General features: G+C 35.9%; 5 protein-coding genes and 2 long non-coding RNA genes across 8 annotated transcripts; 3 read left to right on the plus strand and 4 right to left on the minus strand.

Annotated features, from left to right (window-relative positions):
- The first annotated feature begins 2,031 nt into the window (after window positions 1-2,031).
- On the plus strand, window positions 2,032-9,340 carry LOC117316888. Its single transcript, XR_004530026.1, has 3 exons — window positions 2,032-2,083; window positions 2,275-2,361; window positions 9,277-9,340. It is a non-coding gene; the product is annotated as an uncharacterized LOC117316888 (long non-coding RNA).
- Window positions 9,341-20,222: 10,882 nt separating this feature from the next.
- Window positions 20,223-24,442, minus strand: LOC117316889. The gene is made up of 4 exons (XR_004530027.1): window positions 24,282-24,442; window positions 23,454-23,540; window positions 23,052-23,164; window positions 20,223-22,516 (listed from the first exon to the last, which is right to left on the minus strand). It is a non-coding gene; the product is annotated as an uncharacterized LOC117316889 (long non-coding RNA).
- A 101-nt stretch (window positions 24,443-24,543) lies between these two features.
- Window positions 24,544-29,554, minus strand: LOC117316323 (sushi, von Willebrand factor type A, EGF and pentraxin domain-containing protein 1-like). The gene is made up of 4 exons (XM_033870864.1): window positions 28,350-29,554; window positions 26,901-27,065; window positions 26,015-26,185; window positions 24,544-24,728 (listed from the first exon to the last, which is right to left on the minus strand). The coding sequence occupies exons 1-4, from the start codon at window positions 28,582-28,584 to the stop codon at window positions 24,544-24,546; spliced, it is 756 nt and encodes a 251-aa protein (XP_033726755.1). The 5' UTR covers window positions 28,585-29,554.
- A 15,270-nt stretch (window positions 29,555-44,824) lies between these two features.
- Window positions 44,825-47,831, plus strand: LOC117317109. The gene is made up of 2 exons (XM_033871908.1): window positions 44,825-45,155; window positions 45,417-47,831. The coding sequence occupies exon 2, from the start codon at window positions 45,931-45,933 to the stop codon at window positions 47,803-47,805; it is 1,875 nt and encodes a 624-aa protein (XP_033727799.1). The 5' UTR covers window positions 44,825-45,155; window positions 45,417-45,930; the 3' UTR covers window positions 47,806-47,831.
- A 7,531-nt stretch (window positions 47,832-55,362) lies between these two features.
- On the minus strand, window positions 55,363-81,338 carry LOC117316435 (beta-microseminoprotein A1-like). The gene is made up of 4 exons (XM_033871016.1): window positions 81,227-81,338; window positions 79,971-80,098; window positions 56,277-56,391; window positions 55,363-55,906 (listed from the first exon to the last, which is right to left on the minus strand). The coding sequence occupies exons 2-4, from the start codon at window positions 80,065-80,067 to the stop codon at window positions 55,762-55,764; spliced, it is 357 nt and encodes a 118-aa protein (XP_033726907.1). The 5' UTR covers window positions 80,068-80,098; window positions 81,227-81,338; the 3' UTR covers window positions 55,363-55,761.
- Window positions 81,339-96,085: 14,747 nt separating this feature from the next.
- On the minus strand, window positions 96,086-115,804 carry LOC117316437 (protein archease-like). 2 transcript variants are annotated; one of them, XM_033871018.1, is made up of 8 exons: window positions 115,703-115,804; window positions 107,171-107,195; window positions 106,715-106,725; window positions 106,043-106,156; window positions 104,073-104,155; window positions 101,232-101,284; window positions 97,621-97,657; window positions 96,086-96,300 (listed from the first exon to the last, which is right to left on the minus strand). In XM_033871018.1, the coding sequence occupies exons 1-8, from the start codon at window positions 115,752-115,754 to the stop codon at window positions 96,217-96,219; spliced, it is 459 nt and encodes a 152-aa protein (XP_033726909.1). In that variant the 5' UTR covers window positions 115,755-115,804; the 3' UTR covers window positions 96,086-96,216. The 2 variants fall into 2 exon arrangements, with proteins under 2 accessions (XP_033726909.1, XP_033726910.1); XM_033871019.1 differs by having other exon boundaries at window positions 106,602-106,725; window positions 115,703-115,779.
- A 61-nt stretch (window positions 115,805-115,865) lies between these two features.
- LOC117316436 lies at window positions 115,866-121,518 on the plus strand. The gene is made up of 4 exons (XM_033871017.1): window positions 115,866-115,985; window positions 117,672-118,782; window positions 120,090-120,211; window positions 120,623-121,518. Exons 1-4 carry the CDS (start codon window positions 115,914-115,916, stop codon window positions 120,668-120,670), a joined length of 1,353 nt encoding a protein of 450 aa, XP_033726908.1. The 5' UTR covers window positions 115,866-115,913; the 3' UTR covers window positions 120,671-121,518.
- Window positions 121,519-121,896: the final 378 nt, after the last annotated feature.

Genomic DNA, 121,896 nt, shown 5'->3' on the forward strand with positions numbered 1-121,896 from the left:
GCACTCCTAGAAGGGGATGCCATTTTACCAAAAACCTTGACTGAGCTGATAATGATGGAAGAGATCGCCTCTTTATGAACCTTCGAAGTAAATTGCCGACTAAATCTTTCCTCTTTTACACCATACATTGCCATCAGGACTTCACCAATACCGCGATGACTCTATATCCTCCATTGTTTCAGAACCCAGCTAGTTTGTACAACTAATATACTTTCTGTTTGTCGGTTCATGTAACCCGAATCTATGTTTGGTTCTATGGTACATTGTATCTCGCTCTGTTGCCCTTTCTATGAGAGTTATTCCTATAATGCTGAAAATTTCAAATCCTCATCTTGTTGATACATGTACCTCTTACTCGATTGCACTTTAATTGTTCCTCTGTCCTCGGGGTTTCCTCCTTTGAAACAAAACCTACATCGATTTAACACATATCCTGTCAAACATCACTATCACTGAAATGATCAGAAAGAAAGAAATATTTCCTGTTTACATGAAAAGATGGAATAGTTGATTTAAAAAAAGAAATGAAATGCTAATATTGGAATTTATCCGTAATTTTAATTCTACGTAAAGAGGACAAAATACTACTAAAATATTATTGTACAACGAAATCCTTGAAACAGTGCATGCATAATTATATCTGACCCTCCGGAACTATCTGTTCATCAACTGTATCCGCCGTATTATCAAGGTAAAATGCAGGTTCTCAATATCATAACCAGGATGTTGACAACTGAACCACCAGGATAAATATCAGCCAAAATATACACTACCCCTTATCATTGGTGTCTTCGGCAGTATGCTTCAGTGAGGTAGCACTATAAATCGGCAAAAGATCCGGCCTATCACATTGAGACTTAACACGAACATACCACAGCCTCCCAAAACACACATACAATGTACGCACTCACCACACGCATGCATGTCGCACGCACGGGAGGCGTCCTTAAATGATCTTAGCTGTTAATAGGACGTTAAACAAAATAAACCAAACCAAACCAAACCCCTTATCATAGGGAAATAAAATAGTACCACGTACCAAGAATACGAACACAACCGGCGATTCTATAACATATGTGCTTCTTCTACTTAATATGTGTACCAATACAACTATTCACACTTTTGGTTTCAGGGACGACGATTCTGGAAGTTAACGTCACGGATTCGGCTACGGACCAGTGGATACTCCGAAATCCGGGGAACTTCGCCGTTTCATATGGATCCAGCTTTTATAGACTTACTTTAGCAAAAAAGATTGTTGTGGTAAGTCTATATCTTTGTTCCCCATTATTCATGTCCGCTTTAATGTGTGTATTTGCATAGGAATGAAAAGGTGTTTTGAAGTATATTTCACAGGCAAAATGTCTTGAGATAAATTTGACCTGAACAAATATTGACCTGAAAATGACCTGAAATTGAGGCCAATTTCACATGAGGACTTTTTGAGGTCAATTTCATGTCAATTTCAGGTCAAATATAGGTCAATGCTTGACATGATTTGACTATTGTGCTCCATTCAGGTCAATTCGACCTGAAAATATTGACCTGAAATTGACCTTAAATTGATCTGAATTGACATGAAGACATCTTTCCTGTGTACGCAATGGTTGAATTTGGATAAAGTTAACACCAGGTTCTATCAATACTAGAAATCCCATTATTACTTAAGCCAAGGGCCGAGATGGTTATTAAATTCTAGGATTGATAAATCATTGTGTTAACCGATATACAAAATCAACAACTGCTGTAATGTATGGCTTATTAGAAATTAGCTGCGAATCTAAATTTTAGTATGACTATGTAACTAGGCGATTAGGTGGCGCAGGTCGTGAGTTCAGGGCACGAGTCATAAAATTGTCTTTCTTCGTCATTTGTGCTACTACATGCCTTTCGCGACTTGTCGGCTTATAGAGCTTCGTCTAAGTGAGAAACGTAGGGAGTTTTCCAACGGACGGAGGTTTTATCTTCGGTCTTATATCCGTACTTATCACTCATTGTCTTTTAACATAGTTAATTCCTTTTACAGGTTTGTCAAAAGGAAATGTTGTTCAGTCTGAACCTAAGCTGTGGAGGTCAAACCCAGGTACTTATATTTGTAATATATAATGATAATGTATCCATACACACAACTTAAGTATCAATGTAACGCACAAAATGCTTTCAATTATTAATTTTCTTGAAAATAATATTCTAAAAAAGATACATTTTTGTAAGATAACCGAAGAACGCTCTTTGAGACATTTTATTTGATGACATTTCCCCTTTCCCCTACAGGAGATGGTCATCGCTGTACAGTATACTGACCAATATAAACCTACATGGATAACTAGTAAAGTAAAACAAAGGCTGACGGTGAAGGAGGTATGTTAATATTATTATATACATAGCATAACTATACGGCGGTACTCTTCACCACATTTAGTATTATTATACCTTTACGTTTTTTTCTCTATATAAAAGTAATGTGATAATTTGACTATCAGCCTCGAGAGGATTGCGCATGTGTTTCCAGGACTATCACACCATGTGACAGTTCAAAAAAACTGTTACACGGCAAACTGTCACACGGCGAACTGTCACACCCCTGCTGTAACGTCGTCAGAATGTTTGAAAGACACAACGACATGCAAGCGCTTAATTGACACAGATTATTTGTTGTTGCAGACGGTAGCCTAACATTTTGTTTTCTCTCACGAAATTGTCAAACATGGATCAACACACGTGTTTTCAAAACGCCACAGACGTAGAGATCGGGTCATTATTAACGGACAGAGATAGCCAAAACACTAAAAGGGTCATACAAAAACGTCTGTCAAGTTAATGGAGGACTATATAGCAGATTCTCATACCAGCACATTTTTTAAATAGAGAAAAAAACGTAAAGGTATAATAAAACAGTCATCAAATTCGGTAATTCGGGCAATAGTAATTATGTCAGCCCCTCATCAACAACGGTTGCCCTCGGGCTAAAGCCCGCGTGCAACAGTTGTTGCTTCGGGGCTGACAAAATTACTATCGCCCTCATACCCATTTGATAAATGTATACTGTTATCTATATAATAACTGCTGTGGTACTCTTTAACACATTGAGTACATTTATGTTGATATTGTCTCTTTATTACAGTTAAACATCAAACCTACGACATTTCAGTATTTTTGTCATGTAGGCTTTGAATAACGTATATCAAAGATAAAACCAAATGTTACTTATTACACGGATGATGTGCGCAAAAACTTTATTCTGCCGGGAAACGAATTACAGTTGACTCTGTCGAAACCGGACTCCATCGGGACTACATAATGTGGCCTGTTTGTAGAGAGAGTCTGGCTTTAAAGTATTACATGTACAATATAATCATAATAGTTTTTGGTGTATATAGTAATATATACACACAGATCTTGAAACCGCATTTTATTTTATCTGTATCCAAACAGTGTTTATTTTTTAATTCAAAATATGTACAAAGTAAAATGTTAAATATAGCCCGGTTATGACATTGCTTCATTATTTCATTGTATTGTCAACCTAGACAGTATTAACTTGAAAACTTCTTTGTCTTTTGGGTAGAACTCGCAGTCATCTTCATCATCGAAGCCTCTGCTATCTATTTTCAATACGTAAGGTGCATGGATACCGTTCATCATATTTTCAGATTTTATCGATGAGTTTAGGAATGTGAGACATCTCTTTTCTGTAGTCCAGTCCATGGTATTTTCATTTTCCGCTTTGATATCTGTTTCTGTCCAAGTGTAAACTGTTCGGGCATTGCCAAGCCTATATTTCAATTTAGAAGAATTCCTCTCGATTTCGTGTTAATATCGGTAGGCCTAGTGGCGGAAACATTTGTCACCCCCCTCTACCTGTTTCCTCATCGGGGTATTCGGAAATCGAGGGGCTCTCGAGGGGAAATCTCGCTCGCATAAAAGGAGTTTGTAAAGATAACTGACATAATTACGTAAAGCGTTTTAATCAACAAGACAGGAACATCTGTTATGCGGGAAAAGACTTCAGGTGTTTGGCTGACCGTGCCTACCTTGCTCGGTCAATTGGTAATTGTTCACAAGAGCCACAAAGCCAACGCTGTACACAAGACCTGAACAAAGCCACCGATGTTTACTGGATCAGAGCAAAGCCACCGCTGTACATTGGACCAGAACAAAGCCACCACTGTACACTGGACCACAACAAAACCACCACTGTACACTGGACCAGAACAAAGCCATCACTGTACACTGGACCAGAACAAAGCCACCACTTTACACTGGACCAGAACAAAGCCACCGCTGTACACTGGACCAGAACAAAATCACCGCTGTACACTGGACCAGAACAAAGCCACCACTGTACACTGGACCAGAACAAAGCCATCACTGTACACTGGACCAGAACAAAGCCATCACTGTACACTGGACCAGAACAAAGCCACCACTGTACACTGGACCAGAACAAAGCCACCGCTGTACACTGGACCAGAACAAAATCACCGCTGTACACTGGACCAGAACAAAGCCACCACTGTACACTGGACCAGAACAAAGCCATCACTGTACACTGGACCTGAACAAAGCCACCGCTGTACACTGGACCTGAAAAAAGCCACCGCTGTACACTGGACCTGAACAAAACCACCACTGTACACTGGACCAGAACAAAGCCACCGCTGTACACAGGATCAGAACAAAACCACCACTGTACACTGGACCAGAACAAAGCCACCGCTGTACACTGGACCAGAACAAAACCACCACTGTACACTGGACCAGAACAAAGCCACCGCTGTACACAAGACCTGAACAAAGCCACCGCTGTACACTGGACCTGAACAAAACCACCACTGTACACTGGACCAGAACAAAGCCACCACTGTACACTGGACCAGAACAAAGCCACCGCTGTACACAAGACCTGAACAAAGCCACCACTGTACACTGGACCAGAACAAAACCATCGCTGTACACTGGACCAGAACAAAGCCACCACTGTACACTGGACCAGAACAAAGCCACCGCTGTACACTGGACCAGAACAAAGCCACCACTGTACACTGGACCAGAACAAAGCCACCACATTTAGTACTGTTATCTATATAATAACTACGGCGGTACTCTTTAACACATTTAGTACTGTTATCTATATAATAACTACGGCGGTACTCTTCACCACATTTAGTACTGTTATCTATATAATAACTACGGTGGTACTCTTCACCACATTTAGTACTGTTATCTATATAATAACTACGGTGGTACTCTTCACCACATTTAGTACTGTTATCTATATAATAACTACGGCGGTACTCTTCACCACATTTAGTACTGTTATCTATATAATAACTATGGCGGTACTCTTCACCACATTTAGTACTGTTATCTATATAATAACTACGGTGGTACTCTTCACCACATTTAGTACTGTTATCTATATAATAACTACGGTGGTACTCTTCACCACATTTAGTACTGTTATCTATATAATAACTACGGTGGTACTCTTCACCACATTTAGTACTGTTATCTATATAATAACTACGGCGGTACTCTTTAACACATTTAGTACTGTTATCTATATAATAACTACGGCGGTACTCTTCACCACATTTAGTACTGTTATCTATATAATAACTATGGCGGTACTCTTCACCACATTTAGTACTGTTATCTATATAATAACTACGGCGGTACTCTTTAACACATTTAGTACTGTTATCTATATAATAACTACGGTGGTACTCTTTAACACATTTAGTACTGTTATCTATATAATAACTACGGTGGTACTCTTCACCACATTTAGTACTGTTATCTATATAATAACTACGGCGGTACTCTTTAACACATTTAGTACTGTTATCTATATAATAACTACGGCGGTACTCTTCACCCCATTTAGTACTGTTATCTATATAATAACTACGGTGGTACTCTTCACCACATTTAGTACTGTTATCTATATAATAACTACGGTGGTACTCTTCACCACATTTAGTACTGTTATCTATATAATAACTACGGTGGTACTCTTCACCACATTTAGTACTGTTATCTATATAATAACTACGGCGGTACTCTTCACCACATTTAGTACTGTTATCTATATAATAACTACGGCGGTACTCTTTAACACATTTAGTACTGTTATCTATATAATAACTACGGCGGTACTCTTCACCACATTTAGTACTGTTATCTATATAATAACTACGGCGGTACTCTTCACCACATTTAGTACTGTTATCTATATAATAACTACGGCGGTACTCTTTAACACATTTAGTACTGTTATCTATATAATAACTACGGTGGTACTCTTTAACACATTTAGTACTGTTATCTATATAATAACTACGGTGGTACTCTTCACCACATTTAGTACTGTTATCTATATAATAACTACGGCGGTACTCTTTAACACATTTAGTACTGTTATCTATATAATAACTACGGCGGTACTCTTCACCCCATTTAGTACTGTTATCTATATAATAACTACGGTGGTACTCTTCACCACATTTAGTACTGTTATCTATATAATAACTACGGTGGTACTCTTCACCACATTTAGTACTGTTATCTATATAATAACTACGGTGGTACTCTTTAACACATTTAGTACTGTTATCTATATAATAACTAAGGTGGTACTCTTCACCACATTTAGTACTGTTATCTATATAATAACTACGGCGGTACTCTTTAACACATTAAGTACATTTATGTTGATAGTGTCTCTTTATTACAGTTAGACATCAAACCTACGACATTTCAGTATTTTTGTCATGTAGGCTTTGAGTAACGTATATCAAAGATAAAATCAAATGTTACTTATTACACGGAAGATGTGCGCAAAACCTTTATTCTGCCGGGAAATGAATTACAGTTGACTCTGTCTAAACCGGACTCCATTGGGACTACATAATGTGTCCGGTTTGTAGAGAGCTCTGGATAATATAGAGTCTGGTATTACATGAATAATATAATCATAATAGTTTTTGGATATATAGTAATATATACACACACATCTTGAAACCGCATTTTATTTTATCTGTATCAAAACAGTGTTTATTTTTTTTTATTCAATATATGTACAAAGTAAAATGTTAAATATAGCACGGCTATGACATTGCTTCATTATATCATTGTATTGAGAACCTAGACAATATTTACGATATTTACTTGAAAACTTCTTGGTCTTTTGGGTAGAACTCGCCGTCATCTTCATGATCGAAGCCTCTGCTATCCATTTTCAATACGTAAGGTGCGTGGATACCGGTCATCATTTTTTCGATTATATTGATGGGTAGTAGTCCAGTCCATGGTATTTTCAGTTTCCGCTTAGATATCTGTTTCTGTCCAAGTGTAAACTGGTCGGGCATTACCAAGCGTATATTTCAATTTAGAAAAATTCCTCTCGATTTCGAGTTAATATCGGTAGGCCTAGTGGCGGAAACATTTGTTATCACCTCTACCTGTTTCCTCATCGGGGTATTCCGCAATCGTGGGGCTCTCGAGGAGGAGGGGGGGTCACGCTCGCATAATAATGTAAATCGTTTTAATCAACAAGACAGCAACATCTGTTATGCGGTAAAAGACTTTCCTGAAGAGCCACAAAGCCACCACTGTACACTGGACCAGAACAAAGCCACTACTGTACACTGGACCAGAACAAAGTCACCACTGTACACAGGACAAGAACAAAGCCATCACTGTACACAGGACAAGAACAAAGCCATCACTGTACACAGGACAAGAACAAAGCCATCACTGTACACAGGACAAGAACAAAGTCACCACTGTACACAGGACCTGAACAAAGTCACCACTGTACACTGGACCAGAACAAAGTCACCACTGTACACTGGACCAGAACAAAGCCACTACTGTACACTGGACCAGAACAAAGTCACCACTGTACACTGGACCAGAACAAAGTCACCACTGTACACAGGACCTGAACAAAGTCACCGCTGTACACAGGACCTGAACAAAGCCACTACTGTACACTGGACCAGAACAAAGTCACCACTGTACACTGGACCAGAACAAAGTCACCACTGTACACAGGACCTGAACAAAGTCACCGCTGTACACAGGACCTGAACAAAGTCACCACTGTACACTGGACCAGAACAAAGTCACCACTGTACACTGGACCAGAACAAAGCCACTATTGTACACAGGACCTGAACAAAGCCACCGCTGTACACGGGACCAGAACAAAGCCACCGATGTTCACTGGACCAGAACGAAGCCACCACTGTACACAGGACCAGAACAAAGCCACCGCTGTACACAGGACCAGAACGAAACCACCGATGTTCACTGGACCAAAGCAAAGCCACCACTGTACACTGGACCAGAACAAAACCACCGCTGTACATGGGACCAGAACAAAGCCACGGATGTTCACTGGACCAGAACAAACCCATCAATGAACACTGGACCAGAACAAAGCCAACGCTGTACACAGGACCAGAACAAAGCCACCACTGTACAAAAGACCTGAACAAAGCCACCGATGTTCACTGGACCAGAGCAAAGCCACCACTGTACATTGGACCAGAGAAAAGCCACCGCTCTACACCGGACCTGAACAAAGCCACCGCTATACAAGGGACAAGAACAAAGCCACCGCTGTACACGGGACCAGAACAAAGCCACCACTGTACATTGGACCAGAGAAAAGCCACTGCTGTACACAGTACCTGAACAAAGCCATCGATGTACACGGAACCAGAACAGAGTCGATATCGGTTTACACAGGGTTCATGCACTATGTAAAGAAGGAACGGGACCTTGAAATCGGACCGAATTACAGAAAAGACAGAGGTCGGATCAGGAATTAAACTAGTATAGATAAATAAAGACATTTTTGGAAACACATTATTTGACTTGTTGAGGCAAAGATCTGGATTGGACAAAGTCCGGTTTAGACGAGTCAACAGTATTTGTAGTTCTGTTGGTTGATCTTTGAATATCTGTTCTATTGTCTATCAGTATTCAACAGTTTAAAACATTCCCTCGTGCAAACTTTTGTTGTTTAAAGGTTCCTAATGTCCATATAGTATGTTTCTTTCCGACGCTATTTCAATTTGTTCTGTTGATATGTGAAATTAAAATGTTATTTGTTAGTTGTTGTATTGCTTCACGAAACCCGAAGGGGTATGTCTTATGTAGAAACACTTCTAGTACAGTATATAAGCATGCGAATTTATTCTGGACCGAGGACGTGGAAATCATCACGGATGACATATTCTTAAAATCTTTTGTGGGTCACAGAATGTTTTGCCTGGGACTGCCGTATTAAATCTCAAAGGAGTTGTCACCGACGGCGATTGCTACAGCGGTGGAAATATCATAAAGGTGGTTCCCTACAATGCCATCTTCCAGGTAAGAACATTTATCCAAATGGGTTTAAAATTAGGGACATTCATTGTTTATATAAAGCATACTTTTTCTTTATTATATTTCCAAATACTTCCGATATTATAATATGTGGACATGACAGGCAGAGCTTTAGTCTGCGAAAACCGAAACCGGCAGTTAGTACGAAATTTGTATGAAACAACATTTTTAAAAGGATTGATTTTGCCTATTCCTCAACATCATTTCCTGTCCAAATAATGTATCCAGATACATCACTTATACTACATGTAATTATGTGTATGATAAGTGAGCTGAAGTCTTTGCATAAATCCCCAATAATTCTTGACTCGTTGCTTTGCAGTTCATATAGCTTGACTTAATGTATTATTTCCATTGTACGAATTGCAATACCTATTAACATCATAATTTTTATGTGCAATGGCATACGTTCTATGAGGTATTTTGTAAGTATGTTTCGCAATATCTGGTTTAGCGAAAGTATGTTGTAGAGTATGATGGGTATTCCTTTCCTGATTATGATAAATGAGGTGTAACTACTTGTACATATACATGTATATCAATATGTGGTTAAAAGAATCATCCCCTACCTAGAGGATGTGATAGAGAAATATCCAACCCGATGTATGATATTCATAATTTGTCTAACCGAGACTAATTCTATAACGTGGGGTCCAGTTGTTACAAAACAACCCAAAGCAATACTATTGTTAATGTTGACGTGATGTGATCGAATCGTCGCCGTAACATCGTTATATTATTGTAAGAACGTGTGATCTGTAATACCCTTGTGTGGTCAGCAGATATAACACCCTTAAGTTGACGGAGAAATCTTGAACATGTAAAACGGAAAAAAAACTTTATGAATTGTTGGAGAAATAGCGATCTCCTTTCCGTTGACTATTGTTTCAGCTTGACGCCAGTGACTACTTCGCATACAATGATACCAGTGAGCAAGTATATTTGTCCCGCAAGTTTGATTACGATCAGCGATACTGCGATTCTGATTTTAAACTATTACTGGGAACTTACGTCTTCAGACTATTATTGTACGTGAGTATACGTTGTTATGGTTCTATTACATTATAAGAAACATGGCATTTCTGGAATATTCGCTGTACATTATTTCTAGTTTAACAGTACCCACAAAACCACTGATCGCTTCTCGATAGGCAGTATTCCCACAAGTCATCAAAAGCATTTACTATTAAAATATGTAACTTGACTTTGTAATAACTTAAGCGTCTTCTTTTTGTATGAAGTTGATATTACTAATGTCATAACTTGACAATTACTTGGTTTAACTCTCAGTTTGTAAGTACGAGACATATACAAGGACGTCTTCAATTTTAAATTTCTTAACATAATAGGAGTTTTTATCAATATATTTATTCACTTAATTTGAAAATGTAATCCGCATCTTTTTGTAACTAGGCATACATTACATATAACTCCATATATGATATAAGTATGTTATCAGTGTATAAATAAAACTGTGCGGGGCCGGGTAAAGAACACATCACATGTATGTTTTCTTTCATCTCTCTTCTATCTTCTTTTTCTTTCAAACCTTTGATTCTTCCACCAACGATCTTTATATACGTCCGTTGTCATATAGCCCTGCAAGCTGGTTGCTGCCAGGATACACCTATATATTGCTAGATTCGATTTCTGATGTAACACATACGTTAGGACTAAGATCAAATAAAGTTTATATGTCCTCTTTTGTGGTTTCGTTTATAGCCAGAAACTTATCCTACAGATGTTTTACCATTAAACATAAATGTGACGTTTGTGGATGTTGACGATGAACCGCCGATATTCCTGAAGTCAACCGATTGTACAGAGTGTGTATCTGTCTGTAAATCTACATCGCAATCACACACAGTCCAATTGGAAAATGGTGTTCAGGTAATATCAACCTATTTGATCGTTTTCGAGTATTGACATGACAACGAAAATGTCTGTGACACTCTCCAGATAAGATTAACTTCTGATTTTTACCATGAATCCGTCCTATTTTTTGTTCACACATAGATTTATTGATGACAAATGTATCTTCAAAAACAATAATTACTAACATTACGTGAATGTATCTTCCTTCCTCAGCATGGAATAAATGATAATGACTCCTTCACTTTAATGAAATTTGTCTTCTTTACAGGAAAACTTCACATTCGAAACGACGGCAAGAGACTTTGACACAAAAGATGAAAACCTAGAATACACAATTGTAGAGGGTAAGATCAATTTTCCAGCCAGTACGCACACATGAATGTATATATACCAAATAACTTCATTAATCTTGGCATATTATTGATACATATACCTTATTACTCATTTATAATGCTACTAATTTACGTACAAAGTAATTCTAACTAAAATCGGGGAAACGAAGGCAATACATGTATATGAATAAAACAGATGTATATGGAGCTCCTTGAAAAAGTTCAAAATCAAGACCAGGTGTTCTTGTAGAGTTAGCATCTTTAACGATACTCGACATTGTACGTCAGATCTAGGTTAAAAGAGACCCCATTACTTCTGACGATGCACAATCATTCCTGTCCTAAAGTGAATTGATAACATCAATTGCCTTGCACGTTGTAATTAAATGGCTATTAAATCGTATACGTGGTGTAGTGTGTGAGACATGTCATGCTTTGTTTGAGGTTATAACTCCTGTTTTTCGTTAACCATTCCTTACAGTGAAACCTTATTTTCTGATGAGCTATATTGATATCAGTGCTGAAAATGGCACTGTGGATCTACATCTCTCACCAGAAATTATGGACAGTGGGAATGAAACAGATGCAGTGGATAAAATTGATATCATCGTACAGGTAAAGTGCAATAGATATTAAAGTTTATATATTCTTTCTATATTTGCCAGAACATGTATTTGTTAGTGTTTTGTGTGCCTTTTGTTTCTTTTTGTCTTTGTCTTCTGGTCAACATACAAGATACAAGAAGCTTTATTTCACGTCGAATATAGCAATGGGTAACATAAGCTCTCAAGAGCTTGTACTTCGACAAACATAAAATTATACAGAAAACACAACAATTACATAAAGCATAGAACAGGATGCAAAGCACATGGACAATGCATATAAGCAAAGAAAAGAATTAGGAAATATAAAAAAATTCTTTGAGAAGCAAAGACTGACATATCACTAATTCAGTGTTAAGAAATTAATGGTTAAGAATGAACACTTGCATTTCTCAGACACAGTGTTACTAGAGGTAAAGTTAAAACACTATCAGAGCAAACGTGTAATATACATATATGCTGATTAGCAAAAGGTATAAATCTCCAGGATATACACTGATATAGTGTGAGTTAAAAGAACACGAACTGGAGAAACTGTGAAAATTATTTGATAAAATACATAAATTAAAAAAAAGCATTATAGCAAAGTAAAAATAGTACAAAGTTTTAGTAAAGAATAAAAAAATATTAAATAGCGTTCATAACAAAGCACCATAACAACAAAACATGGAAAGCACTACACGGGAATCTGAGGGCGTTAGATGTTATCTAAAGCAGAACAAAAAATCACACATATACACATATAGCGGATGTTTGATAGTGTTTGCATTAATTACAATATATACCATGAATGTGCCTATGTTGATATATTTAAGAGTACGCGCAAAAGTCACTGAAATGTATTTATAATCATGGAGAAATAACTCTGTTTATATAGTTTTAATACGTGGATATGCACCAGCAGATCACTTTTATTAAAATTAAAGCCATAACTTGGTGGGGTACTGGTAATAATTAAAGCGACTGTGACATGTCGTTAGAAACGAAAAACTTAGCTGGCTTTTCTGATTGACTGTTTTCATTGGTGTACCCAAGATGTGCCGGTATCCTGCATGTCACATTTAAATTCTGACGAATATTGACATCGGTTCGAAATGCAGATCCAAAAATGTAATTTTAGAAATATCGAAAACATCCAAACTTACGAAACTGATTAAATTATCGGATGAATTTACATCCACTTTAAAAATTAATATTTCCTTAGGTCCGTTTTGGTTTTCCTGATTTTGTGTGTGCTTAATGTCCACCCTTTTGCCACCTAGTACCACGGACGAAACAACTGGATGGTTGATATTTGTATTCATTATCGGATTCGTTACTATTTTTGTTATTTATAATGCCATCCACTTGTGTCACTTGTGTATTCATGAATCAAAGCACGAGGTGGAGATACCAAAATGTTAGCTATAATGTATATGTGATAAATATATCTTTATTTTTGTTGATGACCACTCTAAAATATTCTATTTTTTCTTGTTTCTGACAACTAAATGATTCATTACAAAAGCTATCAGTACTGATCAGCTTTATACAGTAATTTGTTTTAACATGTGTGTCTGGGTGCATGTTCTTTAGTGTTAAGTGATTTTTCCACTCTCTTGAACAATCAATAAATTTATTGATCTATCTATGTATTTTGTTTTATTACATACCTTTAATATTTGTGTGTGTGTGTTTTTTTGTTTTTTGGGGGGGTTTTTTCTGGGTTTTTTTAGGGGGGGGGGGGGGGTGTTACAGCTACTTTTTGGCTTGGTTTTTGTATTATGGTGTTGAAGAAAAACTAAGCTAGTTAAGAACAAATATTTAAATGCTATAGAAGCCACACTAGTCATATCATCAAACCATCTTCCATATGTAAACATATCGAAAGTTCTACAACTTAATTGAAATCTACCGATTGAAGACATTTTGACTATGATTTGTTTTAGACAAAAAAATTCTTAGTATCAGGTCCTTCTACCCTAGTCATTGACTCGTCAAAAGAATGTTTGAGTTGATTGTGACAATTGCTTAAAATGTGATACACTTCTGAAATATATTTAAAAAAATATTTATCTATACATTTTCTTTTAGCGAGGGATGTTTCATTTACTTATTAATTGATTATTTATTTATTTATTTATTTATTTATTTATTGCTTATTTATTTAAGTAAAATCACTTGGCCACTTCTTTTCAAATGATTCACCTCCGGCAGTGTAATACATTGTTATTATTTTGACAATGAATGACATTTAATCCATATATGTATGCCTATTTAAGACCTACAAATAAAATAAAAAGCATAATGTCAAAAAAAAGTTACGAACTTTTGAATATTCCTGCCTATGAAAGAGACCAACAGTTTAGTCTTCTTTGCATATACGTGACCTTGATCGCATTGCATTCTGGTAGATTTATATACAGAAGAAAATAAATGTGGTGGACTTCAGCTGAGGAAAATACTGCCTGTTTCCTATCATAACTACAAATTTAAAATGCTGAGGTTTTAATGCAAAAATAAAATAAAAACAAAACAAACATTTCACTATTATTTGTCGCGAAAACTCACGGACTGAAAAGCTTTCTTATCGTTACCCCAACAAAAAATGTGCCATTTCCGCATATGTTCCAATTTTATTGTCGTTTTTTTATGTAATTTCACCTGTCTATGCAGTCTCTGATTGAAACCCTTTCCTGTATTTGTTTCATTATCTTATTTACGCTTTATTCCTTCCATTCTGGAGATGTTAACACTTAGTGCCTTCTTTGCTTCCGTGCGATCGCCATTACTCACTTCGTCGGGACGCAATTAATTGTTTTCATTTTTTAATTTTAAAGAAAATTAGAAGGTGACAATTTCCGAGGGTGGTAATAGAGTAAAATGTGTTACTTTTATTCCTGAAAAATACACATGAGTCTACTCGTCTTTTTAACTGATAAGAAATACTATTTGTCGGAGGTGTAGCACCTTCAAAAGAATGTAACATGATGTAAAGTGATGTAACACGCAAATTTTTCGGAAACATTATATTTGAAATACCTCATATTCAGATATAATATTTTATGAACACTTAATATCTTTCCCTTTCTTGATTTGAAACACCATCCTTCAAGCTACGTAATATATGTTTGATCTCAAAGATGTTATTTTGTAGGTCACAGAACTCCACAGCAATCAAACATCGGACAATATGACATTAACATTTATTGTATTATTTCCCAACCCTCCTACCACAATAGCGCTTACTACGACAGTTTCCGAGTTAACTTCGACCTTTGAATTTACACCGGAAATAACCTCTGACCTTCAGACAAACATGACTGAAACAGCAACATTATCAAACATAGAGAGCACTACTGAGGGTTTGGTCCATGATGATCTCTCGTCGACAGCAGTTTTTTAAGCATTCTACTTCTACAGTTATTAAGCAATTGGTCACAAGAATGACAACCGAAACAAACTCGTCCCAAGCTGACACCGGATATGATAAAAGAGTAGCCACTGCTCTAATGATTGTTGTAATTACGATTGGTGGTCTCATAGTGCTAGTTATCATAGTATACATAATCTACAAAGAGCAGGAATCACCAGGGTAACAGCTCATACGTCATGCAACCGACGTCAGTAGAGGCAAAGTTGTGACGTCATTGACAGTGCCTATCATACATAGGTAGGTTGATAAACAACATCTTTATAAATTGATGACACAATTTATAGTTTTCCTTTTTTAAAACAGAAGGCTTTTAAAGGTTTTTAATTGTGATTATCTTAACAGTGTTATTTAGTTACAAAATCGATATTCATATGAACAATGCTCTTATTCATTTCAAATACGCATATGTCTTAGCGAGCCAACACCTAAATTAGCATCATATCGTCGTTATTTTGTTTGCTTTTATGAATTTTTAGATAGAGTCACACTATCCGCGAAATCGTTCATTCACATTTTCTAAAGGCCATTTACACATTCATACATATAGATAATTTGCTTCAATTTCGTATTTGTATCTCGTAGTAGAGTGATATGCTAGCAGTTCTTATATATAAATAACTGACAGTTTCAGGAAGTTCTTTTTAAGATACATGTACATCTTAATACACATTTGTCTCGTAGTAAAATCTATATTAATTTATTTTATCGTGCCAATTTTTGCAAAATATCAATTATTCCAAAATCCTTTTGAATTGATAATCTTACAAAAAACAAACAAAAACCGTCGACTGACAAAAATAACATGTTCCTGTAATCCTGAAATTGTATTTTAAATTGATCGTTCAATATACAGCACAGTTAAATGTAGTTAACTACAAGGCATATTATTTAATTATGTCATTATCAACTACGAAACTTACACGGAATCTTGAGTGCATGCTTCAATATTTAGAATTTCTGTTGATGTTTCTTTTAATTTTTACTATGTTAATGTTCATTTGATCTTCTTATTTATTTGTTTAATATCACAGGTGAAAGATGTTTCTTCCAATCAGACGTCTGAAAACTTCACACTCCTTCTAACAGTTAAATGCCCTAGCGAATCAGATAAAGAGTCATCTGACAGTGACCTCCCTTTGACGGTCCTGATTATTATATTCGTTGTTGTTGGTGTAGCTCTAATGCTTTTTGCAATCATCACAATTATCCGGGTTAGACGAGTGCCGAATAAGACAGTTTATAAGGTAAAGACAGCTAACAACAACACAAACAGGGAGGTGACCGATTACGTAAACATGTTCGATGTAAATTTCATTTTGAAAGTGGCTGACACTGCAAATACAAATAGTAAAGCTAACAACGTTTTAGATGATGGGATAAATGTAACAGACAATTCGACAGGAAATGAAGCTTACTACCCGGATGTGGACGCAGGCAAAGAGCCGGAGGTAATGGAACAGGAAGAGGTTACTGGACCTGACGAATATCCCGGATTTGATATCGATGACGTAATTTGTGCCGATAATGGCGACAACGATGAAGTAGACCGGCAGGAGGAAGAGCGATAGCAGGAAGATAAAATGAGGAAAAGTCATAGTAAACCTACGTTTGGATTTATATAGTAGACGAAACAAATGTTATCCGTCATTTTTTGTAGTAACGCTGGAAATATCATTTAAATGGATAGATAGATCTAGCTCGACACTTGTCAACGGACGAATATTCTAGGATATTACATATTAGATGTGTTACCTCTTACCCGCAAGTAATTATTTTATTCTACATCCATGTAGTGGATGTGAGATTCCTATGCAATTCCTATGATTATCCACCATGTTTTCCTAAGTTTATAGCATATCATATCGGTTGTTTTCATGAGTTTGTAAGCAGGTATCTATAGCAGCTCGCGTATTTTGTCTATAATCAAAAGAGTGGTCAGATTTGTTACGGTATACATGTAATACACCCATTTGAGGTCGAAAAATAATTCAGTGATTTGTATATATACATAATTCTTCCTGCCATATAGAAGGGTCAATTAATGTGTTAGAATATATGTCATGTTTCTGATTCTAATTAGTGATGACGTACAATGACGTTATTTAAATAGGTACTTTTTGTAACGTAATATGGACAGCAAGACTACATACAGATTTACAAAATGGAAAAAAAAAACATCATATGATCATAACTTTCACCAATTAAGAATAATACCCTAATTATCATAAAATGTTTATAAAATAGTTTGTGAAATACTTACTTAAAATGCATGACAAATAACACCTAGAATTGTAAAGTATTAACCTTGCGACTATTTATTAACGAAAACGGTGTTCTTTGTTGTTTACAAATAGTGAAGTAAACAAACAGCAACAAACAAAAACAATTCATGTAAGCAATAACAACTTATTCACGATATTAAAATAGGAATATTATGATAATCGTGAAAAGAATAATGTATATCGATCCCAGCATTTCTGTTAAAACAATACCAATACTTGTTTACTTATATTTCATAGTGGGTTTTTTTTTTTATTTTATTTTTAAGTAACATATACCTTATGATTTATTTATGCTAGAACTAATTGGGTTTTTTATTTGCTTTCGCTTAAAATATTTTCTATTTCTATTACAAACACTATGAGGGTAGTAATGTGTTCTGCAGAATTAAAATAGTATTTAGAACCGCATTGTTTTATATTGATCAGGAGTGTTGTTGCTTTCAGTAAAGTGATGCTTTCTATTTGTTACAAAGTATGATGTCCAGTTTATTTAAAATTAGTATTAGAACCATTTTCTTTTCTTTCTTTTTTTCTATTTTAAGCAATTAACACTTTTGTTGTGGTATTTATTGTCGGGTATGATTTAAATGACAGCTCTATAGTCAACCATCATATTACGAGCTGATTTTAAAAGCTAGAAGTCCTACAAGTCAGGCTGTCTTAGATTCTAATTCGGTTACAAGTCAAATGAGCGAAATACCGCTTGATCTTTTGTAACTGGTGAGATTATAAAACGGGCACGAGCTAGATGACATTAATAGTTTTAAATTGTACATTTATCTATTTTGTTGATTTATTGCTATTTTCAATATGTATTTATCTTTGCTCCATAAAATCCATTACATTTTAGTACATTTGTACTTAAACTAAGTAAGATGTAACACTGCGATGTATATGTGTTTTATAGCAGTATATTTTACTATCTATGTTTTATAGTGATGTTTGTCTTATATTTGTAAGATAGTGTGTGATATATTTATACCTTGTATTTCCGTTATGTTGTTATTGATTTGTTTGATTAAGAGGAAGGACGCACCATATTAAACTTTGAGTTGATGGATAGCATCTTGGTTTATCGGCCCACTATTAGCCATAGCAGGATATCTTTAAGTAATTCGTGTCTGGTATCATTGATCAACATGAAGGAGGTTTTCGGATGCTGTCCACAGACATTATGGTATCCCTACTTGCCAAACTACGATATCACACTAAGGTCCGTGACCTCAGTGTCCGGAGAACCACAAATCCACACGAGCAACTACTGAGTTAAACAGCTCGGATCTTTGCCTGATATGGCCAATGGTTTTACGACTGTGGTCCCATAACATACGCATTGTAATAATATTTTATCATTTTTATTTTTGAATTATTATTCATAATCCATAAATGTATACAAGTATACATATTATACAATGTATATAGACTGAATGTGAGAATATATATGACAATGAGCGTGGTTAACGTATCCTCTGACATATGTTATAGTTCCTATTTCTTATATGATACTGTTTGATGGTGACCTTAGCCTTTCTCTGTTACAAATATGAGTGAACACGTGGCACGCACTCTTTAAAATGTTATTACATTTCCTTATTAGGGTACATGTAATAACCTTAGATAATAAATATAATGTGAAATACAATTTCTGTTTTGCGATATTCGTCATGCTTTCAGCACCTGTATTAAGAGGTACGGTTGGATATCTCAATACTGTAAGTAAATTGTGCAATCGCTGTTAAACTTAATGGACAACAGTTATGTTATTAAACTTTCAAAAATGAACTCAGATGAAAAATACAAACAGAATTTTACTCGATGTTTAAAATTTACTGTCTCCGTTAGCTACTCTGAGACCTATTTGCCTTAAAGCATCGATGTTTCCATCCTTTAACTATGACGTCACAATGGTGTACGACAAAAGATAGTGAAATAGACAGTAAGAATGCCTCAAATGTATATATAATTAACCTGATATAAAATTATTAACACAATCGATGAGGACACTGTAAAACAAAAGACGACACATTATTTTAAAGGATTTCCCACTATTAACTGATTTAAATGCTATATACATGTATGTATATATATATACACGTATATCAAGGGTTTGATTTTACAATCAATTTTGATAATCATATATTTTGACAAGCAGGGATTGGCTATTAATAGACGAAACAGCAGAGAACACCGACATTAAAACGAAAATGTAATGCTTACTCAAAGTAGCAAAGAGGCTAAAGACGAACAAAATTATAGATAAACAGACACTCCTATCATCAGCCGAAATCACTAGGCATATTATCAAGCTTCGAGACCTCTTATCGTACAAGGAAATATAATTTCTTCAAATAAGATCGAAATAAAGATATATGATTGCCTCTTTTTTTAAATGACAGTTATAATGCTTTGAAAAAAGTCAACATTGAAAATGTTTAGCAATATGTATAGTCAATAAGTGTTTTAATATACAGCTGACGCATGTTCTTAGTAATTATCGTCCTTACATATTAGTTTTAATTAGCTTAAAAAATATCGACAGTAGATATATTGATAAACATATTATTTTGTTTAAATGGTGAAGGATAGAAATCTTCAGGAAATGTCAAAATCTAGCAGCATATCTCCTTAAATGAATATTGTTTGTTGTAGAATAAACAATCTGATATCTTTCTTGATGCTGTTGTGGCGCGAGAAGCATAGGGGCCACAACTCATTCGCCTTTGTATTAACTCATGTGTAGTAAATAGAGAATGTTTATCCATCGATATCTAGACTACGTATTTCATATTGCCACTCACAAATAAATTTAAGGATATTTCGGCAGGTTATATTTTCTTAAGACAAAATTGGGCACCATGACAAACTAGTGTAGCGGAGAACTTTACAGGCCAGTTTACACATAATCGTTTGGTATTGTTTAGGACAGTAGTGATATGTGGATTCAAATTACCTACATTGTACGAACACATTTTGCAAAATATCAATCATTCCGAAAACCTTTTGAATTGATAATCTGTGAGAAAATTAATGATGATAAAATACGACCACGAAAGTCCAATATTTACACAGATATAATCATCAATTACGAACATCGAACCATAAGAAACAAACACACAAAATTGCAGTAAGAATGCATGATGCTTGTTTACACGGTAAAAAATTGATCGTGTGTCACTTGTCAGGATAATTCATAGTCTTTCTTCAAATATCGGCAATGGAAAACAAATACTTGTACGATATCGACCTATGATTAGATATCTAATTACCTGTTAATTATACTATGGGTTTTTGACAAGTCTTAAAGAGCCTGATGATATACATTTAATATTTTATAAACAATCAGGATCCATACATTATTTTTTGTTTATCATTTTATTCATAAAGGAAGCGAAATAAGGTCGCACGAAATCATACAATACAATGATGAATTAAATTATGAATTAAATGATGTGTTATGGCAATGATAAGTTGTCTGAAATGCTGAGACTACGAAATAATCGTGCACTAAGACAAACAAGTGTACGAGGGAATTTTACAGTGATGGATTCAACAGACGGTAGAGTTAAGCTGTATCCTTACAATAGTTTGAAAAGATGTTTAGATTTAACGCAAACGATTGTCAGTGTAAGAGTGAAAATGAGCGAGACTTGAAGACCGTTTATTATTTGGCAATATGACAAAAACGGAAAATCAGCTGTGACATTTCCAAAGCACATTTTTTGTCCATTCTTATACTGTAAGCAGCTGAGGGACGGGTGATGTTTTAATCATTTACCCTTTAATATGATCCATCTACTCTTTGTTTGCTATCGCTGATTATGGTAACGATAAAAACAAATCCAAATCATATCAATGCCAACATAGTACAATGTATACACGCAGAATTATTATTCAATAGGCTCAATGGGCCTGAATCCCTGATCTGGTATCTAATACTTGTAATGAATTAAGGTCTAGTATTATTTTAACAATCTTCAAAAGTTAGTGTACATACAGACAATACTATAACATTTCGCTACAACTGACAGATACTTTCGAACGCAGAAATGTTCAGAGTATGAACTGCTAACCTTCTTTACAATCTACAATTAAAATGTTGAACACTTTGAAAACTTTGAATACATTGGAAAGTCATTTTTGCAATAGAACACAACACCAGCAAGCTACTAGATGTAAAGCATGATTCCAGACCTTTCAGAAATTTATAATTATGATTGAGTGTTAAAACAAAGTTGAACCTTGTGTTGTTGAGTATGGGCCAATGTCATTTCTTGTCGACAAAATGTGTTTTATTCCATAAAAATAATGTTTCACTTCTAAACATTTTAAACGCTAACCATGGAAGTTTCTCTATTACAACAATTCAATTTGAGACCGGAATTATGGAAGCGCATCTACTTTCATATTGTTTCCATGACAACTACAAATACCTCACTCACAAAGAAGCTACGTTAGGTGGTATCAACAATATACCGTTAAAATATCGAACTTTAAAATGATGATTGCCATCATTCCCTATATATGTAAAGTCACATATTTCCTTAACGACAGTGTCAATTATTCCACTCCGCCGGTTGTCGATAGATCTATACCTCTCATTATACATTTCTGTAAAAGAAACATACACTACATTATCATGTGTGACATCGAAATCAGTTTTCTGTTCCTCTAACTCAATTGTAGCAATCCTGCAGCTTGTGGCATGTTTCAAAACACCTCTGTTGATAAAGCATTATTTGAATCATAAACTACAACATTAACACGGCTATAATTAGAAAAAAACGAGATCTGTTACAAGGTCAAACTGTTATCGAAGATCTGTTAAACTAATATTTCTTGATAGTGACACTGTTAGAAACATGAAACATCTCGATTTTACTCTTTATAATAAAGCGAAATACTATTGTTGTCAACTTAACGTGACCTTTTGTATCTAATTACTTGTTTTATCATAAAGCAATTTAACAGTTGCAGGTTATCAATAAGAGAGATCTCTGTACATGTATGTCGACGTTTTTTTAAGAAGATATGGAATATAACAGCGATTTCTAAAACTTACTGTTAGGCTAACAGCAAAATTTAGTTTGAAACGTTAGACAGGACTTGGAACAATCTAAAGTGGGGCATATTAAAATAGCCCTACCCCTATTTCTGCAGACGTGGTTATGGATACAGAACGACTTCCTGATGGGAATCATCTATCCACACATTGGCGTCGAAGTAGAAAGATCCAACTCCTTCCATCGTTATTGTTAGCTAACGAAAACAAATTATTTAACATGCTAATTTTCAGTATAACATACATTTATGATTTTTATTACACGAACAGCGGTCACAGTTTGTCGTCAGTATTTCTATTTAAGGTCATAGTAAAACTCCCGAACATTTAGTAGTGCTTACAGGCATATTGTTATACACTCTAAGATAATTCGACCAGACAACTTAATGTCTATGAAAACAGAAAACACTCTTTAATGTTTACATATTTTTATCTCATCTAAAATAACAATAACGAGATACTTAATATATATATTCAATGTATTACCGATTCAAGTTTCCATCCAGGGTTGTAACCGGTATTGTCGTGTCCTACAAGGATCATATGAAGAGGTCCGACATCTTCTTGTGTCGTCTATAAAAGTGGTATAACCTGTTTAATTCTCATAAATATAAACGACCTCGTCAACAAAGACAAGTTTAGGTATATATCAAGCTCCTACAGCTGAAAGTCAACCTAAAAAACAACACTTCAAAATGGACACATTAGTTTTATCTTTCATCGTTAGATTTTAAAGATTATAACAAAATAGACAAAAAAAATGAAGAAAAAAATCACATCATTACAAAAAAAGAGGAAGTTGATGAAGTTTGAGTAACAATACAGATTCACTACTGGACATATCGACAACAACATCTTGGCTGCCGACGCCGACGCCGCCATTGACAACGACATAGCATGGCCTAGCTTCATTTGTAAAACAAGAGGACTTTGATGCTGTCCACAAATGGTAACAGATTTTTGGGAATTTGATTTTCGTTTTTTAGTTATTGTTTATGTCACTGCATGCATGATTAATTTAAATGAAAAAAGTTTGTTTTAAACCAGAGATCGAGCCACCAATACTAAATGTCTAAGTCTCCAAGATATAGAACTATTGGGACGTTTCCCGAAACACGAATAACTGAATGAATATAGGTAAAAAAAAAAAATTCATTTTAAAATGACAAAATGGCAGTAAAATTCCATCACGCGAATCATACGCTGGGAATTTTAGGTTAGATTGGAGAAACAAATTGTAGACGCTACAATAAATTATTTCACTGCAAATTGCAACTATTACTTGATGATCTCACGACATCTACAAATACTCACGTCGTAACTATCGCTTGTTCCTAAGTTGTAGACCTTGGTGGTAGGGAGGAACGTCTTGATGCTACCGTAAGTACCGAACGTGGTGACGTATACCTTGGCACCTGTCCCAGCGTACGCCTCGTTCGCCGTCGTCCACATAAAAGTGTATAGGACATTGACAGGTTTACCTGTATGGAGAGAAACCCAATCTGGAATAAGTTATAACGAGCACCGTATTTAATACCGAAACGGTGTTTAACTTTCATCAAAATCAGGAAATATCTTAATTTCGACCAATCGGAGGCCTCGGTTCGGCTGACCGGTCATATGACCGATTACAAACCAAAGAAGAATCCAGAGAAAAAACACCGTCGTCCATACCCGAACTCTCATGTAAAGTTTCGTTGAATTCCGCCGGTCGGTTTTCCAGAAACAAGTCTGAAACCTCGTCGGCGGAAGAAATATGAACTATAATAAGAAGAAGCGGAGCAAAAACAATACTCCTCACATTTTGTTTGGGGGACATAATAAGTAATATAAAATTATTCAAAAAATATCTGTCACTACCATTCATCAACCCAATGCATTAAGTTCGCTGTAGAAAAATTAGCAATCAAAATAAGATCTACACATTGATTATTTCTACATTCCGCAAGAATTTAAAAATAATGTAAAAAATGTGTTTAAATATAATAGTCCTGGATACCAGGTCTTGTTCCTTTATGGAGACCGAAAACGATTACGATAGTTTCTCGAGATTGTTATTAACGCTATTTAAATACTATCTGAAAGCATGCATTTTTAGATTTGTCCATCACTCACAGATTTGTCCCCTGCTTTACCTGCCAAATATTTCTCCCTTGGGGTATGACAGTTAATTCTCCCACAGTTCACCGATTTATCTCCAGTTTAAGACGGGAAAGATTTCTCTGTCAACCCCTATAGGGTATGACAGATTGTACGCGCTAAATTTCTGAACCGAAAGTACTTACTGAAGTACTTTATGAGGGACGTCACTAATAGTTCCCACGTTGTTATTTATTGTTAAATATGCGTATGAGAGTTTTATGAATTGACAAGATGTACTGTTGTTCACATCAGAATAGTATCACTGATACCTTATTTCAGTGTTTGTTTGAATAAGTATTGTGAATTGATTTCAGACCTACGTTTTCTTGTGTAATGATATTTTGGGTTTGTGATGGGTACTTCTTCAAATAAGGATATTCATGAGCTGACCATGTGCATTTGTTTACAAACATGCCTTGGTCAACGATTCGATATGCAATTATTTGAAGTGGTGGGAGAAAAACAATAATTCCCTACATAGGGAGTGTGACAAAGAAATATCAACCCTCGAGGAAGTTCAAGAATGTCCGACCCTTGGCAAGCCTCGGGTTGGACGTTCATGAATTACCCCCAAGGCAGGGAAATATTCTATTAAGCATGTTGGCATTCTGAACTTCTGAAGTTATGGACTGGTTTACATACGTCGGCCGATGATCATTATTGGATCAAGGAGAAATTGAGCCTAGGGTTGGACAACCAAGAATGTGACCCCTCGGGTTGGAGATTTCTCTGTTACGCCATCAAGGTAAGGATTTGTTTTTAACTCCGAGTCATAAAAAGTATGTTCAGCTGTACAGATAAACGTGAAATTACTCCTTTTCTAACTACGCTAAAGCGCTTAACAATATACATGGACAACGCATCTGAGACAAACATTACAACTGCTTTTTATTGATTCTACTTACAAAGCATGTCAATGAGACCAGCCCAGGTCCCTCCGACAACACAGTTAAGGGTATTCGTATGGCCTCCTCTGTTGATATATCCTTGGATACATGTATAAACAGCGACAGCACCCACCTGTAGTGACGTCACGGCCGAAATACCTTTGGCAAGAGTAGGTGGCGCAGAACATGCTGTAAGATAAATTAAAAAGATTTCAAAATAATTCAATTACCATTACAACAAAGGTAACGGTAAAATGATAGTACACACCTTCTTCAAGTTTGGAAATTTGCATTTAATATCTCCCTTGTCACTGCCTCTCATTTTGGTCCTTTGTTAAACTATTGTCCCTGTGAGGAAGGCTTTGGGTTCTGTCTCCTTGCCAAGGCATGTCAGAGTCTTTTTAAAATGGTAGTACATGGCTCGCCTGTTGACATTTAATATGACCGGGTTAGGTGTCCTCTGTGTGTCTTTGGCTGTATACTTTAGTGAGATTGACCTACGAGGTCGCACCAGTTCCTCTCTATCGCATGGAAGCATACACGAGAATACCACAGCCTTACATAAGCAAACCACACAAGCTCGCAGCACATGCATGCAGCTCACACACGGGGAAGTTTTGATATGGCATTAAGCAATATAAAACCAAGCGCTTGTTTATATGCCTAGATAATGCATAGATTAATGATTCAAAGAAAATTCATCCTGTCATATAGGCTAGTCTGAACTCGTAGTATCAGAATACCTTGAATGATATCTACAATTGATTTACAAATTACGCATATTGAATCATTCTCAAACTTATAATTTATACAGTCATTCAGCTACAAAATAATTAATACGTCTGGAAGGAAGGAAGGAAGGAAGGAAGGAAGGATCTGTTGCGTTACCAGATACTTAACTTACGGATTTCAACACACTCAAATTCACTTGGAATCCACGTCTCATTCGATTGACACGTGAGCATGCCTGATGCGGTTGCGTTGTAGCCGAAGTTACATTCGTATGTTGCGTTACATCCGGTGTAGTTGACCAATGTAGCATTAGCAAAGACCACTGGCACCGAACATTCTGGAACATAAAACAGTACCGCGGTATATAAGGTTATCCCCTACTGCATGGTGTCGTTCCGCAAGACAGAATTTGACGGGAGTACAAGAACAGATTCTGCCTGACGTTCAGAAACCTTACAACTATCAATCACCAAAATTGTGCTGACAAAACAAACAGAGGAAAAAACTCCTGCCAGTACATTTTTCTGTATACTTTTTACACTGAAGAGTAATTCGAGCAAAATTAATGTTGAACGGTTTTTTCCAATTGATCACAAGTCAATGGTGTCCTTATCTTACCGCTGATAGTGCGATAGCGAATCTTTTTTTTTAATACGCAATAACGCACTATTTTGATACGCAATAACGCAATATTTTAATACGCAATAACGCACTATTTTAATACGCAATAACACACTATTTTAATACGCAATAACGCACTTTTTCAATACGTAATAACACACATGGTGCATTTTATTTGGTAATTATGTAATGTCATTTAATTCACCTTGCGATTAACTTGTTATATTCAATAGAGAAAGAATAGACACTACTTAGAGCTTACAAATACTGTAACTATCATTTCACTTTGACGGCATTAGCAGGTTTATTATGGATATCGATATTTTTTTCTGATAGACAAGTTAGACGGAATACTCAGAAAATTCCTATAAAGTTTTCAGGACAAAATGTAGAGTAAATGCTGAACCATACAGTGAAGCCTGACTTTACCGACCGCTGACTAATGACATCCTTCATCCGACCGTATCCATCGGGACAGCCACATGCTCCCATGTCGTTGTCGATACTGACTTTACCGACAGATTCGGTTGTCCGACTCCGTTCCACAGCATGTCATAAAGTCAGGTTTCACTGTTACTATATGTTAGTCTATTTATAACGTACATTTTGTAAATGAACTATTGTGTACTATCATAATGACGTTATGTTCCTTTATACAATATATAGTGATACTACAGTGTAGGTATACATATATGTGTATGTTAGACTATTAACGGACATGTACTTTTGTAATTGTGTATTGTGTCATACTATATTACTTTGTATTGTTTTGTAATATATCTCTGATGTGTTGAAAAACACTTAAGCATTGATGTCATTCTTTTTTAGTTTCATCGGGGTATGAAACAAATTTTGTTTGCAAACAAAATTTGTTTCATACCCCGATGAAACTAAAAAATAATTGACATCAACGCTTATAATTAATTTTTGAAAATGATTATAAAGAAATAAAGAATCTGAATCACTGTTTATATATATTGTACATATATAACAAACATACCTGTGACCTTGTTGGCTCCGACACTTGTCCCACCTCCACTAACCAAAGCCTTAGTGAACATGTGACAGATTCCACTAACATCATCGAAGGTAAATGATACACATCCACATCCGTACTCAACACAAAGTGACGAACACCTCAACTTTGTCATCACGTTGTCCACCTCTCTCGCTAAGGCATCTGTATAGGTTGCCACATCAACATAATTCACTGATTGGAAAAACCTCCAAACCATATCGTCATCCTGTTGTTTCGTCCCTGAAACGCCACTTACTTATGTATTACAACACAAATATTTTTATACTCTTTGCTGAAAATCGTTAGACACCCTTGTGATTTGAAAGATGTACAAGTACCTATCGCGGTACTTGTGAATACCGGCTATTTAGACAAATCTTAACTATTGTTTATTAAACCCGTTTTGATATTATTAACATCGTGTTAACATATAAACAATATATTAATGAACAATTGTATCCATGGAATCAGTACAAATTAGACAAGGCAATGGGTCCTCTTCATCGACGACACCAAACGTTTAAATTTATGTCAAATTGATTTCTCACAAAAACATTTTTATTCACGCCAAGATATTTCCGCACCGCCTGTTTAACCGATATGTTATCTAGTGTTGGTCAATAACCGGATGTGGATCAAATTCAACATGCAATAGAATTTATCATTTACGGTGTAATATAAGAACATACCTCCTATATCCACCAATATCCATAGCAACGCAAGAAATATCTGCTTTTGATATGAAGTCTGCATCTGGCTGAATGTAATTGCTAACCAAGATATTCAGCTCCCTTGCCTGATCACTCTAAGATGTCCAGTTCCCTTGTCTGATCACTCTAAGATGTCCAGTTCCCTTGTCTGATCACTCTAAGATGTACAGTTCTCTTGTCTGATCGCTCTAAGATATACAGTTCCCTTGTCTGATCGCTCTAAGATATACAGTTCTCTTGTCTGATCACTCTAAGATATACAGTTCCCTTGTCTGATCACTCTAAGATATACAGTTCTCTTGTCTGATCACTCTAAGATATACAGTTCTCTTGTCTGATCACTCTAAGATGTCCAGTTCCCTTGTCTGATCGCTCTAAGATGTCCAGTTCCCTTGTCTGATCACTCTAAGATATACAGTTCCCGTGTTTAATCGCTCTAAGATGTCCAGTTCCCTTGTCTGATCGCTCTAAGATGTCCAGTTCCCTTGTCTGATCGCTCTAAGATGTCCAGTTCCCTTGTCTGATCGCTCTAAGATATACAGCTCCCTTGTCTGATCGCTCTAAGATATCAAGTTCCCTTGTCTGATCGCTCTAAGATATACAGTTCCCTTGTCTGATCGCTCTAAGATGTACAGTTCCCTTGTCTGATCGCTCTAAGATGTACAGTTCCCTTGTCTGATCGCTCTAAGATGTACAGTTCCCTTGTCTGATCGCTCTAAGATATCAAGTTCCCTTGTCTGATCGCTCTAAGATATACAGTTCCCTTGTCTGATCACTCTAAGATGTCCAGTTCCCTTGTCTGATCACTCTAAGATATACAGCTCCCTTGTCTGATCACTCTAAGATATACAGTTCCCTTGTCTGATCGCACTAAGATGTACAGTTCCCTTGTCTGATCACTCTAAGATATACAGTTCTCTTGTCTGATCGCTCTAAGATGTTCAGTTCCCTTGTCTGATCGCTCTAAGATGTACAGTTCCCTTGTCTGATCGCTCTAAGATGTACAGTTCCCTTGTCTGATCGCTCTAAGATGTACAGTTCCCTTGTCTGATCACTCTAAGATGTCCAGTTCCCTTGTCTGATCGCTCTAAGATGTCCAGTTCCCTTGTCTGATCGCTCTAAGATGTACAGTTCCCTTGTCTGATCACTCTAAGATATACAGTTCTCTTGTCTGATCACTCTAAGATATACAGTTCTCTTGTCTGATCACTCTAAGATATACAGTTCTCTTGTCTGATCACTCTAAGATATACAGTTCTCTTGTCTGATCACTCTAAGATGTCCAGTTCCCTTGTCTGATCACTCTAAGATGTCCAGTTCCCTTGTCTGATCGCTCTAAGATGTACAGTTCCCTTGTCTGATCACTCTAAGATATACAGTTCTCTTGTCTGATCACTCTAAGATATACAGTTCTCTTGTCTGATCACTCTAAGATGTCCAGTTCCCTTGTCTGATCGCTCTAAGATGTACAGTTCCCTTGTCTGATCGCTCTAAGATATACAGTTCCCTTGTCTGATCACTCTAAGATATACAGTTCCCTTGTCTGATCACTCTAAGATATACAGTTCTCTTGTCTGATCACTCTAAGATATACAGTTCTCTTGTCTGATCACTCTAAGATGTACAGCTCCCTTGTCTGATCGCTCTAAGATGTACAGTTCCCTTGTCTGATCGCTCTAAGATATACAGTTCCCTTGTCTGATCACTCTAAGATATACAGTTCCCTTGTCTGATCACTCTAAGATGTCCAGTTCCCTTGTCTGATCACTCTAAGATATACAGCTCCCTTGTCTGATCGCTCTAAGATGTTCAGCTCCCTTGTCTGATCGCTCTAAGATGTACAGCTCCCTTGTCTGATCACTCTAAGATATACAGTTCCCTTGTCTGATCGCTCTAAGATGTACAGTTCCCTTGTCTGATCGCTCTAAGATGTACAGTTCCCTTGTCTGATCACTCTAAGATATCCAGTTCCCTTGTCTGATCACTCTAAGATGTACAGTTCCCTTGTCTGATCACTCTAAGATGTACAGTTCCCTTGTCTGATCACTCTAAGATATCCAGCCCCCTTGTCTGATCGCTCTAAGATGTCCAGTTCCCTTGTCTGATCGCTCTAAGATGTCCAGTTCCCTTGTCTGATCGCTCTAAGATGTCCAGTTCCCTTGTCTGATCGCTCTAAGATGTACAGCTCCCTTGTCTGATCGCTCTAAGATGTCCAGTTCCCTTGTCTGATCGCTCTAAGATGTCCAGTTCCCTTGTCTGATCGCTCTAAGATATCCAGTTCCCTTGTCTGATCACTCTAAGATGTACAGTTCCCTTGTCTGATCACTCTAAGATGTACAGTTCCCTTGTCTGATCACTCTAAGATATCCAGCCCCCTTGTCTGATCGCTCTAAGATGTCCAGTTCCCTTGTCTGATCGCTCTAAGATGTCCAGTTCCCTTGTCTGATCGCTCTAAGATGTCCAGTTCCCTTGTCTGATCGCTCTAAGATGTACAGCTCCCTTGTCTGATCGCTCTAAGATGTCCAGTTCCCTTGTCTGATCGCTCTAAGATGTCCAGTTCCCTTGTCTGATCGCTCTAAGATGTACAGTTCCCTTGTCTGATCACTCTAAGATATCCAGCCCCCTTGTCTGATCGCTCTAAGATGTACAGTTCCCTTGTCTGATCGCTCTAAGATGTTCAGTTCCCTTGTCTGATCGCTCTAAGATGTCCAGTTCCCTTGTCTGATCGCTCTAAGATGTACAGTTCCCTTGTCTGATCGCTCTAAGATATACAGTTCCCTTGTCTGATCGCTCTAAGATATCCAGCCCCCTTGTCTGATCGCTCTAAGATGTACAGTTCCCTTGTCTGATCGCTCTAAGATGTCCAGTTCCCTTGTCTGATCGCTCTAAGATATACAGTTCCCTTGTCTGACCGCTCTAAGATGTCCAGTTCCCTTGTCTGATCGCTCTAAGATATACAGTTCCCTTGTCTGATCACTCTAAGATGTACAGTTCCCTTGTCTGATCGCTCTAAGATGTACAGTTCCCTTGTCTGATCGCTCTAAGATATACAGTTCCCTTGTCTGATCACTCTAAGATGTACAGTTCCCTTGTCTGATCGCTCTAAGATGTCCAGTTCCCTTGTCTGATCGCTCTAAGATGTACAGCTCCCTTGTCTGATCGCTCTAAGATGTCCAGTTCCCTTGTCTGATCGCTCTAAGATGTCCAGTTCCCTTGTCTGATCGCTCTAAGATGTCCAGTTCCCTTGTCTGATCACTCTAAGATGTACAGTTCTCTTGTCTGATCACTCTAAGATATACAGTTCTCTTGTCTGATCACTCTAAGATGTACAGCTCCCTTGTCTGATCACTCTAAGATGTCCAGTTCCCTTGTCTGATCACTCTAAGATGTACAGTTCTCTTGTCTGATCACTCTAAGATATACAGTTCTCTTGTCTGATCGCTCTAAGATGTCCAGTTCCCTTGTCTGATCGCTCTAAGATGTCCAGTTCCCTTGTCTGATCGCTCTAAGATGTACAGCTCCCTTGTCTGATCGCTCTAAGATGTACAGCTCCCTTGTCTGATCACTCTAAGATGTACAGCTCCCTTGTCTGACCGCTCTAAGATGTACAGTTCCCTTGCCTGATCGCTCTAAGATGTACAGTTCCCTTGTCTGATCGCTCTAAGATGTACAGTTCCCTTGTCTGATCACTCTAAGATATCCAGTTCCCTTGTCTGATCACTCTAAGATGTACAGTTCCCTTGTCTGATCACTCTAAGATGTACAGTTCCCTTGTCTGATCACTCTAAGATATCCAGCCCCCTTGTCTGATCGCTCTAAGATGTCCAGTTCCCTTGTCTGATCGCTCTAAGATATACAGCTCCCTTGTCTGATCGCTCTAAGATGTCCAGTTCCCTTGTCTGATCGCTCTAAGATGTTCAGTTCCCTTGTCTGATCGCTCTAAGATGTCCAGTTCCCTTGTCTGATCGCTCTAAGATGTACAGCTCCCTTGTCTGATCGCTCTAAGATATACAGCTCCCTTGTCTGATCGCTCTAAGATATACAGCTCCCTTGTCTGATCGCTCTAAGATATACAGTTCTCTTGTCTGATCACTCTAAGATGTACAGCTCCCTTGTCTGATCGCTCTAAGATGTACAGTTCCCTTGTCTGATCACTCTAAGATGTTCAGTTCCCTTGTCTGATCGCTCTAAGATGTCCAGTTCCCTTGTCTGATCGCTCTAAGATGTCCAGTTCCCTTGTCTGATCGCTCTAAGATGTCCAGTTCCCTTGTCTGATCACTCTAAGATGTACAGTTCTCTTGTCTGATCACTCTAAGATATACAGTTCTCTTGTCTGATCACTCTAAGATGTACAGCTCCCTTGTCTGATCACTCTAAGATGTACAGTTCCCTTGTCTGATCGCTCTAAGATGTACAGCTCCCTTGTCTGATCGCTCTAAGATGTCCAGTTCCCTTGTCTGATCGCTCTAAGATGTCCAGTTCCCTTGTCTGATCGCTCTAAGATGTCCAGTTCCCTTGTCTGATCGCTCTAAGATGTCCAGTTCCCTTGTCTGATCGCTCTAAGATGTACAGCTCCCTTGTCTGATCACTCTAAGATGTACAGCTCCCTTGTCTGACCGCTCTAAGATGTACAGTTCCCTTGTCTGATCACTCTAAGATGTACAGCTCCCTTGTCTGATCGCTCTAAGATGTACAGCTCCCTTGTCTGATCACTCTAAGATGTACAGTTCCCTTGTCTGATCACTCTAAGATGTCCAGTTCCCTTGTCTGATCGCTCTAAGATGTCCAGTTCCCTTGTCTGATCACTCTAAGATGTCCAGTTCCCTTGTCTGATCACTCTAAGATATACAGCTCCCTTGTCTGATCGCTCTAAGATATACAGTTCCCTTGTCTGATCACTCTAAGATGTTCAGTTCCCTTGTATGATCGCTCTAAGATATACAGTTCCCTTGTCTGATCACTCTAAGATGTACAGTTCCCTTGTCTGATCACTCTAAGATGTCCAGTTCCCTTGTCTGATCACTCTAAGATATACAGTTCCCTTGTCTGATCGCTCTAAGATATACAGTTCCCTTGTCTGATCACTCTAAGATGTACAGCTCCCTTGTCTGATCACTCTAAGATGTACAGTTCCCTTGTCTGATCACTCTAAGATGTCCAGTTCCCTTGTCTGATCACTCTAAGATGTTCAGCTCCCTTGTCTGATCACTCTAAGATGTCCAGTTCCCTTGTCTGATCGCTCTAAGATGTACAGTTCCCTTGTCTGATCACTCTAAGATGTACAGCTCCCTTGTCTGATCACTCTAAGATGTACAGTTCCCTTGTCTGATCACTCTAAGATGTCCAGTTCCCTTGTCTGATCACTCTAAGATGTTCAGCTCCCTTGTCTGATCACTCTAAGATGTCCAGTTCCCTTGTCTGATCACTCTAAGATGTACAGCTCCCTTGTCTGATCACTCTAAGATGTCCAGTTCTCTTGTCTGATCGCTCTAAGATATACAGTTCCCGTGTTTAATCGCTCTAAGATGTCCAGTTCCCTTGTCTGATCACTCTAAGATGTACAGTTCCCTTGTCTGATCACTCTAAGATGTACAATTCCCTTGTCTGATCGCTCTAAGATGTACAGCTCCCTTGTCTGATCGCTCTAAGATATACAGTTCCCTTGTCTGATCGCTCTAAGATGTCCAGTTCCCTTGTCTGATCGCTCTAAGATGTCCAGTTCCCTTGTCTGACCGCTCTAAGATGTCCAGTTCCCTTGTCTGACCGCTCTAAGATGTCCAGTTCCCTTGTCTGATCGCTCTAAGATGTCCAGTTCCCTTGTCTGACCGCTCTAAGATGTCCAGTTCCCTTGTCTGACCGCTCTAAGATATACAGTTCCCTTGTCTGATCGCTCTAAGATGTACAGTTCCCTTGTCTGATCACTCTAAGATATACAGTTCTCTTGTCTGATCACTCTAAGATATACAGTTCTCTTGTCTGATCACTCTAAGATGTACAGTTCCCTTGTCTGATCACTCTAAGATGTACAGTTCCCTTGTCTGATCACTCTAAGATGTACAGTTCCCTTGTCTGATCGCTCTAAGATATACAGTTCCCTTGTCTGATCGCTCTAAGATGTACAGTTCCCTTGTCTGATCACTCTAAGATATACAGTTCCCTTGTCTGATCGCACTAAGATGTACAGTTCCCTTGTCTGATCACTCTAAGATATACAGTTCTCTTGTCTGATCGCTCTAAGATATACAGTTCCCTTGTCTGATCGCACTAAGATATACAGTTCCCTTGTCTGATCGCTCTAAGATATACAGTTCCCTTGTCTGATCGCTCTAAGATATACAGTTCTCTTGTCTGATCGCTCTAAGATATACAGTTCCCTTGTCTGATCGCACTAAGATATACAGTTCCCTTGTCTGATCGCACTAAGATATACAGTTCTCTTGTCTGATCGCACTAAGATATACAGTTCTCTTGTCTGATCGCACTAAGATATACAGTTCCCTTGTCTGATCGCACTAAGATATACAGTTCCCTTGTCTGATCGCTCTAAGATGTACAGTTCCCTTGTCTGATCGCTCTAAGATGTACAGCTCCCTTGTCTGATCGCTCTAAGATGTACAGTTCCCTTGTCTGATCGCTCTAAGATGTACAGTTCCCTTGTCTGATCGCTCTAAGATATACAGTTCCCTTGTCTGATCGCACTAAGATATACAGTTCCCTTGTCTGATCGCTCTAAGATGTACAGTTCCCTTGTCTGATCGCTCTAAGATGTCCAGTTCCCTTGTCTGATCGCTCTAAGATGTACAGCTCCCTTGTCTGATCGCTCTAAGATGTACAGTTCCCTTGTCTGATCGCACTAAGATATACAGTTCCCTTGTCTGATCGCACTAAGATATACAGTTCCCTTGTCTGATCGCTCTAAGATGTACAGTTCCCTTGTCTGATCGCTCTAAGATGTACAGCTCCCTTGTCTGATCGCTCTAAGATGTACAGCTCCCTTGTCTGATCGCTCTAAGATGTACAGTTCCCTTGTCTGATCGCACTAAGATATACAGTTCTCTTGTCTGATCGCTCTAAGATATACAGTTCCCTTGTCTGATCGCTCTAAGATATACAGTTCCCTTGTCTGATCACTCTAAGATGTTCAGCTCCCTTGTCTGATCGCTCTAAGATGTACAGTTCCCTTGTCTGATCGCTCTAAGATATACAGTTCCCTTGTCTGATCGCTCTAAGATGTACAGCTCCCTTGTCTGATCACTCTAAGATGTACAGTTCCCTTGTCTGATCGCTCTAAGATGTACAGTTCCCTTGTCTGATCGCTCTAAGATGTTCAGTTCCCTTGTCTGATCGCTCTAAGAAAGATGTTCAGTTCCCTTGTCTGATCGCTCTAAGATATACAGTTCCCTTGTCTGATCGCTCTAAGATGTACAGTTCCCTTGTCTGATCGCTCTAAGATGTACAGTTCCCTTGTCTGATCGCTCTAATATGTACAGCTCCCTTGTCTGATCGCTCTAAGAAAGATGTTCAGCTCCCTTGTCTGATCACTCTAAGATATACAGTTCCCTTGTCTGATCACTCTAAGACATACAGTTCCCTTGTCTGATCGCTCTAAGATGTACAGTTCCCTTGTCTGATCGCTCTAAGATGTACAGTTCCCTTGTCTGATCGCTCTAAGAAAGATGTTCAGTTCCCTTGTCTGATCGCTCTAAGATATACAGTTCCCTTGTCTGATCGCTCTAAGATGTACAGCTCCCTTGTCTGATCACTCTAAGATATACAGTTCCCTTGTCTGATCGCTCTAAGATATACAGTTCCCTTGTCTGATCGCTCTAAGATGTACAGTTCCCTTGTCTGATCGCTCTAAGATGTCCAGTTCCCTTGTCTGATCGCTCTAAGATGTACAGTTCCCTTGTCTGATCACTCTAAGACATACAGTTCCCTTGTCTGATCGCTCTAAGAAAGATGTTCAGCTCCCTTGTCTGATCGCTCTAAGATGTACAGTTCCCTTGTCTGATTGCTCTAAGAAAGATGTTCAGTTCCCTTGTCTGATCTCTCTAAGACATACAGTTCCCTTGTCTGATCGCTCTAAGAAAGATGTTCAGCTCCCTTGTCTGATCGCTCTAAGATTTCCAGCTCCCTTGTCTGATCGCTCTAAGCAAGCGCACCCTTTTATATGAGTTTTTACCAGTTCAGAAAATTAGTATGAGGTTCGAATCAATGTTCTATGGTTTAGAGTATATCGGTAATGATATACAGCCTCCCTTCACACAAATATATCGAGTATCTAGATAAATATGCAGCTGTGCTTTCCCGTCCATTACCTTAATCAAAACAATGTTGCCAAATACTTATAATTGGTTTTTTTACCGAAGACGTACCTATTAATGGACTGTCTACCCGTCTGACAGGAGCTGGGTGTAACTTGAAGTAGCATTTAAAACATTGATTGATTCTGATCGATATCGTTTTAGCACTCTATTACACATCAATATATCTAAGACCGAAAGCGGGGGATTAAACATGGGGAATGATTGAGTCTAGAAAAAGGGTCGCAATTCTGTCTTCAAATCAATGTGAGAAGGGTATGGAAATAGGTGTACACACAAATTATTTACACCTGTAATACCATTTAAAAGTATAAAAGATGACACGGCAAGATAAGCGTGTATTCATTGATCCAATGGTGTTTAATTATAATAAACGACAACCAAGTAGCGTCAGGTATACAAAACCATCAAAGAATGTCGCATAATAATGAACCAATAATTCAGAAGCAAAATTGAGGGTAGTATGTATATAAATTAGAATGGAGATTCCTGAAAATGTACAAAGATATCAAGACAAAGTCTTCTGGATGAGTAAGTGCCTTCTGCTTCATCGACGACAGTCGTCATAAAAATCAAACACGTCTGACTTTATATCGCATAACGAAATAGAATATTTCCTAAAAAGGCCATGATAACGACCATAAAACAAACAAACAAACACCACGGTCCATAAACTATATATAATATAGGCTTGTTGTTACTGCCGGTGTTACCTTAATTGACCCTAAATACACGTCTAATATATGAAATTATGCATTATACTGAGGAGAGTGGTGTACCAGGTATGCTGATTAACTTTGAGAAAGCCTTCGATTCTGTGTCTTGGCTATTTATTGAAAAAGTTCAGCTTCTTTTTGGAAGGGGCCGCGGTGGCCGAGTGGTTAAGGTGTACCGACACTTTATCACTAGCCCTCTACCACTGGGTTGCGAGTTCGAAACCTACCTGGGGCAGTTGCCAGGTACTGACCGTAGGCCGGTGGTTTTTCTCTGGGTACTCTGGCTTTCCTCCACCTCCAAAACCTGGCACGTCCTTAATAGGACGTTAAACAAAAACAAACCAAAATTCTTTTTGGATTTGGTAACAGTATTATTTATTGGTTCGAAACTTTGCATAAGGTTCATTCTTAATCAGGGGGGATATATCTTCTTTTTATGCTATAAAGAGGGGCTGTAGACAGGAGGACCCGATCGCACCATATTTATTCATCCTATGTGCCGAAATCTTAGCGACAAAAGTGAGAAATAATAGAAATATAAAAGGTATAGAAATTGAAAATTGTCCTATTTTGTTGTCACAATATGCTGATGATACTTCACTGATACTTGACAGGTCTGATAATTCTGTAAGGGCATCAATTTATGAGCTTAACAGTTTTGCTAAAATTTCTGCGCTGAAAATTAATGTAGATAAAACTCAGGTAATATGGATTGGGAGCAAAAAATACAGTGGGTGTTTCTTACCAGAGCTTAATCTTCAGTGGGGAAAGGAAAGATTTACATTGTTAGAGATAGAGTTCAGTGTCAACCTCCACGAAATACCAAAGCTAAACTATGACAAAAACCTTATCATGCTAAAACCTCTACTAAAAACATGGGGCAGAAGGTCATTATCTCCTATTGGAAAGATAAACATTATCAAATCTCTACTCATATCTCAATTTAACCATCTTTTAATTTCACTACCAAACCCAGATAAAACCTTTATTTGTGAACTTAATTCATTGGGCGGGGGACCCGACAAAATTAAAAGGGAAATAATTATCCAAGAGTATGCAAAAGGAGGCCTTAAGATGGTTAACCTGTCAGCTTTCACAGACTTTTTCACAGCATTGGAAGTTGGCAATATAAACTAAAAACTTACCTTCTTGCAAAATGTGGAAGTGAATATATTGATATATGTTTTTTTTTTTAAATGTAAAAATGGATGAATGTTTTTAAATCTTGACTTTTCTTTAATGCTATTTACTATGAAAAAAAAGCTATGCATAAACACATACTAAAAGTACCAATCTGGTGTAACTCTGATATTAAAGTAGGAGGAAGTCCAATCTTTTACAAGGCATACTATAAGAACAATGTACTTGTAATTCAAGATTTGCACTAGTTCATTCTATTCATTAGTTAAATTTATTCAGAAATTTTCATATCAACACAAACTTTCTGCAGTATCATGGTCTTATATCAGCAGTGTAAAATTTTATCACATCTTATAATATACCTATTGATAGTCCATCTTTATCCTATCCTTATGTAACAGAGCGCGTGATAAATTAAATTTCAATCACTGCCTCCGCTAGGGATCGAACCCAGGACCTCTGGCTTACTAGTCTTGCGCTCAACCGATCGAGCTAAAGAGCGGTATATTGCGGCTAGTATTAACCAGGGTTACACTTACATGCCGATCAATTTGGAACTTCTTTTAAGAGACAAAATAGGTTCAAAAATGTTTTATGATGTTTTGATAAAATCTGACTTGCTTCCCACAGGTGCTAGAAAATGGAACAATGATTTTGATAAACAAATTTGGGAGAAATATTTTAAAATACCTTTTCTTGTAACTACTAATACAAAGCTTCAGTGGTTCCAATACAGACTTTTACATCATATATTAACAACTAACTGTGCAAAATTGGAGCAGTTGCCTCCCTTTTTTGTAAACTATGTAACTCTGAAAGAGAAAACATTTCTCATATTTTATGGGAATGTCCGGAAGTGCAAATGTTACTGCAAAGTGTTGAAAGACTACTGGATGCTTTACTCATCCTTTTTTCATTTAACAAAAAGACTTTTACATTTGGATTTATTTTTGACAACTATCTTCCAAGTAACAGGGTAGACAATGAAATTACTATAATATTAAAGCAGTATATTTATAAAACCAGATGTCTAAATAGCTCATTAAATCTAAATGCCCTAGTAAACACAATTAACGACAACTACACGGTGCAAAAGTTTATTACTTATAGTAAGGGTGACAAGGCCAGATGTAATTTTGAGAAGGAATTGAATAAATGGAACAATTAATTAGTGTTCATATCAGACTATTAACTCCTTTTCTCATTTTCTCTTTTTTTATATTATTAATATTATTATCTCCTTTCCTTTCAGTTCTTTAAAAAAAACACAAAATACAATGTGCATAAAACTTCTATAGACTTTAATAAAAGTACTTCCTAAAAAGGCCATGATAACGACCATAAAACAAACAAACAAACACCACGGTCCATAAACTATATATAATATAGGCTTGTTGTTACTGCCGGTGTTACCTTAATTGACCCTAAATACACGTCTAATATATGAAATTATGCATTATACTGAGGAGAGTGGTGTACCAGGTATGCTGATTAACTTTGAGAAAGCCTTCGATTCTGTGTCTTGGCTATTTATTGAAAAAGTTCAGCTTCTTTTTGGAAGGGGCCGCGGTGGCCGAGTGGTTAAGGTGTACCGACACTTTATCACTAGCCCTCTACCACTGGGTTGCGAGTTCGAAACCTACCTGGGGCAGTTGCCAGGTACTGACCGTAGGCCGGTGGTTTTTCTCTGGGTACTCTGGCTTTCCTCCACCTCCAAAACCTGGCACGTCCTTAATAGGACGTTAAACAAAAACAAACCAAAATTCTTTTTGGATTTGGTAACAGTATTATTTATTGGTTCGAAACTTTGCATAAGGTTCATTCTTAATCAGGGGGGATATATCTTCTTTTTATGCTATAAAGAGGGGCTGTAGACAGGAGGACCCGATCGCACCATATTTATTCATCCTATGTGCCGAAATCTTAGCGACAAAAGTGAGAAATAATAGAAATATAAAAGGTATAGAAATTGAAAATTGTCCTATTTTGTTGTCACAATATGCTGATGATACTTCACTGATACTTGACAGGTCTGATAATTCTGTAAGGGCATCAATTTATGAGCTTAACAGTTTTGCTAAAATTTCTGCGCTGAAAATTAATGTAGATAAAACTCAGGTAATATGGATTGGGAGCAAAAAATACAGTGGGTGTTTCTTACCAGAGCTTAATCTTCAGTGGGGAAAGGAAAGATTTACATTGTTAGAGATAGAGTTCAGTGTCAACCTCCACGAAATACCAAAGCTAAACTATGACAAAAACCTTATCATGCTAAAACCTCTACTAAAAACATGGGGCAGAAGGTCATTATCTCCTATTGGAAAGATAAACATTATCAAATCTCTACTCATATCTCAATTTAACCATCTTTTAATTTCACTACCAAACCCAGATAAAACCTTTATTTGTGAACTTAATTCATTGGGCGGGGGACCCGACAAAATTAAAAGGGAAATAATTATCCAAGAGTATGCAAAAGGAGGCCTTAAGATGGTTAACCTGTCAGCTTTCACAGACTTTTTCACAGCATTGGAAGTTGGCAATATAAACTAAAAACTTACCTTCTTGCAAAATGTGGAAGTGAATATATTGATATATGTTTTTTTTTTTAAATGTAAAAATGGATGAATGTTTTTAAATCTTGACTTTTCTTTAATGCTATTTACTATGAAAAAAAAGCTATGCATAAACACATACTAAAAGTACCAATCTGGTGTAACTCTGATATTAAAGTAGGAGGAAGTCCAATCTTTTACAAGGCATACTATAAGAACAATGTACTTGTAATTCAAGATTTGCACTAGTTCATTCTATTCATTAGTTAAATTTATTCAGAAATTTTCATATCAACACAAACTTTCTGCAGTATCATGGTCTTATATCAGCAGTGTAAAATTTTATCACATCTTATAATATACCTATTGATAGTCCATCTTTATCCTATCCTTATGTAACAGAGCGCGTGATAAATTAAATTTCAATCACTGCCTCCGCTAGGGATCGAACCCAGGACCTCTGGCTTACTAGTCTTGCGCTCAACCGATCGAGCTAAAGAGCGGTATATTGCGGCTAGTATTAACCAGGGTTACACTTACATGCCGATCAATTTGGAACTTCTTTTAAGAGACAAAATAGGTTCAAAAATGTTTTATGATGTTTTGATAAAATCTGACTTGCTTCCCACAGGTGCTAGAAAATGGAACAATGATTTTGATAAACAAATTTGGGAGAAATATTTTAAAATACCTTTTCTTGTAACTACTAATACAAAGCTTCAGTGGTTCCAATACAGACTTTTACATCATATATTAACAACTAACTGTGCAAAATTGGAGCAGTTGCCTCCCTTTTTTGTAAACTATGTAACTCTGAAAGAGAAAACATTTCTCATATTTTATGGGAATGTCCGGAAGTGCAAATGTTACTGCAAAGTGTTGAAAGACTACTGGATGCTTTACTCATCCTTTTTTCATTTAACAAAAAGACTTTTACATTTGGATTTATTTTTGACAACTATCTTCCAAGTAACAGGGTAGACAATGAAATTACTATAATATTAAAGCAGTATATTTATAAAACCAGATGTCTAAATAGCTCATTAAATCTAAATGCCCTAGTAAACACAATTAACGACAACTACACGGTGCAAAAGTTTATTACTTATAGTAAGGGTGACAAGGCCAGATGTAATTTTGAGAAGGAATTGAATAAATGGAACAATTAATTAGTGTTCATATCAGACTATTAACTCCTTTTCTCATTTTCTCTTTTTTTATATTATTAATATTATTATCTCCTTTCCTTTCAGTTCTTTAAAAAAAACACAAAATACAATGTGCATAAAACTTCTATAGACTTTAATAAAAGTACAAATAATTATCATTCCTTATATGCGAGAATATGTATGTGTTTAATTGGTGTGCGAGAATATGCAAGTTTATATTGGTACACCAGAATATGTATAATCTTTTGGTATGTCAGACCATGTAAGTTATATTGGTGTACGAAATTATATTTACATTCTGTGTTGCATTTGCCTATATGTCGTTAGTAAACCAAATTGTATTCATGAGACTGTATACTAGCCTAAAATTTACAGCCCCAGGTGTTGTAGGTTAAAACAATGGTCCCCAGCTACATTCGGCCTAGATAGCTTTCGAAAACTAGCATTTATCTACCGTTAAACCACCACAAAGAAAGAAAGCAACGCAAGTTATGAGAGTAAAATTTAATAATAGAAAAAATGAAGTCGACCGACTCGACACAAAATTATCATAACCTCTATTCCTGATCTAGGAAGTAATCAAATTGTCAATGTCGTCACACAGGGGCTCGTTGTCGAATTGTCAGAAATGCTAGACACGACAACATTGAAAGTCCAGCATTTATATAAAAAGAAAATCTTGCGAAAAATCGGCAGTATCGACATGGTTTCTGGTTGTGTATGTATACTGAATTATAGTTATGTGGTTATTCACTGATGTCAAAGGCCTACCTTACTCCAAAATCGAGCCCCTGTGAAGTTGAACATCGTCTGCTAAGTTAGCGACACTGATGTGACTGGTTAGACTGGATTCTGTTTCTAATGAAATATCCTTGGAATCGTTTTCACCTACTGTCAAGACGACGTTCATTTAGAATTTAAGAGATGATATTCCTCTGAAAATAACGTAAATCCAGTCGATAGCAACATAAGTGTTTCCGAGGAATCGAATCTGTCCTGTGCAGTACCCATTCAACGCCGCATCACTTCTAAATGTTAACCGTATATCATTGAGCCGAAAAACGGCTTTATTTTTAAACAATCAGAAATTATGCAATTGTGAACAATTTGAAGATATCTACAGACGTTTATAAAATATAATATAAAGCCAAATTGTGCAAAAAACATTTCATGTCATTGCTATTGATAACGACATGAGGGACTATATTATTCCTTCTGAAATTTCGGCTGTTCCGCTATTTGAACTTGATGACGTCAGTGATAGGAGAAGCGGCAAATTTCAACGCGTCTTAAGCTACAGTAAATAAAATAAAATTATGAATGTAAATATAAGCATTGAACTGTTACCAAATGGTAGTATACTAACGGGCGACATTCTATTTATCTGTCACCCAAATTGTATTCATATCGACTGTATACTACCATTTGGTAACAGTTCAATGCTTAAATGTATGTTTAATATTGATATGCAAGAATATGTACAGTGTATGTTCTATATTGGTATGCGAGAATAGGTATTAGAGAACAAGTATGTTCTATTGGTACGTAAAAATATGTATGTTCCATTGGTATACAAGAATATGTATGATATATTGGTACGTAAGAATATGTATGTTCTATTGGTATGCAACAAGAATATGTATGTTCTATTGGTATGCAACAAGAATATGTATGTTCTATTGTATGGTGTGTGTCAAAAAGTCCTCATAATTGTATAGTATGTTTTATGTGTAACAAGTCCTATGCAGTGATTACACTGTATCCCAGGGTGTGATTTTACAGGTAAGAGTGTACTATGTTACCCGTGAGGCTAATCTCAAACCAAAGTAAGGTCACTGAAGCATGAATGCATGCTTCTCAGGTAAGTTTGCCCGATTGTGCGTCCATTTTCAACCGGAGACAGCGACCAGTACAGTCACTTCACGGTCAAGAGGCTGTGTGCCCATGAAATGGAGGAGCTGGGTGCTCCTATGTATATATAAGGACTGTGTGTCCAATGACCACCTGAGTAAGGTCAGTTATGTAGTTTCTAGTGAGAAGGAAGCTGTAAAAGGGCAGTAGACATGTACAAGCTGTGTGCTGATAATGTCCAGGAGGTGGTGAAGCTGTGTGCTATGAGAGCTGTGTGCTCAGAAGCTGTGTGCTAAGGAGCTGTGTGCTCAACTTCATGTGAAGTAAGTAAAACTTATATAACATGTGTATAATAATGTATAGATAGGGTGATTTAGGCTCAGTATTTATATATAATGTTAGCAACATGTGTTAAATGCTTAGGAGTTATTTTCATATTAGTCTAGGTCCAGAACTGCTTTGTATGATAATTATGAATTCCTATTGATAAGGAATGTGTAAATGATGGTGAAAGTACTGTCAAAATACTGTGCTGGGAGTTTATGAACTTTTTACTAGGACTCAGTCACTCTGTAACCTTGTAGGTGACCTTGAGGGCCTGGGAGACCAATGACTAAGGCTCCATATGAATGTTCCAGTCAGTAACCATCAGTAACCAGTTATCCTTCATGGAAGGTGTATCCAGACGTACAGTACTAGTGAAAACATCCAGGATGAGGTTTCAACTACGTGGAAAAGACTTTAAACATACATCAGTGTGGAGGACCGCAGTTGTGGGAAAAGACTTTCAATAGACTGTTTATAGGTTTGATATTGTTAATATTAGGCATATATTTAGGTTATTTATGTGTAGTGTATTGACGTCGAGTGAGAGGGTATGCGACTTGGTGTGGTTTGTATCTCTACTTTCTTGTAAATTTTTGTATATAATAAATGTTTATTTGTATATGTATATGGTGTTGTGAGATTTATCAGTTGAGGTGGACCGGCCTATCCCCACAATTCTTGACATTTGGTGGCAGCGGTGGGATAGGCCTTGTAATTTATTTATTGCAAAATTTATAGGTTCACAATTACAGCCGATAGGTCTCATCAACCATGGATACAGTAGAGCTAGCAAAGATAGTGGACATTGGGAAGAGCTTAGGGTATGAGGGTGCTGATTTACAGACATTTGTAGATAGGAAAGAGCAGGAGAAACGCAAGAGAGATGAGAGAGCCCTAGAGAGGGAGGAGAGAGGGGATGTGAGAGAAGCAAAGTTGAAGTTGGAAACGTTGCAGTTAGAGCTAGAGATTGAGAAAATGAGAAAAGATGAATCGGATAGGGATAGGAACGATCGGGTAAGTAATGTAAAAGGCAAGTTCCCCAAATTACCTGCGTTTGATGATAACAAGGACAATATCGATGCTTATCTACAGCGATTTGAAAGGTTTGCTGGTGCTGTAAAGTTGGATAGGCAGGACTGGGCGGTCCATCTGGGAGCTTTGCTTAAAGGTAGGTCGTTAGAGGTATATCACCGATTGTCCGATGAGGATTCTGTGAAGTACAGTAAGTTAAAGGAGGCTCTGCTCAAGAAGTTTCAGATGTCGGAGGAGGGATTTCGACTGAAATTCCGTACTTGTAAGCCAGAAACGGGAGAGACGTCGGAACAATTTGTGGTAAGGCTAGAGAATTACTTAGACAGGTGGGTAGACATGTCACAAACAGAGCATACTTATGAGTCCTTAACAGATTTGTTGGTACAGGAGCAATTTATTCAGGCTAGTAGACAACCTTTAGCATTATTTATTAAGGAACGTAAACCTGGTGATTCAGCAGCGATGGCTAAACTAGCTGACCAGTACTTAGAAGCCCACAATGGGGTTGATCTCAAATCCTTTGGTAAAAGCGGTAGTTACAAGACCACACCAAGGGACCGTGATCGGAACAGATCAGAGTCTGCTGTTTCTGTCTCTGATATGCCTGAGGAGGTTTACAGGAAAGAACTACAGAAATCTCAACAGCGACACAAACATCATTTTGACAAGAGAGCCAGAAATCGTAGATTTAAGGAGAAGGACAAAGTATTGATCCTACTACCAACAGACAACAACAAACTACTCATGCATTGGAAAGGTCCCTTTGAGGTGAAAAGAGAGGTAGGTCAGAATAACTATGAAGTAGAAGTCAGAGGAAAGGTAAAGACATATCATGCCAATCTACTTAAGAAATACTTGACACGAGAACGTGAAGTTGGGTCACAGCCAGGGGTGATGAGTATGGTTGCAGCAGCAGTCATTGAAGACACTGAAGAAGAGGGAGATTTAGTGGTGAATGACAATGTGGAAATACGGGTACCTGAGTTGAAGGCTAAGGAAACCATTAGTGATGTTAGGATCTCTAAGGAATTAGGTGTTGATCAGCTTAGTGATGTTTTATCTATTCTCCGGGATCATACAGAAGTGCTGACTGATTTACCAGGACACTGTAAAATTGGGGAACATAGCATCACATTGACAACAGAGGAGCCACTCAGATGTAAACCCTACCCAGTACCACATGCTTTAAAGGAGACTGTGAAGAAAGAGGTAAAATCTATGCTTGAGATGGGAGTGATTAGGCCGTCAAAGTCCCCGTACGCTTCGCCTGTCGTCTTGGTGAAGAAACCAGACAATACTACCAGGTTTTGCATAGATTTTCGCCGACTTAATGCTGTGACGGTATTTGATGCAGAACCAATGCCGGATCCTGAGGAGATATTCTCAAAAATTTCCCGGAGTAAATTCTTCACTAAAATTGATCTAAGTAAAAGGTATTGGCAGATAAATATGAAATCTGAGTGTAGGGAATATACAGCATTCCAGACAGCAGATGGATTGTTCGAGTTTGTGGTAATGCCATTTGGACTAGTAAATGCTGGAGCAACCTTTAACAGGACAATGAGGATTCTACTCAATGGAATGGAAAACATAGTTTTCTGGACGACATTCTGATCCATACAGAGACATGGAAGGAACATCTTTATGTGCTACAGGAGCTATTTGACAGGTTAACTAGAGCCGGTTTGACTGCCCGTCCGTCAAAATGTATGGTTGGTTACCAGAAACTGGATTTCTTGGGACATTCAGTAGGAAATGGTGAGTTAAGGCCTAACGAGGATAAGATCCAGGCAGTACAGCAGGCACCTATTCCACGAACTAAGAAACAGGTAAGATCATTTCTTGGGTTGGTAGGATATTATCGCAGGTTTGTTCCCAACTTTGCTGATATTGCCCAGCCATTGACGGATCTGACTAAGAAAGGACAGCCAAATCAGGGAATATGGAATTCAGAACATGAACATGCTTTTCGGTCACTGAAAACAGTGCTGGTTAAGGCTCCAGTGTTGCGACTTCCAAACTGTCTGGAGACTTTTATACTGAGAACAGATGCATCCAATGTCGGTCTTGGAGCTGTTCTACTCCAGAACTGGGATGGTGAGAGTCATCCCGTTGCGTACGCAAGTAAGAAGTTACTGCCACGTAAACAAGCCTATTCAGTAATTGAACGGGAGTGTCTGGCAATAGTGTGGGCAGTACAGAAGTTTCACCCATTTCTTTATGGACGGGCATTTGTCCTACAGACCGATCACCAACCCCTGGTGTACATGAATCGAGCAAAGTTAATAAACTCCAGGATCATGAGGTGGACTCTCCTGTTGCAAGATTATCATTTCAGGATTGATGCAATTCCTGGCAGGGAAAATGTTGGGGCGGACAACCTCAGTCGTTTGTCCGAGACAGGTTAGTATCTAGAAAGAATTTCCAGCTTGAAGCCTTGACCGTCGTCATTGTAAGTATGAGTATATAGTTTTTCAGAGAGGAAAAAGTAAGTATTTTTCTCTTAAGTTGGGGGATGTCAAAAAGTCCTCATACTTGTATAGTATGTTTTATGTGTAACAAGTCCTATGCAGTGATTACACTGTATCCCAGGGTGTGATTGTACAGGTAAGTGTGTACTATGTTACCCGTGAGGCTAATCTCAAACCAAAGTAAGGTCACTGAAGCATGAATGCATGCTTCTCGGGTAAGTTTGCCCGATTGTGCGTCCATTTTCAACCGGAGATAGCTACCAGTACAGTCACTTCACGGTCAAGAGGCTGTGTGCCCATGAAATGGAGGAGCTGGGTGCTCCTATGTATATATAAGGACTGTGTGTCCAATGACCACCTGAGTAAGGCCAGTTATGTAGTTTCTAGTGAGAAGGAAGCTGTAAAAGGGCAGTAGACATGTACAAGCTGTGTGCTGATAATGTCCAGGAGGTGGTGAAGCTGTGTGCTATGAGAGCTGTGTGCTCAGAAGCTGTGTGCTAAGGAGGAGCTGTGTGCTCAACTTTATGTGAAGTAAGTAAAACTTATATAACATGTGTATTATAATGTATAGATAGGGTGATTTAGGCTCAGTATTTATATATAATGTTAGCAACATGTGTTAAATGCTTAGGAGTTATTTTCATATTAGTCTAGGTCCAGAACTGCTTTGTATGATAATTATGAATTCCTATTGATAAGGAATGTGTAAATGATGGTGAAAGTACTGTCAAAATACTGTGCTGGGAGTTTATGAACTTTTTACTAGGACTCAGTCACTCTGTAACCTTGTAGGTGACCTTGAGGGCCTGGGAGACCAATGACTAAGGCTCCATATGAATGTTCCAGTCAGTAAACATCAGTAACCAGTTATCCTTCATGGAAGGTGTATCCAGACGTACAATACTAGTGAAAACATCCAGGATGAGGTTTCAACTACGTGGAAAAGACTTTAAACATACATCAGTGTGGAGGACCGCAGTTGTGGGAAAAGACTTTCAATAGACTGTTTATAGGTTTAATATTGTTAATATTACACATATATTTAGGTTATTTATGTGTAGTGTATTGACGTCGAGTGAGAGGGTATGCGACTTGGTGTGGTTTGTATCTCTACTTTCTTGTACATTTTTGTATGTAATAAATGTTTATTTGTATATATATATGGTGTTGTGAGATTTATCAGTTGAGGTGGACCGGCCTATCCCCACAATTCTTGACAGTGTGTAATCATAATGTATATATGGGTGTTTTGCGTACAATGATCTCTTTGCATGCCTGGAGTATTGTTTTACCATATATACCGGTAATAATCACTGCATAATTGGTATGTGTGTGTGATAACCATTATACAGAATTTCCTATGTATGTGTGTGTTTATGTACCAATGTATGGCAGTTGTACGAGTGGTGTTATGTAGTTGTGTAATAATCATTATACTAAAGTTCTTCTTTGTGTGTGTGCGTATGTTGTTCCAATGTATGAGTAGATGTTTGGTTTGGTTTGGATTATTTAGTTTAACGTCCTATTAACAGCTAAGGTCATTTAAGGACGGCCTCCCGTGCCTGCGACATGCATGCGTGTGATGAGTGCGTATGTGTGTTTTGGAAGGCTGCGGTATGTTCGTGTTAAATCTTCTTGTGATAGGCCGGAACTTTTGCCGATTTATAGTGCTACATCACTGAAGCATACTGCCGAAGACACCCAGCAGCACACCCCACCCGGTCACATTATACTGACAGCGGGCGAACCAGTCGTTCCACTCCAAATATGCTGAGCGCTAAGCAGGAGTAGCAACTACCATTTTTAAAGACTCTGGTATATCTCGGCTAGGGGACAGAACCCAACGCCTTCCTCACAGCGGCGAACGCTCAACTGAAGGCCAAAAGTGAGGCATTGTCAAGGGAGACATTAGGAATTAGTAGATGTACGAGTGGTGTTATATAGATGTGTGTAAGTACATAGATGTTGTGTGAAGATGTTACAAAGTGCTCTGTTTAACATGTACATGTATCATTGTATTGAATAAAAATATAAGTTACACACAAAAAATATGGACCCTGGGTCAGTTTTCAACTTTGAATATGGACCTTAAATGCCGTTGAAAAAGGTCTTGTCGTTGAAAAATGACAGCTTAAAAGGTAAGTTCTTAACGGATGCTCTGTTGAAAATTGGCCGTTGAAAGTTGACTGTTCAACACCAGCTTCACCGATCTACTCTATTTGACGAATGAGCGAAGGAGCGAAAACACGATGGTGAAGGAGCTATGGAACTTATTTACTTAAATAATGTTGTAGTGAAATATCATCTACTACATGTCTATACAAATTACATTTTGAAAAATTCTCCAATAATGCAAACATATCTTGTCATGCATCGTAAAACTCAGCAATTCCTTTATTACACAGATAAGACTACCTTAGTGTTTTGATTTGACTGAATGTTTTGTGACTGTTGTCCATGTACATGTATTTTACTATTTTTTTTTCTATTTTACAACAGATTTCTCTGCAAAATTTTCAATGTCACAGAACAGATTATAAGATTATGCAGATTATTTGTATCCATGTCCCTAACCATGATACTTATGTTCCATTCCTTCAGTTTTATATACGGTACGTCGTGCTACACAACATTCATTTCTGAATGTTGAATGCCGTATGTCGCGCTACACAACATTCATTTCTGAATGTTGAATGTCGTATATCGCGCTCCACAACATTCATTTCTGAATGTTTAATGCCGTATATCGCGCTACACAACATTCATTTCTGAATGTTTAATGCCGTATATCGCGCTACACAACATTCATTTCTGAATGTTTAATGTCGTATATCGTGCTACACAACATTCATTTCTGAATGTTTAATGTCGTATATCGTGCTACACAACATTCATTTCTGAATGTTTAATGTCGTATATCGCGCTACACAACATTCATTTCTGAATGTTTAATGTCGTATATCGTGCTACACAACATTCATTTCTTAATGTTGAATGCCGTAAGTCGACCTACATGACATTCAAAAGTTCCCTCGTTGGCTAGTGAAAACATCTTGACGATGCTTCATGTAAGTTAAATCGATAAATGTGTAGCGGGGGATGTTATCATATATGTACTGACAGGTTAAGCTGACAGGGTTAAGCTTAACGCTAACTATATGCTATGCCTATATGTTGTGTCTGTACTATGTGTACCTGTGGCACCTTGACCTTTGCTAGTCCTCTGTTCACGTGTGCTGTCTCTGGTCGATGTTTTTGTCGTGCATTGTTCGTAGTCGCTTGTTTTTTCGTCAGTGTCTGTCGTGCCTGTGTGCCCCTGTGAATCCTCTGTTTTGATTGGTCCTTATAGATTTGTGTTGTTAAATGTGGGATAAATTCAGGTTGGCATATCGTATACTGGGCAGTCTGATGGATTAGTTTCCTGTGTGCTGTCACGTCTTCCTCGCCAGTACTAATGTAGCGTTAGGGTATGTAGGGTCTTGGGCGGGTAGTATTAGTCGGGATGTTGGGTTTAGTTAGGTCGTACAGGTATGGGGGTTGGTTTTAGGTCAGGATGTTAGATATAGCTAGGCCTATGCTGTTGTGTGTTTCTATGTAATTTCATGTTGTAAATGTTTATGTCATCATTAATAAATGGTTAATTGTAGTTCAAGACGTTTGTTCTCTCTCTCTATACGACAGATACAAGTTACCCATCGAACCTGGGTTGTTGGTCAACAAGGGCGAGTCGGGTGCAGTTTGACGTACGCAAACTGGGTCCGACACGCTCCTGTTACAAAAAAAATAACTCATCGCTTGATCTTGAACTTTAACCAAGTGCCCTTTGCAATTAGCGTGGTCAATGCGGCCATAATAATGGAGTCGACAGGTCGGGTTTAGTTACGAAATGGTAAACCATCGGTTATAGGGTCAGTTTTCAACGGGGTCCATATTCCACGGGTTGGAGTGAAGAATACACTGATGGTTCAATTTTCAGGGTGAAGATTAAACGTTGTAAACTGACCCCCGGGTCAATGTTCAACGAGGGTCCATTTTCAACGTTAAACCGGCGAAACACTAGGTACAATTCATTACTATATGAAGTTTTGATATATTGAAAAATGCCTGAGCCATGAATATCTTTCTTCTTAATGACTTATTCCCGTTACCCTATGACACGTATGTTGAGGGGACTAGAAAAGCGCTTTCTTGGTGTCAAAGCATCGTTTTAATATTGTCATAATACATAACGAAACCAGCGACCAGAGCCCTCCATGTGATCATACATAGTATACCTGGTAACTTATTAAGTGGTTGGTCTTTAGTGTGATGCCAACTTATCAATACGCAGTGGCGTAGGAAGCGGGGGGGCAGGGGGGGCAATTGCCCCCCACTTTTTTCAGTGGGGGGGCAAACATATCTTTTTGCCCCCCCCCCCCCCCCCCCCCCCCCCCCCACTTTTTGACATCCAAAATCTAAAAAAGGGGAAAAAACAGGAATTTATATATTCATTTCGATAAATATCTGTATATTTTCGAACCGATAATGTTTTCTTGAAGGCAACGATAAAAACTGTATCTTGTACATCCGGAACATTCCGACTTTTATACTAGTATATCAATCCTCAGACCTGTGTGTCGGTCGTCTGCAATAGCCTGGTAAGTCAATATTTATATCTTAATACGAAATTTTGCTTAACTTCATCACATAGATTCAATAAGTTGATGATAATTTGTGAAGTTAATTGAGTTCATAATGAGAACAAGACAGAAACACAACATGAATAAGAATGCGCGGTTTTAACGTGAATAGAGTGATACTAATTACCGACAGGTACGAGGAAATACAAAAAAAAAAAACGGCTCGCGCCTACGGCGCTCGCTTTATCACTAAATTACTGCCCCCCTTTCGATTGCAGATCCACAGGGGGGCTTCGCCACCCTGGGACCCGCTCGGCGGCCCCCAGACCTCTCGCAAAAAGGGAAAAAAAATCGGTTCGCGCCTACGGCGCTCGCATGATCACTTAATTACTGGACCCTCCTTTCGAAAACTCCTGGATCCGCGCCTGATCCCGAATTATTGGAAATGTGCTATATTCATTTTCCGCGGAGGGCTTAGACCCCCTTGAACCCCCTATCAGGGCGCTGCCCTGGACCCGCTGGGCGGCCCCTCAGACCCCTCGTAAAAAAAAAAAAAAAAAAGCAAAAAAAATCGGCTCGCGCCTACGCCGCTCGCATTATTACTAAATTACTGGACCACCCGCCATTTCGAAAATCCTGGCCGGGCCTGGTGATTCATGTTTTACCAAAAATAATATATCCTGATTTGCGTTAATAACTTAATTTGTACTACATAAATTATCAAAATTATCATGGGATGTTGAAATGATAATTATTGCCTAATTTGGCGGAGATGGCATACGATTTGTTTAGTGCGTAAAATTTAAGGTTAAAAAAAATTTTGCCCCCCAACTTTTTGACGACTTCCTACGCCACTGATACGCTAATTCGCGTTAAAATTACACAGCATGTTTTATTTTTATTCACACTCATATTCGTGGTTGTTATCTATAGAAGCTACGACACACAGACTAAACCTCAGACGAATTGAACAATGGGCAAAGTACACCAATAGAACGTGACAGCATTAAACATAGTTATGTTGTTTCCATCAACCTTTCTCCTATTACTTGTAAACATATTCGGTAAATGTTGAATGAACAAACAGTTGAGTTGGTATTTGAAGTGTTGAGATTATAGCTGTCATGGAACTTTAAATATATATATGACTTTTAGCCAATGTCCGTATCCAGTTTCCGAACACCGTTAACTTTACGCCAAAAAACAACATTCTAATTTCATCATCGGGATTAAGAGCTGTCACAGATGTTGTCCATATCTAAATTTTCAACAAAAGCTGCATATACATGTCAACAGTCGGCGTATAACAGTCAATAACACCAGTCACATGTAAAATATGTTTAGAATTTAAATATGGTGGAGGGATGTTTTACGATTTCAAATTAAGATACCAGCTTTTCTCTTTTTGCCGATATCAATTTATTATTAAACTACAACCATGAGATGATATAATTGTTTTCACAAAAGTTGATTAGAGTAAACCAGAGACAAGTTCAACGATCGTAGGGAGCTAGGTGTATGCTTATAGGATATAATAGTTTGAAATAGAGGAGGGATAAGCATGGTGGAACGCCGAGTAATAGAGAAACTTCGATTTGATTTATTCGGCTGTACAGGTAACACGGCTGTACAGGTAACACGGCTGTACAGGTAACACATGTTCCACGTAGTTCTTGTGGCGTGACTGGACTCCGCCATTTCCCTGATATTTCCTGAGATGTTCATTGACTGGTTTATTTCTTCTTTCATAATATTTTTTTTTTTTTTTTCTTTTTTTTTTTTTTTTTTCTTTTTTTAATTTTTGGACTTTATATTATTTATTCTTTGATAGTGTTTGGCACACTTGTTCATGATAATGCAACAGTATAGTTAATCTCTTTCACCTTTAGCTGTCTAAGTCACAAACGGTGAGAAACAGAAGATGTTTACGACCAACGTCTTTCTGGTGTGAATCTCTGAAAAAGTTGTTGTTCAGATTACACATCCACACATAGATAAGATAAGATGGGAAAAAGAATATGAATTATACCGATAATCTGTTGGTAAAATTGTCCTGGTGTCAAATATTAGAAACACAAAGAGAAGTCTTTTATTTTTATTTTAATATTGCTGTCAGACATTAGCTTCATTCCAATTGATTGTCAAAACATCATCGTAAGGTCACCGACCCACACCTTCATTAGGGAACTGTATAACAGGAAATATACATGCGTACTCTCTTTCGAGGTTTGCAGCTTTAAGATTATTTCGTGGGTACAAAGTTCGTGGATAGCCCATGCAATAATTTTGCAAAAATAATACATACAACAGTATTTGTTGTATTCATATTATTCATATTAGTGGTTACATAGCAACAACAGCGAAAAAGATTTTATACACATGGACGTTTCATGTTAGACAGTGATATCTTTGTATATGGGTTAGTTCTTCTCGCTCTATCTCTCTACAAGTGTTTATTTCCCTCTTCACTCAGTTCCTTGTTATGATCGCGTCAACTGTATTTGGTGCCCAGCCATCTCGCACAAACCGTTCCCGTCTGTGTCGATGACGACACCAGTGAGACAATCAAACTGTTCAATATCGCACCCAATTCCATAGCTCATAGTCCCAGCATGGAACCCATAGCTAAAACAAAGAAATGAATACGACAGACATCAGCTCTACACTATTTATATAAATATATACGATATTGTGCAAATGTTGTGATATATAACCTGATGTTAAATGACTTTATCACGTTGCAGTATTCAATAATTGTGAAATATTTGCATTATTTTATACACAATGCATTTGATATCAGTAATTGTAAATACACTGTATATCCTATACTTTTATTTAATACATTTGTAATTGTGAATTAATTTGGAGTCGTTTATATTTTCATTAAAATATATGCGATAAAATATGTATGCAATAAAACACATTACTAAACGTTTCACACGAGTAATTAGGAACATTAAGTAGTAAGTACTACATTAGAATGACTAGTTTCTACCCGCAGCAGGAGAATGCTCCAGACTCCATACAGTGACACTCCTCACAATTATCAGTGTCCCATGATTCACCCTCGTCATATGTCTGACCATTATAGGTGCAGAAAGTAGCCGCCACTACAAAAAGACGACAAATTTAATTTCAGTTCGTCAACACTTCGACCATGCCATGCAGAGGTGCTAGCGGTATTTTCCTACATGGTAGACAGCAGATTGCTCTGCTTATTTGGAAAGCCTATATCGATCATGTTGCATAACATTATAGTATCAGCTATTGACTTTGGGGGAATATCCTGTTCAAAGTTTCCTCCAACTCTTTAGCTGTCACGTGGTTGAAGTTTTGGGCCATCATTCGCCATTTACTTATAAGTTTAGGACCAATTAAAAGGCATTAGTAGTGAAGAAATGGTATCCTTGTTTTTGCCCAGAGTGTCTTCTATCTGATAATGTGTTGTACAATTGACAAAGTGATATGTCAAATTAACACATTTCTGAACGTCAGTATCCGGATGGATTTCTCTGGTTTACACGAGGTACAAGAGAAAACATAACTATGACGAATGAAAATTTAATTTATCGTCTCTTTTTTATATATATACATTTTTGTTAAATTCAATTTAAGCGTCAAGAGATTGCGTCGTTAAAATGTGTTATTTTTCCCGATTCACTTTCGTAGCCTTTTACAACTTAACTGAATTATTACAAGGTGAATATTTGCAAAAAAAGAATGTTTGAATCTCTCATGATGTCATCTCTCGTATCTAGAAGGTAGGATGTAAGAACATGATATCATCTCTCGTATCTAGAAGGTAGGATGTAAGAACATGATATCATATCTCGTATCTAGAAAGTAGGATGTAAGAACATGATATCATCTCTCGTATCTAGAAAGTAGGATGTAAGAACATGATATCATATCTCGTATCTAGAAAGTAGGATGTAAGAGCATGATATCATATCTCGTATCTAGAAGGTAGGATGTAAGAACATGATATCATCTCTCGTATCTAGAAGGTAGGATGTAAGAACATGATATCATATCTCGTATCTAGAAGGTAGGATGTAAGAACATGATATCATATCTCGTATCTAGAAGGTAGGATGTAAGAACATGATATCATATCTCGTATCTAGAAGGTAGGATGTAAGAACATGATATCATATCTCGTATCTAGAAGGTAGGATGTAAGGACATGATATCATCTCTCGTATCTAGAAGATAGGATGTAAGAACGTGATATCATCTCTCGTATCTAGAAGGTAGGATGTAAGAACATGATATCATATCTCGTATCTAGAAGGAAGGATGTAAGAACATGATATCATCTCTCGTATCTAGAAGATAGGATGTAAGAACGTGATATCATATCTCGTATCTAGAAGGTAAGATGTAAGAACATGATATCATCTCTCGTATCTAGAAAGTAGGGATGTAAGAACATGATATCATCTCTCGTATCTAGAAGGTTAGGATGTAAGAAAATCTGATATCATACTCTCGTATCTAGAAGGTAGGATGTAAGAACATGATATCATCTCTCGTATCTAAAGGTAGGATTGTAAGAACATGATATCATATCTCGTATCTAGAAGGTAAGATGTAAGAACATGATATCATCTCTCGTATCCTAGAATGTGTAGGATTGTATAGAAGCTGATATCCATATCTCGTATCTAGAATGTAGGATGTAGGAACATGATATCATCTCTCGTATCTAGAAGGTAGGATGTAAGAAACATGATATCATCTCTCGTATCTAGAAGGTAGGATGTTAAGAACAGTGATATCATATCTCATATCTAGAAAGTAGGATTACGTGAATATCATCTCTCGTATCTAGAAGGTAAGGATGTAGACATGATATCATCTCTCGTATCTAGAAGTAGGATGTAAGAACATGATATCATATCTCGTATCTAGAAGGTAGGATGTAAGAACATGATATCATATCTCGTATCTAGAAAGTAGGATGTAAGAACATGATATCATCTCTCGTATCTAGAAGGTAGGATGTAAGAACATGATATCATCTCTCGTATCTAGAAGGTAGGATGTAAGAACATGATATCATCTCTCGTATCTAGAAGGTAGGATGTAAGAACATGATATCATCTCTCGTATCTAGAAGGTAGGATGTAAGAACATGATATCATCTCTCGTATCTAGAAGGTAGGATGTAAGGAACATGATATCATCTCTCGTATCTAGAAGGTAGGATGTAAGAACATGATATCATCTCTCGTATCTAGAAGGTAAGATGTAAGAACATGATATCATCTCTCGTATCTAGAAGGTAGGATGTAAGAACATGATATCATCTCTCGTATCTAGAAGTAGGATGTAAGAACATGATATCATCTCTCGTATCTAGAAGGTAGGATGTAAGAACATGATATCATCTCTCGTATCTAGAAGATAGGATGTAAGAACATGATATCATATCTCGTATCTAGAAGGTAGGATGTAAGAACATGATATCATCTCTCGTATCTAGAAGGTAGGATGTAAGAACATGATATCATATCTCGTATCTAGAAGGTAGGATGTAAGGACATGATATCATCTCTCGTATCTAGAAGGTAGGATGTAAGAACATGATATCATCTCTCGTATCTAGAAGGTAGGATGTAAGAACATGATATCATATCTCGTATCTAGAAAGTAGGATGTAAGAACGTGATATCATCTCTCGTATCTAGAAGGTAGGATGTAAGAACATGATATCATCTCTCGTATCTAGAAGATAGGATGTAAGAACATGGTATCATCTCTCGTATCTAGAAGATAGGATGTAAGGACATGATATCATCTCTCGTATCTAGAAGGTAAGATGTAAGAACATAATATCATATCTCGTATCTAGAATGTAGGATGTAAGAACATGATATCATCTCTCGTATCTAGAAGGTAGGATGTAAGAACATGATATCATCTCTCGTATCTAGAAGGTAAGATGTAAGAACATGATATCATATCTCGTATCTAGAAGGTAAGATGTAAGAACATGATATCATCTCTCGTATCTAGAAAGTAGGATGTAAGAACATGATATCATCTCTCGTATCTAGAAGGTAAGATGTAAGAACATGATATCATCTCTCGTATATAGAAGGTAGGATGTAAGAACATGATATCATCTCTCGTATCTAGAAGGTAAGATGTAAGAACGTGATATCATCTCTCGTATCTAGAAAGTAGGATGTAAGAACATGATATCATCTCTCGTATCTAGAAGGTAGGATGTAAGAACCTGATATCATATCTCGTATCTAGAAGGTAGGATGTAAGAACGTGATATCATCTCTCGTATCTAGAAGGTAAGATGTAAAAACATGTTATCATCTCTCGTATCTAGAAGGTAGGATGTAAGAAGATGATATAATATCTCGTATCTAGAAGGTAGGATGTAAGAACATTATATCATCTCTCGTATCTAGAAGGTAGGATGTAAGAACATGATATCATCTCTCGTATCTAGAAGGTAAGATGTAAGAACATGATATCATCTCTCGTATATAGAATGTGTAGGATGTAAGAGCATGATATCATATCTCGTATCTAGAAGGTAGGATGTAAGAACATGATATCATCTCTCGTATCTAGAAGGTAGGATGTAAGAACATGATTTCATCTCTCGTATCTAGAAAGTAGGATGTAAGAACGTGATATCATCTCTCGTATCTAGAAAGTAGGATGTAAGAACATGATTTCATCTCTCGTATCTAGAAAGTAGGATGTGAGAACATAATATCATATCTCGTATCTAGAATGTAGGATGTAAGAACATGATATCATCTCTCGTATCTAGAAGGTAGGATGTAAGAACATGATTTCATCTCTCGTATCTAGAAGATAGGATGTAAGAACATGATATCATATCTCGTATCTAGAAGGTAGGATGTAAGAACATGATATCATCTCTCGTATCTAGAAGGTAAGATGTAAGAACGTGATATCATATCTCGTATCTAGAATGTAGGATGTAAGAACATGATTTCATCTCTCGTATCTAGAAGGTAGGATGTAAGAACATGATATCATCTCTCGTATCTAGAAGGTAGGATGTAAGAACATGATATCATATCTCGTATCTAGAAGGTAGGATGTAAGAACATGATATCATATCTCGTATCTAGAAGGTAGGATGTAAGAACATGATTTCATCTCTCGTATCTAGAAGGTAGGATGTAAGAACATGATATAATCTATCGTATCTAGAAGGTAGGATGTCAGAACATGATATCATCTCTCGTATATAGAAGGTAGGATGTAAGAACATGATATCATATCTCGTATCTAGAAGGTAAGATGTAAGAACATGATATCATCTCTCGTATCTAGAAGGTAGGATGTAAGAACATGATATCATCTCTCGTATCTAGAAGGTAAGATGTAAGAACATGATATCATCTCTCGTATATAGAAGGTAGGATGTAAGAACATGATATCATCTCTCGTATCTAGAAGGTAAGATGTAAGAATGTGATATCATCTCTCGTATCTAGAAAGTAGGATGTAAGAACATGATATCATCTCTCGTATCTAGAAGGTAGGATGTAAGAACCTGATATCATATCTCGTATCTAGAAGGTAGGATGTAAGAACGTGATATCATCTCTCGTATCTAGAAGGTAAGATGTAAGAACATGTTATCATCTCTCGTATCTAGAAGGTAGGATGTAAGAAGATGATATAATATCTCGTATCTAGAAGGTAGGATGTAAGAACATTATATCATCTCTCGTATCTAGAAGGTAGGATGTAAGAACATGATATCATATCTCGTATCTAGAAGGTAAGATGTAAGAAAATGATATCATCTCTCGTATATAGAATGTGTAGGATGTAAGAGCATGATATCATATCTCGTATCTAGAAGGTAGGATGTAAGAACATGATATCATCTCTCGTATCTAGAAGGTAGGATGTAAGAACATGATTTCATCTCTCGTATCTAGAAAGTAGGATGTAAGAACATGATATAATCTATCGTATCTAGAAGGTAGGATGTAAGAACATGATATCATCTCTCGTATCTAGAAGGTAGGATGTAAGAACATGATTTCATCTCTCGTATCTAGAAGATAGGATGTAAGAACATGATATCATCTCTCGTATCTAGAAGGTAGGATGTAAGAACATGATATCATCTCTCGTATCTAGAAGGTAAGATGTAAGAACATGATATCATCTCTCGTATCTAGAAGGTAGGATGTAAGAACATGATATCATCTCTCGTATCTAGAAGGTAAGATGTAAGAACATGATATCATCTCTCGTATATAGAAGGTAGGATGTAAGAACATGATATCATCTCTCGTATCTAGAAGGTAAGATGTAAGAATGTGATATCATCTCTCGTATCTAGAAAGTAGGATGTAAGAACATGATATCATCTCTCGTATCTAGAAGGTAGGATGTAAGAACCTGATATCATATCTCGTATCTAGAAGGTAGGATGTAAGAACGTGATATCATCTCTCGTATCTAGAAGGTAAGATGTAAGAACATGTTATCATCTCTCGTATCTAGAAGGTAGGATGTAAGAAGATGATATAATATCTCGTATCTAGAAGGTAGGATGTAAGAACATTATATCATCTCTCGTATCTAGAAGGTAGGATGTAAGAACATGATATCATATCTCGTATCTAGAAGGTAAGATGTAAGAAAATGATATCATCTCTCGTATATAGAATGTGTAGGATGTAAGAGCATGATATCATATCTCGTATCTAGAAGGTAGGATGTAAGAACATGATATCATCTCTCGTATCTAGAAGGTAGGATGTAAGAACATGATTTCATCTCTCGTATCTAGAAAGTAGGATGTAAGAACGTGATATCATCTCTCGTATCTAGAAAGTAGGATGTAAGAACATGATTTCATCTCTCGTATCTAGAAAGTAGGATGTGAGAACATAATATCATATCTCGTATCTAGAATGTAGGATGTAAGAACATGATATCATATCTCGTATCTAGAAAGTAGGATGTAAGAACATGATATAATCTATCGTATCTAGAAGGTAGGATGTAAGAACATGATTTCATCTCTCGTATCTAGAAGATAGGATGTAAGAACATGATATCATATCTCGTATCTAGAAGGTAGGATGTAAGAACATGATATCATCTCTCGTATCTAGAAGGTAAGATGTAAGAACGTGATATCATATCTCGTATCTAGAATGTAGGATGTAAGAACATGATTTCATCTCTCGTATCTAGAAGGTAGGATGTAAGAACATGATATCATCTCTCGTATGTAGAAGGTAGGATGTAAGAACATGATATCATATCTCGTATCTAGAAGGTAGGATGTAAGAACATGATATCATCTCTCGTATCTAGAAGGTAGGATGTAAGAACGTGATATCATATCTCGTATCTAGAAGGTAGGATGTAAGAACATGATATCATATCTCGTATCTAGAAGGTAGGATGTAAGAACATGATTTCATCTCTCGTATCTAGAAGGTAGGATGTAAGAACATGATATAATCTATCGTATCTAGAAGGTAGGATGTAAGAACATGATATCATATCTCGTATCTAGAATGTAGGATGTAAGAACATGATATCATCTCTCGTATCTAGAAGGTAAGATGTAAGAACATGATATCATCTCTCGTATATAGAAGGTAGGATGTAAGAACATGATATCATATCTCGTATCTAGAAGGTAAGATGTAAGAACATGATATCATCTCTCGTATCTAGAAAGTAGGATGTAAGAACATGATATCATCTCTCGTATCTAGAAGGTAAGATGTAAGAACATGATATCATCTCTCGTATATAGAAGGTAGGATGTAAGAACATGATATCATCTCTCGTATCTAGAAGGTAAGATGTAAGAATGTGATATCATCTCTCGTATCTAGAAAGTAGGATGTAAGAACATGATATCATCTCTCGTATCTAGAAGGTAGGATGTAAGAACCTGATATCATATCTCGTATCTAGAAGGTAGGATGTAAGAACGTGATATCATCTCTCGTATCTAGAAGGTAAGATGTAAGAACATGTTATCATCTCTCGTATCTAGAAGGTAGGATGTAAGAAGATGATATAATATCTCGTATCTAGAAGGTAGGATGTAAGAACATTATATCATCTCTCGTATCTAGAAGGTAGGATGTAAGAACATGATATCATATGTCGTATCTAGAAGGTAAGATGTAAGAAAATGATATCATCTCTCGTATATAGAATGTGTAGGATGTAAGAGCATGATATCATATCTCGTATCTAGAAGGTAGGATGTAAGAACATGATATCATCTCTCGTATCTAGAAGGTAGGATGTAAGAACATGATTTCATCTCTCGTATCTAGAAAGTAGGATGTAAGAACGTGATATCATCTCTCGTATCTAGAAAGTAGGATGTAAGAACATGATTTCATCTCTCGTATCTAGAAAGTAGGATGTGAGAACATAATATCATATCTCGTATCTAGAATGTATGATGTAAGAACATGATATCATATCTCGTATCTAGAAAGTAGGATGTAAGAACATGATATAATCTATCGTATCTAGAAGGTAGGATGTAAGAACATGATTTCATCTCTCGTATCTAGAAGATAGGATGTAAGAACATGATATCATATCTCGTATCTAGAAGGTAGGATGTAAGAACATGATATCATCTCTCGTATCTAGAAGGTAGGATGTAAGAACATGATATCATCTCTCGTATCTAGAAGGTAAGATGTAAGAACGTGATATCATATCTCGTATCTAGAATGTAGGATGTAAGAACATGATTTCATCTCTCGTATCTAGAAGGTAGGATGTAAGAACATGATATCATCTCTCGTATCTAGAAGGTAGGATGTAAGAACATGATATCATATCTCGTATCTAGAAGGTAGGATGTAAGAACATGATATCATATCTCGTATCTAGAAGGTAGGATGTAAGAACATGATTTCATCTCTCGTATCTAGAAGGTAGGATGTAAGAACATGATATAATCTATCGTATCTAGAAGGTAGGATGTAAGAACATGATATCATATCTCGTATCTAGAATGTAGGATGTAAGAACATGATATCATCTCTCGTATCTAGAAGGTAGGATGTAAGAACATGATATCGTCTCTCGTATCTAGAAGGTAGGATGTAAGAACATGATATAATCTATCGTATCTAGAAGGTAGGATGTAAGAACATGATATCATCTCTCGTATCTAGAAGGTAGGATGTAAGAACGTGATATCATCTCTCGTATCTAGAAAGTAGGATGTAAGAACATGATATCATATCTCGTATATAGAATGTGTAGGATGTAAGAACATGATTTCATCTCTCGTATCTAGAAGGTAGGATGTAAGAACATGATATCATCTCTCGTATATAGAATGTGTAGGATGTAAGAACATGATATCATCTCTCGTATCTAGAAGGTAGGATGTAAGGACATGATATAATCTATCGTATCTAGAAGGTAGTATGTAAGAACATGATATCATATCTCGTATCTAGAAGGTAGGATGTAAGAACATGATATATCTCGTATCTAGAAGGTAGGATGTAAGAACGTGATATCATATCTCGTATCTAGAAGGTAGGATGTAAGAACATGATATCATATCTCGTATCTAGAAGGTAGGATGTAAGAACATGATATCATATCTCGTATCTAGAAGGTAGGATGTAAGAACATGATATCATCTCTCGTATCTAGAAGGTAGGATGTAAGAACATGATATCATCTCTCGTATCTAGAATGTAGGATGTAAGAACATGATTTCATCTCTCGTATCTAGAAGGTAGGATGTAAGAACATGATATCATCTCTCGTATCTAGAAGGTAGGATGTAAGAACATGATATCGTCTCTCGTATCTAGAAGGTAGGATGTCAGAACATGATATCATCTCTCGTATCTAGAAGGTAGGATGTAAGAACATGATATCGTCTCTCGTATCTAGAAGGTAGGATGTAAGAACGTGATATCATCTCTCGTATCTAGAAAGTAGGATGTAAGAACATGATATCATATCTCGTATCTAGAAGGTAGGATGTAAGAACATGATATAATCTATCGTATCTAGAAGGTAGGATGTAAGAACATGATATCATCTCTCGTATCTAGAAGGTAGGATGTCAGAACATGATATCATCTCTCGTATCTAGAAGGTAGGATGTAAGAACATGATATCATATCTCGTATCTAGAAGGTAGGATGTAAGAACATGATATCATCTCTCGTATCTAGAAGGTAGGATGTAAGAACATGATATCATCTCTCGTATCTAGAAGGTAAGATGTAAGAACATGATATCATATCTCGTATCTAGAAGTTAGGATGTCAGAACATGATATCATCTCTCGTATCTAGAAGGTAGGATGTAAGAACATGATATCATCTCTCGTATCTAGAAGGTAGGATGTAAGAACATGATATCATATCTCGTATCTAGAAGGTAGGATGTCAGAACATGATATCATCTCTCGTATCTAGAAGATAGGATGTAAGAACATGATATCATCTCTCGTATCTAGAAGATAGGATGTAAGAACATGATATCATCTCTCGTATCTAGAAGGTAGGATGTAAGAACATGATATCATATCTCGTATCTAGAAGGTAGGATGTAAGAACATGATATCATCTCTCGTATCTAGAAGATAGGATGTAAGAACGTGATATCATCTCTCGTATCTAGAAAGTAGGATGTAAGAACATGATATCATCTCTCGTATCTAGAAGGTAGGATGTAAGAACGTGATATCATCTCTCGTATCTAGAAGGTAGGATGTAAGAACATGATATCATCTCTCGTATCTAGAAGGTAGGATGTAAGAACATGATATCATCTCTCGTATCTAGAAGGTAGGATGTAAGAACATGATATCATATCTCGTATCTAGAAAGTAGGATGTAAGAACGTGATATCATATCTCGTATCTAGAAGGTAGGATGTCAGAACATGATATCATCTCTCGTATCTAGAAGGTAGGATGTAAGAACATGATATCATCTCTCGTATCTAGAAGGTAGGATGTCAGAACATGATATAATCTATCGTATCTAGAAGGTAGGATGTAAGAACATGATATCATATCTCGTATCTAGAAGGTAGGATGTAAGAACGTGATATCATCTCTCGTATCTAGAAGATAGGATGTAAGAACATGATATCATCTCTCGTATCTAGAAGGTAGGATGTAAGAACGTGATATCATCTCTCGTATCTAGAAAGTAGGATGTAAGAACATGATATCATATCTTGTATCTAGAAGGTAGGATGTAAGAACATGATTTCATCTCTCGTATCTAGAAGATAGGATGTAAGAACGTGATATCATATCTCGTATCTAGAAGGTAAGATGTAAGAACATGATATCATATCTCGTATCTAGAAGGTAAGATGTAAGAACATGTTATCATCTCTCGTATCTAGAAGGTAAGATGTAAGAACATGATATCATATCTCGTATCTAGAAGATAGGATGTAAGAACGTGATATCATATCTCGTATCTAGAAGGTAAGATGTAAGAACATGATATCATATCTCGTATCTAGAAGGTAAGATGTAAGAACATGATATCATATCTCGTATCTAGAATGTAGGATGTAAGAACATGATTTCATCTCTCGTATCTAGAAGGTAGTATGTAAGAACATGATTTCATCTCTCGTATCTAGAAGGTAGGATGTAAGAACATGATATCATCTCTCGTATCTAGAAGGTAGGATGTAAGAACATGATATCATATCTCGTATCTAGAAGGTAGGATGTAAGAACATGATATCATATCTCGTATCTAGAAGGTAGGATGTAAGAACATGATATCATATCTCGTATCTAGAATGTAGGATGTAAGAACATGATATCATATCTCGTATCTAGAAGGTAGGATGTCAGAACATGATATCATCTCTCGTATCTAGAAGGTAGGATGTAAGAACGTGATATCATATCTCGTATCTAGAATGTAGGATGTAAGAACATGATATCATATCTCGTATCTAGAAGGTAGGATGTAAGAACGTGATATCATATCTCTGTATCTAGAAGGTAGGATGTAAGAACATGATATCATATCTCGTATCTAGAAGGTAGGATGTAAGAACATGATATATCTCGTATCTAGAAGGTAGGATGTAAGAACATGATATCATCTCTCGTATCTAGAAGGTAGGATGTCAGAACATGATATCATCTCTCGTATCTAGAAGGTAGGATGTAAGAACATGATATCGTCTCTCGTATCTAGAAGGTAGGATGTCAGAACATGATATCATCTCTCGTATCTAGAAGGTAGGATGTCAGAACATGATATCATCTCTCGTATCTAGAAGGTAGGATGTAAGAACATGATATCGTCTCTCGTATCTAGAAGGTAGGATGTAAGAACGTGATATCATCTCTCGTATCTAGAAAGTAGGATGTAAGAACATGATATCATATCTCGTATCTAGAAGGTAGGATGTAAGAACATGATATAATCTATCGTATCTAGAAGGTAGGATGTAAGAACATGATATCATCTCTCGTATCTAGAAGGTAGGATGTCAGAACATGATATCATCTCTCGTATCTAGAAGGTAGGATGTAAGAACATGATATCATATCTCGTATCTAGAAGGTAGGATGTAAGAACATGATATCATCTCTCGTATCTAGAAGGTAGGATGTAAGAACATGATATCATCTCTCGTATCTAGAAGGTAAGATGTAAGAACATGATATCATATCTCGTATCTAGAAGTTAGGATGTCAGAACATGATATCATCTCTCGTATCTAGAAGGTAGGATGTAAGAACATGATATCATCTCTCGTATCTAGAAGGTAGGATGTAAGAACATGATATCATATCTCGTATCTAGAAGGTAGGATGTCAGAACATGATATCATCTCTCGTATCTAGAAGATAGGATGTAAGAACATGATATCATCTCTCGTATCTAGAAGATAGGATGTAAGAACATGATATCATCTCTCGTATCTAGAAGGTAGGATGTAAGAACATGATATCATATCTCGTATCTAGAAGGTAGGATGTAAGAACATGATATCATCTCTCGTATCTAGAAGATAGGATGTAAGAACATGATATCATATCTCGTATCTAGAAGGTAAGATGTAAGAACGTGATATCATCTCTCGTATCTAGAAGGTAGGATGTAAGAACGTGATATCATCTCTCGTATCTAGAAAGTAGGATGTAAGAACATGATATCATATCTCGTATCTAGAAGGTAAGATGTAAGAACGTGATATCATCTCGTATCTAGAAGGTAGGATGTAAGAACATGATATCATCTCTCGTATCTAGAAGGTAGGATGTAAGAACATGATATCATCTCTCGTATCTAGAAGGTAGGATGTAAGAACATGATATCATATCTCGTATCTAGAAGGTAGGATGTAAGAACGTGATATCATATCTCGTATCTAGAAGGTAGGATGTCAGAACATGATATCATCTCTCGTATCTAGAAGGTAGGATGTAAGAACATGATATCATCTCTCGTATCTAGAAGGTAGGATGTCAGAACATGATATAATCTATCGTATCTAGAAGGTAGGATGTAAGAACATGATATCATATCTCGTATCTAGAATGTAGGATGTAAGAACGTGATATCATCTCTCGTATCTAGAAGGTAGGATGTAAGAACATGATATCATATCTCGTATCTAGAAGGTAGGATGTAAGAACATGATATATCTCGTATCTAGAAGGTAGGATGTAAGAACATGATATCATCTCTCGTATCTAGAAGGTAGGATGTCAGAACATGATATCATCTCTCGTATCTAGAAGGTAGGATGTAAGAACATGATATCGTCTCTCGTATCTAGAAGGTAGGATGTCAGAACATGATATCATCTCTCGTATCTAGAAGGTAGGATGTCAGAACATGATATCATCTCTCGTATCTAGAAGGTAGGATGTAAGAACATGATATCGTCTCTCGTATCTAGAAGGTAGGATGTAAGAACGTGATATCATCTCTCGTATCTAGAAAGTAGGATGTAAGAACATGATATCATATCTCGTATCTAGAAGGTAGGATGTAAGAACATGATATAATCTATCGTATCTAGAAGGTAGGATGTAAGAACATGATATCATCTCTCGTATCTAGAAGGTAGGATGTAAGAACATGATATCATCTCTCGTATCTAGAAGGTAGGATGTAAGAACATGATATCATATCTCGTATCTAGAAGGTAGGATGTAAGAACATGATATCATCTCTCGTATCTAGAAGGTAGGATGTAAGAACATGATATCATCTCTCGTATCTAGAAGGTAGGATGTAAGAACATGATATCATATCTCGTATCTAGAAGTTAGGATGTCAGAACATGATATCATCTCTCGTATCTAGAAGGTAGGATGTAAGAACATGATATCATCTCTCGTATCTAGAAGGTAGGATGTAAGAACATGATATCATATCTCGTATCTAGAAGGTAGGATGTCAGAACATGATATCATCTCTCGTATCTAGAAGATAGGATGTAAGAACATGATATCATCTCTCGTATCTAGAAGATAGGATGTAAGAACATGATATCATCTCTCGTATCTAGAAGGTAGGATGTAAGAACATGATATCATATCTCGTATCTAGAAGGTAGGATGTAAGAACATGATATCATCTCTCGTATCTAGAAGATAGGATGTAAGAACATGATATCATATCTCGTATCTAGAAGGTAAGATGTAAGAACGTGATATCATCTCTCGTATCTAGAAGGTAGGATGTAAGAACGTGATATCATCTCTCGTATCTAGAAAGTAGGATGTAAGAACATGATATCATATCTCGTATCTAGAAGGTAAGATGTAAGAACGTGATATCATCTCTCGTATCTAGAAGGTAGGATGTAAGAACATGATATCATCTCTCGTATCTAGAAGGTAGGATGTAAGAACATGATATCATCTCTCGTATCTAGAAGGTAGGATGTAAGAACATGATATCATATCTCGTATCTAGAAGGTAGGATGTAAGAACGTGATATCATATCTCGTATCTAGAAGGTAGGATGTAAGAACATGATATCATCTATCGTATCTAGAAGGTAGGATGTAAGAACGTGATATCATCTCTCGTATCTAGAAAGTAGGATGTAAGAACATGATATCATATCTCGTATCTAGAAGGTAAGATGTAAGAACGTGATATCATCTCTCGTATCTAGAAGGTAGGATGTAAGAACATGATATCATCTCTCGTATCTAGAAGGTAGGATGTAAGAACATGATATCATCTCTCGTATCTAGAAGGTAGGATGTAAGAACATGATATCATATCTCGTATCTAGAAGGTAGGATGTAAGAACATGATATCATCTCTCGTATCTAGAAGGTAGGATGTAAGAACATGATATCATCTCTCGTATCTAGAAGGTAAGATGTAAGAACATGATATCATATCTCGTATCTAGAAGTTAGGATGTCAGAACATGATATCATCTCTCGTATCTAGAAGGTAGGATGTAAGAACATGATATCATCTCTCGTATCTAGAAGGTAGGATGTAAGAACATGATATCATATCTCGTATCTAGAAGGTAGGATGTCAGAACATGATATCATCTCTCGTATCTAGAAGATAGGATGTAAGAACATGATATCATCTCTCGTATCTAGAAGATAGGATGTAAGAACATGATATCATCTCTCGTATCTAGAAGGTAGGATGTAAGAACATGATATCATATCTCGTATCTAGAAGGTAGGATGTAAGAACATGATATCATCTCTCGTATCTAGAAGATAGGATGTAAGAACGTGATATCATCTCTCGTATCTAGAAAGTAGGATGTAAGAACATGATATCATCTCTCGTATCTAGAAGGTAGGATGTAAGAACGTGATATCATCTCTCGTATCTAGAAGGTAGGATGTAAGAACATGATATCATCTCTCGTATCTAGAAGGTAGGATGTAAGAACATGATATCATCTCTCGTATCTAGAAGGTAGGATGTAAGAACATGATATCATATCTCGTATCTAGAAAGTAGGATGTAAGAACGTGATATCATATCTCGTATCTAGAAGGTAGGATGTCAGAACATGATATCATCTCTCGTATCTAGAAGGTAGGATGTAAGAACATGATATCATCTCTCGTATCTAGAAGGTAGGATGTCAGAACATGATATAATCTATCGTATCTAGAAGGTAGGATGTAAGAACATGATATCATATCTCGTATCTAGAAGGTAGGATGTAAGAACGTGATATCATCTCTCGTATCTAGAAGATAGGATGTAAGAACATGATATCATCTCTCGTATCTAGAAGGTAGGATGTAAGAACGTGATATCATCTCTCGTATCTAGAAAGTAGGATGTAAGAACATGATATCATATCTTGTATCTAGAAGGTAAGATGTAAGAACATGATTTCATCTCTCGTATCTAGAAGATAGGATGTAAGAACGTGATATCATATCTCGTATCTAGAAGGTAAGATGTAAGAACATGATATCATATCTCGTATCTAGAAGGTAAGATGTAAGAACATGTTATCATCTCTCGTATCTAGAAGGTAAGATGTAAGAACATGATATCATATCTCGTATCTAGAAGATAGGATGTAAGAACGTGATATCATATCTCGTATCTAGAAGGTAAGATGTAAGAACATGATATCATATCTCGTATCTAGAAGGTAAGATGTAAGAACATGATATCATATCTCGTATCTAGAATGTAGGATGTAAGAACATGATTTCATCTCTCGTATCTAGAAGGTAGTATGTAAGAACATGATTTCATCTCTCGTATCTAGAAGGTAGGATGTAAGAACATGATATCATCTCTCGTATCTAGAAGGTAGGATGTAAGAACATGATATCATATCTCGTATCTAGAAGGTAGGATGTAAGAACATGATATCATATCTCGTATCTAGAAGGTAGGATGTAAGAACATGATATCATATCTCGTATCTAGAATGTAGGATGTAAGAACATGATATCATATCTCGTATCTAGAAGGTAGGATGTCAGAACATGATATCATCTCTCGTATCTAGAAGGTAGGATGTAAGAACGTGATATCATATCTCGTATCTAGAATGTAGGATGTAAGAACATGATATCATATCTCGTATCTAGAAGGTAGGATGTAAGAACGTGATATCATATCTCTGTATCTAGAAGGTAGGATGTAAGAACATGATATCATATCTCGTATCTAGAAGGTAGGATGTAAGAACATGATATATCTCGTATCTAGAAGGTAGGATGTAAGAACATGATATCATCTCTCGTATCTAGAAGGTAGGATGTCAGAACATGATATCATCTCTCGTATCTAGAAGGTAGGATGTAAGAACATGATATCGTCTCTCGTATCTAGAAGGTAGGATGTCAGAACATGATATCATCTCTCGTATCTAGAAGGTAGGATGTCAGAACATGATATCATCTCTCGTATCTAGAAGGTAGGATGTAAGAACATGATATCGTCTCTCGTATCTAGAAGGTAGGATGTAAGAACGTGATATCATCTCTCGTATCTAGAAAGTAGGATGTAAGAACATGATATCATATCTCGTATCTAGAAGGTAGGATGTAAGAACATGATATAATCTATCGTATCTAGAAGGTAGGATGTAAGAACATGATATCATCTCTCGTATCTAGAAGGTAGGATGTCAGAACATGATATCATCTCTCGTATCTAGAAGGTAGGATGTAAGAACATGATATCATATCTCGTATCTAGAAGGTAGGATGTAAGAACATGATATCATCTCTCGTATCTAGAAGGTAGGATGTAAGAACATGATATCATCTCTCGTATCTAGAAGGTAAGATGTAAGAACATGATATCATATCTCGTATCTAGAAGGTAGGATGTCAGAACATGATATCATCTCTCGTATCTAGAAGGTAGGATGTAAGAACATGATATCATCTCTCGTATCTAGAAGGTAGGATGTAAGAACATGATATCATATCTCGTATCTAGAAGGTAGGATGTCAGAACATGATATCATCTCTCGTATCTAGAAGATAGGATGTAAGAACATGATATCATCTCTCGTATCTAGAAGATAGGATGTAAGAACATGATATCATCTCTCGTATCTAGAAGGTAGGATGTAAGAACATGATATCATATCTCGTATCTAGAAGGTAGGATGTAAGAACATGATATCATCTCTCGTATCTAGAAGATAGGATGTAAGAACATGATATCATATCTCGTATCTAGAAGGTAAGATGTAAGAACGTGATATCATCTCTCGTATCTAGAAGGTAGGATGTAAGAACGTGATATCATCTCTCGTATCTAGAAAGTAGGATGTAAGAACATGATATCATATCTCGTATCTAGAAGGTAAGATGTAAGAACGTGATATCATCTCGTATCTAGAAGGTAGGATGTAAGAACATGATATCATCTCTCGTATCTAGAAGGTAGGATGTAAGAACATGATATCATCTCTCGTATCTAGAAGGTAGGATGTAAGAACATGATATCATATCTCGTATCTAGAAGGTAGGATGTAAGAACGTGATATCATATCTCGTATCTAGAAGGTAGGATGTCAGAACATGATATCATCTCTCGTATCTAGAAGGTAGGATGTAAGAACATGATATCATCTCTCGTATCTAGAAGGTAGGATGTCAGAACATGATATAATCTATCGTATCTAGAAGGTAGGATGTAAGAACATGATATCATATCTCGTATCTAGAATGTAGGATGTAAGAACGTGATATCATCTCTCGTATCTAGAAGGTAGGATGTAAGAACATGATATCATATCTCGTATCTAGAAGGTAGGATGTAAGAACATGATATATCTCGTATCTAGAAGGTAGGATGTAAGAACATGATATCATCTCTCGTATCTAGAAGGTAGGATGTCAGAACATGATATCATCTCTCGTATCTAGAAGGTAGGATGTAAGAACATGATATCGTCTCTCGTATCTAGAAGGTAGGATGTCAGAACATGATATCATCTCTCGTATCTAGAAGGTAGGATGTCAGAACATGATATCATCTCTCGTATCTAGAAGGTAGGATGTAAGAACATGATATCGTCTCTCGTATCTAGAAGGTAGGATGTAAGAACGTGATATCATCTCTCGTATCTAGAAAGTAGGATGTAAGAACATGATATCATATCTCGTATCTAGAAGGTAGGATGTAAGAACATGATATAATCTATCGTATCTAGAAGGTAGGATGTAAGAACATGATATCATCTCTCGTATCTAGAAGGTAGGATGTCAGAACATGATATCATCTCTCGTATCTAGAAGGTAGGATGTAAGAACATGATATCATATCTCGTATCTAGAAGGTAGGATGTAAGAACATGATATCATCTCTCGTATCTAGAAGGTAGGATGTAAGAACATGATATCATCTCTCGTATCTAGAAGGTAAGATGTAAGAACATGATATCATATCTCGTATCTAGAAGTTAGGATGTCAGAACATGATATCATCTCTCGTATCTAGAAGGTAGGATGTAAGAACATGATATCATCTCTCGTATCTAGAAGGTAGGATGTAAGAACATGATATCATATCTCGTATCTAGAAGGTAGGATGTCAGAACATGATATCATCTCTCGTATCTAGAAGATAGGATGTAAGAACATGATATCATCTCTCGTATCTAGAAGATAGGATGTAAGAACATGATATCATCTCTCGTATCTAGAAGATAGGATGTAAGAACATGATATCATATCTCGTATCTAGAAGGTAGGATGTAAGAACATGATATCATCTCTCGTATCTAGAAGATAGGATGTAAGAACATGATATCATATCTCGTATCTAGAAGGTAAGATGTAAGAACGTGATATCATCTCTCGTATCTAGAAAGTAGGATGTAAGAACATGATATCATATCTCGTATCTAGAAGGTAAGATGTAAGAACGTGATATCATCTCTCGTATCTAGAAGGTAGGATGTAAGAACATGATATCATCTCTCGTATCTAGAAGGTAGGATGTAAGAACATGATATCATCTCTCGTATCTAGAAGGTAGGATGTAAGAACATGATATCATATCTCGTATCTAGAAGGTAGGATGTAAGAACGTGATATCATATCTCGTATCTAGAAGGTAGGATGTAAGAACATGATATCATCTATCGTATCTAGAAGGTAGGATGTAAGAACGTGATATCATCTCTCGTATCTAGAAAGTAGGATGTAAGAACATGATATCATATCTCGTATCTAGAAGGTAAGATGTAAGAACGTGATATCATCTCTCGTATCTAGAAGGTAGGATGTAAGAACATGATATCATCTCTCGTATCTAGAAGGTAGGATGTAAGAACATGATATCATCTCTCGTATCTAGAAGGTAGGATGTAAGAACATGATATCATATCTCGTATCTAGAAGGTAGGATGTAAGAACGTGATATCATATCTCGTATCTAGAATGTAGGATGTCAGAACATGATATAATCTATCGTATCTAGAAGGTAGGATGTAAGAACATGATATCATATCTCGTATCTAGAATGTAGGATGTAAGAACGTGATATCATCTCTCGTATCTAGAAGATAGGATGTAAGAACATGATATCATCTCTCGTATCTAGAAGGTAGGATGTAAGAACGTGATATCATCTCTCGTATCTAGAAAGTAGGATGTAAGAACATGATATCATATCTTGTATCTAGAAGGTAAGATGTAAGAACATGATTTCATCTCTCGTATCTAGAAGATAGGATGTAAGAACGTGATATCATATCTCGTATCTAGAAGGTAAGATGTAAGAACATGATATCATATCTCGTATCTAGAAGGTAAGATGTAAGAACATGTTATCATCTCTCGTATCTAGAAGGTAAGATGTAAGAACATGATATCATATCTCGTATCTAGAAGATAGGATGTAAGAACGTGATATCATATCTCGTATCTAGAAGGTAAGATGTAAGAACATGATATCATATCTCGTATCTAGAAGGTAAGATGTAAGAACATGATATCATATCTCGTATCTAGAATGTAGGATGTAAGAACATGATTTCATCTCTCGTATCTAGAAGGTAGTATGTAAGAACATGATTTCATCTCTCGTATCTAGAAGGTAGGATGTAAGAACATGATATCATCTCTCGTATCTAGAAGGTAGGATGTAAGAACATGATATCATATCTCGTATCTAGAAGGTAGGATGTAAGAACATGATATCATATCTCGTATCTAGAAGGTAGGATGTAAGAACATGATATCATATCTCGTATCTAGAATGTAGGATGTAAGAACATGATATCATATCTCGTATCTAGAATGTAGGATGTAAGAACATGATATCATATCTCGTATCTAGAAGGTAGGATGTCAGAACATGATATCATCTCTCGTATCTAGAAGGTAGGATGTAAGAACGTGATATCATATCTCGTATCTAGAATGTAGGATGTAAGAACATGATATCATATCTCGTATCTAGAAGGTAGGATGTAAGAACGTGATATCATATCTCTGTATCTAGAAGGTAGGATGTAAGAACATGATATCATATCTCGTATCTAGAAGGTAGGATGTAAGAACGTGATATCATATCTCGTATCTAGAATGTAGGATGTAAGAACGTGATATCATCTCTCGTATCTAGAAGGTAGGATGTAAGAACATGATATCATCTCTCGTATCTAGAATGTAGGATGTAAGAACATGATATCATATCTCGTATCTAGAAGGTAGGATGTAAGAACATGATATATCTCGTATCTAGAAGGTAGGATGTAAGAACATGATATCATCTCTCGTATCTAGAAGGTAGGATGTAAGAACATGATATCATCTCTCGTATCTAGAAGGTAGGATGTAAGAACATGATATCATCTCTCGTATCTAAAAGGTAGGATGTAAGAACATGATATCATCTCTCGTATCTAGAAGGTAGGATGTAAGAACATGATATCATATCTCGTATCTAGAAGGTAGGATGTAAGAACATGATATCATCTCTCGTATCTAGAAGGTAGGATGTAAGGACATGATATCATATCTCGTATCTAGAAGGTAGGATGTAAGAACATGATATCATCTCTCGTATCTAGAATGTAGGATGTAAGAACATGATTTCATCTCTCGTATCTAGAAGGTAGGATGTAAGAACATGATATCATATCTCGTATCTAGAAAGTAGGATGTAAGAACGTGATATCATCTATCGTATCTAGAATGTAGGATGTAAGAACATGATTCCATCTCTCATAACTAGAAGGTAGGATGTAAGGACATGATATCATCTATCGTATCTAGAAAGTAGGATGTAAGAACATGATATCATCTCTCGTATCTAGAAGGTAGGATGTAAGAACATGATATCATATCTCGTATCTAGAAGGTAGGATGTCAGAACATGATATCATCTCTCGTATCTAGAAGGTAAGATGTAAGAACATGATATCATATCTCGTATCTAGAAGGTAGAATGTAAGAACATGATATCATCTCTCGTATCTAGAAGGTAGGATGTAAGAACATGATATATCTCGTATCTAGAAGGTAGGATGTAAGAACATGATATCATCTCTCGTATCTAGAAAGTAGGATGTAAGAACATGATATATCTCGTATCTAGAAGGTAGGATGTAAGAACATGATATCATATCTCGTATCTAGAAGGTAGGATGTAAGAACATGATTTCATCTCTCGTATCTAGAAGGTAGGATGTAAGAACATGATATCATATCTCGTATCTAGAAGGTAGGATGTCAGAACATGATATCATCTCTCGTATCTAGAAGGTAGGATGTAAGAACTGTACCAGCTGCCCCAATTGCGTGTTCGTAAAAAATATATTTACATAATAAAAAATCTAATTACGCCTCTGGGTAACACACTAGCTGCGATAACGTAGCTCTGGACGACGGAAGGACGATTTCTGACAGAGGGTCGTCGTCAGAGCAGTGTAGGCAGGGTATATTTTGTTCCTGGTAGTACATATAACCTTATCTTCGGCCGGGTTCGTATGCTGTTAACATTCGTGTTGTTGGCGGGATCATTGATTCCACAAAGATTTACTTCAGATGGAAAGTCGAAATTAAATTACCGCGAATAATATCAGGTTGAATAACGACATAATCAAGAGCGCATAAATCAATCTTAAAATCGATTAAACAACGGCAAAATACAAACACACAGCCATGTAAAGATCGAGGTTAGAGGCTGATGTTGAAGAGTCCTTGATTTCTAGTATCCGATCGACATCATCTAACGTTAAAAGGGATTCTTACGAAGTTTAGGAGTCCTGTATATTGTCTTTAATTAGATCAAACGATCTATCATTGTCGGCAACCACAACCACACACCTGTCATGTAAATATTTTTGAGTGGGTTTGACATCGGAATCAAGAAATACAGCATTCTTTGGCATATTCTGCAACGGATTCCATACATATCTTGTGGTTCATATTCAAGGGTCATCTATATAGCAGAATAATGTTGATATTCAAACACAAATAAATATCTAAAGATTTCACAAAAATAGTCATATAATATACCAAAATGTTTGTTTGGATATATAGTTTCTTACAATCACCAATTATTTATTGAAGATGCTATAAGTTTCTTCTATATAGTTACTTTGTGGTAAAATGTAGCATGGAATAATTGTAAGACAGCCAAGCTGTTATGCTCACAAGTGTCTATAGCACAGGGTAGGATCATTTTTTTGACAGTATTTTACTTTATGTACGTATAAACACTTGTTTTGTTTTGACATTGAAACGCAAATGGCGGCTTTGAATAATATTACACAAATATGGCATATAGGGGGGTATTTCAATTAATAAAAATGCTCCCGTATCATACTTTTTAGACATCTGATCATAGTAAGAAGGACCTTTTTAAGTCAAATTGTTAAACTGGTGAGTTTGTGGCCTTTTTCAGAAATAGGCATAGTCTACCTCAAACTTAACTGTTTAAAAAAAATTCTTAAAACAGTCCTCTTGCCATGTCTAGAGTTCTTTATACTGTCTGAGCATTTTTGATGTTTGAAATACCTCCTTATATGCCATAATTGTATGATATCATTCACGACCGCCATTTGCATTTCAAGGTCAAAATAAAACTGTGTTTATGCATATGATAAAGTCAAATTTGGTCAATCCAATGCTCCTATTTTGTCCTTTAGACATTTGTGAGCAAAACGACATGGCTAGTTTGTGCAATATATGCGATACAAATGAGCTAATTACATTTGTTGTATGTCCCCTGAAACATGCATTTTTCACATGTTTTGTTGAAATTTACAAATAGCTTAACAAATTACATGTCAACAGCAAGTCCCATGGTTTGCCATGATACATACGAAAAGTTCATCAAGTTATTTCTGTTACATTGCACCATAGTAACGTTTATAGGCTTGTAAAATATCACTGTTTTGACTGGATTTGCTGTTTAGATGGCCCTTAATAGGAGGAGACTCTTGATAATTTAGACCCTCCGTGACAAAATTTCTCAGTTTATCGTTTCGAATAATAAAAAAGTTCTTAAGTTATGAAGTGTCTAACTGGACGTAGATGTACAGTATTGGGAAAGAACGCGTGTTTTAACGAGCTTACAGCTTAATATCAGAGGAAGCGTATCATTTTGTCTATAAAAATCAATAGAACAATATCCTACTACAAATCACATAAATATCAATCAACGTAAGAAATGTTTCTGAAAGTGAAACAAATATTTACCACCATCGCTTATTTCTGGCCCGTTGAAGAAACAGTAAGCTGAAATTTGATTGGCTGACAGCAAAATGACCGTGACGAACAGGATAATGCTATTCATGGCTCCGCAATGCTTGATCAAATCTGAAAATCTAATGAAAGTAGCAGGTGTTTATCATACATTGTCCTCCGAGAATTATTTCCAAATCAAATGATTTGATTACTTAATTGTTACACTATAGTATACACATAATCGAGTCAGACATCAAACATTTTAATATCGATAATATGGCTCCGGGCTGTGAACTTTTACCATCGCTGCGTTATGCGTCAATAGTAAAATAATTGATTTTGTTTGAGATTTTATATAGCATGTAAAATCTAACGTTGATGGAGATAGCCCCAGCTTCACGAAAATATGATCTCGTCTTTATGCGTTGAAATAAATATTTTCTTTAAATTCCCAGATGCTTCCCAATTAAAAAGTTTAAATTAAAGAATTTCCTTAATTTTAAATATGTTGAGTCAAAATGTAAACATACATAGTCAGTAGGCATCACCTTCCGCCATGTGGTAGTATTAGATTCTCGACTAATATGTAATTACATATGTATTCCATGCATTTTCAGATGTTTTCATTCAGTTTCATTCTTTCACACGTATTATGTACGTAATGATTTTGCTGAATTGAACTTCCATATGAATTGTGTTCTATTCTCCCTTCCTCGTATCTTTTTATGTCATATTTTTATCTCGTCCAACAACAATTATCTTAAATTTTCTTATGTCGAATTATATCATAATTTATCTCATTCAACAACAATTATTTCAAATTTTCCTTTCTTGTGTCTAATTACAAGTCACTTTATCTCATCAGATAACAAAATATGTGCAATTTCACCTTTCTTGTATCTTTTTATTTTAAAATTAATATCTCAAGTATTTTACCCCAGGAAGATGCACATCGAAGCATTTTTTTCTAAATGAGACCAGGAAAACAATGATAGGATAGCCTTGTGTAATAATTCGTTTCAATGACATTATGATTGGCGTCGGGAATGTTGTTAATTTGGCAGGTGTGGTTTCGTTTTAAGATTAATAAAAAAAATCACTATTTTACTGGCATTAACAATAAAGAACAAAAAGATATGTTCAGAAACACACGAACATGAACATGTTCCATATCTTAATATAAAACAATTAATGAATACATTTAGGTGAAAATGATCAGTAGAATATTTAAAAAAAAAAAAACAAAAAAAAAACAAGGATCTACTTACGACAGTTGTGGTGAGGTTCCGTAGCGCCTTGGTTGTCACTGTGTACGCGCTCTCGGCTGGTTTTATACCATGCGTTCGCCCACGAACAGGAAACGACAATTATGGATTTGATGACGGACAGCATGGCAAATGTTTCACATAATTATAATGATTATATATATAAATTATGTCTATTGGGGGTTGGTAAGCAATGTAAATCACTCACATTAGGCTCCAGTCTGATGGTGGGATATTACAGTTGGTAATTTAAGCTCAAGGTATTCGATTGCACATTAATAATAACATCAAGTCTGGTCAAATTAGTTATCATTTATATAATCAGGGATACCTCCCCACCGCGACCTTATTGTATAAAGTGCGGTAAAATTAATTATCATTAATATAATCAGGGATACCTCCCCACCCCGGCCTTATTGTATAAAGTGTAGTAAAATTAATTATCATTTATATAATCAGGGATACCTCCCCACCCCGGCCTTATTGTATAAAGTGTGGTAAAATTAATTATCATTAATATAATCAGGAATACCTCCCCACCCCGGCCTTATTGTATAAAGTGTGGTGAAATTAATTATCATTAATATAATCAGGGATACCTCCCCACCCCGGCCTTATTGTATAAAGTGTGGTAAAATTAATTATCATTAATATAATCAGGGATTCCTCCCCACCCCGGCCTTATTGTATAAACTGTAGTAAAATTAATTATCATTAATATAATCAGGGATACCTCCCCACCCCGGCCTTATTGTATAAAGTGTGGTGAAATTAATTATCATTTATATAATCAGGGATACCTCCCCACCCCGGCCTTATTGTATAAAGTGTAGTAAAATTAATTATCATTAATATAATCAGGGATACCTCCCCACCCCGGCCTTATTGTATAAAGTGTAGTAAAATTAATTATCATTAATATAATCAGGGATACCTCCCCACCCCGGCCTTATTGTATAAAGTGTAGTAAAATTAATTATCATTAATATAATCAGGAATACCTCCCCACCCCGGCCTTATTGTATAAAGTGTAGTAAAATTAATTATCATTAATATAATCAGGGATACCTCCCCACCCCGGCCTTATTGTATAAAGTGTAGTAAAATTAATTATCATTAATATAATCAGGGATACCTCCCCACCCCGGCCTTATTGTATAAAGTGTGGTGAAATTAATTATCATTTATATAATCAGGGATACCTCCCCACCCCGGCCTTATTGTATAAAGTGTGGTAAAATTAATTATCATTAATATAATCAGGGATACCTCCCCACCCCGGCCTTATTGTATAAAGTGTGGTAAAATCAATTATCATTAATATATCCGGAATACCTCCCCACCCCGGCCTTATTGTATAAAGTGTAGTAAAATCAATTATCATTAATATATCAGGAATACCTCCCCACCCCGGCCTTATTGTATAAAGTGTAGTAAAATTAATTATCATTAATATAATCAGGGATACCTCCCCACCCCGGCCTTATTGTATAAAGTGTAGTAAAATTAATTATCATTAATATATCAGGAATACCTCCCCACCCCGGCCTTATTGTATAAAGTGTGGTAAAATCAATTATCATTAATATAATCAGGGATACCTCCCCACCCCGGCCTTACTGTATAAAGTGTAGTAAAATTAATTATCATTAATATATCAGGGATACCTCCCCACCCAGACCTTATTGTATAAAGTGTAGTAAAATTAATTATCATTAATATAATCAGGGATACCTCCCCACCCCGGCCTTATTGTATAAAGTGTAGTAAAATTAATTATCATTAATATAATCAGGGATACCTCCCCACCCCGGCCTTATTGTATAAAGTGTAGTAAAATTAATTATCATTAATATAATCAGGGATACCTCCCCACCCCGGCCTTATTGTATAAAGTGTAGTAAAATTAATTATCATTAATATAATCAGGGATACCTCCCCACCCCGGCCTTATTGTATAAAGTGTAGTAAAATTAATTATCATTAATATAATCAGGGATACCTCCCCACCCCGGCCTTATTGTATAAAGTGTAGTAAAATTAATTATCATTAATATATCAGGAATACCTCCCCACCCCGGCCTTATTGTATAAAGTGTGGTAAAATCAATTATCATTAATATATCAGGAATACCTCCCCACCCCGGCCTTATTGTATAAAGTGTGGTAAAATCAATTATCATTAATATAATCAGGGATACCTCCCCACCCCGGCCTTATTGTATAAAGTGTAGTAAAATTAATTATCATTTATATAATCAGGGATACCTCCCCACCCCGGCCTTATTGTATAAAGTGTAGTAAAATTAATTATCATTTATATAATCAGGGATACCTCCCCACCCCGGCCTTATTGTATAAAGTGTAGTAAAATTAATTATCATTTATATAATCAGGGATACCTCCCCACCCCGGCCTTATTGTATAAAGTGTAGTAAAATTAATTATCATTAATATAATCAGGGATACCTCCCCACCCCGGCCTTATTGTATAAAGTGTAGTAAAATTAATTATCATTAATATAATCAGGGATACCTCCCCACCCCGGCCTTATTGTATAAAGTGTAGTAAAATTAATTATCATTAATATAATCAGGGATACCTCCCCACCCCGGCCTTATTGTATAAAGTGTGGTAAAATTAATTATCATTTATATAATCAGGGATACCTCCCCACCCCGGCCTTATTGTATAAAGTGTAGTAAAATTAATTATCATTTATATAATCAGGGATACCTCCCCACCCCGGCCTTATTGTATAAAGTGTGGTAAAATTAATTATCATTTATATAATCAGGGATACCTCCCCACCCCGGCCTTATTGTATAAAGTGTGGTAAAATTAATTATCATTTATATAATCAGGGATACCTCCCCACCCCGGCCTTATTGTATAAAGTGTAGTAAAATTAATTATCATTAATATAATCAGGGATACCTCCCCACCGCGACCTTATTGTATAAAGTGTAGTAAAATTAATTATCATTAATATAATCAGGGATACCTCCCCACCCCGGCCTTATTGTATAAAGTGTGGTAAAATTAATTATCATTAATATAATCAGGGATACCTCCCCACCCCGGCCTTATTGTATAAAGTGTAGTAAAATTAATTATCATTTATATAATCAGGGATACCTCCCCACCCCGGCCTTATTGTATAAAGTGCGGTAAAATTAATTATCATTTATATAATCAGGGATACCTCCCCACCCCGGCCTTATTGTATAAAGTGTAGTAAAATTAATTATCATTAATATAATCAGGGATACCTCCCCACCCCGGCCTTATTGTATAAAGTGTAGTAAAATTAATTATCATTAATATAATCAGGGATACCTCCCCACCCCGGCCTTATTGTATAAAGTGTGGTAAAATCAATTATCATTAATATATCAGGAATACCTCCCCACCCCGGCCTTATTGTATAAAGTGTAGTAAAATCAATTATCATTAATATATCAGGAATACCTCCCCACCCCGGCCTTATTGTATAAAGTGTAGTAAAATTAATTATCATTAATATAATCAGGGATACCTCCCCACCCCGGCCTTATTGTATAAAGTGTAGTAAAATTAATTATCATTAATATATCAGGAATACCTCCCCACCCCGGCCTTATTGTATAAAGTGTGGTAAAATCAATTATCATTAATATAATCAGGGATACCTCCCCACCCCGGCCTTACTGTATAAAGTGTAGTAAAATTAATTATCATTAATATATCAGGGATACCTCCCCACCCAGACCTTATTGTATAAAGTGTAGTAAAATTAATTATCATTAATATAATCAGGGATACCTCCCCACCCCGGCCTTATTGTATAAAGTGTAGTAAAATTAATTATCATTAATATAATCAGGGATACCTCCCCACCCCGGCCTTATTGTATAAAGTGTAGTAAAATTAATTATCATTAATATAATCAGGGATACCTCCCCACCCCGGCCTTATTGTATAAAGTGTAGTAAAATTAATTATCATTAATATAATCAGGGATACCTCCCCACCCCGGCCTTATTGTATAAAGTGTAGTAAAATTAATTATCATTAATATAATCAGGGATACCTCCCCACCCCGGCCTTATTGTATAAAGTGTAGTAAAATTAATTATCATTAATATATCAGGAATACCTCCCCACCCCGGCCTTATTGTATAAAGTGTGGTAAAATCAATTATCATTAATATATCAGGAATACCTCCCCACCCCGGCCTTATTGTATAAAGTGTGGTAAAATCAATTATCATTTATATAATCAGAGATACCTCCCCACCCCGGCCTTATTGTATAAAGTGTAGTAAAATTAATTATCATTAATATAATCAGGGATACCTCCCCACCCCGGCCTTATTGTATAAAGTGTAGTAAAATTAATTATCATTAATATAATCAGGGATACCTCCCCACCCCGGCCTTATTGTATAAAGTGTGGTAAAATCAATTATCATTAATATATCAGGAATACCTCCCCACCCCGGCCTTATTGTATAAAGTGTGGTAAAATCAATTATCATTTATATAATCAGAGATACCTCCCCACCCCGGCCTTATTGTATAAAGTGTAGTAAAATTAATTATCATTAATATAATCAGGGATACCTCCCCACCCCGGCCTTATTGTATAAAGTGTAGTAAAATTAATTATCATTAATATAATCAGGGATTCCTCCCCACCCCGGCCTTATTGTATAAAGTGTAGTAAAATTAATTATCATTAATATAATCAGGGATACCTCCCCACCCCGGCCTTATTGTATAAAGTGTAGTAAAATTAATTATCATTAATATAATCAGGGATACCTCCCCACCCCGGCCTTATTGTATAAAGTGTGGTAAAATTAATTATCATTTATATAATCAGGAATACCTCCCCACCCCGGCCTTATTGTATAAAGTGTAGTAAAATCAATTATCATTAATATAATCAGGGATACCTCCCCACCCCGGCCTTACTGTATAAAGTGTAGTAAAATTAATTATCATTTATATAATCAGGAATACCTCCCCACCCCGGCCTTATTGTATAAAGTGTGGTAAAATTAATTATCATTAATATAATCAGGAATACCTCCCCACCCCGGCCTTATTGTATAAAGTGTGGTAAAATTAATTATCATTAATATAATCAGGGATACCTCCCCACCCCGGCCTTATTGTATAAAGTGTAGTAAAATTAATTATCATTAATATATCAGGAATACCTCCCCACCCCGGCCTTATTGTATAAAGTGTAGTAAAATTAGTTATCATTAATATAATCAGGGATACCTCCCCACCCCGGCCTTATTGTATAAAGTGTAGTAAAATTAATTATCATTAATATAATCAGGGATACCTCCCCACCCCGGCCTTATTGTATAAAGTGTAGTAAAATTAATTATCATTTATATAATCAGGGATACCTCCCCACCCCGGCCTTATTGTATAAAGTGTAGTAAAATTAATTATCATTAATATAATCAGGGATACCTCCCCACCCCGGCCTTATTGTATAAAGTGTGGTCAAATTAGTTATCATTTATATAATCAGGGATACCTCCCCACCCCGGCCTTATTGTATAAAGAATAGTAAAATTAATTATCATTAATATAATCAGGGATACCTCCCCACCCCGGCCTTATTGTATAAAGTGTAGTAAAATTAATTATCATTAATATAATCAGGGATACCTCCCCACCCCGGCCTTATTGTATAAAGTGCGGTAAAATTAATTATCATTAATATAATCAGGGATACCTCCCCACCCCGGCCTTATTGTATAAAGTGTAGTAAAATTAATTATCATTTATATAATCAGGGATACCTCCCCACCCCGGCCTTATTGTATAAAGTGTAGTAAAATTAATTATCATTTATATAATCAGGGATACCTCCCCACCCCGGCCTTATTGTATAAAGTGCGGTAAAATTAATTATCATTAATATAATCAGGGATACCTCCCCACCCCGGCCTTATTGTATAAAGTGTAGTAAAATTAATTATCATTTATATAATCAGGGATACCTCCCCACCCCGGCCTTATTGTATAAAGTGCGGTAAAATTAATTATCATTAATATAATCAGGGATACCTCCCCACCCCGGCCTTATTGTATAAAGTGTAGTAAAATTAATTATCATTAATATAATCAGGGATACCTCCCCACCCCGGCCTTATTGTATAAAGTGTAGTAAAATTAATTATCATTAATATAATCAGGGATACCTCCCCACCCCGGCCTTATTGTATAAAGTGTAGTAAAATTAATTATAATTTATATAATCAGGAATACCTCCCCACCCCGGCCTTATTGTATAAAGTGTAGTAAAATTAATTATCATTAATATAATCAGGGATACCTCCCCACCCCGGCCTTATTGTATAAAGTGTAGTAAAATTAATTATCATTAATATAATCAGGGATACCTCCCCACCCCGGCCTTATTGTATAAAGTGTAGTAAAATTAATTATCATTAATATAATCAGGGATACCTCCCCACCCCGGCCTTATTGTATAAAGTGTAGTAAAATTAATTATAATTTATATAATCAGGAATACCTCCCCACCCCGGCCTTATTGTATAAAGTGTAGTAAAATTAATTATCATTAATATAATCAGGGATACCTCCCCACCCCGGCCTTATTGTATAAAGTGTAGTAAAATCAATTATCATTAATATAATCAGGGATACCTCCCCACCCCGGCCTTATTGTATAAAGTGTGGTAAAATTAATTATCATTAATATAATCAGGAATACCTCCCCACCCCGGCCTTATTGTATAAAGTGTGGTAAAATTAATTATCATTAATACAATCAGGAATACCTCCCCATCCCGGCCTTATTGTATAAAGTGTAGTAAAATTAATTATCATTAATATAATCAGGAATACCTCCCCACCCCGGCCTTATTGTATAAAGTGTAGTAAAATTAATTATCATTTATATAATCAGGAATACCTCCCCACCCCGGCCTTATTGTATAAAGTGCGGTAAAATTAATTATCATTAATATAATCAGGGATACCTCCCCACCCCGGCCTTATTGTATAAAGTGTAGTAAAATTAATTATCATTTATATAATCAGGGATACCTCCCCACCCCGGCCTTATTGTATAAAGTGCGGTAAAATTAATTATCATTTATATAATCAGGGATACCTCCCCACCCCGGCCTTATTGTATAAAGTGTAGTAAAATTAATTATCATTAATATAATCAGGGATACCTCCCCACCCCGGCCTTATTGTATAAAGTGTGGTAAAATTAATTATCATTTATATAATCAGGGATACCTCCCCACCCCGGCCTTATTGTATAAAGTGCGGTAAAATTAATTATCATTAATACAATCAGGAATACCTCCCCACCCCGGCCTTATTGTATAAAGTGTGGTAAAATTAATTATCATTAATACAATCAGGGATTCCTCCCCACCCCGGCCTTATTGTATAAAGTGTGGTAAAATTAATTATCATTAATATAATCAGGGATACCTCCCCACCCCGGCCTTATTGTATAAAGTGCGGTAAAATTAATTATCATTAATATAATCAGGAATACCTCCCCACCCCGGCCTTATTGTATAAAGTGTAGTAAAATTAATTATCATTAATATAATCAGGAATACCTCCCCACCCCGGCCTTATTGTATAAAGTGTGGTAAAATTAATTATCATTAATATAATCAGGGATTCCTCCCCACCCCGGCCTTATTGTATAAAGTGTGGTAAAATTAATTATCATTAATATAATCAGGGATACCTCCCCACCCCGGCCTTATTGTATAAAGTGTGGTAAAATTAATTATCATTAATATAATCAGGGATTCCTCCCCACCCCGGCCTTATTGTATAAAGTGTGGTAAAATTAATTATCATTAATATAATCAGGGATACCTCCCCACCCCGGCCTTATTGTATAAAGTGTGGTAAAATTAATTATCATTAATATAATCAGGGATACCTCCCCACCCCGGCCTTATTGTATAAAGTCTGGTAAAATTAATTATCATTTATATAATCAGGGATTCCTCCCCACCCCGGCCTTATTGTATAAAGTGTAGTAAAATTAATTATCATTTATATAATCAGGAATACCTCCCCACCCCGGCCTTATTGTATAAAGTGTAGTAAAATTAATTATCATTAATATAATCAGGGATACCTCCCCACCCCGGCCTTATTGTATAAAGTGCGGTAAAATTAATTATCATTAATATAATCAGGGATACCTCCCCACCCCGGCCTTATTGTATAAAGTGTAGTAAAATCAATTATCATTAATATAATCAGGGATACCTCCCCACCCCGGCCTTATTGTATAAAGTGTAGTAAAATTAATTATCATTAATATAATCAGGGATACCTCCCCACCCCGGCCTTATTGTATAAAGTGTGGTAAAATTAATTATCATTAATATAATCAGGAATACCTCCCCACCCCGGCCTTATTGTATAAAGTGTAGTAAAATTAATTATCATTTATATAATCAGGGATACCTCCCCACCCCGGCCTTATTGTATAAAGTGTAGTAAAATTAATTATCATTAATATAATCAGGGATACCTCCCCACCTCGGCCTTATTGTATAAAGTGTAGTAAAATTAATTATCATTTATATAATCAGGGATACCTCCCCACCCCGGCCTTATTGTATAAAGTGTAGTAAAATTAATTATCATTAATATAATCAGGGATACCTCCCCACCCCGGCCTTATTGTATAAAGTGTGGTCAAATTAGTTATCATTTATATAATCAGGGATACCTCCCCACCCCGGCCTTATTGTATAAAGAATAGTAAAATTAATTATCATTAATATAATCAGGGATACCTCCCCACCCCGGCCTTATTGTATAAAGTGTAGTAAAATTAATTATCATTAATATAATCAGGGATACCTCCCCACCCCGGCCTTATTGTATAAAGTGTAGTAAAATTAATTATCATTAATATAATCAGGGATACCTCCCCACCCCGGCCTTATTGTATAAAGTGTAGTAAAATTAATTATCATTTATATAATCAGGGATACCTCCCCACCCCGGCCTTATTGTATAAAGTGCGGTAAAATTAATTATCATTAATATAATCAGGGATACCTCCCCACCCCGGCCTTATTGTATAAAGTGTAGTAAAATTAATTATCATTAATATAATCAGGGATACCTCCCCACCCCGGCCTTATTGTATAAAGTGTAGTAAAATTAATTATCATTAATATAATCAGGGATACCTCCCCACCCCGACCTTATTGTATAAAGTGTGGTAAAATTAATTATCATTAATATAATCAGGGATACCTCCCCACCCCGGCCTTATTGTATAAAGTGTAGTAAAATTAATTATCATTAATATAATCAGGGATACCTCCCCACCCCGGCCTTATTGTATAAAGTGTAGTAAAATTAATTATCATTAATATAATCAGGGATACCTCCCCACCCCGGCCTTATTGTATAAAGTGTGGTAAAATTAATTATCATTTATATAATCAGGGATACCTCCCCACCCCGGCCTTATTGTATAAAGTGCGGTAAAATTAATTATCATTTATATAATCAGGGATACCTCCCCACCCCGGCCTTATTGTATAAAGTGTAGTAAAATTAATTATCATTTATATAATCAGGGATACCTCCCCACCCCGGCCTTATTGTATAAAGTGCGGTAAAATTAGTTATCATTAATATAATCAGGGATACCTCCCCACCCCGGCCTTATTGTATAAAGTGCGGTAAAATTAGTTATCATTAATATAATCAGGGATACCTCCCCACCCCGGCCTTATTGTATAAAGTGCGGTAAAATTAATTATCATTTATATAATCAGGAATACCTCCCCAACCCGGCCTTATTGTATAAAGTGTGGTAAAATTAATTATCATTAATATAATCAGGGATACCTCCCCACCCCGGCCTTATTGTATAAAGTGTAGTAAAATTAATTATCATTAATATAATCAGGGATACCTCCCCACCCCGGCCTTATTGTATAAAGTGTAGTAAAATTAATTATCATTTATATATAAGGAATACAATCCCCACCCCCTCGTAGCCTTCATGTGTAAAGGGTGGTAAATTCAACAATCATTTATATAATCAGCGATACCTTCCCATCCTAGCATTTTTGGCTATCCATGTAGAATAATATCTTGATTACCACGTTATATACAGGTTGTCCAAAGACAATGAATAATTAGAAATACAAAGTCTGTGTTGCTTGAGATCGATTTGCAACTCATCGTACGAGCATAATTCTGGAAAAAGGACCACGCTACCAAACACGAGATCCCAGATGGATCTTTGCGCCCACCATCCAATAAATTGGATCTCTTCTTCCTTTTAATCTTTTGTAAAAACAATTATAACCTACATAATAAATCATAGGACGATCCATCAAGATCTCTCCGAGAAACAGGGTAAAAAAAAATCAGTTAATGCAAGAGGAAACTAAATGAAATTCAACAAATATCCATGTAGAACAAGAGGTCAAGGGAAACCAACAAATACAATCCGAGAAAGATCCATGAAGAACTTTCCCAGAAATATCGATAACAAACTGCAACTGTCGAAATTAAAAATGGCCGTGAAAGTTGAGCAAGTTCCATGAAGAACTTTTTGAGAAAGAGCGATAACAAGAATTGTAAAAGGACGGACGGGTGATGCTGGGCTTAAAATTGCATGAACGTTATGCTACATGGAAAACTACATTTCGTTATTGCGAAGTACTGAATTACAATTACAAAAACAGACAATACTCTATAAACGAGCAGGTTCATATAAGTATATAACTTCAAATATGCATCACTTAACATCCTGCTTTTGAAAAAAAACACAAAAAACAACCAGATGTCCATGTAAATAAAGTTATAACTATGGAAACATCCTGTATCCATTAAAGGCATATCTGAATATTGATGCAATAACAAACGAAGAGCAAAGTTTGCCTGAAAAAAATACCTAAAATGACAATTTTGCCCATAAAAATCACACGAGTATGACAATTTTACCTAACAAGAGGCTCTAGGACCTTAACGGTCATCCGACTTTCATCGATGATTGCGTTGACACATAAAGATATCGAAATGATGAAACTATATTGTTTGTCTATTAAGCAATCATGTATAGATCTTTTGTGCTTCTTTAAAATTAAAGCGATGTCGGTAATGACTCACTTATGAATTACAGCAAAGTTCTGTTTGGGGACCCTGTACCTCTGTCTCAAGGGGCAAGACCTGTCTCATTTATATGAATGTATACTTCTAATGGATATTTCACGCCTTTGAAAGAAATCCACTCAGAGTTTTTGGAGGAGAAGAGTTTAAAGCAAAATTATAGGAAGGCTCCCTTCTTGTGCTTCGCCACTCGGGCCCCATGTGTCACACCAGCCTCATATATACAAGAGGTCCAGAGGGTCTGTATTGCTCACTGGTTTCATGATATAAGGGACATTATGCATAAGTATGTGTCACCGGTCATATTCAAAGAAGTCGTTTATATCAATTTTGACCAAATTGACTCCTTTTGGCCCCGACATCCATTTATACGATTTTGAATTCCCACCCCTTAGGGATGCTACCAGGTAGTTAAGAGTTGTATCCTATTGATGTGTGTCAGAGAAGTTGATTGTATCAATTTAACCAAAATGACACCTTTTTGTTCCGCCCCCAAGCCCCCTGGGTGTCAGCCCCATCATTTGTACAATTTAAATCCCCCCCCCCCCCCCCCCCCCCCCCCCCCCCCCCCCATAACGATGCTACCATACAAATATGAGCGATATCCATTGGTAAGTTACAGAGAAGATGTTTAGATTAATCTAACCAAATCGACCCCTTTTAGCCCCATCACTCACGCCCGACCCCATAATGATGCTATCAAACAAACATTTTAATAGCGATATCCATTGCTTCTTTACAGAGAAGAAGCCGGCCATATCAATTAGCCAATCAACCCCTTTGGCCCCGCCCGTCAGGCCCCTGGAGGGTCAACCCCACCATTTGTATAATTTTGAATCTTTACAAAAAAGTTGGAGTATGAACGGAGTTTTCGGAGTGGATAGTGAACATCTGATTTTAATTAGATTTGATAATAACTTGACAAAATTTCATAAAATGCTAAAACACCATTCATTCTTTTTATCTATCTTACAGAAGGTACACGCACGTACTTTAAGGTAAACGTGAAATAAGATTTTCACTAATCCAGTGATTAAGCTCATCACCTTTCCCACAACTGGAAACACAAGATTACTTTCAGTAGAGATATAAGTTGATGAATTATTTACATGAATATGCGCTAAGCTAAAAAGAAGTGCGATTCTCATCAGAATTTGTAAACCGATATGAGACGGTTATTTTGCTCGATTGATTACGAGAATTCTCGAACTATATCTAACACTCTACTCGTTTAGAACCTTCCTAGATGCTCGTGGCTACTATTAAAACACACACACAAACCAAGTATGATATCAACATTTTCAGTGTTGGTAAACGTGGTTAGAATTACGCGAGATTGGAAGTAATTATTCAATCCCAGCTATATTAACAAAGACGGAAAAAACAGAGAAAATCCGGGATCATGATATTAATAGGTTTTGTTTTTATATCTATATTGTAATTCGTCATATTATTGCCTGATATCCGTCGTGTAATGACTTATTACCACCAGCTGTTGTCCTCGTCCAAGTTAACGAGGTTTAAGGCAACAGTATGGTTCGTTTTTAAAAGCAACTTAGGTCGATAATTTACTATAAACTACATTTCGAATGTGGTCCTGCATAATCTGTATGATTTGCTGTGGTATGCTTGCTGAGTTCAATAGATAATTACCCCGAGGTCTTGAATATTAATATTTCATTTACATGCAGGGCATCAATCCGAAGGTTTCTGATGTTTCATCGGCATTTTAATTGAAGAAGTGTAACAGGTTGCCGTCGATTTATCGCCTGACTGCTATATAGTATCACTATCAGTACCTTACAATATAATATTGTATTTGTTTCGGTCGATGCTGTCGTCCTGACGTCTCTTCTGGACCTGTACACAGTGAGCCCCAATATGGAGTCCTAAACGGACTAGCCAGCTGTAGTGAAGCTTTATATTGATAACTCCTTATATTTACATTTGTCACTATACAGTCTGTTTGAGAGCTCTAGCATTGATGTACGTTTAAATGCCATCCATCACGCGTTACACTTGTCAGCGTATTAATACAACACAAACCGGAACTACAATATCCAATAAACATAAACATGTTTATAATTAAGTTTAACGACTGATTATTTTGTCTACATTATTGGTTATAAAAAAAATATGCAATTTGCGCATTACGTAAATTTCCCATGTACTATTTTGTTTGCCAAAAAGCACACGACCATGTTTCGGCTGTTCCAACGACTGACAAAAAATCTGCTGACTGTCGGTAAGGCGAGAATTATGAATTTTAAATATGAATCATAGCATTTATAAAATCTAAAAAAAAAGTAAAAGGAATGTAAATATAAACGTTGAACTGATTTTGTATGGTAAATGTTTGCTTGCAAAGCTCTGGCATTCAAATAGATCATAAATACCATACAAAAACAGTTCACTGCTTAAAAATTTAATATACTTCATATATTACTATAACATTTTTATTCGTTTGTTGCCTATTGAACTCGTCAACCTTTTGTTGCGATTCTTCAGAGAAATTAACCAGGGGTTGTTTTTATCTGGACGGGGCTAGGGTTTACTGTTATACTAACGGTCGTAAATCACATTTCTCTAGAGCTACATTTGCCGAGTGATTGACACCATGTCTCATAACAGAAGATTCTGTATGATAAGTCAATATGTAATCGGACTACGTGTACGGCTTAACATAAGTAAAATGTTCATACTGCCTAATTAAGCATTGTGTGATAAGCGTAAACAAATTCCATTCACAGACTAATTTTCGAGATATTTATTACAATCTTATAACTTGAATGAACAACAATATCAAGATACAGTATCGACATTTTGTGTTTTAATAAGTAACGACAGGCCCATCATAGATGTTTTTAAATCAATTTTTTTTACACATTTGACCTGTGACATTGAAAGTAAGTCAAAGCTGTTCATTTGAACAAAGTTGGTACAGCCCTTCATCACAGTATTATGATCTTTTGGTTATTACAACCAGTCGATTAAGGAGTTTAACACAATTTACCCCTGCAATCTACCATGCCCATTATAATTATGTCAATCCAATAAATTAACCGTTTCAATCGGGTTCGCACAAATGAAAATTCCAGTATACTGGAAATGCTAGAATTAGGCAATATTTCGGATATTTAATGAAAACGACCACAAAAGCAGTATGTTCTGAACCAGGACAATGCAAGTAATACATGTAGGTTAGAGCGAAGGTTGATGACCAAACCGGACTTCCGATGTCGATTTAAATGAATGGTCAACGGACACATGCAGCGTACCTCACAGATTTTACAATACATAACTTAACCACAAATGATCAACAACTGCATGAATAATAATATCTCGTAAAAAAAACCCGTTTGTTTCACACAAAGGTTCAGCAGGTAACAAACTAATGTATTTGGAATTCTCATGGAAAGAAATATATCAACAACATATTCACTTTTATAATAAATGCCTTGAAATATTAATTCTAGGATTAAGTGTGTTCAGAAATAAACGAAAATAAAACGAAAACTAATGATTTAATAAATGAGCATCGTCAGAAGTGCAGATTCAAATCTGACAGCAATCAAAGTGACCTGGAGGCTACGGGATAGCCGACTGTAATTACTGAGCCACGAGCTACACCAGGGAGGTACGTACATTGTACCAGCATACTCGGTCAAATACTAATTACAACAAAACATAAATATGTTGTAAAATTATTTTAATAGGAAAGGGACAAATAAATAACAAAAATGATGGTTTCACATTCATTCGTATGGTACATAAATGAAACGTTCACTTTTCACACGTGTTAAAAACGTAAATTTTATATAATTCAAATATCAATAATGACAAACACTTCATTTAAATCTTCGTGAATTTGCATGTTTGAATATGTGATGGCCTTCACTTCTGTGCCCTGGAAGTAAGAAATATGACATTATAAGTTTATCAAAGATTTGATGGTTTTAATCTCAACAGATATTGAAGTTCACATTTTATGACTACAATGTACATGTTTACACTCAATCCACGACACTCATGTGTACTGTAACGCAGTGTTTTATACAATATTAATATCCTATATTTACTAATCTTTTCCATTGTCTATTAACAGTGTAATCCACGACACTCATGTGTACTGTAACGCAGTGTTTTATACAATATTAATATCCTATATTTACTCATGTTTTCCATTGTCTATAAACAGTGTTATAATATATAGCATGTGTTCTTTTCCAATTTATTTTGAAAGAAACCGAAATGTATATTACCTAAAAAAGGGTCAGACGAAGTATTTTACCTCCTGCCTTACTCAGTCCATTAGAAATATAAAGACTATTTTTCAGTGGAGGACTGAGGAAGGTCAGGAACCTGATAATTTTTAAGGACTGGTTTTTCTCGGTATCAAATCTCAAGTTCATTAATGAACAGTACAGCATGTAATTCATTAATCTTAATACCATTCAGTTAATTTCCAATGCAGCTTAGTTACATTTTAACCACAACATTTTATTAAAGATGCTATATCACCAACATCAAATATACTGCTTGTCACACACACACATACAGATACATGTAATAAACAAAAGAAAATAAGACCAAATGATTATTGGTTCCAAAAAAGGCCGAAAGTTACACAACAAATAAATAGGCATTATCATTTGTAAATTTTAAACTTGATAGAAAAATGAGAAGCTCAAACGTTTGGAGGATTATAAAACTGTTACGTACATAACTTTTAGAGGATGGTTGAAAGTGTAAGGTACAATGTACATTACTTTTTGAGGATGGTGAAAGTATTGATTATATAACTTTTGGGGGATCGTGCACGTGAGAGTGTTAAATGTAGTTTGGAGGTTGTTGAATGTGTCAAGTATATAAATTTTTGAGGATGGTGAAAATGTAAGGTATATAACTTTGGAGGATGGTGAACATATTAATTACATGAATATTACTTTTGGAGGATCGTGAAAGCATTAAATGTACATTTTGGAGGATTGTAAAAGTGTAAAGAATACAGCTTTTGGAGGATGGTGAAAGTGAAAAGTATATAACTTTTGGAGAATCATAAAAGTGTTAAGTATACAACTTTCGATGTTGTATAAAATATACAATAACACAATCTATGATGTAATCATAATTACATTTTGTCAGGGATGTAGTATCATTAACATAAACGTGTGTGGTTGTTCGTGATTTTTAATCTTATTGATTTGATATATACAGAACTACGCACCTGAGGGTGTTTACCAATGACAAATTCTTCACCATACCTAAAATAAAACAAATAATTGTGAGCTCTGCTCAATTCAAAATTCATCCCTTTTATCAAAATGCATCAACATATCATAGATCCAGAATATAAGTATGTGTTTAATTTGCCTCCATCAATTAATATTCAATACGGATTACTCATTTACATAAAAATGTTACATAAATACGAAATATTGCTTTAACTTAGTCATCCTCGATACTCCAGGGGGATACCTTCACTTTTGCTCTCTGCGTCCTTGGAAAATGTCATGACAAAATCTAATGGCCGGTCACTGCTAACATAAAAAGACTAGTTTGATTTTGCCATGGCATATCCCAGGGGTGCAGATGGAGCATTGAAGTGACCCTTGAAGTTAATCATAATGAACTTAAAGTCACAGTCTATAGAGAGTGAACAGTTGACATTTATACTGAAGCTGGCTATCACTAATACAGGAAGAACTAGAGCTGTCACTTAGGGGGTGACAAGTATACCCCCCGCTTTTCCATGATTGCATGGTTTGGATACTTTGTATAGCTGCCTATTTATGGTACTATAACCAAATCAAACATGTTCTATGTTTAGGTAAGAACTAAGTGAATGCATAGCCGAACAAAATTTTGCTCGTTTTTAAAGAAAAAGAAGCATAACTCTATTAGAACTGGTAATTCGGCAAAATATTTGCATAAAGTTAAGCCTCATAGGGTCCTCTAACTACATACCAAATTTTAGTAAAATCCATTGAAAACAAAGCAAATGCATAGCCGGACAAGCTAGTAACCATTTTTTACATAAAGGGGCATAACTCTGTAATAAGGGGTTTTTCGGAAGAAGCCGTTACTGGAGACACAACTTCATGCCATCCTTCAACTCTGTATAAAGTTTCAAGAAAATCCATCAAAAACTAAGTAAATACATAGCCAGACAAAATTTGACACATTTTGTATGAAAAAGGAGCATAACTCTGTTAAAAAGGGCTAAAGTGGCATAATTTGTTTAAAAGGACTACTTGGGGAAAATCACACCACCATATGGTCTTTTAACTATTCACTAATTTTGTGAAAACTGAGGAAATGCATGACTGGACAAAATTATAACCATTTTTCAACTAAAGGGGCATTTAACTATGTAAAAAGCATTTTTTCGGAAAAAGCATTTACTGGAGGCACAAGTGCATGCAGTCCTTCAAATGTGTAAAACGTTTCAAGAAAATACATTGAAAACAAAGCAAATGCATAGCCGGACAAGCTAGTAACCATTTTTTACATAAAGGGGCATAACTCTGTAAAAAGGATTTTTTCGGAAGAAGCCGTTACTGGAGACACAACTTCATGCCATCCTTCAACTCTGTATAAAGTTTCAAGAAAATCCATCAAAAACTAAGTGAATACATAGCCGGACAAAATTATGACACATTTTGTATGAAAAAGGGGCATAACTCTGTTAAAAAGGGCTAAATCGCAAAATCACTGCATGGGGCACAAGTTCATATGGTCTTTTAACTATATACCAAATTAGTGAATCCGTAAAGAAATGAGCGAATGCATAGCCGGACAAATTTTGTGACAGACGGACGGACAAGGTGATTCCAGTTTCTAGTATCCGGGGGGGGGGGGGGGGTTATAATAAATGCCATTAGGACAGTTACCACAACAGTTTAAACATCTGGTTCTATAACTGCATGTACGTTTTATGAATGGTAGGTCAGCTAAAGAAATATACTGATAAGGACACTGCGGAGGACTGGACACTAGTAACTCTAGATCTATTCCTGTGCTGGTACAGTGCTGGGAGGGCTCTCTTGACCCTGGCCGTCATAAATATATACTGACCGCATGATTGACCTTTCAATAAGTATACTGACCACATGATTGACCTTCCAATAAGTGAATACTTTTCTGTTATCAGTGGAGTTCATCTAATATCACATTCTTTAACATCATTATACTGGTATTATGTTTATGGCCGCCTTTTCTGGATAGTTACAGTAATTATCTGTATCACCTAAATTCACATGGTCTTGGTATGATTTTTTTTTTTTTTGACAAAGTTAGAAACCATTTCATTTGATAAATAAAATATGTTGTAGCATCCATTATATCTTGGCAATAGTATGAGGTTTTCTTGAACATTTCTATATGCTATTTTCACAACAAACGAGCTCCAGTAGGCCTGAATCACTTGTTTTTCCAATTTTCATGTTGACCATAATTTGTTGGTGATGTTTAAGGAAAGGTATATAATATTTATAACAAGGGTGAAATAATTCACTGATGCATTGGTCAATATCAAATGTAGGGATTTACATAAACGCATTGTCCAAGTCAGTTAATGATAGTGAAATACCAACAATTATACCTCCATTACTGTTATTGTTAAGTCAAACATTAAACCCAGTATATGTAGCAATGTGAAGCATGTTGTTGATCTTGTGTAGTATACGTGGTCACACATTTCATATTTCACAATGGTGACTTGGAAAATAGACCAAGGTTATTTATTTGTGTGCTGAATCTTTATAACACTAAATCCATGTTTCCCATTGACAAAATAGTATGCATATAGATCTTCTGGAACTTGAAAAGATGATCATTGAGGTTTTTTAACATATCTAACCCCTGTGACTTTAAAAACAGGTCAAGGTCATTGATATGAGGGAATTTCATATCAGTCCCACTTAGCAGGAACCTAGTGGCCTAGGATCAATACTCAATAGACTTTTAGAACTTGAAAATAAAATTTGCAAATTAATTTTAAATATTTGGCCTCATGTGGCCTTGAACCTACATATGTAGGTCAAGGCCATTTATATGAAAAAACTTAATACCACTCTGTCATAAGAACTTATTGAAAAAAATCAGCTCTTTGTGCCTTCTAGAACCTTCAAGAAAATTCTTGAAGTTTAAACATATTTGACCCATGTGACCTTAAAAAGGTCAAGGTCACTGGTATGAAGGAATTACATAGCTGGTATTTATAGACTGAAGATGAGTGCCCTGGGTCTTTTAGAACCAGAGCAGACGATTCACAAAGACAATTTTATCTGTTTGGCCCCCGTGACCTTGAAAATGAGTCAAGTTCATTTATATGAGAACACAATATATATATAATACCACTATGTCTTAGGTACAATTAGTCTGCTGACAACATATGGGTCTTCTGAAACTTGTCAAAAAAGTTCTTGAAATTTTTAACATTCATTTATTTGACCCTGGTGACCTTGAAAATAGATCAAAGTCATTTCTATGACTTTTTGCCATGTGAGCTAAAAATGACATGCTGACAGACTTCTAGATGGACCCCTGGGGATCAGGTACAATGCATTTTGAAAAGGAGGTAAGAGTTATGACCACGGCAGATGGATAACTTACAAACCTAAAAATTAGTCCCCGGAAAATTTAACTTTATAGAAATCAATGCTCCTTTCTTGCACAAAACTTTCTGTTAATATTACATTTCTTATAATATAACATTTCATTTGACACTCTGTTTCCTTTCAAATCACATATTCATCTTAATGACATTTTGCTCTAAGAAATAAACAACAAACCACAAACTATTCTTATAGACAGTTGAAATCATTCAACACTTACCCTTTAGATTTGATTTTGAAGTTTTCTTTGTCAAATTCGGTTATCACAATTTTCTGCAGAACAAAAAAAAAAAAAAAAACAAATTAGAATACTGACAAATCACAAACATCGTCAGACACTCACTGTCAACTGCACTTTGCTACATTATGCTAATCACCAGGGCCCAGTTGTTCAAAAGGTGATTAGGCTAATCACAGCTCAACAACAATATTAAAATCCTGATATAATAATTTTGGTAAAACAAACTTCATGAAACAAATTTCATGAAACTATAACACTTGTAAGTCTCTTTATACCTGCTTATTTTGAAGAATATAAGCACATAGGATTTGAAGTAAAGGAGAAATTAGATTTTCACTAATCAAGTGATGAGGCTAATCACCTTTTGAACAACTAGGCCAAGGTGATATCCGACAATGGTCACAAAGGGTCTTGCAATGTGTGTACCTCTCACCTGATCTAAGGCTGTAAGTGTTATATTGAAATAATTACACATTACAGAACTCAAGACACTGTGATCAAAATGATTTTCTATTTATAGCAAGAGTGACATTGGCATTTGACATGCATGTCTGAAAGGCAATCCTACGCAAGGAATTTTTCTTTGAGCAGTCGGGATAAAACCAGAGTAATCATTTCTTCAGAAGGTAAATATAAGCCCGAGTGTAATCTGACCAGAAGCCAAAAAATGGACAGCTGGATAGGTTACTGAAAGGTACCACATCTCATTATGTGGTGCCCACAAGTACCACACCTCATGATGTGGTGCCAACAGGTACCAAATCTCATTATGTGGTGCCCACAAGTACCACATCTCATTATGTGGTGTCAACAGGTACCACATCTCATTATGTGGTGCCCACAAGTACAACATCTCAAAACGTGGTGCCCACAGGTACCACATCTCATTATGTGGTGCCCACAAGTACCACACCACATGTGGTGTCTACAGGTACCACATCTCATTATGTGGTGCCCACAAGTACCACATCTCATTATGTGGTGCCAACAGGTACCACATCTCATTATGTGGTGCCCACAAGTACCACATCTCATGATGTGGTGTCCACAGGTACCACATCTCATGATATACTCCATGTAAGATAGCATACAAGGATGACATAACTACAATACATATATGGTAGAACACATACCGGTATACTGTATGACTAAAATACATACTGTATATGGTAGTACATATACCGGTATACTGTATAAACGCAGGTGGCAGCAACCATATTCTATGGGAAACACCTTGGTCTAATTTCTGGTTATTAAAGTTGTTAAATTTTAAACACCATTGATTATGACTTCTGTTACCTTGAAAATACATTAAGGTCATTCATTTCAATATCAACACCTCAGATAGGTAGACATTCATCCCAGCACATCACTGGCCAAATGTCATCACATCACTCTAAGCCTTTTTGAGATTTCAGAAGAATTTTATGGTTTTAAACAAGTTTAACAACAGACAACAAAAGGTCATTCATTTTAACAAACTTGTTTAGCTCTTTACCTCAGCATGCTACAGACCCAATATCAGGTCTCTGCACCTCTTGCTTATTGAGAAATTGTTTAAAGTCATTAAATTAAAGATATTATACACACAACATACTTAAACTCTGTGTCCTTAATTATACGTAGTTCAAAGTCATTAATTTGAACAAACCTGGTAGCCCTTCACTCAAGCATGATATATACAGGCCTAGCTTATAAAAGCCTCTTGGCCCCTTAGCTATATATTGAGAAGAAGCTTTTTTTAGAATATTTCACAAATTCAGACCTTGAATGTAAGTCAAGGCCATTCATTTGAACAAACTTGGTAGCCCTTCACCCCAGGATGCTACAGGCCTCATATCAAGTCTCTGTTCCCTTAGCTATTGAGAAGTATTTTAAGAATACTTGAACAAACTTGGTGCACTTCACTCCGGAATGCTAAATACCAGTTCTCTCTGAACCCCATTACTATTGAGAAGAAGTTGTTTGATTGAAGAAAAGGACAAAAGATAGACGACGGATGCTGCATCATGTAAGTGCACTTGGCCCTTCAAGCCAGGTGGGCTAAATAGGAAAGAAGAGTGTAGTGATAGTGAGTTGCCGGGGTAACTGTCCAAAACATGCATATCTATAACATATTTAAATAACTTTGTGTTTGCTAATTAATCTCTATAGTTTTTAATACACTGTATATTCAGTCTCTATATACTGTATTTACACTGTTTGCTTATGAATGTTTGCCAAACAATCTCTACAGTTTTCAATATGCTGTATGTTTGTATAATATAAACATTTGTAAGAGAGTATGTTGGTATAGTTAATCTCTAATGTAACATTTCTAAATACACTGTATGTGTGATAATTAATCTATATAGATCTAAAAAGTGTATGTCTGATAATTAATCTATATAGATTTAAATTAAATACACTATATATCTGATAATTAATCTATATAGATTTATATACACTGCTTTTCTGCTAATAAAACTCAGGCTTTTCTGTTTATCTTCCAGGGATATAACTTAACATGTGCAAGTTTGGTACAGATTCTATTTTTAGATTATTACATACTTTATTTATGAATTGTTGATATAACCGAGTACTTTTGATGGAAATCTAAAGATAAACCCATAGGGGATGATGAAGTTTAACTTGATAATTTTTTAAAGTTTTATATTTGTAAACTTAAACATAGAGAGGCTTTAAGATTGCCATGGGGAACCATAACGCGAAAATAATCCTCGTCAGTCTCATGATTTACATAACGCGAAAATAATCCCCGACTGTATCATGATTTACATAACGCGAAAATAATCCCCGACTGTATCATGATTTACATACCCTTGGTATGAAGAATGGTTCTGCACAAAACACAAACAACCACTCGTCCAGGAAGTGAAACATGAGCTGTTGCATGTCCTCACCTAAATAAAAAATATAGTAATAAGGCAAAAAAATAGATAAACAGAGATGAGAAAAGGCAGGAGGAGTTATTATACTTTTATCCATTACATACAAAAAATGTAGATGAAACTGTCAACATTTAATACCAAAAAAAATCTTTTTCGAAGGAATGACAGTGTTTCTGTTGTAACAGGAGAGGAGAAAATGTAGCGGCTAGACCGGGGTTCGAACCCGGGACCTCCGAACACTTGCCAGATGCTCTACCAATTGAGCTACCTGGTCACCGATGATCGACCCAGTCCAGTCCTGCTACACTGTGATAATTAGAGAGTTATTAGTTCACTTGTGTAAGTGGAGTATTGACTTTCATTAACAATTCACCCTTGTGCCATTTGATAAAACTTCCTTACTGTTGAAATACCATTTACATGTTATAAAGATGTTGTTCAAATAAATTGTTGACTAAAACTTATTTGCTTTCAGAAACAGGATTCAGCAGTGGGAGGGGAGATAACTTCAGTGGATATTAGCTATAGACTATTATTCTGTACTGGAAAGATTTTATATATACATATATATATTGTCATATATATGAATAAGTCTTCTTTATGTAGCCAGTATATTGCAGTTGTCATTTCTTTCACTGTCAAAAAGCCTTCCCCAGGAAGAAATTTACCAAATGATTCCTGATGTTACCCTTGGTACTGATTTTTATAGAATGGACATTTTCTCTCTCTGGTTTTGTTAAGGGAGAAATTATAAGGCAGCCGATACACCATGTCCTCTCTTTAAATTAAAACAACAATTCTATAATTCATTTTATACACAAAATATACTGTAGTCTTGTTTTACAATGTAACAGAGTGCATGATAAAGTATTATAATCTGTTGTCATGTACCCAAACATCGCCATGACAACCTTCTCAACAGCTTCTTTCAAGTTGTCATCCACTTAGACAATAGAATAGTTAAGTTACCTTTCACATAAACCACATTTAAAAGTTTTAAATAGTTTCACAATAATTCAAGCAGAATTTAATTTACTTCAATGCCTACACTAGGGATCAATCCTCTAATTACCCAGTGTTCGAAAGTAAAGGTGGTCCGATGGCCCGAGACTAAAGAAAACCTGGTCGGTCTATGTAAAATGTCTAAGTGTTGGCCCGATTGGCTATGTAAAGTTTCGAGTCCTGACATACATTACAATTCATGTAAACAACATTCCAATATTTTCTGACAAACGATCATATGAAATCAGAACTTACAGTTGAGGTGTTTTCACTGAGAACAGTACATTATTGGCTTCAAACATTTGAGTGAGTATGAACTGGATGATGCAAGCGTTTGCGTGACACAGTTATGCTATTTCAACAATATGTATTTGACTTGGGCTATGGGACTCCAATTTTCTGTAGACCAATTGTCTAAGGAATTTTCAGATATACTTTCATACAATGATTACCACTGACTAACTAGTGTTGCACTCAACTAATCAAGTAAAAGGTTGGAACAAGGCATGAATGTGGCTAGTATTTACCACGGTAACATCTATATAAATCATACTTCGTTCAGTTTGTTTGTTTGCTTTGTTTATTGCTCCAGTCATTTAAAGGCGGGGAATCCTTGTACTAGCCAATGACTACCTCATTGAGGAACATATGGGAGGCCTGTCACATCCCGTCCAGGGTAAAGTGTTTTACCCAAGGACACAACCACGACTACACAGATAGGCCCATTTTCTCAGCTTCCCATGAAACACTACCCTACACGGGTTGGGGATTGCACCACTCAGAGATTGAATACATATAGCTTCCAAAAGGGCCAACAAAAGCTGATACAATTTAATTATTTCGCAATTATCGTAAAATAAAACCAAATTCCCAGATTTCGTTAACTACATTATTTACCTTCTGCTTCTGTTTCCTGTACTTCTGTCATTTCCACCGTATTGTAATCTGTTGTCATGTACCCAAACATCGCCGTGGCAACTTGCTCAAAAGCTTCCTTCAAGTTATCACCCCCTTAGACAATAGTTAAGTTAATTTTCAAGTACCTGGTACATATGTATGTCAATATTTCAAAATTTTAAATACATGTATATGTACTTCCCAATAAAACAGAATTCAACATTTTCTGAACTACAGATAAAAATTACACATTGTAACAAAATCATTTGATCTGCATATTCTAAAGAATATCTTCCCTTCAAAGCCCCATATATACAATACATTTTGTATTTCCCCCTTAAAAGCCCTAGTATGTAGCACAATAGATTCCCTTCAAAACCTCAGAGGTATGATATCTTCCCTATTCATTAGATGACTTCTAAGATAATGATTTTTTTGATTTTTTGATATTTGCTGTTTTTTCTTCTTTTTTTTTCAAAATGCAAAGTTTTATAATTAAAATATGAAAATACCCCAGTTTCAACTTGATGCAAAACACATTTTACTATAGTGTTTTTACCAGAGTTATGTTTTATATCATGCAAATTAGCAGACATATTACTGTCCATTCCTCAGAGTCTGACAAGTGTTTGATACTCAGTGATGATGCAGTGATAATCTATAAAAGGATACAGGCATGTAACCTGAAATACAAAGTACATATTATACATTATAACCGATAATTGTTGTCATAAAGGTGGTCACCACTTACATCACACAATATCAGAAAACTATCAATTTTACACATAAATTAAGATTATTTTTGTTTAGGTAAGATAAGGATTTCATAAATAGTTGTGTTACATTTTAATTAGCTTCAAGATAATGCATAATGTTATTTTTAATAGAAAAATTGTCATCTGATTGAGCGTCAGACCACCTTCAAAAATCGTTTCCATCAATACTATCCCATACAGATGTTGCACAATGAATGAGTCTTTGTCAAAATTCCTGATGGATTATAATTATATTCATTTGGTGATAATTTAAGAAACTGATATTTAAAACAAAAGAATGATTATTTTCAGTTAAAGTTCACTTTCAAAAGCAATTAGACTTCGAAATTCATCTCAAAGTACATTGACTTACTGTACATCTGCAGTATGGTCAAGGTCTGAAAAGCAAGTTATAAATTGAGATTAAAATCATATGAAAAATCAAATGAATTGCCATATGAACATGAAATTCTGTGGGAATTATTTTGTAAGATCTACTAATCATATAAGTATGCTTGATAGCAACACTTGGCAAAAACATCTTACCAAGCTAAGTGCATCTTCTAAAATGACTAAAATTCAGTAACATTCCTTCCAGTTCCATATTTCTCTCAATTTCTATTATTTTGCACAAAATATAAACTAATGACATTGTTATTAATCTGGAGACATTATATTGTTCCGGCAGAACGATTTACCCAAAAACACCCAAAAACTACCCAAAAACATCTCACAACATCAACACATTACCAGGGATCGACACTAACGGTAGACCGGAGGACCGAGGCCCCTAAAAAACAATGTCGGTCTTCTCGATCCTATTTTTTGGAGGACCGACGGTCCTCTTAATCTCAGAACCATTTGTTATCCCGCGGATCACAAAATCCACCAAAAAAACCTGAAATCGTGTGCGAAATGTTCATGCTGAGTTTATTTCTTGACCACGACCGTCGTCGGTAGAACGATGACCTAAACAATCCTGTAGGAAGTATTTCCGGTTGAAGTCAGGTGCGTATTATCATTGCTGATAACTGTTTAAAGTCTGAATCATTTTTACGTTTGTAATAAGGGCCCGTGTAATTATATATATATATAAGTCAGTACGCTTCAAGCGTTTGAATAACAGTCTGTATCATTTGTACGTTTGTAATAAGGGCCCGTGTAAGTCAGTACGCTTCAAGCGTTTGAATAACAGTCTGTATCATTTGTACGTTTGTAATAAGGGCTCGTGCAAATCAGTACGTTTCAAGCATTTGAGTAATTATTCAGAAATCGGAGACCCCAAGGGAATGTTCAGTTTTTCAGCGGACAGATGGGCATGAGGTCATCCCAGTTTCCCTTGATTTGCATGAGGACCAAGCTGAGCATGAGGGGGAGGAAGAGGTAGATGAGGAAGATCTTCAGGAAGGGGCAACATTCACGCCAGATTCCCAGTCTGATGATGAGGATGAGGATCTCTCCAGGAGAGACCTTCTTGCTCTCCAGCAAAAGTCATACAGACTTTTCATTGAAAACTTAAGAAACTAGTTGAATATGGAATAACAAATACAAAAACTGAAATGAGCATTGTTTTAGTTGTTGTTTTTTTAAATTCTTTTCCTTTCAGCATATTTCCTCAAGCAATGATCAAGTATGATGGACCACCAAACATAATTTACTATGCAAACCATGTTAACTGCAAAAAATATCTTTAAAAATATCTCAAATACAAAAGCTCCAAAATACACCAAAAATGGCCTAGAATGCACCACAGAGCATCTAGAAAAAAAAAAATTCCGGGGGGGGGGGGGGGCATACCCCCCTAGAAACTTACGGCTTGCGCCTTCGGCGCTCGCTGTTCGGGCTCCACAAAATTACATAGGGCCCCTTGAATATTTTTTTTAGGAGCCCTGCGGGCTCCTCTACCATTTCAGTTAGTGTCAAACCCTGATTACATAAAAACGTCATTAGAAAATTATATGTATATATTAACATATCGAATACAGTTATTGATACCTTCTTTTGTTGACTTATCGGCGAGTAGGGTTTTGACGGCGAGGGAGATAACTCTGTATTGTGATCTTGACCGATATCTACATACTAAAATAATTATGAGTAACTATATATATGTGTGCCAATTCATTGGTAATTCACCCATGTCATAATTGTTGTAGCATACTATATATTATACTGAATAAACATTATATCAACTGGATACGTATATTTCTTTGTGTTAACATATACATATTAATTTCTAACAGTGTTTCCATGTAATGTGTTGATGTTGTGAGATGTTTTTGGATGTGTTTGGGGTGTTTTTGGGTAAATCGTTCGACCCTATTGTTCTGACATGGTGTCAGGGCCACAGGAAACTCAGGCTATTACTTTCATTGACTATATATCTGATGTCAGGGCCAGAGGAAACTTATGGGCTATTACTTTCATTGACCATATATCTATTTTAGTAATATGCATCCAGCAAAAATATATTTGTTAGGAGCCAGTTCCTAAATATTGGACCTTATAACATACTATCGCCCTAATAAATCACATGCATTGTATCAACACTGATATGCCTATGATTTCTTTTCAGTGACATCCATGTACATGTAAATGAAACACATACCCAGGCCCTCTGTTCATACTAAGATAAACTGAGGGTGGTGTCATTTTTACTGAATGCTGACATGTAACTGGCCCTCTATAATGAAATCCTCAATCCTCATGTCTCCGACTCAGGGGTTTCAGATTTTTGGGAGAGAACAATATTTCAAATATAAGTTTTAACAAGCGTTTTTTTCATCCTCTATTAAAACCTTTCGGCCTCTCAGCTGACGAGTGGCTGGTCATACGTTTCAATTGTGTTATAATAATCAAAATTGGAATGACACAGGAGATTTGCAAGTTTAAGTTCACCATCAGTCATGGGAGGTTTATGTAAAATGTTATATTTACCGGGGTAATTAGTAATTTTGAGAATATATTTATGAAGCTCTATTCTGTACATTCTACCAGTGCTTAGAGAATGGACACAATTTTATGTTCTCCAATGTCAAAATTAATCATATGTAAAATATTAGGGGTTTATTCGCCAGTCTAGGCCTGATTGCCGTCATAGTAAAATTACCAAAATGGACTTGAAATCAATATTTTTAAGAGAATGATCTATGACTTGAATATTTCATAAAAATAATGTAATACATCGTTTATTCACTTCATTCAGATCTTCAGACACCACATAATTTGTGAAGTCATATATAGAAATATATGAACCATTTTGTTATTGATTTATAGTTCACACAAGTAAGCACTAGATGTAAGCAGTAAGTATATGTACCGCTATCTACTGGCATGACTTTGAGTACAGTAAACTACACTCGCTTTGTGGATATTGACAGGATAACATATATTTACATACTAATTCAATTTTAGAATTGTAACTGAAATCTTGTAACAGCATGGCACAAATAGTCATCTGAACATGTGTTGTATATTGAAAAATTATTTAGGTAAATATTAACTCATTTGCTTGACTTTTAGAATTGTAACTGAAATCTTGTAAGAGCATGGCACAAATAGTCATCTGAACATGTGTTGTATATTGAAAAATTATTTAGGTAAATATTAACTCATTTGCTTGACTTCAATTTTCAATTTATTGATTACTGTGTTTGAAGTATGGTGTAGCGAGAATTTCAAGTCTTGATCATGACTTGATGAACGTTCTAAATTAACAAATTATCAAAATGAATTTGTTTGAAAAATAACACAAGTTCCACAGCAATATTATATAGAGAATCGATCACACTTTTTCAGAAGTTATAAAACTACAAATAACAATTAATGGCTGAATGTCAAATTAAGTGAATATCACAAGTCTTTTTGCATTGATTTTTAGATAATCCGGATTTCCGTTTTCCGTCTTTGAAAAAAAATTATGTAGGCGTATTGCATAGTAAACGTAGCCATGTGTACATATGTAACAGCTGATTTCAATCAGATTGACTTAACATGAACTTAACACCGTCTCAGTAGTTCGTCACAATCGAAAATTGGATCGTGAATTCGGTATTTTGCAAATTCTTTCAAAATACTTCCAGTTAAAGGAAAAAAAATGCATATGGTCTCTATACACACACCAAAGATTAATAGATCCTATATTGGGTCCATTCTCTCGTAAAAATATCGATTTGGGTCCACTATCGGCCATTTCGGTAATTCAACTCTATCGACAATCGGGCCGCGATTCGCAAATGAAAAATCAATTTAAAATTCGTAAACCTCTAATATTTTACATATGATACAATTAGGCATTGAAAAACATACATGTGAGTCAATTCTCTGAAAATAATGCCAATTTATATTATAATTAAGCCCCATTTTTCTTCGTTTCGGTATTTCCAAGTCTGCTTCACCTGTGGTCCGTTTCAGTAAATATTCTCGACTTTGCCGAAATAAAAACAAGCTATATAATTGTTCATTTTAAACATGACAACTGCCGACCACACGTATCTAAAAGTGTTATTGTTGATATCATCTGAATATTGCCGTAGTTATCTGTCACTTCGATTGCAAACCCATTGCCAAAGTCATGGAAGAATCGACCAATCAAATTGGTTTAACGTTTGATTTCCGTAATCTTGCAGTTACCTCCCTTACAACAGTAAATACGTTCCAAGTATCGCCAACAACAACCAGTTCCGTGCACATGACAAGATATTATCATTTGCATTTGATTTATTGGTCGTTTTCGTCAAAGGAAAATGGAATATGGAAATCGATGACAATGTTAACGCTATGACCAGTCACCCTGACCACAAATGCCACCTAGTATCTACCTTTCTCGCAAACATGTACAGTAACCTATCTTAGTATGATACAATGTATCGTCTCGTATGCCGTTAATTTATTGATATATTTCTTTCTCTAAATTATAGAAATACTCATCTAGTTGATAATGATGTAACATTCTAGAATATATATATTACACATTTAAGTAAATCGCGGACATATTTGCAGACCTATGCTATAATGTCAGCCGTTTTGGAATGAACACGGAAGAGCAAAACTTTCTAAACATCCGGAGACGAATGCGCCTGCGCAATATTTGTTTACATAAATATATTGACCTGGAGTTATTCGCAAAGTTCAGGTTCATTTAGGGCAAATTTGTTGCAAATAAACTGGTTTAGGTTTGGGTTTATGGTTTAAACCTAGTTTTCAAAACGGTTTGTAAACTAAAACTGGTTTGCTCTTGAGAAACAAATGCGAAATTCTAGTTTTCAATATGGTGTCTTTGGGAGAAAAAGCTTCAGAGCAGTATTTGAAACGTTAATACCTCCTAAACGCACAAAAATTCCCCGAATCCCAAATTATGTTGAAGACATACTTCCACAATTCAATGCAATGAAAAACACAAGGGAACACTGTCATACCAATGGGAAAACAATTATTAATATTTATAATTTATATTTTATTTGTCCAGTCAAATGACACTACAAGCCATAGCTGGCAAGTTTGGAGTACGTAGCGCACTTCAAGAGCACATTCTGCATGTTGACAACATTCGCCATCTTGTTTTCAGAAACGAAACCTTCCAAACCACAACCGGTGGTGGTTTGAATGGTTTAATAAACTAGTTTAGGTTTATCAGAAACAAATGAATGAACCGGTTTCAGTTTAAATGTGGTTTGAAACTGGTTTACTCAACAAATGGAAAGTTTACAGAACCGGTTCGAAACTAAAACTGGTTTTAGGAGAACAAATTCGCCCTTAGTCTTCACATTTCGTTAGCGTTATGCATTTCTCAAATCGTATGCATCTTGAAAACACCTACTGAATACATTTAAACATTTTCGGTAAAACTACTACATAAAACGAAGATGTTTTTGCAAGTAAATTATTTGAAGCGTAAGGCAATGGGGGCAGCCATATTTCATTGAAACAGACAGTAGATGGCGTATTGGTGAATGTGGTTACCAAATATGGTCATATTTCTCAGTCCAGTTCTTGATGGCAATAACCGAACATTAATGTTCGTTTAAAAATAAAAAATATAACTCTTTCAGGACCACTGTGCACTCCCCACCCCACTACATGTATATACACCCCGCCTCGTAATTGTCAACACTGACAGAGGGGACGCTCTACAAGAGAAGAATAGGCCTTACTGCCTACTATACATACACAGGTCCTTGTGGACATGATTATGATGTTTTTAATTAAAATGTTACGTTATAGACGAGTAAATTATTGTATAACCATCGCATGCTTATTTTTTTTTTTTTTTTAATATATATATCATACCTTGACCTTATAAAACATATTATGCCCTCCACAAGTACCTGTGACTACATACACTAAGGTAGCAGTGTACAGTAAAAATGCCAAATTCTGAAAAATATGGCACATGCTTTAGATATGTAAACATTGCCAGTTAACCTTACATATAACCTCTAATAAAGTATATATATTTGAAATCTGTACAACATTTGCAATTTTAATAGAGCTCTGAAGGATAAGTAAACTGATATTTTCTGTGATTTTTAGAGCTGTGAATACCATGGTAACAGCTTAAAAAATTCTCAAAAATTGCAAAATATTATGATATTTGACCCAAAACGGCACAATTCTCTACACAATTTTTTTTCTGAAACCTATTTAAAATTAAATATCTCTATCCCAAAGACAGAATTAATCTTGTTTGGACATATGTTGTAAATTAAGTTTTTCCGCTATCTTACCTTTTCTGTGGGCTTCCATTTTGCGCTGTAGGCGAAACTAAATTTCCTGTGTAAACACACGTTCGGAAAATCCGGATATTTAAAATCCGGAACCAATTTATTGATTTTTGTTTTAATAAATGTGAAGCCTGTATGTACTACTTCATACTGGATATACCAATTATAGTGTACATTTATTTTTTCATTTTTTATACATATCATAATACAGGAGTTATTTGCTTAACAAAAAAATTGCCCATGGCCAGGCTGTCTTACTGTGGTGTGCTACCTTATACATCACTTTTGTTAATTCTAATTTTACTAAAAACCCCATGAATGTCTAGAATATGTTCCGACGAACAAAATGACATATCGGGTTACTGTGTATCTTTAATAGTCACCGAGTATTGCTGATTTCCCTGAGAGGTGTAGTTTGACAACTTTTTCTCTCAATCCAGTAATAAGGGGAGGTAATTTTAAAGATGAAAACTCCCATAATTCTGTATATCTCTTGAATAAAGTTGTGTTTTGAGTTGAATGTGGCACTTTGAGTCTCTGTGCATGTAATCAAGCAAAAAATACTATACAACTATCAAATTTAGCCTTGTAATATGACGTCATAGTTACCATGACGTCATCAGTAACTATGACGTCATCAGATGGTATCTATGACGTCATAAATACTCAATGGTGTCATAATAAATAACCAAATTCCTTTCCAAACCTCAGCTTAGCAACACATGCAATATTCTAACTGATAAATCATGACATGACATCCAAGATTTCAAAATGTCATGCCTATGACATCACAGTCATCTGTTTCCACCCCGGTAATTCAGATATGTACCAATGATCATATGAAAGTGTCCGCTGATCCCATTTTATGCGGAAAATGCTATTTTTTCTGCTTTACCGAAGGAAGTGACAATAATTGACAATATTGTATCAACCGTACACTCCATCAATTGAAATTACATGCTTACCAATGTATAAATAAATTGAAAATAATGGTTTCACCAAATATTTCAAAAAATAACACTTACTGTAATAGTTTCCATGGATACGGGGTAATAAATCAGGTAAAACAAACCAGAATTCAGTCTATATGGTTTGTTAGATACCCAATAAGTTATTTTGGGTTTGTTATAAAACATAGAATATCTTTTCAATTTACACTGACTCATTAACATTATGCTTAATTAACCCACCCTTAAAATGGGTAAATATGCGAGTTACCTCCCTTGATTCCTCTAATATGACAAGCCTGATAATAAACAAGTTTTAAATTGTTTTTATGCATTTTTGAGCAATAATGAACTAAAATGAAGCTTAATCAAGCATAATTAAGCACAATTTCCAAAAAATAACATTTTTCAGCCCTTATAAGGTAGCAGTGTACAGTAAAAATGCCAAATTCTGAAAAATATGGCACATGCTTTAGATATGTAAACATTGCCAGTTAACCTTACATATAACCTCTAATAAAGTATATATATTTGAAATCTGTACAACATTTGCAATTTTAATAGAGCTCTGAAGGATAAGTAAACTGATATTTTCTGTGATTTTTAGAGCTGTGAATACCATGGTAACAGCTTAAAAAATTCTCAAAAATTGCAAAATATTATGATATTTGACCCAAAACGGCACAATTCTCTACACAATTTTTTTTCTGAAACCTATTTAAAATTAAATATCTCTATCCCAAAGACAGAATTAATCTTGTTTGGACATATGTTGTAAATTAAGTTTTTCCGCTATCTTACCTTTTCTGTGGGCTTCCATTTTGCGCTGTAGGCGAAACTAAATTTCCTGTGTAAACACACGTTCGGAAAATCCGGATATTTAAAATCCGGAACCAATTTATTGATTTTTGTTTTAATAAATGTGAAGCCTGTATGTACTACTTCATACTGGATATACCAATTATAGTGTACATTTATTTTTTCATTTTTTATACATATCATAATACAGGAGTTATTTGCTTAACAAAAAAATTGCCCATGGCCAGGCTGTCTTACTGTGGTGTGCTACCTAACGGGCTCTTTTTCAAGTTGAACTTTGATTTCACCATCAACTGACATAGTGTTATTTTATCCTAACAACTGATTATTCTGTCTATTTTTCGCGTTTCTCGTAAGTCTGATATATTAGAATTATGACTCTCAATAAATAGATAAGTTACTCCGTATTATTCAACTTACATTCATACTTGATTGTTGGTATTTCTTCGTTAAAATGACAAGCACCTGCCATGCTTTCTGTGTTCCGAGGCGATTCCAAAACATTCCAGGTTAATAAGACGCTCTAACTTTATCATTCAATTCAAACATTTTGAACGATTACGTTCGGAGCTCACTTTCTTTATAATGAAAAAATGACCAATCAAGTCTTGGATACCAGACATGTTTCAATATGGCGATGGCGGGTGTTGAATTTTGTAGAGGAGAACAAGAAATGGACGAAAACTACGTGATGCAGTTACAGGTATGATTAATGTGTCAGTTGAAAATGTCGTTTAGTGACTTACTAATTGCAGTCAGAACCAGATTCAAGTGAATTCATTCAACGTAACCAAATCTACAGTAGAACTCTATAGACTGTAGCGAGACCAGCACACGTAATAAGAAAACTGAAAGAATGAGAAAACAGTCTTAGCTTAATAAGATGGACAGGTCATATATACAGAAGTTGACATATAATTAGTTTTATCAGATTACCCTTACAGCGATTCATAGTTTATGTACTACTACTAGTTAAATTATCTAATTGTTATAACATTTTGTTGAAAATAAGGGCACAAAAACATGAATAACGAAACACATATATATGAATAACACATCACATATACACGGTAATGTGTATGCACACTCACACTCACACTCTCACTTAGTCTTTAGTAAAAAATCAAATGGAATAAATAATTCTTCAAAAAAATAATAAAGCCAATATTAATGATAACAGTCCTTAATAACTAATTAAATCTGTTAGTATTACATAGCAGAAATGTCGAGTAACCAAACTTTTTAGTGATGTCGTAATGAAATGTCTATAGCTTATAGTTTGCAGAAAAAGAAAAATTGTTCCGTATTTTCACAAGATGCGCGACAGGAACAAGCTGGATAATTTATCAAGTGATGCAGATCATTGAATTTATCATATTTAAATTTTAAATGATAATTTCTAAAATTATTTCATAATTTACATAATAAGATATAAAGATTTCTTGGATTACTGATGATGAAATCTTCTGAAATGGTTCTGAGAGGTGCTCGTGTTTTGTGAATTTTCATTTTAATAGAACTGATCATGACAGTCTGAGAAGAGCACATAACATCAGGAAAGAAACTATCGGCCTAGGGTTGGAGATGCAGGTTCTAGATTGAGAATATGATAAAAAAAAAAATTTTGATAGATGTTGATTGACTTGTATATCAATATCAAATAATTAAACCATCGGGGTTCAAGTGGTTGATGATTTAGTAAATCAAAACTAGTTTGTTTTAATATTATACATATCCTTAAATTTTGATGTATATATGTCAATCAAATCTGATTGCAAACTATTATGGTATCATGTCCATCCGTCCATCTGACATAATGCAATCTCATACATTTTTGACTGATCTCTTTCATACTTGGTATACTTTAAATTTATTATCATGATATGATCGTTGTGTCTCCCTGAAAATTTTAATTCAACTATTTTTGCAAAAGTTATTCCCCTTTGTTTATTTCAGTATTAATTTTTTTGTTGGAAGATCTACATTTTTCAACCAAATTCTTTGAAACTTGGTAGGCTTGCAATTGATAATCATGATAAGTTGGTGTTTCTCCCGACAAAAAATATTGCTTTAACAATTTTTGCCAAAGTTGATTGCCCTTTTAATGTTTATTTCGGTATTTTTATATATGATCCTATTTTCACAGCCTTTACGAAAAATTACAAATCAGCTGAATCAGATGAAATACTTTTTTTTTAAATGAAACAAAGATATAATGATAACTTCACCCTGTAACTGGCATCTACATTGTCAGAATACACCCACCACATATTTTTGCTGTATTTGACGGTGATGGAAAAAAACAGCTGTATTTTAGAATCTTAATTAGTGTGTGTGTCAATTTGATTGAAAAATGATTTGAATGTTAACTGTTCATTTTTTTTTTCAGGCATTGATTCGAGGATATTTGACAAGGAGAAATCTTCAACTTGTGCGAGATGAATATGAACAGATATTTTCTGAAATTGAAGGAAATGAGAAAATTTTTGTGTGTTGGCCCCTTCACAGTCTATGTTTACCAAAAACACAAAAAGATCGTCCAACAAAGAAAGTATCACATAGGTCATTGGTTTTAGATAATCAGACACAAGTGGAAAAGGATGTTTGTGAACCTGGAGAAGCAGTGTCACCTGTTACACAGGATAACTTTGATCTTTATGTTCAAAAGGAAAAAATTCAAGAAAAATGTACTGCAGAAACTCAAACAAGTTTTATAGAAGACTTTAATCTGAAATTATCTCTTGGTTCTAGTCTTATCTCACAAAAAACTGACACAGGTGATGATCAAGATCACAGGATGCAAGTCCAAGACAATATGTATACATCGAGCAGAGAAGACAGTTTTACAGATCATTCTGGAACTGACGAGGTTCCTGATATTGTCCAGCAGACATTTGATGACTCTAGCATGAAGAATATGCATCCATCATGTGCATATGATGAAAAAAGCAGTCTCCCTCAAAAATCACCAGATTCATCTGGGGGTTTTGAACACTCTGCAAAAACATCAGGAAGCCGTTCAAGCTCTGGAAGATCTCAAATTAAGAGTTCAATGATTAGCTCTGAAAAAACTGAAGTTAGTAGATCGAAAAGGTCAGGGGCTGATTCTGATAGGTCACACACCAGTTCTATTAAATCTAATGAGAAGTCTCACAGGTCAGATGTTGGGTCTTGTCGATCAATGGAAAAAGATGATAGGTCAGAGGTTAAATCTGATAGGTCAAATGTCAGTTCAAGTCGATCAAGTATAAGATCTGATAGATTAGAGATAAAATCGAATAGGTCAAATGTCAGTTCAGGTCGACTAAATGTGAAATCTGGTCAATCAGACAGGTCAAAGCTCAGAGCTGATATGTCAACAGGCAGTAAGTCAGTGGGTCATCCACATATTGATGAGAGAGAACAAAGCCCGGAGTCGATGACACCAAGACGGTACATGCGTGAATCATCAGTCTTAACCAACGCCACCTCAGTGTGGGACAGTTTCTCTTCCACAACAGGTAAAATTTTTGCATGTACCGGTATGTATTCATGTAGAAAGATTTGTTGTATTTGTATGTATGTTTACTACAATAGAAAATACTCATGATAGCTGCTGCATGCATCTATGATCTATATCACACTGAAACCTTTGAAACTAGCTGTCACTTGAAGATCAAGTTCCCCAGGTTGATATTGTAGCCCAAGTTCAAAAAGGTGTTCTCAGGTTTTCAGTGTTAAAATTAACTAAACTTGACTTACCACTGTGTAAACAGCTTGTCTATCCAATGTCAAACCTGGCCTGTGGGTTTCAATTACAGATTGTTATAAGCTTTAATTTATTAAAGATTTTTTTATTGCCCAGAGTTATTCAGCTGCCTTGAAATTCAAGTTTAAAAAGTTCTACCCAAAAAATTGCCAACAACAATTTTTTGGGAAAATGAGATTTAAAAAAGTACCTGTGCATTATACACAAGTGCACATCTACAACTTAAATTTTACGATATTCACCAGGTATATTTTGTTAAAAAATTATCTGAACATGATTTATTCATGGTAGTGATTAATGAAACTAAAGGTCTTCATATATCTTACAGTTGGTAATATTTGTGAGGGATTTAATTTCGCTATGTTCGTGATCATTGAATATAGTCTGAAAATAAATACCCTGTGAATATTATTATTACATGCAAATGTATGGAAAAAGTTACTGCATGATGTTTACAAGCTGAATTTTAATACAGTACCTACAAAGTAGTTCAGACTTGGACAACAATGAAATATTGGGCCAACTCTACAGCATGTGTGGACATTTTTCCCTGTTATAATTGAATATGTTACACAATAGTGTACGTCTGTATTAACCACAAATGAACAAAATAATAGCATGTTTATCAATCTACGAAAAAAATATCATTAGGTTGTTTAAGAAATGTCACATAAATATTTGTTTTCTTCTTGAGAATTTCTATTTAGTATATTTTAAAAAGAGATATTATCGATTTAATATTAAATTTTAAATATGGTGGATACATGTACATTGTATTGAGGAATTATTGGAATTCTTTCAAGGTTATTAAGTTCATAACTAATTCATAATTGTATATATCAGTTGCAATATGCCTTTTTTTTTCTGTGACATATCTTGAGGTCAAAGGTCAAATTAGTGCAATTTGTTTTCATTAAAATTGATTCCCTCTTTAGCACTACCACTCCTACTGTTAAATTTAAAGTATTTTGTTTGTATCAACCAACGCAGGATAAAAAGTGAAAATTATATTGGAGATGAGAGCTTTTGAATTATATCGCATGTCTTCTTATATTTCAGGTTATACTCCCTCCACCAAACTGGAGACTATTACAGATGATCCAGACTCCTTGATGGAAATGAGAAAAAACGTTGCTATGGAGTTACTCTGGGTTCAACAGGCTATCAGTAGTAGGAAAAATGTAAGTTATGATTGTATGATTGATGGGAGACATGACACGTTTGAGAACCCTTGAGCTCCCTGTTTGAGAATCACAGTTTTTTACCCTAAATTTAGAAATGAATTCAGCAAAAACTTATATGATCCTAATAATCTATTTAAATCCAATTGAGAGTGCAGCTGACAGTTTAAAGGTATGGACTTGTCAAAAGGAGATTGTATGTCACCATATAGAAATGATCACACATGCTCACTTGCTTGATAGCAATCAAATATTTCCAAAATTGATACCTTGCATATATCCATCTTTTCGAAGTTTTTCATTTTAATTATTTTGCTGATAGAAAAAGTCTTTTACAAGAATGAGTAGCTAATAAAATGTATTTGTTTGTTAGAATTATAAGCTAATGGTAATGTTTCTTTCTCCTTTCAGTATTTGAAGATTAAGGGCCAAATGAAGATACCGATGTCCAGTATTTGATGGCAAACTTAGAATTTTTAAATCAAATAAATGAGAAGATGGTGCTGATTATATGTGGGTTGTGAGATTTAAATTAATTGTTGAATTTTATATTTTAAAAGTGCTTCCAATGAAAAATATTTGAGTAGTGAGACATGTGTGCCTTTAAGATATTTTATCACGTATATGAAACTAAATATCCTGTTCTACCACATAAAAAATCTTAAAGCTTTGCCATCATATGGTCAGACACGTGGGTGATAACACAATTGTGATGTCGTAAATAATGTATGACATCATAATACATGAAATGTCACTATTTCATCTGTAAGATATCCTCTATACAAAATGACATTTTATTGCAAACCATTAAATTAAGTTACATAATCATAGAGCAATGTTGATTCAGTTATCAACCAAACTATATAATATATCTTGTATGCTTTATTAGCTGTATTTAAAATATACTTTTCTTTTAAATCACATGATATATTTATATATTTCATAAGATATGTTACAAAAGATATATCTAATAAACTTTAAATAAAATATCTTATAGATTGTATATGATATCATACACGTTAACATCGCTCTATGAAGTCAATAAATAATGACAACTTGGCTTGACATGATATTATGTGAATTTTACCTCTGATCACTGAAAGATATTTTAGAATTATAAGTAATACTCATATCAAATACCTTATATGAAGTCATACACATAACTTAATACACACTTGACATCAATACACAATGTATGTATTGGATTAGTTGAAAGCTACGTAGTAAAACGTATGTGCTTACTGTACATGTAAGTTTGTGTTTTTATCTATAAGAAGTTTATAATGAATAAAATTATAATGACAGTCTTCGTCTTCTCTGATATCTTGATACTGAATGGTTGGTTACTTTCAGGTCTGGCTATTTGATTGGTATTGGGAGGAAAAACTGACCAATCGCTACATCATGATGATTCATTTCATTTTAATGTACCATCATAAGATGGTGGGCTGTTCAAATCACCCTTGGTATGTGGTCGTCTTACTCCCTTCATCCATCATCTGTCTGTCCATAAACAATCGTTGTTATCACTATTCTTTGAGAAATAATGGAAAGATCTCTCTAAAATTTTATTCTAGGTTTCCCTTGGTCCTTAGTTTTGCATGTTCAATTTTGAGACTGATTTGGAAAGAAGAATGCTGACAGGCAGCTATTTTTGTTGACAAAAATCACAAAACAAGACTATG

The sequence above is a fragment of the Pecten maximus genome, chromosome 18 (genome assembly GCF_902652985.1).
Source record: "Pecten maximus chromosome 18, xPecMax1.1, whole genome shotgun sequence".
Taxonomy (NCBI): Eukaryota; Metazoa; Mollusca; class Bivalvia; order Pectinida; family Pectinidae; genus Pecten; species Pecten maximus.

Excerpts from the sequence above, each read along its gene's own strand:
- LOC117316436 (XM_033871017.1), top strand. The coding sequence starts at position 115,914 with ATGGCGATGGCGGGTGTTGAATTTTGTAGAGGAGAACAAGAAATGGAC. Across the intron at positions 118,783-120,089 it reads CAGTTTCTCTTCCACAACAG|GTTATACTCCCTCCACCAAA; the intron begins GTAAAATTTTTG and ends CTTATATTTCAG. Across the intron at positions 120,212-120,622 it reads CTATCAGTAGTAGGAAAAAT|TATTTGAAGATTAAGGGCCA; the intron begins GTAAGTTATGAT and ends TTCTCCTTTCAG.
- LOC117317109 (XM_033871908.1), top strand. The coding sequence starts at position 45,931 with ATGGATACAGTAGAGCTAGCAAAGATAGTGGACATTGGGAAGAGCTTA.
- LOC117316437 (XM_033871018.1), bottom strand. The coding sequence starts at position 115,754 with ATGGCAGGTGCTTGTCATTTTAACGAAGAAATACCAACAATCAAGTAT. Across the intron at positions 107,196-115,702 it reads ACCAACAATCAAGTATGAAT|ACCTTGACCATACTGCAGAT; the intron begins GTAAGTTGAATA and ends CTTGCTTTTCAG. Across the intron at positions 104,156-106,042 it reads ACAGGAAACAGAAGCAGAAG|GTGAGGACATGCAACAGCTC; the intron begins GTAAATAATGTA and ends TTTTTTATTTAG.
- LOC117316435 (XM_033871016.1), bottom strand. The coding sequence starts at position 80,067 with ATGAATAGCATTATCCTGTTCGTCACGGTCATTTTGCTGTCAGCCAAT. Across the intron at positions 56,392-79,970 it reads GCCAGAAATAAGCGATGGTG|TGGCGGCTACTTTCTGCACC; the intron begins GTAAATATTTGT and ends GTCTTTTTGTAG. Across the intron at positions 55,907-56,276 it reads GGAGCATTCTCCTGCTGCGG|CTATGGGTTCCATGCTGGGA; the intron begins GTAGAAACTAGT and ends TCTTTGTTTTAG.
- LOC117316323 (XM_033870864.1), bottom strand. The coding sequence starts at position 28,584 with ATGGTTTGGAGGTTTTTCCAATCAGTGAATTATGTTGATGTGGCAACC. Across the intron at positions 27,066-28,349 it reads CGGAGCCAACAAGGTCACAG|AATGTTCGGTGCCAGTGGTC; the intron begins GTATGTTTGTTA and ends TTTATGTTCCAG. Across the intron at positions 26,186-26,900 it reads ATTTGAGTGTGTTGAAATCC|CATGTTCTGCGCCACCTACT; the intron begins GTAAGTTAAGTA and ends TTTATCTTACAG.